The 136,870-nt window shown below is 52.4% G+C and overlaps 9 protein-coding genes across 15 annotated transcripts in view; 2 read left to right on the forward strand and 7 right to left on the reverse strand.

Moving 5' to 3' along the window:
* Positions 1-2,389: 2,389 nt before the first annotated feature.
* CTDSP1 (CTD small phosphatase 1) lies at positions 2,390-9,708 on the reverse strand. 4 transcript variants are annotated; one of them, XM_047873524.1, is made up of 7 exons: positions 7,957-9,705; positions 6,380-6,528; positions 5,832-5,933; positions 5,666-5,722; positions 4,941-5,033; positions 4,625-4,810; positions 2,390-4,079 (listed from the first exon to the last, which is right to left on the reverse strand). In XM_047873524.1, the coding sequence occupies exons 1-7, from the start codon at positions 8,021-8,023 to the stop codon at positions 3,951-3,953; spliced, it is 783 nt and encodes a 260-aa protein (XP_047729480.1). In that variant the 5' UTR covers positions 8,024-9,705; the 3' UTR covers positions 2,390-3,950. The 4 variants fall into 4 exon arrangements, with proteins under 4 accessions (XP_047729480.1, XP_047729479.1, XP_047729482.1 ...); XM_047873523.1 differs by having other exon boundaries at positions 5,832-5,936; XM_047873526.1 differs by lacking the exon at positions 5,666-5,722 and having other exon boundaries at positions 7,957-9,708.
* Positions 9,709-12,520: 2,812 nt separating this feature from the next.
* On the reverse strand, positions 12,521-21,567 carry SLC11A1 (solute carrier family 11 member 1). Its single transcript, XM_047873509.1, has 15 exons — positions 21,417-21,567; positions 20,720-20,853; positions 19,731-19,853; positions 19,266-19,385; positions 18,396-18,502; positions 17,944-18,014; positions 17,538-17,605; positions 17,240-17,395; positions 16,171-16,329; positions 15,046-15,135; positions 14,803-14,922; positions 14,226-14,375; positions 13,661-13,734; positions 13,085-13,238; positions 12,521-12,935 (listed from the first exon to the last, which is right to left on the reverse strand). Exons 1-15 carry the CDS (start codon positions 21,421-21,423, stop codon positions 12,825-12,827), a joined length of 1,644 nt encoding a protein of 547 aa, XP_047729465.1. The 5' UTR covers positions 21,424-21,567; the 3' UTR covers positions 12,521-12,824.
* Positions 21,568-32,266: 10,699 nt separating this feature from the next.
* On the reverse strand, positions 32,267-38,129 carry CATIP (ciliogenesis associated TTC17 interacting protein). 3 transcript variants are annotated; one of them, XM_047871453.1, is made up of 10 exons: positions 38,074-38,129; positions 37,826-37,918; positions 37,283-37,478; positions 36,925-36,980; positions 35,957-36,043; positions 35,601-35,768; positions 33,974-34,098; positions 33,137-33,213; positions 32,733-32,821; positions 32,267-32,549 (listed from the first exon to the last, which is right to left on the reverse strand). In XM_047871453.1, exons 2-10 carry the CDS (start codon positions 37,856-37,858, stop codon positions 32,319-32,321), a joined length of 1,062 nt encoding a protein of 353 aa, XP_047727409.1. In that variant the 5' UTR covers positions 37,859-37,918; positions 38,074-38,129; the 3' UTR covers positions 32,267-32,318. The 3 variants fall into 3 exon arrangements, with proteins under 3 accessions (XP_047727409.1, XP_047727408.1, XP_047727410.1); XM_047871452.1 differs by having other exon boundaries at positions 37,283-37,483; positions 38,074-38,123; XM_047871454.1 differs by lacking the exon at positions 37,283-37,478 and having other exon boundaries at positions 38,074-38,123.
* A 9,359-nt stretch (positions 38,130-47,488) lies between these two features.
* LOC125171860 (probable hydrolase PNKD) lies at positions 47,489-67,644 on the reverse strand. The gene is made up of 9 exons (XM_047869053.1): positions 67,295-67,644; positions 53,711-53,826; positions 53,461-53,573; positions 52,783-52,841; positions 51,967-52,059; positions 51,460-51,623; positions 50,644-50,730; positions 49,597-49,712; positions 47,489-49,359 (listed from the first exon to the last, which is right to left on the reverse strand). Exons 1-9 carry the CDS (start codon positions 67,453-67,455, stop codon positions 49,186-49,188), a joined length of 1,083 nt encoding a protein of 360 aa, XP_047725009.1. The 5' UTR covers positions 67,456-67,644; the 3' UTR covers positions 47,489-49,185.
* Positions 67,645-87,485: 19,841 nt separating this feature from the next.
* On the forward strand, positions 87,486-104,136 carry TMBIM1 (transmembrane BAX inhibitor motif containing 1). Its single transcript, XM_047869055.1, has 12 exons — positions 87,486-87,602; positions 96,375-96,599; positions 97,845-97,945; positions 98,766-98,830; positions 99,008-99,061; positions 99,603-99,653; positions 100,169-100,208; positions 100,481-100,518; positions 100,701-100,788; positions 101,107-101,202; positions 102,209-102,262; positions 102,679-104,136. Exons 2-12 carry the CDS (start codon positions 96,398-96,400, stop codon positions 102,823-102,825), a joined length of 936 nt encoding a protein of 311 aa, XP_047725011.1. The 5' UTR covers positions 87,486-87,602; positions 96,375-96,397; the 3' UTR covers positions 102,826-104,136.
* Positions 104,137-104,867: 731 nt separating this feature from the next.
* Positions 104,868-107,391, reverse strand: LOC125171864 (probable hydrolase PNKD). The gene is made up of 3 exons (XM_047869059.1): positions 107,275-107,391; positions 106,368-106,536; positions 104,868-105,265 (listed from the first exon to the last, which is right to left on the reverse strand). The coding sequence occupies exons 1-3, from the start codon at positions 107,339-107,341 to the stop codon at positions 105,073-105,075; spliced, it is 429 nt and encodes a 142-aa protein (XP_047725015.1). The 5' UTR covers positions 107,342-107,391; the 3' UTR covers positions 104,868-105,072.
* A 300-nt stretch (positions 107,392-107,691) lies between these two features.
* Positions 107,692-113,151, forward strand: AAMP (angio associated migratory cell protein). Of its 2 annotated transcripts, none has more exons than XM_047869057.1 (11): positions 107,692-107,898; positions 108,357-108,515; positions 109,184-109,303; positions 110,066-110,205; positions 110,459-110,603; positions 110,875-110,958; positions 111,294-111,409; positions 111,558-111,661; positions 111,814-111,904; positions 112,035-112,189; positions 112,686-113,151. In XM_047869057.1, the coding sequence occupies exons 1-11, from the start codon at positions 107,778-107,780 to the stop codon at positions 112,759-112,761; spliced, it is 1,311 nt and encodes a 436-aa protein (XP_047725013.1). In that variant the 5' UTR covers positions 107,692-107,777; the 3' UTR covers positions 112,762-113,151. The 2 variants fall into 2 exon arrangements, with proteins under 2 accessions (XP_047725013.1, XP_047725014.1); XM_047869058.1 differs by having other exon boundaries at positions 107,693-107,898; positions 108,360-108,515.
* A 246-nt stretch (positions 113,152-113,397) lies between these two features.
* On the reverse strand, positions 113,398-116,583 carry GPBAR1 (G protein-coupled bile acid receptor 1). Its single transcript, XM_047869054.1, has 2 exons — positions 116,262-116,583; positions 113,398-114,588 (listed from the first exon to the last, which is right to left on the reverse strand). Exon 2 carries the CDS (start codon positions 114,541-114,543, stop codon positions 113,551-113,553), a length of 993 nt encoding a protein of 330 aa, XP_047725010.1. The 5' UTR covers positions 114,544-114,588; positions 116,262-116,583; the 3' UTR covers positions 113,398-113,550.
* Positions 116,584-120,465: 3,882 nt separating this feature from the next.
* Positions 120,466-136,870, reverse strand: part of ARPC2 (actin related protein 2/3 complex subunit 2) — a 29,291-nt gene continuing 12,886 nt past the window's right edge. The window contains exons 5-11 of the mRNA XM_047870092.1: positions 135,565-135,610; positions 132,147-132,333; positions 131,160-131,253; positions 125,640-125,766; positions 124,054-124,154; positions 123,491-123,591; positions 120,466-120,925 (exon numbers count right to left, since the gene is read on the reverse strand). Of these exons, the coding sequence (XP_047726048.1) occupies positions 120,901-120,925; positions 123,491-123,591; positions 124,054-124,154; positions 125,640-125,766; positions 131,160-131,253; positions 132,147-132,333; positions 135,565-135,610 (681 nt within the window). The 3' untranslated portion in view covers positions 120,466-120,900. The remainder of the gene's footprint in view (positions 120,926-123,490; positions 123,592-124,053; positions 124,155-125,639; positions 125,767-131,159; positions 131,254-132,146; positions 132,334-135,564; positions 135,611-136,870) is intronic.

Genomic DNA, 136,870 nt, shown 5'->3' on the forward strand with positions numbered 1-136,870 from the left:
CCCCTTCTTGTGCTCTGTCCCTCAAAAATAAATAAAACATTAAAAAAATAATGTTGATAGTCAAATCACTCTCTGAATGGGTTGCACCAGCTCACACCCCTGCCAGCTGCGTTTTATCTGGTGCCTGTTGCCCTACACCCTCTACTCCTGTGTGTATAACAAGCAAATAGTGAATATCTGCCCATACCAGGCTCCATTAGATACATTTTCACAGCTGACATCTCCAAAGCCTTCTTCCCTCCAGGCCATCCTTGCCCCCACCCCCAAAGCCAGCCAGCCATAGCTTCCCACCAAGTTTCTCTCCTCTCTCACATCCATCCCTTCTATCCTCTTCTTGCTTTGTTCCGCCTCCGCCTCAGTTCAGGCTTTCACCCTCCATGTTCAGGACCATGACTGTGGTCTCCCTGTCCGGTCTCCTCCGTACCCCTGGTTTAGGTTCTAAAGTACACCTGCTGGCTTTGAGCACTGTGCCCTCCCGTTCAGTGTTCCTCAATGACACCCAGGGCCTGCAAGAAACAAGCCACTCCCTTGGACTGCCCAAAGATCTGCAATATGTGGCCTCTTCTGCTTTCTGCAGCTTCGTTTCCTGTCCTTCCTCCCTTGTGGGCCATTCCAAATGGTCATTTCCCACACTCCCTACCGTGGCAGGCCCCTGATGCTTCTGCTTCCTTCCCGGGTGTACCTCCTTGCTTAGGCCACCTTTACCTGACTTGCTCCTCCTTCCCAAACTCCTCTGAGATGCAAGCCAGCAGGAAGCATTTTCCAAACCTCCCAGACCAACCCAGGAGGGGTGAAGTGTCCCCTGTGCTCCCCGCCTTCTGTGTTCTCTCTGTCTCTGTCTCAGTGCACCTGCAGGCTTTCAGGTTTTAGCCTGCTCAGGTGTCTTTCTCTGCACTAGGGTGTGAGTTCCTTGAGAGCAGAAGCATGGCCCAGTCATGGGGTGTCCCTGGGCCCTGGCACCGTGCCTGGCACCCTGGAAATGCGGATACATGTGGTTGAGTTGAACTCTATGTGGGTGAAGCTGTGTAGGTGGTGGTGGTGGGGAGAGGCTGACTGTGGTCTCATTCAAAGCTGGGAACCTGGGTGACTCTCTGGCTGTCAAGGCCCCTGGGATGCAAATCTTGGGGGTGGGTGGGGGACCCGGTGCTTACTGGGAGAGCAGGAAATCAGGCAGTGCCCTGGGGAGGAGGAGGGCAGAGGCAGGGAGGGCTGGGTATTTACCCTGCCAGAGTGGGCTCCAGCTCAGAGTAGAGCTGGTGTTGCTGATGGAGCTCTGGGCTTCGCTTCCTGCGCCATCTGGGAAGAGGGGTGGGAGGGAGCTATCTCACACACTGCAGGTCCCCCTGAGACTTCAGGAACAGATCAGCATCTGGGACTGGAGGAGGTCCACTTGAGGCTGGATTCACACCGTATGGGGATGAGTGGGGTGAGGGGATAGGGTAGGCAGAGCTGGGGGGCCAGGGACCAACTTTGGGAGGGACAGTGTGTCTGTGTGTGTTAGGGGGAAGGCTGCCTCACCCCAGGGAGATGGGTGGCCCCCACCCTTTTAGTCCCCGGGGTGGGGGAGGGAGCAGGTTGGCGTCCGCGAGGCCAGAGAGGCCTCTAGTGGCCGCCGTGGGAAGCAGGAGAGGGCGGGCCGGGAGGGCACTTCCTGCCAGGGCCTGGGGCTGCCCAGTTTTGCAAAGGAAGTGCTGCCAAGGCCGGAGGGGCGGAGGCAGGAAGTGGGCCGGAGGCTCGTGCAAGGGCGCGGCTAGTAGGTGCTGAGAGGCCGCCGAGGGGCGGGTAGGGGAAGGCGGTGCGGAGGTCCAAGAGACCGAGTGTCAGGCCCACCGTCTCTCCAGAGACCTTGACGCCTCCGCCCGCCCCTCCCTCCCGACGCCTCGGAGGCCCGCCTCAGCCAAGGCCAAAGTTCTTCCGTTTGGAGATGAACTTGGCTTACCAGGAACTCGCCCCCCCCCCCCCCCCCCCCCCCCCCCGGCTCTGGAGCCGCAGGAGCCCCTCCCATCCGCCCCGAGACGGAGACCACACCCCTCCCGCCTCCAAATACCTTCCAGGGGCCTCCCCTAAGGACGCTGCTCGGCTTTACCGCTAATACTACCGAGTCCTCCGCGTGCAGGCATTTACCAACTTGCAAAGAGGGCATTTCTCCATTATGCAGGTCAGGTAACTGAGACTAAGAGAGGTAGAATATTTAAACAGTACAGCGAGGCGCTCGGATCCACCCATCGCTGTGCACTAACCTTGCACTTGCACTCTTGAAGCCCCGAAACCTAGGGCAGCCCCTCCCTCCACCCACTCCACCGCCAAAAGATACACTGAATTGAGTGTGGCTTCACGGGACACAACCACTCCCAGCTTCAACGTCCCCCCAAAGACCACAGAAGCGGGATGGGGGTCTGGCGTTCTCTTTAGTTCTTGTCATAGTGTGGGGCTTTCGGTCAGAGAAGGCACTTAAATGGGAAGGTCACCCGATTCAGGCCAACCTTGTCCTCCCTCCCACCCCCAGTTCTGAGGGGAGGGGGGCAATGACATCTCCATTTGACATCCCCCTTGGCACTTTAGAACCTAAAGTACGTGGGTCCCCTTAACCGTTAGGCCTTGGGGAGAGCCCAAGGCCTTGACCTCCACACTCAGCATTTAGGGGGAAGGGGTTCCAGATAGAGAAGTCAGAGCTGCAAATCACGATGTCCTGGGAGCTGCCCCCAGCCAGCAGGGGGTGAGGCTGGGGTCGACAGGGGATGGGTTGGCACTGGGGAGGGGAGACAGCTTGGCCAGGCTTCCTGGAGACCCCCAAACCCCACAAGAAGGGTCCCACCTCCTACAGCTCCCCTAAAGGCACCGGTGAAGTATGGAGTGGGTGGGGAGGCACTGATTAGGTGCAGGGACCCCACACACTCAGCTGGTGGGCCTAGCACAGAGCTGGGCACAGAGAAGGTGCTAATAATGTGTTTTGAATGAATAATTGGAGCAAAGAGGGTGTGAGGGACAGAAGACAGGGCTTGGGACTTCTTGGCCCAGCCTGTTTCATTCAGAAAATAGCAGTTTAAAAAATGTAAAAATCCTTTCCCTCCCTCCCCCCAGTTTATGGGTCCAGGAAAGGGGTGAAGGAGGGGTATCTCTACCCCAGCCCTTCCCTCTCCCCTTCCCCTAAAACTATATACACATATACATATTTATATGGCACCACAAAGGGGTCTTGCCTATGCCCCCACACTAGGAGCTGGGGGAGTCAAGCCCCAGGGCCTTGGGGTGGTCAAGGCAGATGTGAGGGGTCAGGTCTTGGCGTGGAGAGCAGCCTTCAGCTGCTGCTGAGCCTAGAGAAGCTGGACTCCAGGGTCCCGTAGGACGCACCCTGCTCCCTTCACAAGTGGTAACAGATCTTCCCTCCCTGCCCTCCTAGGCAGAGATTGGTGGGGTCTGTGTCAGTCCCAAGGGAGGAGGTGCGGAGACTGGTTCCTCCCCTGCCAGGCTAGACTGCAGCAATCTGGAGACTGTTCCGGGCAAGAGCTGACCTGATCGTGGCCCTGGGAAAACAGGGCAGGGAAAAGGGCTCTATGCAAGGCACTTGGTGTCCACTGTTCCCAGGCTGGGGGCCCAAGGCATGGGGCAGCAAGAACCCTGCCCCTCCCCCAAGCAGAACCAGAAAGAGCCAAGGGGCCCGATTTGGCAGCAGAGAAACATGGCAGCAGAGAGAGAGAAAAAGGGGGAGCTGCACGCAGGGTCCCACAGGTCCCCCAAGAAGAAGGAGGAGGTTCTAAGGCACTGACACAGGGACCCAGGGGCTCATCGCCCGCTGCCCCTTTCACAGCCTGGCCAGGCAGGTGGGGAGGGCCCACTTCCCCATGACGCTGAGGTGGCGGCAGCAGCCGCTGGGTTTTCTTAAGGAACAGTCCACGTGTGAGGGGCGTGGGCACCGGTCAGGGGCAGGTCCTGGCCCCCGGGGCGCCTCACTAGCTGCCGGGCCTTGGCTGCCTGAGCACTGAGTACACGTCATCCACGCGGCTGAGCTGCTCGAAGAAGGGCAGGAGGTCGTGGAGCTCTGTGTCACTCATGTTGTCAAACCAGGAAGCCACTGGTACCTGGGCAGATGGATGTGGGGCAGTGAGGGGGGCCGGGGCCTCTGGGCACAGGATGTCCACCCAGAAGCCCCTTACCCGCAGTTTTCAAACATTTCTGGCAACACCCACAGTAAATCACATCTACGCATGCAATACAAGTCTTACGAAATGATACTTAATCTTACTGTTTGCAAAACACTCCAGTATTTTCTATTCTATTTTGTTTTTTAAAAATTCCCAGCTAGGACCCACCGCATCACCTCTGTGACCCACTCACAGGTCACAGCCAGCAGTGTGAAACTGCTCCAGCATGCAGCGGGGGCCTCAGGCCCGGCCAGGCACTCTCTTCGCACAAGCAAACGGATCAAATGGTCACTAAGGGATGCAGTAGCGGGTGGATGAGGTGAGTGGGTGGCAGGCACAGGTCATCAAGGGCAGGAAGGAGGAATGGGAGGGCACCAGGCCCCGGACAGCACCCAGCATGGGAATGGGGAGGCCCCGGTGGTCCTGATGGCTGACCCTTTCCTTGGCTCTCAGCCCCTAACCCGGTCCTGCCCGGCACTCACGGCGTTGTCTGGATGGAAGACGTAGGAGGCGGGCGAGTTGTCTAGGATGAGCACCCGCCGCAGGTCTCGGCCCAGCCGGCTCAGGTCCTTCACGTAATTGCCCCGGTGGAAGACGCAGGACTCACGAAACAGCCGCGCCCGGAAGGCCCCCCACTTGTCCAGTAGATCAGCTACTGGGTCTGCATACTACGGAGTGGAAGATGGGTCATCCGGGGCCAATGGTGAGTGACCCAGAGGTCAATCCAGCTGCAGGCTGGAGGCTCATGGGAGGCCGGTGGCCCCAGGAGCCCTTCAGTGTCGGGGGGACGGGACTCACCTTGGCAAGGCTGGCGGTGAACAGCACACACTCAAAGAGCTCGCCCATTCGCTGCAGGAACTCATCCACATGGGGCCGCTTCAGCACGTAGACCTAGGGGGTGGGCCAGTAAGGGAACTGCAGGCCTGCAAGGCCGGGGGGGTGGGAGTGGGGGTGGGAGGGTGGCTGAGGGCCGTGAGGGAGCAAACGGAAGAGTAGAGGTGCACAGGAGGGAGGCTGGTCCCAGGGTCTGCAGGCTCCATTTGGCCAGCCAGCCACTCCAGCTATCCTTCCAGAAGAGGATCAAAATGAACCTCCAACTTCTAGCTTCACATCCTACCTCACGGGGCATCACTAATGCCCAGCCCTTCCCCAACTATGGCTTCAGCCAAATGTAGGGGCCTGGGGGCAGCCCCCTCACCCCAAGGCTGCAGGGCACCGACCCCCGAGCCAAGTAATGGAGAACAGGCTGGACAGCACACAACCTATCCTGAATTACTTGAACTGGGTCCCGGGCAAGGTGGGGCAAGGGGGAGCCGAGGAGGAACCCCACTCCCTGCAGGCCTTGGAGTTGGGCCAAGTCCCTCAGGGTCCGTGCGACCTCGGGCAAGTCTCACACCCTCTGGGGCCTCACATCGCACATCTATCAAAGTACCACCTGGGGTTCTCAGGATTGGCGAGAGGAGCCTAGGGTCTGGAAGGCAGATGCCAAGCCCCCCACCTCCCCCCCACACCCAGCCCCTCACCTGGTGGACCACCCCATCAATCTCCACAGGGATGATGAAGTCGGCGTTGTTCACTGGCTGTGGGGGGAAAAGGAGCTGCTGGGGCGGGGCCCGCAGAGACCATACCCCCAGTCCAGGGCAGGCCCCCTCAGAGACCCGGGGCTGAGGGCTGCTGGGCAGGGCCTACCTTGAAGGAGCTGTGCACCAGGGTCTCATCCAGGTCGATGACCACACAGATCTTGTCCACGTCCTGGGCCTTGGCCTCTGGGAGCAGGTACTGGACTGGGGTCTGCTGCAGGGACAGATGAGGTCATCGGGGGCACTTCTTTTAAATTCTCTTAAAACCCAGTCATTTCTCCTAAGCACGTCTTCCCTCTCCCAGCCCTCTACCTGGGGAAGCACAGGGATAGTGGGGAGAGACCCTCCCCTTCCCAGCTTTGCCCCTGCCAACTGGAGCCTGGGGCAGGCCGCCTGGCTCTGGACCTCACTTCCCCACCTGGAACACCAAGGTAGAGAAAGCTCCCACCTTATAGAGTTCCCTTGGGTGGCAGTCTTGGGGCATTCAGGGACCGGCTGGGAGGGACCTGAGAGGGAGGGTGGCGGGCCTGGTGGGGGGCTCCACCCTCTTCCATACCTTCCAAGGCCTGCAGATGGGTCATGAAAAGCCCCTTTTCCTAAACATCCTCCAGGCTGAGCCCAGGCTGCCCCGGCAGCTCCCACCCGGCCACCACGCACCTTGGGGACAGCGCCGTTCTCCTCCACCAGCAGGGGAGCCCCACTGTGGGCGGGCAGGGCGTCCCCATCGTCCCGGCAGACGCAGCAGAAGAGCGAGTGGAGGATGCCCCGGCTCCGGGGCTTCTGAGAAGCTGCTGACTTCTGGTCACCTGCAGCAGGGAGGCCCAAGGTGGGGGTGTGCACTCTAGCCTGCAGAGTTGGGTGTAGGTGCCCAGGTGCGATCCCCTGGGTGAGAGGATCTGGCCACGCCCCCTTCGTTGAAGGAGATACACTCCAGGCCCTCCTGACAGCCTTGACTCCACGTCACCCTGTGGTACCCAGAAATCCTCCTAGTGTGGGCACAAAGTTACCCTCATTAGGAAGTGGGCTGGCTGGAAGGGGACTACGGAGAGTGCTTTCTCTTTTCCTCCCAGCCTTCATCACTACTGAGGATTCGGCCCCAGTGGGGGGCTTCCTGACACCCACCTACCCGAGCAGCCCCTGCTCCGTCGGCCCCTAACCAATGAGGGCTGGGGCTTGAGGCCCTGCCATCCACTCCCGCCTTCCTCCCATCCTTTCCGCCCACGTGGGTCCAAAGTCCTCACTAAGGCTAGGCCCCGAGGCTGGGAGTGGGAGCCTGGCTGGAACCAGTGTCCCGCAGCCATCTGCCGGCCCCGCCTCCTCCGCCCTCGCCCCGCCCAGACCTCCGACCTAGAGCTGGGCATCCGCCGCCTGATTGACGGGCCCACCCTCCACCGCCCCTCTACCGGGCCCCCTGCCTTCGGGCTGAGCTAGGACCAGGCCAGAGCTGGGCAGACCTGGAGGGACTTCCTAGTCTCTAAGGTCAACACCCGGACAGGGAGGGGCAGACCCCCAGCCTAGACCCTCCAACTCCTGGGCGCCCGGTGGAGGCGGGCGGCACGGCTTACCGGGTCGGTGCGTGTGTGCACAGGCCCGGCGCCAAAGGGCCTGCAGCCCGGGCTCCTTGTGCCCCGCCCGTCGTACGGGACACCCCGCGGGCGCGCTAGCGACCCTTAGAAGTGGCTGCCCCACTCTGTGCCTCTGAGAGGCTCAGTGCTTCCACGCATGACGCGGAAGTTTGTTGGGATCGTAGCTGTGTATTGGCGGGAGATCCTTCCAACCCTCCCGAGCCCGCTGTCACCTCGGCACCCCCTCCGGCGACCCGACCCGGGCGATCGCGGCCCGGGGCGGAGCCTCAGAGGGTGGCCTGGAGGCGCCCTCTTCAACCCCCCATCTCCCAGCTTCATTGGCGCCAATGGGGGGGGGGAGGGGGCGACTGTCGGGCAACCCGCTACGCCAGCCCAGGAGACTAGGAAGAAATCCATTCTCTACCTCTGCCTCAGTTTCCCCACCTCGAGCACTCGGGAGCGCCCCAAAGGCTCCAGGCCCCGCCCTGCGTCTCTGAGCCTCGGCTAGTTCAAACTCTTTCCCCGCTCCCTCTCCGGTTAGGAGCTCAGAGCTCCGCAGAGGCGGGCGCCCGGGGCAGCGGCGGCGACTGCCCCGGGTAGGGTCTCGGCCTCCTTCTCCTCCCCTCCCGCGGCTCCCGGGCTGCAGCCCCCTCCGCGCGGCCCCAGTACCTTTGCCCCGTAGCGGGCCCCGCGCCTCCTCCTTGGTGATCTGAGTAATGACGGCCGAGCTGTCCATGGGGCCGGGCGCGCTCCGCTCCGGCCGGACTCTGGCCCGGGCGCCCGGCCTCCCCCCCGGCTCGGGCCGGAATCGGGGCGCGGGGGGGAGGGGAGGGGTGGGAGGGAGGGATCCCCGCGAGCTTCGGAGGGGAGGGGAGCCAGGTTCTAAGGGGGAGGGGGAGGGAGGGGGCGCGGAGGAAACTTTGTTACAACATGGAGTTTCCTCCCCGCGAGGCGGATGCAAACATGGAACCCGGGCGCTGTTTCAAGGCTCCCCCTTAAAAGGGCAACGGCTTCGGCGTGACCTGGACTCGGCCGCCGCTTTCATCACCGCTGGGGCCGGCGCGGCTCTGCTGGCTGGGAGGCGGGCCCGGCCGGGTTCCTGCCGCGCTCCAGGGGGCGTCGCCTCTCTTCCTGCCGCCCGCCCGCGGGCCTGAGCCTCTGCGGCTGCGTGGCAGGACCGGCACCCGGCCCACTGTTCCAGACAGCCGATCGCCCCGGGCCAGGGCCCGCCCCACCCGCCCCGAGCGCCCACGCCGGGGAGTGCCGGAGGGCGGCGCGGCTCCACCTCGGCGCTTTTCGAGGGCCAGACGCTAGCTGCTTCTTGATTTTCTCCTCTGGGAAACGGGAATAACGCTCTCTGGTCTGCAAAATGGGTCTTCAGTGGTTGCGGGGGCCCCCTCGCGGTAAAGTTCTGAGCGAGTGAAGGCTCTCTCTCAGCTCCAAACGGCTGTGTACATCCGTAGAATTGTGCTCTTGACCGGACTGTGACTGTCAACACTCATCGCAGTTGCAGGCCAGGTATCCGGATCCGTAGGGCGTGAAAATTACTACTCCCAGCCCCAGAATGCCCCCTGCAGATCTCGCCCGGTAGCCCCATCTGGTGCCCTCGGCAGGGCACCAAGTGCCTCAGGGCTCTCGACTGCGCTGCTCCCTCTGCCTGGAGGAGTTTCCAGCTCCTTCTTGGAGCCAAATCCCACTGACCTCGATGAAATGCCACCTTCTCCAAGAGGCCTTCCTAAACCCTTCCTCTACTCTCCACGCCGGCCACTCTGTGATTATTGGGGCGGGGGGGGGGGGGGCTCACGCGGTGCCCGCACACAATGGGCGCTCAATCCCTGCGGGCCAAACTTCTGACCGTGGGAGTCCACAGACACCAACTGGACGATTGTAAACACCCGTTTCATTTGGGGTGTACAGAGACACCAGCTGGCCGGGAGCCGCGTTTCCGCGCGGATTCTTCACGAGGGAAACTCCCGTGTTCTGCGCCGTGAGGTCTACGGTTGTTTGTGTGTGTGTGTGTGTGTGTGTGTGTGTGTGTGTGTGTGTGTGTATGTGTGTTTCCTGTTTATGAAGTTCTTTCCATTCGTCCTTGCTATTTTGCGTTCACTATTTTAAAAATAATAATAACGCCAAGCCTTGACAAACACGCCTCAGCACTTCCTTCCCCCGCGGGCCTCGGTGGCGGGGCGGAGCGGGCGCGTCCTGTCCCGTCCAGCCGCGTGGTGCGAGCACGGCGCACGTCCTCCAGGCCCAGGGCGGGGTAGGTTGGAGGGGGGAGGCGGGGAGGGGAGAGGCCCCGCGCCGGGGAGGCCGGGCAGTAGAGCGGCGCCGGCCCGGAGGCGCGCCAGCTGTGTGCCCCGCGCCAGGGGAGACAGGAGGTGGCTCCGGGCTGGGACTCCCTCCACCACGACCTCTACCACCACCACCACCACCACCCTGTCCCGGGCTGGACCCCACGGCCCCCCTCCTTCCCTTTCGCCGCCCACACCGCAGCCATCGTTGCATTTAATACTAATAGCCAACGTGTAGCTAGCGCTTCGTTCTGCTCTGGCTGCGCCCCTTAGTCTCGCTCACTCCTCAGAACGACCCTCTTCCTCTCCCACTTTATACAGATAAGGACATTGAGTTCCGAGAAGCGAAGCGACCAGACCCAGCCTTCCGGCGAGGGTAGAGGTGGGGTCCTGGCCACCGAGCGGAGACCCCTCCCCTTTGGCTGAGCCCCGGGGCGGGATGTCAGCTTTCGTCTCCGGATCCCGGCTTGCACTGACCCCAAAAGGAAATGTGTGGTGGAGGACTGAGTGACCCCCTGGCCTGAGCAGGGCGGCTCGCCTTCCTGTCCTTTCGTTTCTCCCTCTCTGAAGGCTGGAAGCTGGCCGGCTGAACTCTTGAGAGTCAGAGTGGCTGAAGAAAGGGGTAGGGCACCGGGCAGGGTCGCTGCCCACCGCCGTCCCTGTTCCCCTCACCTCCCATCCCTAACATTAGCCCCGTCCAAGGCCTCTTCCCCTGGGAGACCTTCCCAGGCTCTGATGCAGTGCCAGGCTCCTTCCCCCGCAGGGAGGGGTGGTGGCCAGTGAACGAGTCAGGAGGCCCCCTGCAGCAGCACGGGGTCTTGGGGGTCTGTGGGGACAGAGGAGCCGGTGGAAGTATTGTGCAGGGTCTGGTGGGTTCTTTGGGTTTCCTCCCTTGTGTGTGTGTGTGTGTGTGTCACACCCAGCTGCTATCCCTTAACTGCGGACGTCATCTTATCCACAATTTATTTTTCTCCTTGCACCCCAGGAGGAATCAGATCATAGGCGCTGTGGGTCCAGAAACACCAGGACTCAGCTGGGTTTCTCTCTGGCAGCTGTGGGCAAGTGACCTCTCTATTCAGCACCTCGGCTTCTTCAACTGCCAAATGGGGTTGGTAAGAGCCCAACCCAGGCAAGTGAAGTAGGGGGTCCGTGTAGAAAGGCAGGGTGCCCACCGCAGGTCCTTCCCACCTGAGGGGCTGAGGAAACATCCCCTCCTTTCCCCTAGGAAGACCAAAGCTACTATGGGGGTGGAGGGAAGCCCTTTGTAGGGACCTCCCTGCCCAGAAATGACTGACCTTGGCCTGACCTCATTGCTAACACCTTGCTCAGGCCCAGGGTAGCCCTGTAGCTGACCCTTTGGTTTCCTCCCCTTCCTGCTTTCCTTGCCCCCAAGTTGTCAATGCCAGGCGTAAGTATGCAGGTGACCAGCTTGCTCATTTTTCTGGAGCGCCCCCCCCCCCCTGCTCCATAAGATCCAAGAACACCCCACCCCACAAGGTCGCACACACCTGTCCTCACTCCTGGCAAGTTCATTCTTCCTTGGCTGCCCCCCCCCCCCATTCAACTTTATAAATCCTGTCCAGGAGTTACCTTCTCTGGCCCTTGCCTCTCCTTTTTGTCTTTTGCAGGTGCACCTGACACGCACTTCGTGTCCCCCCCCCCCCCCCCCCCCACTGTAGAGTGGTTTGTTATCATCTACCTAGCTGTCTCCCCCTACTGGAGTGTGAACTCTTGGAGGGCTGACATCTATAATTCGGGACTTCGTTTCCCTCCCCCATGTCTAGCGCAGGGATGACACCCAATTAATACCTAGTGAATTGATTGGAGAGTGTGTGCAAAGGTATAGCTGGGGACACTTCCAGGACGCTGGGCAGGAGTATGGAAGACGCCTTTCTCCATTATCTTGCCCCCATCCACCCTCCTCTTCCGCTAGCCCGGGTCCCATCTTCTCCAGGACCAAGCCCAGAGAGGGATTGAGTGGCTTTCTAGCTCAGGTACCCTCTCCCACCGTTTCTCTGATTGGGCCAGACCTGTCCCATCCCGTCACTCCTTAAGGGCCCCACTCGCATCGTTGCCCTTTTAAGAAAGAGGAAATTCTTCTCATAAACAAGCGCCTCAACCTGAGCGCGGAGCTTGCCCCGCCGGATCCCTGGGCAATCGAGGGTGCTTCCAAGCACAAAGCCCGCTCCAGGCTCACCCCAGGGCAAAGGCCTGGGGGCCCCTTCTGGTCACCTCTCTCCGCAGCTCCAGGGCAGTGGTCAGAGGGACCCGACGAGGCCGGAGGAGGGACTTGGGGGAGCCTAGAAACAGCCCAGGGAGCGTCTGTAAAGTGCAACCCTTGCACCGGGCGAAGGGGTGCCGGGCGGCTCCCAGCGGCCAAGGGGGTTCCCCGCCCACACAGCTCCCCTCCACCCTCCGCCTCCCCCCACCTTCCGAAGCCCCGGGGCGCGAAGTCGGAGCGCTTGCCTCCAGCTCTTGGGCCGGGAGGGAGTGAGGGCGCTCGGGACCGTCCCTGCCCCTAGGGGGAGCTGGGAGTCAGCACCCAGGGAGCGTTAAGTGCGCGGCGTGGGAGTCCCGGCCGCCCAGTCCCCTGGGGAAATGGCAAATGAATTGGGCCTCGGAGGCACGACTCTTGGGTTCCATGACCTGGCGCCTGAAGAGAAGTCTGCGCCTTGGTTTTATGGCCTGGAAAGTGGGTTAGTTTGAAGCTACTCTAGGAACTGACATTCGAATGGGGTGGGGGGCGGGGAGGACTCTTCTACTGGTCCAAGGATTTTGTCCTTTCCCTGTTTCTACTTTCCTGTGCCTTTGGATGAGAAGTAGACTAGCACTTATTGAGCATTCATCAAGCTAATCAGACCATCGTAAGTGCCCGTTTGATGCCTGTGTCCCGCCCCCAAATGGGTCCGTTTGTCAGGTCACTCCTATAGGCCCACAATAAATATTGTTGGAGTTACTATTATTTTTAAGTCCCACGTGCCAGGCATTGTGTTAAAGTGCTTTACATCCATCACACGGTTGGCGTTGTCCTCATTCTACAGATGAGAACACTGAGACTGGAGATTAATCACTTGTCCAAGCTGGCAAACAGCAAGGCTCTATGGAAGCCCGGTTGGCCTGCCTCCAAAACTCCCACTCCATCTTGTTGCCTACACACACACACACACACACACACACACACACACACCCGGGGCAGGCCAGTCTGCCCCACTCATTCCACGCCCAAGCCAGGCCCTGTGTGGCAGATCATCCAGAGACCCTCTCCTTCTCCTCCTCTTCAGGAAGCCCATACAAGAAGTGTTGATGGGAGCTGTGGGCCAGAACGGTGGCTCCTTGGGCAAGGAAACAGGTCCAGACCTGGAGGAAGGGAGACCATGAGTCTGGGAGAGAACAAGGCCTCTGGGAAGCCTCCCCTCCCTGTGCATCCCCTTCCCCCAAAGCCTTCCATCTGTTGCCCCCTTTCTTCGCCTCCCCTATCCCCAAGGCACCGTCTGGCCCTACAGTACCAGGTAGGTGGTGAGGCCCAGGTAAACCGCAGCCAGCAGGGCTACAAGGACGAAGTAGGCAGGGTGGGGGAGGCTGGGCAGGTAGATGATCACGAAGTAGAGGTTGATGGCACAGATCAGCGCCATGATGGAGGATGTGATGGCCTTGCTCAGCCTGGGGGAAGAGAGGGAAGCTCAGGACTGGCCCCATCTCCTCCTCCTCGTCTCCACTGCCCAAAGCCAGCCTGGAGCTGGGGTGGGGAGAGTGAGGGGATACACAAAGCCACTTTCTCTGGGCTGTGGGGCCTGGAGCAGACCCCTTGCCCACTACTGTCTCCTGGGCCCTCCAGGCTCCACACTGGCAGGATCTGGCAAGAGCAGAGTCTGAGGTGAGAGTGAGGAGCTCAGGGTCTAGAAGCAGCCCCCGACCCCAGATTCCAGATTCCAGCCCTATTGCCCTACACTTGCTAGCTGTGTGAGCCTGCACAGCTTCCTTAACCTGTATGAGCTTATGGATAATGGTAATTCCCACTTCAAGGTGGTTGTAAGGATCAAATGAGAATTGCAAGCATGGCGTTTGGGGTGGGGAGTACTCACCGGCCGTTGGCAAACTCCTGCATGAGGGCTGGCATGCTGGTGAATGTAAGGATAGGCAGCACAGCAAAGGGAAGCTGGGGAGAAGCAGGAGGATGGGGCTGAGGGTCATGGCCCTCAGAATACAGTAAGGAAGGGAGGAGTGGAGCAGGGCTCCATTCGTCCTCTGTCTGTGTGCCCTTGGACAAGTCTCCTAATGCATAATCACTCAGAGGTTTCTCCACCTCTGAGCGTTCCAGAGTTGTGAGGCTCCAAAGCAGGAGAAGCGTTTGGGGGCTCTGGTCCCAGGCTGCCTGAGTTTGCATCTCAGCTCTGCCACTGATCACTTAACTGTGTACATTCGTTTTCCAATCTGCACAATGGGGACAATGGTGGTTCCCACCCCTGGGATGTCTATGGGGATTTTGTGAGCCTTACAAGTAAACGTGTGTTTGGAATAGTGGGAAGGCGCTGGGTGACTGGGAGGGAGGGGGTGTGTGTGTGAAGGGTCCCTCTGAAGGATTGCTGTGGTTCCTCTTTAGCTCTGCAAGGGGGTGGGGGGGGGGGTGGCTAGGGACCACGGGCTCACCAGCAGGCTCTGCAGCACATTAAGCAGGTCGTTGAGCCCTGACAGGTCTTTCAGGTCCCTGAAGACTGCCACGAGCACGGTGGGCAGGATGGCGCAGGAGCGAGTGAGGAGCACGCGGGCAAAGCGTGACCAGCGCAGCTTCAGGAAGCCCTGGGGTGTGGAGTGGGCATTTTGGTGGTGGGTACAGGACTAGGGATTCCAAGGGAGGGATCCTCTGTGGTCCCTCAGCCCATCAGGCATCAGGGGGAACGCTCTGTTTTTCCATCTCTGAAATGGGGGAGGCTCTGACCCTAGTTGGTGGAGAGAATGGATGAGGAGAAATGGGGGGGGGTCCCCCCCGGGTTAATGCTTAAGACTAAACTTTTGGGGAGGAGGCGTCTACTAGTTTTGGGTCTGCTGCCTTGAGCCAGTCGCTTCACCTCTCCGCATTTCAGTTTTCTCATCTGTAAAGCGGGGCTTATAATAGTGACCTCTGGGCTGCTTTAAGGATCAGTGAGGCTGGTATCCGAGCCCAAGTGGTGTGCCTGTTGACCTCGGACCCCTGGGACTCCCCGGCCCGCTCCCCAGGCCCCACCACCTCCATCACAAACTGTCCCGCGTAGGTGCCGGTCATGGTGGAGCTCTGTCCGGCCGCTAGGAGGCCCACCGCCCAGATGTAGAGAGCAGCCGGGCCGAAGAGACAGCCCAGGATCACGCCCTGCAGGGAGGGGTGTGGTTAGAGCCGTGGTACCGCCCCGGAGCAGGCTCCGCCCCCTGGTGGGCGTGGCGACGAAGCCTGCGGGATCCTTACATTCCATGCCCGCCTCCACCTGTCGCTTACTCCTTGGTAAATGTCCACCTCCACTGTAAGGTTGTTCTTGGGGAAGATCTTGGCGTAGTCGTGGAGGCTGCTGTTGGCACAGACGTCGAACTGTGGGCACCGGGACAGTAGGAGGGAGATGTGAAGTCTCAGAAAATCAGACTGCCAGGTCTTGACCAGGGGTTGAAAACTGGCGACCCGCAGGCCGAATCCGGCCAGATATATTTTGCTTGATTAACAGATGTTTTTTCTCTTTAATGTGAATTTGTTGCCGACATCTAAAATTGAGAAGAATTCACACGGGAACCCAGTTTCCAGGGTTCTGTTGCATTTGTAGGGAATGGCATTACCACAAAGAGACAATTGGCTGGCAGTGAGTCCAGCTGCTCCACGGTCCCCTCTCCCTTACACGGGACCCACTTCCCACAACTCTGAGGCTGGCCTGGTCTTCAAGGCCACATAGCAAGGCAGTGGCAGTGCCCAAATCCCAGGAGACTTGGTCAGTCGTCCCCTGCAGTGCTCAGCACCCCACCGCTGGCTAGCAGCTGTTAGAGCCACGTGAGAGAGACCCACTCGGAGAGGAGACAGGCACGGGTCCCAAACCCCAGAGAGCCAGAGAGCCAGGGAGGAGCTTTGTATCATTGACTGCTCTACCCCCCACTGCCTGATCACATAACAAATCCTCAGTAACTATTTGCTGAATGAATAAAGATTGTCAAGAGAGAGGACTCAGAGAATTCCCAACTCCCTGCTCATGCTCAGGCAGGCGCCTACTCCCAGAATGCCCTGCCTGCAGTTTGCTGGACAAATCCTGTCCATCCTTTGGGGAGCACCTAGGATACAGGGTCCTCTAAGACGCAGCTCCGCCCTCCCAGCCTCCTCCTTTGATTGTCTGTGCCTTGCAGGCCCTGGGGTGGGTCTGACTCTCTAAGAGCCTGCCCCCGGGCAGGGGAGAGCTGTGACTCTCTAGCAGAGTGGGGAAGGGGTCTCAGCCAAAGGCCAGATCGCAGACTCCCTCCCCTACCAGTGCTGGAAGTGCAGACAGACACTCAGGGGCTTCGATGCATTGCCTGGAGTCCCCAGCAAAGCCTGCAGGGCTTGTGTGTGGGGGGGCCTGCCCTGGCTGTGTGGGGAGGTGTCTCTCACCGCAGCCTGGTTGGTTTGCTGGTAGAAGGCCTGTCCAAAGACTGCCACAACAAAGAGATTGATGAAGAAGGAGACAGACAGGGCGATGGTGGCCTCAATCAGGAAGTACATGTTGGCCTCTCGGATGTCTGCCCGGCGAGACCGGTCTATCTCTCTAGACTGCAAAGGTCAGAGGGGAAAGAAAAGCCAAAGTTCCTCAGAGCTACCCCGACATTCTCCACCCTCACACATCTACCGATGTTCCCTCCAAACCCCAGTTCTTTCTAAAGCCCTCTCCATGGCAGTTTGGTCATGGCCTTGATCAGCTGACACCCTTCCTGCATGCCCAGTTAATTTCCGCCCCAGGGCCTTTGCACTTACCACTCCCTCTGCTTGGAATATCTTCTCCTGTGATCCTCCTTCCCATCCTTCAAGTCTCAAAGATTACCTCGTTAGCAAGGCCTTTCCCGACTACCTTTTCTAAAGGAGCCCCTCCTTAGTCTTTCTCTGCCATACTTCTCTGTTTTGTTTCCTTCAAAGCACCTTTCACAATCCATAATTTTCCTTTTTTTTAATTCTTAAATTTTTTAGTTTTAATTTTTTTTTTTTTTTAGAGAGAGAGAGAGAGAGCAAGCCCACAAGTTGGGGGGGGGGGGCAGGCCAAGGGACAGGGAGAGAGAATCCCAAGCAGGCTCCGGTCTGTCAGGGCAGTGCCGGAGGTGGGGCCGGAATTCACAAACCGTGACATCACAACCCCAGCGGAGATCAAGAGTCAGACTTTTAACGGACCGAGCCACCCAGGGCCCCCATAATTCTTTCCTTTATCTGTTTACTTGCTCATGATCTGTCCCCCCCGCCCCGACTAGAAATGCAAGCCCTAGAAAGGCAGATGGCTTGTCTGCCTTTTCATCATTGACTCCCTTTTCCCACGCATAGTAGATGCTCTATTACTACATTCTGAATACATAGAGAATGATTCCCTTCCCGCCTGAATCCGGAAGGCAGGAGCCAAAGGGGCGGGGCTCCAAGTTTGGAGGCCACCAGAGCGTGGCTGAAGGGAGCAGACATCCCTCCCCTTCCCTCTGCTCACCTTGACTAGGGCCGAGTGCAGGTAGATGTTGTGGGGCATGATGATGGCTCCAACGATGCCCACGGCCTGCAGCAGCTCAGGACTGCCGCAGCCGGAGCACGAGGGCAGGAGCAGGTCCCGGAGGAGCGCTACCTGGGCTGGACGGGCCACCACGTACTGCGGAGAGGAGCCTCCTTAGGCCAGGCCACGCCACGTGCAGCCATTCCCACCATCCACCCTGACCCTGGCCGCTAGGGGGCTTCTCGAGGAGCCCGGAGGAACAGCCTTGGTGGAGGGTATGGAGGCTTTGGCTTCCCACCTCATAGCCGAAGGTCAAGGCCATAACTGTAATAAGGAATCCAAAAAAGGCTTCCAGCTTGCGCAACCCTAGGGGGAAAGCAAAGGGGAACAACAAGAGCGAGAAAAATGACAAAAATTGTAACAGAAGCAATTATTAATGGCTACTATCTTGAGCAAGTTTCAGGCACTGTGCCAAGTGCTTAACGTATATGTTGCCTCAGTGAGTTCTCGCCACAGCCGGTGAGGTCTGTGCTATTATCGTCCCCGCGTTGTAGGCGAAGAAACAGAAGTCTCAGTAACTTGCTCAGGGCCACACAGCCAGAGTGAGGGAGCTGGGAGCCCTTCTCTCAGAACAGTGGAGCTTGGTTTCTTCATTCACTTGTTCCCCCAACCCAGTCCCTTGGGAGATTGAGGGGCACACCCACCGTAGTTGTCAAGGAAGAGGAAGAAGAAAGTGTCCACGATGGTGATGAGGACGCCACCCCAGAGTGGGATTCTGAAACCAGAGTGGCCGGGGTCAGCCCAGCCTCAGGGCAGGACACTGTGGAATCTGGACTCCTGGGAGCAGGGACCCAAGTGGCCCCAGGCAGCTAAGGCAGAGGGGGGTGGGAGTGTGCTGGAGGCGGGAAAATGGCACTAGGCGCTGGTGGGGGACCAGCATGGCAGGGAGCTCCGGGCTGCAGTCCTGAAGTCTGCGTGGTGACTGACATCACTTTACGTTTCTGGGTCCCTGTTCCCCATCGGGCAAATTGAGCAACAGCTCTAAAGTCAGAGGGGACTGGGGGTGAGGGGGACGGGGGGAAGGACGAGGCCTGGGGAAGAAGGAGCACAAGTCCCCAGCGCTGGACTGAAGAGCTGGGGCCCCTGGTGGCAGTACCGTCCAGCTGACAGCAGATTGAATGCGATAGCCGTGCCGATGACCTCCTGCATGTCCGAGCCCACGATGGCTAGCTCGATGGTCAGCCAGAGGAGGGTGCGGGGCGCCTGGGGGGAGGAGAGAGCACTGCATCATGGCTGGGCCAGATATTGTTGTTATTTGTTGATGTCCCGGACCTTTCCATACCCGGCACAAACTATGTTTGTCGGCCTTGCCAGCTGGCCTCCAGTTAGGTTTTGTAGGAAACAATTAAGGGAGATTAAAAGGCAGGGAGGGATCACTCTTTCCCCCTACTTCTAGTGGTGTTTCTGGCACAGGCACCATCAAGGGCACCAGGCTTCCCGGGCTCCACCAGCGTTGGTGGCTGTTTTGACAGTAGCGGCCAAGCTTCCTGAAGGCAGCAAATGATGGCTCTTGGGCTGCTGCCCAGCAGCTTCCTGATCTTGGATGAACACCTCTTTCCCTTGTTCCTTCAGTCCTTCCATCACCTTTGTGACCACACCTCTGCACTGAATACCTTTGAAAGATCTCATGGCTGAGGTCTCTGTTTTCCTGCTTGGACACCGACAACGACCAAGTCCCCAGTGTCTACCCCAGCCGGTGACCATCCCAAGCCAATGCCTACCTATTTTGCACCCTGGGCAGGTCACTTCCCCAGGTTTCAATTTCCTCTCCTGTAAAATGAGCAGATGATGTCTAACAGCCCTCTTAGTCTGGGTACTATTCGTTCGAGCCTCAGTCTTCTCATCTATCAAATGGGCTTGTGATGCCCGGCTTGAGATGATTTATGTACTTGATCACAGAAGCTGTAAATGGCTGTTTGGGGTTTGGGATCTGTGGATGCTCCCTGTCCAGGCCCACCAGGCTCACCTTATGGTAGTAGAGATGGCAGACCTCGCCCAAGTCCTTGCCTGTCACCACACCCAGTCGGGCAGCGAGCCGTTGGCAGAGCAAGCCCAACACCGTGGCCCACAGCAGCACCCAGAGCAGCTGAGAGAAGGAAGGGAGAGGCCTTCAGCCTGGTGTGTGTGTGTCTGGGGGCGGGGGGGGGGGGGGGTTGGCTGACAAGTCCAGACTGCTGGTACCCTCTAACCAAGGACGCTCCTTGGGGACAGAGTGGAGGAGGTGAAGTGAGAAGACCCACCCCCCCCCCATACACCCCCCATTCTGGCAGGGCTGCCCTGGGGACCCTTCTCTGGCCCATTTGAACGTAATACCCGCTCCCCCAAACACCAGTCATGTAGGCCACTCTGGGGAGATGTGGCAAGCTGGGGGGGAGTCTCCTCCCACTTAGCTTGGTCACCCCTCCTCCCCACGGTGCCCCGACTCAATCACTTTGAATCCAGCCACGGCACCAGCCTGAAGATCTGACTCGATGTTTCCTGGGTCCAGGAAAGCGATGCTCATGAGGAAGCCAGGCCCCGTGAAGGCCCACAGCTTCCTCAGGCTGAATGTGCCCTGCGGGTGGGATGAAGTGACGAGGTCTTGGGTGGTAGCTCCTGACCTTGGCCAGCCCCCAGCTGAACCCCTCTGGGCTCATCAGCCCGGGCTGGCCAGCCCTGCCCACCACTCCCCCATTGCTGGATCTGCCACCCCGGGGGTTAGTGGAGGGCGTGGGGTGGGAGGAAGCAGCAGGATTTACTGAGTCATGGTGGATTTACTTTCCGCATCAGTCAGATTCGGCAACCCACAGGCGCCTGAACAGCAGCCTGCCTCACGTTCGCCCTGACTCAGCAGATCCTCAGAGCCCAAAGGGGTTCTTTCCTCGGGCCAAGCCTGCCGGGTCTTGTTGCTCGTTCCCCAGTCCTCCTCAAACCATGGTCCCTCCTCTCTGTTGTCCACTGAGCCTAGGGTCTCCCCACCCCTAGGAGGCTTGGCCTGGCAGCCTGGGCTTGGCCTGGCAGCCTGAGAATCTGCTAAAGATTCTGGAAATGCGAGGTGACAGCATCCCAGAAGATAGCCTCGAGCCTCCTTCACTTCCCCACATGCCCTCCTCCGGGTCCTTTCCTTTAAGTACTGCAACAAATGCTCAAGGCTCCAACCTGAACTCACCGTAGCCCCTTTCTCTCCATAAGAAAGCTGGGATTCATTCAGAAAGCCGCTTGATAATTTTTACACACAAAAAAACGATCCCCTGCCCCCCGGCCCCCGGCTAAGAGCTAAGGACAGAAGCAGAAAGGGTACAGTGTCCACTGTCAATCACTGCTGCTCAGAGCTAGAAGGGGCTTCCCACAGTCTTCAGGAGAGCCCTTTGCCCCGGCCTGTGGGATCCCATAGCATCCTGCCAATGCTGAAAGACCCCAGGAAGTTTCCAGCATTCCCACCGGTTCTGTGTCCGGGATGAGGATCTTCTCGCTCAGGTAGGTTGCTCTGAGAGGCTCTTTCTGTGGCTCTGAGCTGGGTGGGCTGGAGATGGAGCCATAGCTGCTCCTGCTTAGACTTTGAGGGCTGCTGTCACCTGCAAAGGGCCCCAGTGAGCCATGGTGAGTGATTGGCTTCTTTCTGGTGGCCCAGGGCTAAAGCCATGTGTCCTCCTTCCCTACGTCCTTCCGGCAAAGTGGAGTAATTGAGGCCCAGTGAACAGTGACTCCCAGCGTGGGTCCATCACCTCCACCCCTCGACCAAACATTTCAGAAGATGTGTGGGAAGTAGAGCTTCCAGAATTACTCTCCTCCCATGTGAGCACATTGGTTCCCGAACCAGATCTCTCTTGCCCCAGAAGATGCAGAGGAGGAGGACCCTGGGCTCTGAGGAGGGCATACTGATGCTAATATGGATGTCCCTTGCCCTCACTCCTGCCTCCTCCGTCTGCCAAGTAAGCTCCAGGAACTCCAAACACACAAAGGACAGACAAAAGGGATGCTGTGCCCGTGGGGATGCGAAGAGCCCAACCCCAGGCTGGGGTCCGGAATTGGGTCGAGACCGGGACACCCGTGGGGGATAAGGGGCTTCCTTTGCCTCCCTGACTCTCCCTACTCCCAACCCCCTTTGGAGCCTCTGACCCCAGAGGGGGCTACTTACCTGTCATGAGGACGGCAGGCGCAGGCACTGTCCACGCGTGAATGGGATGCTGAGCCTATACTCAGCTCATGCCTCCTCTCTGAGTGCCGGTGCGTGTCACTATGTAAGCCCACGCCCTCCTCTCCATCCTCAGCTGATCTAGGCTGTCCTCACACACAGGGGGCATTGTGAAACACGTTCCAAAGGCAGAAGTGGCCAGCTGTGGCGGAAGAGTCTAGGCCAAAATGCAGGAACTTTCGTTCTCCTCCTGGCCCGAGGCCCACAACACTTTTGGCCCCCTTCCAGGCACCCTGAATTCTGTGCCTCCCCAGTCAGCTCTAATTTCAGGACACTTCCTGCTCTGTGGGCATTCACATCCGGATCACAAGACTGCCTTCTCCAACCACTCCCCAGCCCAGACACAAGCAGTCAGACCCTTTTCTTCAGTCTGGAGTCCCCGGCCACGAAAGTCCCGATGACCACCCAGGCTTCTGTTTCCCATTGAATGCCTCAGAGGAGAGGACCTTGAGGTCTTCTGTCACAGGGACATGCGTTGATGATTCAGGCCAAGGAGAGCCTTGGAAGAAAGGGGCACCGGAAATTCTGGACCTGAGTCTGCCACCGATTCACTGAGATGGTCACCAGACCCATCCCTTTCTCTGAGCTCGTTTCTTCTGTAAAATGCAAGGCTCAGACTAGCTAAGGGGTCACAACATTAGGTGTCCAAGGAGGCCAGGCAGGTAAGACAAACCATGAGACACGGGGGTAAGAAAAATGGTGTCGGATGACAAACGACACTGAGCCTCAGTGCTGGGAGGGATCAGTAGGGAGTGGTGGAGACGGTAGCAAAACGAAGGTCATATGCTCTGTCTGAAGAGGGCAGTGCCTACAGACTTCTAGCCAATTGTCATCTGGGATGTGTGTCCAGCCAGTGTCACCATATCTTCTGATTTGTCAAGGATGCTGGACAATTTGGACTTTTACACAACATAGGCTTTTTGAATCCTGGGCTCAAAAAGTGGAAAATATTGTGTAATCTAAACAAAATATTCCTTCAGGGTAGCTTCCGCTTGAGGGTTATGAGTCTGTAACCTCTGGGTGAGTGGTGGGCAAGATTTTTCCAGCTCCTGATCACTTCTCCTTGCCAGTCCCTGTGCCTACACCACCACTTACCTCTCTTAGGCCCTTCTTCCATGCCCACTCCTGCCTTCTATCTTGTGGTCTTCCTTTTCTGCCAAGAAGATTCAAGACCAATCTTTGGGGTTTCCAACTCCAAAGTCTGAAACCTCAGGATCCGGAGAAAACAGGTGCAAGCTCTCAGGCCCAAACCTGAACCAGGATATCGCCACGTTGAGTCAAACACGTTAGCCAAAGCTTGGGAGTCGGATGGGGGCATTGGCATCCAATTTCCTGGCTGCTCGTGGGTTGGGGAGTTTGGAGGAGCTGGAGAAGTGGGGGTGTGGTAAGAAGGGCGACTGATAGGTCATACGGGAGAGAGCAACGTCAGGTTTGTCACTGTGCAATCCTATTGCTTAAGATATCACCACCATCTCACGTTTCCCAATCACTACCTTGGGCTCATGTGGGGATGGCTGGGGTTGGGGCTGGGGTAGGATATTGTAATGGTTAATTTTATGTGCCAACCTGACAGGGCCACAGGGTGCCTGGATATTTGGTCAAACTTTCAGGGTGTGTTCTTGGGGGTATTTTCAGAGAAGATTAACTTTTTGGAATCCATAGGCTGAGTCAAGCAGATTTCTCTCCTTAATGAGCATGGGCCTCATCCAACCAATTGAACAGAACAAAAGGCTGAGTAAGGAAGAGTTTGCTTTCTCTGTCTTTGAACTGGGATATTGGTCTTCTCCTGCCTTCAGGTTTGGCTTGGACAGGAACTGAGACCATTGGCTCTCCTCCTTCTCAGTCCTTCAGACTCAGAACAGAATTACATATACCATCGGCTCTCTTGGGTCTCCAGCTTATAGATCTTGGGACTCCTCAGCCTCTATACTCACATGAGCCAATTCCTTATTATCTATCTATCTATCTATCTATCTGTCTATCATCTATCTATCCATCTATATTTTCTATTGGTTCTGTTTCTTTGAAGAGCCCTAAAACACATATCTTCCTCTTTGTATCTTTTGCAGGGTTTTACCTATAGTTAGGACTCAGTGAATATAATTGGTTAATGAGCAATCAGTACTGTGCACAACCACCACCTTACGGAAGGGTAGTATCGTGTAACGGTTAAGAGCAGAGTTTCTACACAGGTTATCAGCAAGTGGGAAGCTACTGAGCTAAGGCTCCAGAAATCCACATAGCGATCCCCTTGGATTTGGAGCTGTTGCTGAATACTAAACCCTGCATGAGAAGGGTAAGATTTCATGAAGCCCCATTCACTCAAAATGGACCACAGACTTAAAAGTAAATATTAAACTATAAAATTTTTAGAAAGAAAGTAGGAGAAAATCTTCAGGCTCTAAGACGAGACAAAGACTTGTTAGACTCAACACCATAAGCATGACCCATAAAGGGAAAAATTGATAAATGAGACCTCATCAAAATTACCAATGTTTGCTCCATGGAAGGACCCTTTTAAGAGGATAAAAAGACAAGCTAGAGACTCAGAGAAAATATTTGCAAATCACATATCTGACAGAGGACCAGTATCTAGAAATAGAAAAATCTCTTAAAACTCAATAGTGAGGGCCATCTGGGTGGCTCAGTTGGTTCAGTGTCTAACTGTTGATTTCTGCTCAGGTCATGATCTTACAATTTGTGAGATCAAGCTCCATGTTGAGCTCTGGGCTGAGAGTGTGGAGCCTGGGATTCTCTCTCTCCCTCTCTGTCTCTGTTCCTCTCCCACTCGTTCTCTCTCTCTCTCTCTCTCTCTCTCTCTTTCAAAACAAACAAACAAACGAACATTAAAAAAAATCTCAACAGTGAAAAGCCAAGCAATCCAAGTAGAAATGGGCAAAAATCATGAACAGACATTTCACCAAATAGGATGGATATACAGATGGCAAACAAACCCATGGAAAGATGTTCAGCATCATTAGCCATTAGGGAAAGGCAAATTAGAATCATGATGAGATATCGCTATGCTCCTATCAGAGTGGTTAAAATAAAAAATCACAACACCAAATATTGCCAAGGATGTGGAACAACTATATCACTTATAGATTTCTGGCTGGAATGTAAAATGGTACAGCCACTCTGGAAGTAGTTTGGGACTCTCTTAAAGAACTAAAGATGTGGGGTGCCTAGGTGACTCAGTCGGTTAAGCGTCTGACTCTTGATCTCGGCTCAGGTCACGATCTCACGGTTGGTGAGTTCGAGTCCCATGACGGGTTCTGCACTGACAGCATGGAGCTTGCTTAGAATTCTCTCTCTCTCTCTCTCTCTCTCTCTCTCTCTCAAAAATAAATAAACTTAAAAAAAACTAAAGATATGTCATATGATCTAGCAATTGCACTCCTGGATGTTTTTCCCCAGAGAAATGATTTATGTTCACACTTAAATCTGCACACAAATTTTTTTTAAATGTTTTTTTTTTTTACTTATTTTTGAGACAGAGAGAGACAGAGCATGAACAGGGGAGGGGCAGAGAGAGAGGGAGACACAGAATCGGAAGCAAGCTCCAGACTCTGAGCCATCAGCCCAGAGCCTGACGCGGGGCTCGAACTCATGGACCGTGAGATCGTGACCTGAGCCGAAGTCGGACGCTTAACCGACTGAGCCACCCAGGCGCCCCCACACAAATTTTTATAGCAGCTTTATTTATAATAGCCCAAACTGGAAGTAACCCACATTGTTCTTCAACAGGTGAATGGTTGACCAAACTATGGTATATCTATAGGATAGAATATACTCTTGGGCATTTTTCCCAGCGAAACTAAAACTTATGTTCATACAAAAACTGGCATATGAATTGTAGCTTTATTTGTAATAGTCAGAAACTAGAATTAGCCCAGATGTCCTTCAACAGGAGAATAGTTAAACTAACTTCAGGACAAACCGTGGATTACAATTTAACAATAGAAGAAACAAACTATTGATACAATTACTTGGATGGATTTCCAGGAAATCAAATCAGTGAAAGAGGTCTATCTCAAAAGGTTACATACTGTATTGTTCCATTTATAAACCAGTTTTGCAATAAGAGTTTTGGAAGTGAATGTCAGATTAGGGGCCGCCGGTGGGTGTGGCGGAGGGTAGAGAGGGAAGTGGATGTGATTATGGAAGGGTAATTTGAAGGATACTTTCGATGGTGGGACTGTTCAAGTATCGTGACTTTGGTGGTGGTTATACAAACCCACACATGTATAAAATTGTATAGAACTTAACCACACACACACACACACACATGCACAAATGAGTAAAAATGAGTAAAAACAAAACAGGAAATCTGACAAAAGATCAGTGGATTGTGTCAATGTCAATATCCTGGTGGTATTGAAAGCACAGGTTTAAACAGCTATTTGGCAAACGTTCATAGCGACATTTTCCACAATAGTCAAAAGGCAGCAATAGCCCAAATGCCCATCAACAGATGAATAAACAAAATGTGACATATCCACACAATGGAATATTATTCAGCCTTAAAAAGGAATGAAATTCTGGTACAAGCTATAATATGGATGAGGCTTGAAAACATCATGCTAAGTGAAGTCAGTCAGACCCAAAGGGACAAATATTGTAGGATTCCACTTATATGAGTTACTCAGAATAGACACATTTATAGAAACAAAAAGTAGAATGATAATTTCCAGGAGCTAGGGGAAGGGGAAAAGGGAAGTTATTGTTCATTGGGTACAGAGTTTTGTCTATGGTCATTAAATGTTCCGGAAATGGATGGTGGTGATGGTTACACAACAGTGTGAATATACTTAACGTCACTGAATTGTACACCTAAAAATGGTTAAAAGGGTAAATTTTATGTATATTTTGGTACCCCCCCCCAAAAAAAAGTGGGAAGAAATTCCTGGTTGTAATATTGTGTAAGAATTTTTGCAAGCTGTTAACCACTGGGGGAAAGTGGTTAGAATATCCATAAGATCTCTCTGAATTATTTCCTATAGCTACGTGTGAATATGCAATGATCTAAGTTTTTAAAATAGAGGAAAAGGATGGGGCTTAGTGAAGGAATATTATACTTCAATAAAATGGATTAAAAAAAAAATCCACCAGAGCGTCTGGAATCAAATGGCCTGCGTTTGCATTACTTACTAGCTCTGTGACTTAGGCAAGTTTCTTAGGCCCTCAGTTGCCTCACCTGGAGAGGGGGGGATAATAAAAGTACTTACCCTTTAGAGTTTTTGTGAAGCCCAAGAAATGCACTGAGAACTTTAGTTAGTTGCTTTTGTAAACTGGGTTCCAACATGGCATTGGTTACTCTCAGTTCTCTGGAACTCCAAATGCTTCTTTTGGAGCATTTGCTACAAATAATGCTACAAATATTGCTGCCTGTGATGGTTTGATTCTCAGTCTTGCCCACCAAAGCCTTTGGATGCAGTGGGACTCAAACATGGGACATTTGTGATGATTGAGTAACAGAGGACGATTCCATGCACTATATCATAAAACAAAATGAGAAAACCATCAAACTGAACAAGAACAGGTTTTATCATGAATGCTGGTGTTGGGGGAACAGCAGATTTAACCAAAGGAAAGGAGGCACATGACAGAGATTCGGAAGGCCATAGCTACACCTTCCAAAGACATTACCAGCCCTGGGGTTATATTCTATCATCAAATGTTAAAATGTAAGACTTTCCTTTTTTTTTTTTTTTAATTTTTTAAATGTTTGTTTATTTTTGAGGGGTGGGGGAAGGGGCAGAGAGAGGGAGACACAGAATGCGAAGCAGGCTCCAGGCTCCAAGCTGTCAGCACAGAGCCGGATGTGGGGCCTGAACCCACGAACCAGGAGATCATGACCTGAGCCAAAAGACCTTAGTTTAAGACCTGAGCTTAACACACTGAGCCACCCAGGCGCCCCAAGATTTTTCTTACAGGGCTCCATCTATCTGTAGCATGGTCTTAGTTTATCTGCTCCCTACGGCTTCTGGTGGGAGGAAAGAAAACACGGAAACGGGCAGGCATGCAGGCATTTGCTTAACCCACTTCCAGGGTCTCTCAGTTTCCTGGACAGCAGACAGTGTTTTTGTTGGGTTCCCAGACCCTTCACCGTCTCATCCTGAACCTCCTGCAGAGGCTCAAACATTCAATGCTCCCTCCCTCTCACCTCCAGGACGCTGCCTATCCTCAAACATCCTCCACACCTTTGCCTGGCAAACAGCCTTTTGTCCTCCAGGACTCAACTGTGGTGTGACCTCTTCCAGGAAGCCTTCTTTGATTTCTCCAGGACCAGGCTGTGTGCTCCCTCAGCACAATGCCTTTCCCACGTGCTCAGGCAACTCAGCAGTGAGACTGCTGTCAGGGATAGTGCGGGAGGGAACGCGCAGCTTCTGGATGCCTGGGAAAGGAGAGAGACAGTGCACGGTTCAAGCCTATTTGGGGAGTTTCTAAAGCAAGAAGGTGCCTCTTCTCTGTTCTGGGATCTGTTTCCAGAGAGCCACATCTGATCTGTTTATCAGAGTGAATTTATACATGGACTCGAGCCAACCCCCTGGGTCCAAATCTTGGCTCTTCCACTGGCCAGCTGCATGGTCTTGGCTTTAACCTTTCCCTCTTCTGTCAAATGGGTACAATAATAGAACCTACCTCACAGGGGTGCTGTGAGAATCACATGAATTACCGTGTGGAGAGGGATTAGAATAAAAAGCGCTATATAGTACTTGTTCTTACTATTATCACTGTTCATTTCCCTCTGCCTCCCTGGGCTCCCTTTACCAGGTCAGGTGCACATGAAACGTTCCCCTGCTAAACGTATACATTTCCTTCTCAGCACCTTCTATGGTCCGCACTCACACGTTCATCTATGGGATCCTGACAGATGTCTCTTCTCTTCTAGGCTGCGTGTCATGCAGGTAGGGCCTGGCCCTAATCCTCCCATAGCGTCCCCAGACCCTAGTCAAGTGCTTGTTGCTTCAGAAGTGCTCAATGTTTGTTTTTTCTTTGTTCAGAGACACATATGTCTTGGTGTTATGGAGCAAGAGAAAGGGGTCATAGAAGTTCAGGGGACAAATGATAAGATCTAAAAGCAAACCCGTTTTGAAATGGATGTCACAGAGCAGGCGGGGGAGAGGTGGGCTTCTTTGTAAGTTGCCTGATACAAGAGAGCTCAGCAGAGGAAGCATCTCTGCGGGTCAGATGTCGCTGACCCTCCCTCTCCCCTGCTGCCGCAGAGCATCAAGGACCGGAGGGGACTCTGAAGATCTCTGTGGGAATGTTCTGGGTGCACTGAGCGACCTCAGTTTCAGTTCTCCACAGATGAAGTGAACTTGCCAGGGCCTGGGGTGTGGGGGGGCCCTTGTCGACCCAGCCGTGCCTATGTCACCATGACTGAGCACGCTGGAACCCCAGCCTCTCCTGCCATATTGTGTTCCAGCCGTCCTGGCGTTCTGACTGCAGCTGTGCTCAAGGGCCCTTGCATTTGCTGTTCTGTCTGCTCACGATGCTTTTCCCACAACTCTTCACAGGTCTGATCCCTTGTCATTCCTTCAGGTTCCAGCTCAAATGAGACGTCAGGAAGGCCCTCCCTGAAGTCTCGGCCCTCGTTCCTCCAACCTTGAGTCACTTTCTACCCACGACTTGGCTTTATTATTATTTTTAAAAATATGCTCTTTTTAAAACATTGATTCACTTATTTTGATGGGGCAGGGAGGAGCAGAGAGGGAGAGAGAGAATCCCAAGCAGGCTCTGCACTGTCAGCGTGGAGCTGGACGTGGGGCTCCGTCTCACGAACTGTGAGATTATGGCCAGAGCAGAAATCAAGAGTTGGACGCTCAACTGACTGAGTGACCCAGGTGCCCCTATTTTTTTTCATAAATGTCCGGAATTGCACATATGAAATTACTTCTTGTGTTTGCTACCTATCTCCCCATGCAACCTGTAAGCATCATGAGGACAGTGACTTTGTCTTGTCGTGGCTGATTTCCCACTGCCCAGAACAATCCTGGCACGTGGAAGGGACCCAATATTTGTTGAGCTTAGTACCTGGTTGAATGAAGAGATCTTACCCTCCAGAGCTGTTGCTGTCCAATATGGTAGCCACGAGCCACACGTGGCTAAATTGAAATTAAAATTAAAGTAGGGGCGCCTGGCCGGCTCAGTCAGTAGAGCATGCAACTCTTAATCTCAGGGGCGTGAGTTCAAGCCCCATGTTGGGGCATGGAGCCTACTTAAAATAAAAAATAATAGTAACAAACTTAAGGTAAAACTCCAGTTCCTCAGTCATATTAGTCACATTTCTAGTACTCCACGGCCACATATGCCTAGTGGCTACCACAACGGACATTGCAGATACAGAACATTTCCATCACTGCGGAAAGTTCTGTCACACAATGCTGCTCTAGACCATAAACACGCATTACACTTTTCTACTTTAACTCTTCACTCATGTCTTTTTCTCTGCCTGGAATGCTTTATCTGATCCTTAATAAAAATCCTACACATGTAGAATTTGGGAATGTTAAAACAAATCGGGGCACCTGGGTGGCTCAGTCAGTTAGGCGTCTGACTTTGACTCAGGTCATGATCTCACCGTCCGTGAGTTCGAGCCCCACATCAGGCTCTGTGCTGACCTCTTGCTCAGAGCCTGGAGCCTGCTTCAGATTCTGTGTCTCCTTCTTTCTCTGCCCCTCCCCCGCTCAAGCTTTGCCTCACTCTGTTTCTCAAAAATAAATAAATGTAAAAAAAAATTAAAAAAAAAACAACAAATAATCAAACCAACCAACCTTAAGATCAATTCAACAAGCACAGCGCATGTATCCTTCAGGATTGTTGATTCATGCAAAGATTTAACTACAGAGATGTTCAGTGCAACAGTGATTGTAGTAGCCCCTCCCAAACCCTGAAAACAAAACTCAAAAGCAGGCTGTGGGGGGTCCGGGGGCAGGGGGAGGTTGGTCAAATTATGGTAGAGGCATCAAAAATAGATGACCATGCTGGGGCACCTGGGTGGCTCAGTCGTTTAAGCGACCGACTTCGGTTCAGGTCATGATCTCAGGGCTCATGAGTTTGAGCCCTGCATCCGGTTCTTTGCGGACAGCTCAGAGCCTGGAACCTGCTTTGGATTCTGTGTCTTCCTCTCTCTCTGCCCTTCCCCTGCTCACACCCTGTCTCTCTCCCCTTCAAAAATTTTAAACATTAAAAAAAATAGATGACTGTGTAATGCTATGGAACTCTTTTCAAAATATAAAGCCACTTATAATGCAGGAAAAAAGTTACAAAACACAAGGAGATTGGGATCAGAAGTTTCCAGCTTTATCTGTCATGTTTTAAACTTGTAAAAAATATAATTAAGAATGTAATTATCAGTCAATGGGCACTTATTGCTGTATGATTTCATTTTTGTTAAAAAAGAAAAAAAGTCCCATGAAGTTGTAAAGACCAGATCAAACATTCTATATAAGTGCTTGACACGGGGGCTCCTGGCTGGCTCAGTCAGAAGAGCATGAGATTTTGATCTTGAGGTTGTGAGTTCGAGCCCCACATTGGGTATAGAGATCACGTAAAAAAAAAAAAAAGTGCTTGATGTGACGCTAATTAACACTGTATTGCAACTATACTGCAATAATTAAAAAAAAAATGATCGTGTTAAATCAGTAACCAAACAAAAAGCTGCTTGTCAGAGTAAATGGTGAACAAACACTGGCCACTTTTATGCATAGAAAAATGAGTGAAGAGGGTATTTGCCAGAATGTTAAGAGTGACTGCCTCTAGGTTGAGAAACTGGGGTGAATTCATTTTCTTCTATTGGTTTGTCATGCTTTTCCCAGTTTTCTCTAGTGAACATGTATTTCTTTTGAAATAAGGGATGGGGGCAATAAAAGATATTTTTAGAAATTCTTCCCAGTGATTGTTCTCCATGAAGCCTCGCTTCCCTGAGTCCTGGGTCACGGCCATCCTCACCATAGTACAGAGCTTCTCCGGCTCCCTCGTCTGGAAGAGGCAGGCCCACGAGTGAATAGATGGACAGATGGAGCCTGCACCCCCATTACCAGCTGCCCGTGAGAAGCTTGCCTAACATTTGCTAAGGAGCCGCGCCCAGCCCTGGGCAGGAACGAGCCATTGGCCAGACCGACATTGCGCAAGGGGCCTAAAGAAGTCGATGACCGCCGGCTTATCCTTTTTCTCAGAGAGTCGGTAACGGGGGACCCTGCACAGTTTGGGGGTTCCTGTGTGTCAGCGGAAAAAGAGGCGGAGTGCGAGAGTCGGCGGCCAGTGGGTTTTGGGAGGCTTCAGAGGTGATGAGCGAGGCCAGTGGTGATCCAGGTTAACCACCCCGCCCCCCCCCCCCCCCCCCCGCCTGCATTTTTCTTGGTTGGGGGGGGTGGGGAGGAGGGCAGTTTGGTTTATGCTTAGTGACATCCAGAAAGATTCTGAGGGCCAGGAAGCCCCGCCCCTTTATCCCCACTAACCCGGTGACTAAGGGTGTGGGTTTTGGCTCCCGACGTCCAGGTTCGAATCCTGCTTCCTACGTACTGACTCTAGGAGTTACTTAACCTTTCTGCGCCTTTATTTTCTTCTCTGTAAAACAGGGATATTGATCATAGCCTCTCGGAAAAAGACTGAAATTCGCGGACAAACTGTGAACAGTTCCTGTTTTTAGCCAAAACACAATAGTCTGGCCAGGGAAGGTTCCGGCGCTCACAGCGGAACCGCGGAGGCGCCCCGTTTATTTCCCCGCCAAAACCGCAGTCCAAAAGGCGCGCTTCCGGAGTGAGTCCCTCCGGATCCCCTCGGGGGACAGGGATGCCCCGCTCCCTGCGCATCCCCGCACGCGGCGCCGGGCCAGCCCTAGTCGGTGGGGCGCTCCGGGTCCAGCGAGCGGAAGGGGCTGGGCCGGCTGGAGGAGCGCAAGGCGGGGGTCGGCGGGTTGTGCTTCGCGAACGGCCCGAAGTACTCGGCGGCGAAGGTGACCACGTCGGCCGGCCGGCGCAGAAGCAGGAAGAGCAGGAAGTCCGAGATGAGCGCCTGGGCCTCGGGGTGCTGCCGCAGGTAGCTGTTGTGGCTGACACGCAGCTCCTCCTGGCGGGGGTGCCGAGCGTGAGCGCGACCCGCGGACCCAGCGCCCCAGGAGCGCACCGCTCCCTTCGCTCCCTCGGGGTGTGCGTTTCCAGCCGGCACCGAGGGACATCAGTAATGGTGGGGTTTATGCTGGGTGAGGGGGGAGAGGAACGGGGACCCCAGGCTGACCGCAGCCTCTCTCACCTTCCGGCCCAGGAATCTCGAGTAGAGCTCCATATCCTCCTCCCACACCAGGGGCTTCTTCTCAAACACCGGGGCAGGCTCGATCTCATCTGGGTGGGGAGGGAGGAAGGCTGCACACCCCCAGCCCCGGAACCTTCCCCACATACAGAGGGATGCCCAAGAACACCCAAATGGCAGGCTCGGGGGAAAAGTCCAGGGTTCTGCTCACCTGGCCAGAGTTGGCAGAAGGAGTTCCCTGCAAAATGATCCTCCCCTAATTGCCTCGGGGTCAGGGGCTAGAGGGCAAAACTTCTCCATCTGATTTCAGGTTCTGATCCCACACTCAGTCCAGCCCCTGCACCCTGGAAGGCCCCAGGTGTTCCCACCTCTCCTTCACTCTTCCACCGGCCAGAGGCTTCACTCACCCTTGTCCCTCAAAATAGGCATCTTGGTGATCATGCAGCACCCGGGGGAACCCACCTGGATCCTCTTGGCCAGGTGCCTGGGGTACAACACAGACATGAGTGGGGGGCTTCCCAGACCAGCCCACTCCCTTGAGAGCCGTCCTGGGGGTCTCCCTTCACTGGTCCCCAACACCCTGCTTGAGTTCCAGGGTTGTGTTCATTTCTAGATCCCCAGATGATGGCCCCTGCTTTTCCCGTTCATGCCCTTTTTGCCGCGTGCTGGTGTGCCAGGTCTGCCATGAGACCTTTAGCACTAAAAGTGATGAGCCTCCGGGCTATGTGATGCTCAAAATAAAAACAACACCCTAAGTTATCAAATAAGGAAAGCCAGCAATGTTCTGATTACTTTTTTTCCAGTGTAACAAATGATGATATCAATACCTCTTTGGAAATTTCAAGAAACAAATTCTTTCCCCCCTCCCTACCCATTTTCTTCTGATTAGGTGCCTGGGCCGTGCTGGTGCCAGCTTGGCAGTGAGGGTGCCAGGATGCTTTCCCCAGCACTTTGATTCTATCCTATCGCGTATCAAGTTGTTCAAACCTTGGTGTTCTTCAGTATCACACCCACCACCCGTGGCAGCCGCTTTAGCTACTATGCCTTAGGCCTGGTGGGGTCAGCGGTGACCTCCTCAGCCGCTCAGAGCTCTTTGGTGAGGGTTCGGGAGGCACGGCAGGCATCAGGAGAATGAGTAAATATGTGAAGGGAGAGCGAATGGTGGGGATAAAGCCGGCCCCCAAGATGGAGCACCCATGTTTGTGCTCAACACTGCCCCCTTGGCCCCACTGTCAGTAGCTCACCCATCAGAGAGCAGGTAGAACTGGCAGGAACCAGGGATGCCTTCATCCGAGTGGACAGTCTGCTCCACGATGAACACATCCACCTCCTGGTGGCCCACCTGGATCGTCTGGATGCCCAGGGCTTGCTGGCAGCAGCCAAGATGGAGGGAAGCGAGGTGGATACCCAACAGGGTCTCCCCACATCTCACCCTGGCCCTCTTCACTTTGCCGCTTCATTTCTCGTCAGTGATTAGCAACCTTGACTGTCCAGACCCTCAGGCACCACAGGATTTGAGATGCACCCCCGAGTTAAGTGGGGACCCCCTCCTAGGGATCCAGTTCCATGCTGCTTGTGTCCCAACCCTACCTGTATCATCTGGATGACCAAGGGCTTCTAGTTGGCCGAGTCAGTCACAGGGATGAGGCTCAACCGATTAGGTGGGAGCATGTGGGGCGGGGAGTGAGGGACGCTGGGCAATTTGAGGGGGGGCTGGTGATGCTCTGAGGAGGGGGCTAGATTGAGGTCTGTGGCCGCCTTGGGTCCATGCTGCAGGCAGACTGCCCTGTTGTAGCTAAAACTTAAACCCCTGTACGGGCTGCGGCCATGGGGAGAAAGTGCTAGCATAAAACGTGTGTTTCAAAGAAGATGGGGGGACATGAGGTGTGCCTGTTTGTGCCAGACACATTGCTGTTTGCTGTTTGTGATAGAAAAGATTAGAATGTCCTTCACAAAGCTGGTCAAATCAGCCTCGAAAATGTGTTTGTGTTTTTATTTTTAAAAACTGTTTATTGGGGCGCCTGGGTGGCGCAGTCGGTTAAGCGTCTGACTTCAGCCAGGTCACGATCTCGCGGTCCGTGAGTTCGAGCCCCGCATCGGGCTCTGGGCTGATGGCTCAGAGCCTGGAGCCTGTTTCCGATTCTGTGTCTCCCTCTCTCTCTGCCCCTCCCCTGTTCATGCTCTGTCTCTCTCTGTCCCAAAAATAAATAAACGTTGAAAAAAAAAACTGTTTATTTACTTATTTTGATTGAGAGAGAGAGAGAGAGAGAGAGAATCTCAAGCAGGCTCTGCACTGTCAGGGCAGAGCCCCACTCGGGGCTCCAGCCCACGAACCATGAGATCATGACCTGAGCTGAAATCAAGAGCCAGACACTTAACCGACTGAATCACCCAGGCAGCCCCCAAAATGTGTGTTGAGAGGCACATCTTTAAAATCTCCCATTGCAGGAAGTCCTAGGTGTGTTGATTAGTTTTAGCCACAATAAAAAACACCCTTCCCGTCTGAGACACAATAAAAGAGCATTTAAGTGCCGTTGGAAATGGTGTATTTCCTGATACTTAAAAAATGCGTCTCTAAAAGCAGCCCTCCACTATATTTACTTTTCCTGGACTGACCGTGGTGCAAAAAGCATTGCTTCTCTCAACTGCGCACAGCTTCGGTGCCTCTTATCCACTCCACTAGTGTCAAACGTGATCTTCTAACGAAGGCGGTCTTGCTGGGGCTCTGCCCCGGAAGTCCCACCTCCATGGCCCCAGCCCACTCCTTCTTTCACCCCCAAGCTGGCTTTTCTCCCACCTCAGCGATCTCTGTGCCCCTTCTGGTTTCCCCCAGGCCAAGTCCCCCTCCCCCCCGCCAGGGAGACCCCTTACATAAGTGGAATAGCAGAGTTTGCCCTCTGTGTCCAAGGCCAGGAAACGGGCGTTGCTGGGCACCAGCTGACGCCAAGCCATCACCCTCAGCAACAGCAGGTTGGCAGCCTCGGAGACGAAGCCCACAGTTGAGCTCCAGGGGAAAAAAGTCACTTCGGTCTTCACTTCCTGTTCAGGAAAAATCCGGGTCAGGGATGTTGATCTGGGAAGGGGTGAGGAGGACGGGAAAGCCAGTTATTGGGCATATGGTCCTTGTTGAGTCCCCATGCCAGGCTTCTGGTCTGACACAATCTGGCCCCTTGTCTCGGCTTCCAAGAGGACGTGGGGTATGGCTCCCACCTGTCTCTCACCCTTACCTCACCCTCCTTGACACTTCTGGTCATGACCAGCTGGTCATCCTGCCTCACCAGACTCATCTTCCTCTCCATGGGGAGGATGTGCAACTAAGGGCCAGAGCACAGAGAGGGGAATCAGGAGCTCACCCGACTGTACACGAACAGGACCCCCCCAGAAGCCACCTGGCCCGTTCTCCTTTATAAATGACAAAACTGAGGAAAATTTGGATAGAAAATCTTCCATATGTAGTAAAGTTCAAGAGCAGAAGGCAGGGGTGCCTGGGTGGCTCAGTCAGTTAAGCGTCTGACTTTGGCTCAGATCACGATCTTATGGTTGGTGAGTCTGAGCCCCGAGTCAGGCTCTGTGCTGACAGCTCAGAGCCTGGAGCCTGCTTCGGATTCTGTGTCTCCCCCTCTCTCTGACCCTCCCCCATTTGTGTTTTCTCTCTCTCAAGGATAAATAAATAAACATTTTTTAAAACTTTAACAAAAAAGAACAGAAGGCGTGTTATGGTGTAATTCGAAGTTCAAAAGCATGTGCACTTTAGAATATGGGTTTTAAAAGATGGGAATGGTTTCTGTGGGAAGGTTCTTAGGCATGAGTAGGTTTCCAATGTGTAAAATGGTTCATGTTCCAGAAGTCAGCGAGGTGGCCGGGGCAGGGTGTGGGAGGCACAGAGCAGGAGAATTTGGAGGCGAGGTAGTGACAGGCCCTTGGGAAAGGCCAGGCTCTGGGAAAGGCCAGCCCGTGTGGCCCCCCGGAAGATGCTGGGCTTCCAAGGTTTTGTATTAGGAGAAGGTCATGAGAAGCCACCTGCTGCCCCCGATAGATTGGCTTCCAGGTTGTGTGTGGTGGGGATTGCAGGGTAACTCGGGGACAGTTGGGGTAACATTCCACTGAGCCCCCCCACACTTCTTCCCTCCCTCTCTCCCAGGGTCTCTATTCTGACACCTGGTTTGGAACCAAAGCTGGGGGCCCCAGGAGGTACCTTGATAAACTCCTGGGTATGTTGTTCCATGATATGCAGGTCCCACGAAAGATAGCCTGGGGTTGGAGGAGAACGTCGCCATCACCGGGGACAGGACTGGAGATTGCAGGGAGGCAGGGTGGTGGCCCAGGCTGGAGGACTCAGGTGCAGTGTGACCGTGGGGAAAAACTAGGTGGTGCTCTGGTCTTAAGTCTGTGGCTGTGATGAACCTCCCCGTCACCCCCACCTCCCATACCCCTTTGCCTCATTCTGCTCCCAAGGTGAAGTGGAGGGTTGGTCCTGAGCAAAGGTCCTAGGCATGGGAGGAGGGGTGGGAGGAAGGATGGAGGTGAAGCCAGTCAGGCAGCAAGAGCTCTACCCAGGAGGGAGATTCCGCAGAGCATTTTGTCCACGAAGCCCTGGCTAAAGGCGTGCACGAGGAGGCAGTGCGACATAACGCCAAATTCGTCTTTGTATTTCCCTCTCTGCACTTCGATGGTCAGCTCTCCCTCAGGCTCCCCCGTGTCTGAGACCATGGCCAGGGTCTCGGAGAACAGCAGCATCTGCAGCTCCTCCTGCTCTGGGGGTGAGGGTCCCATGGGGGCAGATAAAGCCCAGCCCACCCCCCCCCCGCCCGACTCTCTGACCCTCCAGCCACCCTCTCCTCATCCCACGTGTCTCAGGCAGCTCCTGCCTCATTCCCTTGGCCTCTGCGACAGCCAGCGGATGAAGACCCCTCCCCCCCCAAGTCCCCATGTGCTTGGGGTCCTTCCTTGATGGTTATTGACAAATAGGTCCCCCCCCCCCCCGTTGTTTTCTGAGTCTCAGGCCAATGAAGGCTGAGAGAGCCGTGGGCCAGGGCTGTGTCTTCTCTCTTCCTGCCGCCCCCCCCCCCCCCGCCCCCTGCACTGTCCAGGCTCACGGAGGTTGTTGAGGAAGTGGATGGCTTCGGCATTGGCCTCTAGGGGTGGCGAACTCTCGCGGGCTGAGGGCTGGTGGTCCTTGGCTCTGGGGCCTAGGGACAGAGGAAAGGCTGAGATGGCATTCTTGGGGAGAAGGACAGGCATGGGACAGGGGTCCTCAAAGCAGAATCCTCCAAGGCCACCCCAAGGAGGATTGTGAGGGAGAAGATGCCCCTTCAGCTTCTAGTCCTGCCAGCCCTCTTCCCACCTGTGGATTGATGTTTGGAGGACATCCTGCTTTCTGCTACCCGATCTGTGTTCAGCTGTCTCCATGGCAACCGGAAGCCAGCTATCGCCTCTTAAAGGGCCACCAACACACCTCACTAAACCACCAGACCTTGAAAGCAATGGTAGGAACTGTGGTCTGGGGCTCAGGCCATGTCTGAAGTATTGTCCTGCAGAGGGAGCATTTGACACGGCAGGGGGATGACAGGGGTCACTAGAATGACCTTAGGGAGCCCTGGCTGGCTCAGTCAGAAGAGCATGCAAACCTTGATCTCCGGGTCGTGAGTTTGAGCCTCCCTTTTGATGTGGAGAGTACTGAAAAAAAAAAAAAAAAAAAAAAGGAATCTAAAGAAAGAAAAAAAGAATAACCTTAGAAGTTGTGGCCCTGAGTCAGACATGGTCTCATGTGCATAGAACCCAGTCAGATGCCACGTGAACAGTGCTACATGTAAGAGTGATGGCGATAACAACGACAGTGACCACACACCCTTAAACCATGCTCACGGCAGGCCAGACACTGTTCTGGAGGCTGCACATACGTGATCTCATTTCATACTCAGACTAACCCTGTGGGTAGATGCTTTCCCCCCTGCACTGTATGGCTAAGAAAACTGAGGCCCCGAGAGGTTAAATGTCTTCCAGGTTGACCCAGTCAATACAGTTGACCCTTGAGCAGCATGGGTTTGAACTGCCACTTATATGTGGATATTTTTCAAGAAGTATAGTACAGTACTGTAAATGTATTTTCTCTTCCTTATGATTTCTTTATAAAATTTTCTCTAGCTTACTTTATTGGAAGAGGACTGTATATAATACATATAACATACAAAATATGTGTTAACCGTTTGCGTTATCTGTAAGGCTTCGGGTTGATAGTAGGCTGTTAGTAATTTTACCCGGATTTTCTTTTTTTCTTTAAACAAAATGTTAAGGCTTTTTTCCCCCCCTTTTAGCTTTATTTGTTTATTTTGAGAGAGTGAGAGAGAGCATGAGTGGGGAGGAGGAGCAGAGAGAGAGGTAGAGAGAGAGACTCCCAAGCAGGCTTCGCATGGTCAGTGCAGAGCCTGACTTGGGACTCAAACTCATGAAACTGTGAGATCACGACCTAAGCTGGAATCAAGAGTCAGATGTTTACCCAACCGAGTCACCCAGGTGCCCCGAGAGAGAAAGAAATTAAAAAAAATTTTTTTTAAGTTTATTTATTTATTTTGAGAACGAGGGTACCAGTGGGGGAGGGGCTGAGAGGAGACAGAATCCCAAGCAGGCTCGGCACCCTCAGCACAGAACCCAGTGCGGGGCTCCAACCCACGCACTGCGAGACCATTACCTGAACCGAGATCAAGAGTTGGATGCTTAATCGACTGCTCCATCCAGGCACCGAGAGAGAGAGAGAGAGAGAGAGAGAGAAAGAGAGAGAGTGAATCTTAGACTCCACACCCAGTGAAGAGCCCAACGTGGGGCTCGATTCCATGCCCCTGGGATCATGACTTGAGCCAAAACCAATAGGTGCTCAACCAACTGATCCACCCAGGTGCCCCTTATGCAATGTTAAGTTTTATTTACTTTTTTTAAGTTTATTTATTTATTTATTTTTATCTTAAAAAATTTAATTTTTATTTTTGAGAGAGAGAGAGAGAGACAGAGCATGAGTCGGGGAAAGGCAGAGAGAGAGAGGGAGACATAGAATCTGAAACAGGCTCCAGGCTCTGAGCTGTCAGCACAGAGCCCAATGTGGGGCTCGAACTCCAGAACAGTGAGATCATGACCTAGGCCGAAGTCAGACACTCTACTGACTGAGCCACCCAGGTGCCCCCATTTATTTATTTTTAGAGAGAGTGCAAGAGTGGGGGAGAGGGGCAGAGGGAGAGAGGATCTTTTTTTAAAAAATCTCTCTCTATTTTTGTTTAAAGTTTTTTTAATTTTTATTTTGAGAGAGAGAGCAAGAGAGAGAGAGCACGCATGTGAGTGGGGGAGAGGCAGAGAGAGGGAGAGAGAATCCCAAGCAAGCTCTGCACTATCAGTATAGAGCCTGATGTGGGGCTTGAACTCATGAACCGAACTGTGAGATCACAACCTCAGTTGAAGTCAGACCCTTAATCCAACTGAGCCACCCCAGTGCCCTGACAATCTTAAACAGACTCCATGCTCAGTGAGGAGCCTGACGTGGGGCTCGATCCCATGCCCCTAGGATCATGACCGGAGCCAAAATCAAGAGTCAGGCACTCAACTGACTGAGCCACCCAGACGCCCCTTAAGTTTATTTATTTATTTAAGTAGTATCTACACCCAACATGGGGTTTGACCTCATGACCCTGAGATCAAGAGTCACATGCCCCACCAACTGAACCAGCCAGGAGTTACCACTGTACCAGACTTTCAACTGTGCAGGAAAAGGGGGAGTGTCAGCCCCTCTAACCCCCACATTGTTCAAGGGTCAACTCTAATTGGAAGAGTCAGGGCTCAACTGGAGGCAGTCTGGCTCCAGGGTTAGAGAGAATTCAAAGAAAACTGAAACTGTAAACAGATGATACACTGAATTCAAATGAGAGGCGCTACAACATGGGTAGTGATTAGTGACAAAGACGGTAATTGAGGTCTGATATGACTCAAACCCCAGCTGTGGGCTATCTGGTCCCGACCTTGGAAGCGTTAGAGTCTGCATCATAGCAGCTGTAGGAGGTTCAGCCGGATAGAGTCACACACACAAAAAGAAAAATCTTGTTGAGAAACTTCAGTCACTTAAGAAGTTGTTCCCCCGACCCCCACCATAGCACTTGAGAAGGTAATCTTCAAATGTCTTCTCATAGATTATCTATCCATTCCACTTTGGGGAGATCTATCTATCATCTCTATTTATGAGAGAGAGAGAGAGGGCATGTATGAGGCCGTATGAGGCCGGGAGAGGGGCAGAGAGAGAGAATCTTTTTTTTTTTTTAATGTTTATTTATTAGAGAGAGAGAGAGACAGAGTGCGAGCAGGGGAGGGGCAGAGAGAGAGAAGGACACAGAATCCAAGGCAGGCTCCAGGCTCTGAACTGTTAGCATGGAGCCCGATGCGGGGCTCAAGCTCACCAACTGTGAGATCATGACCTGAGCCCAAGTCGGACGCTTAACCGACTGAGCCACCCAGGCGCCCCGGGAGAGAGAGAGAGAATCTTAAGCAAGCTCCATGCTCAGTGCAGAGCCTGATGTGGGGCTTGATCTCATGACCCTGGGATCATGACCTAAGCTGAAATCAAGAGTCTGATGCTTGACCAACCGAGTGACCCAGGCACCCCATCTTCAGGAAGATTCAGAATTATGTGTGGAACTGCTTAAGAAAATCGAATTCACAATATTAATTTTTTGTGTGTGTTATGTTGTGCATCTTTAGTATTTCAAGTTCTTTAAAAGAATTTGGCATGGAAGGGTGCTTAAAAGATGTCTTGAGATGCTGATTTAAATCAGGCAGTTGAATGGCAACTGGCTGGCTTGGTCGGTGGAGTGTGTGACTCTTGATCTTGGGGTTGTAGGTTTGAGTCCCATGTTGGGTGTAGAGATTTCTTAAAAACAAATAAACACAACATCTTAAAATAAATAAATACATTGAGCCATTGAATAGTTGATTTAGACTGAACGTTGAAGGTAAATTCTCACTGGGATTGTAAATACAACCAAAACATTTTTTAAAAAACCTTAAAACTTACTATGTTTCTGTCTTTACTTCTAATCAGACTGCAATTAAAGTGCTTGGGGGCTCGTTTCTCTTTTTTTAAGAGCATGGAATTCTTTCTATTTTACTTTACCTTTTTCCAGCTTTATGAGATATAATCGACATATGTGATCAATTGCTTTTAAAAAAGAAATGGAATATCTGGAATGAATAAGTACAACATAAACTGCTTAAAGCAGTTTTAATTTTGAAAAGAGGACCAATTGTTTTAAAGTTTTTAAAATGCTTTTATTTATTTTTGAGAGAGTGAGAAAGCGCGCGTGAGCTGGGGAGGGGCAGAGAGAGAGGGAGACACAGAATCTGAAGCAGGCTCCAGGCTCTGAGCTGTCAGCACAGAGCCCGACATGGGACTCAAACTCATGAACTGCGAGATCATGACCTGAGCCTAAGTGGATGCCCAACTGATTGAGCCACCCAGGCCTGAAAAGAGGACCAACTATTAATTAAAGCCCCCTTAAAAGTTATTATTAACATTTACTGGATGTATAATTAAAATATGGCTGATAAGTTGAACTTAAAAGTTTTAAAAATGCTTATGTTTAAAATTTTGCAATTTAAGAAATTGAGTATCTTTTAAAATTTTATTTATTATTATTATTTTTTAAGTAAGTTCCATGCCCAATGTGGGGCTTGAACTCACGACCCTGAGATCAAGAGTTGCATGCTTCTGGGTGCCTGGGTGGCTCAGTCAGTTAAGCAGCTCTCATTCTCTCTCTCTCCCTCAACAATAAATAAATAAACTTAAAATAAAAAAAAGAATTGCATGCTCTACCAACTGAACTAGCCAGGTGCCTCTAATTTTATTATTTTTTAAATTTTATTTTGAGTGAATTCTGAATAAGCGTTTCTCTGCACATGGAGACTGCCAGGGCATTAAGAGAACGCACAACTACTTTAGGAAGTAGTTTGTTCCTCAAAAAGTTAAATGTAGAGTTACCGTATGACTTAGCAATTACACTCCTAGGTCTATGCCCAAGAGAACTGAAAACATCTGTCTACGCAAAAAACCTGTACCCCAGATGTTCATAGCATCGTGATTCGTAATAGGCAAAAAGTGGAAACGAGTCAACTGTCTGTCAACTGACAGGTGGATAAGCAAAACACGGTGCATGTATACACAATGCAGTATCTATCATTCAGCCATTAAAAGAGTAAAGTCGTGATGCGTGCTGCAACATGAGCCTTGAGGAAATGCCACGTGAGAGGAGCAAGTCACAAGAGACCACAAATTGTCTGATCCTATTTATGTGAAACGTCCAGAAGAGGCAACTCTGTGGAGACAGAAAGTAGATCGGTGGTTGCCGAGTGTGGGTGCGGGGAGGCACGGAGTGACATCAAACAGGCACAGGGTTTCTTTGGGGGACGAATGAAAATGTTCTAAAATTAGATGGTGATGGTCACAAAACAGTGAACACAAAGCCGCTGAATTGTACTCTTTGAAAGGATGGATTTTGTGGTATGGAAATTATATCTCAATAAAGTTGTTGGTAAAAAATAGAAGACTTAAATAAAATCCAAAAAAAGGCGAACCCTATTGCTTTCATATGTAAATTACAGAAAGTTTGATTATTAGGACAAAGAGAAAAAAAGAAGAAAATTGTGGTCTCGAGGCTCTTGGAGGAGGGGTGCCCAGGCAGTTCTCTTCCTTACTGCACTTCACCTCCCTCAACTCCTGACCGGAGGGGAGATTTCCTCCCTGAGCCCTCTACCCTTTCTGGAGTTTTTCCCCTACCCCCTCGCCTCTCCTTGGTCAGGCCCCTCTAGCTGCCCAGGACTCCCGCCTGCCTGTCCTCAAAGGCTCCCGCTCCTGGGAGCCCAGGTTCTCTCTCACCCACCCCTCCAAATCCCTCCCCACTGGTGCTGGCTGTTTCCTGCCAGCTGCTAGGAGAGAAAGAAATTTGACAAAGTGGTTCACGGAAGGATCAACATCCAGTTTGTTAATCTAATTTTTTGAGAGGGAGAGAGAGGGCACGAGTGAGTGAGGGGCAGAGAGAGAGAGAAGTGGGGCTCCCCCGAAGCAGGACTCGGGTTTACCTCAAGTGGGGCTTGAGCTCACAAACCGTGAGATCATGAACTGAGGCGAAGTCAGATGCTTAACAGCTGAGCCACCCAGGTGCGCTGTAAATCTTATTTTTAAACCTCTGGAAGAGATGTGCTACAGGCCCTTGTTACCATCCCCCCTTAGGGCTGCTAGGCCAGTGGAAGGCCACATGGTTCCAGGTTGACATACCAGCTGTGTAGCCATGTGGGACAGTTGGCCTCTCTGAACCTGTGACAGGGACAGCCTGTGTCCTCCAGCCGCTGGGATCGGCTCTGTTAGCAGCCGTTAACAGAGAGAGGGCTCACTCTGTGCTCAGCCCTGCAGGTGTTAACCCGTTTAATCCTCACAAGCAGCTTCCAAGCCACATCCTCATTGGACGTATGACGAGCAGAGGCCCAGAAAAGCTAAGTAACTTGCCCAAGGTCACCCAGTTAATCAACAGCGTGGACCCCAATCCGGATGGGCTGTCTCCAGAGTCTGGGTTCTTAATCAGTTTGTCCTACTGTACCCGATGGACTGGCCCTAAGTTTATTAATAACAGTAAGAGGAGAGAGAGGCTGTTCACTGAACACCATTCATGTCATTTAGTTTTCCAGCCACTCCAGAATGAGGCTCGGTGACATGAGATGCCTGTGTAGCATCACCCACAGTCAACCAGAGGCAGAACCAATATTCCCGTCCAGACTGGTCCCTCTCCAAGTTCTCTCTCTGCCACCCTGTCCCACCTTATCATCTATCTATCATTTATCAATCTATTGATCGATCATCCATCTATCATCTGTCATCTCATTTTCTATTGGTTCTGCTTTTCTGAAGAATCCTGAAACAGGTGGCTTTCTCTGCATCTTTTGTGGGGCTCTACCTATAGTTAGGAACTCAGTAAGTGTGATGGCCAAGGGTTTATTGACCGTTAGGGTTAGTTGCCCACCCACTTTCAAAGGCTTCATTTGTGGCCAGGGCCGTGGAGGTCTAAGACCACCCTGAACACACCCAGGTATGCCCAAACTTTTCATGTTCACATCGACAGCTTCCTTGGTCTCCGTTCTTCCCTTGAACCCCTAAGTCTGCCCATTTAGTGTTCCTTCTCTTTTCCCTTTTCTGCCCCTAGAGACAGCCTGTGATTCAGGAAAAAATGCTATGTTTATTTTTTCAGTATTTTTTATTTTTTTATTTTTTATTTATTAAAAAAAAAATTGGGGGGGCGGAGCCTGGGTGGTTCAATCTGTTGAGCGCCCAACTTCGGCTCAGGTCATGATCTCGTGGTTTGTGAGTTCAAGCCCCGCGTTGGGCTCCGTGCTGACAGCTCAGAGCCTGGAGTGTGCTTCGGATTCTGTGTCCCCCTCTCTCTCACCCCACCCTGGCTTGTGTTCTGTCTCTCTCTGTCTTTCAAAAATGAATACACGTTAAAAAAATTTTTTTTAATGTTAATTTATTTTTGACAGAGAGAGACACAACATGAGCGGGGGAGGGGCAGAGAGAGGGAGACACAGAATCTGAAGCAGGCTCCAGGCTCTGCAATGTCAGCATGGAGCCTGATGCGGGGCTTGAACTCACAAACCACGAGATCATGACCTGAGCCGAAGCTGGACGCTCAACCGACTGAGCCACCCAGGCGCCCCATATTTTTTTCAGTATTTTTAAAAGTTTATTTATTTATTTTGAGAGAGAGAGCGCAGGGGACAGAGAGAGAGGGAGAGAGAGAATCCCAAGAAGGCTCTGCATTGTCAGCACAGAGCTTAATGTGAGGCCTGAACCGCTGAACCGTGAGATCATGACCTGAACTGAAACAGAGAGTCAGACACTTATTGAGCCATCCAGGTGCCCTAACTTGCTGGTTATTTTTAAAACTACATATTCAAATACCTTTGTGGCCACGTACCTATGCTCTTCTATACAAGTAATTATCGCACCAGGAATCTGATGTACCATTTTCCAAAGTGACTTCATATACCTTTTCTCATCTGACTCTCCTAATAGCCTCTAGTAAGTGGGATTGTCGGTGAAGATTTATGATTGTGCTGCCTTGCCTCATTTCTGGTACGAGTCCCTATTACTTTGGGGGACATTTTCCACACAGGGCACCTTTCAGTTGGGTCTGACACTGCCCTTCCGAGTGTGGTCATGTGACCTAACCTGGCAGTGAGAGGGGCCCTTTCCCCTAACTCCTATGATTGGTTCAGCGTCAGGCACGTGACTCAAGCTGAACCAATGAAACTCAGTCTCTGGGATTACTGGAGGTTCTGCTAAATTTGATGAACTAGTGGCCTGGAAGCCTAGCACTTAGAGATGATCTTTCCACTGCAGGGAGAAAACCTGGCAGAGAAGGGTACCAATACAGAAGAAAACTGAGCTGAATGATAAAACTGCCCTTTGACTCTGTGGATCCAGCCGTGCCTGAAGTCACCGTGACATAACCCCACACTTCTTAATTTCACCAGCTGATAAATTTTCCTCTTAGTTTTAAGCTCCTAAGTGTTGAGTACGTCCCTTGCACCTGAAAGGGTTCTGACTCCTTCAAGGTTGTCATCTCTATGGAAAGTGGAGAAACCGAGGTCATGGAAGGGAAATTTGCCCAAGGTCACTTGGATGTTGAATGACAGAACTGGGAATGGAACCGGAGTCCCTAAGGCTGGTGGCACCCGCTCTCTTGCAAGCAAAGGGCAGGCAGCGTGGTTGTTGCCGGTCAGTTCCAGCACCTTGAAAAGCACGTGCTATCTATCATTCGGGGTGATGCCCCAGTGGGAGGGTCACCCAAGGCTCTACAGAAATGTTTTGCCAGCCCCAGAGAACTGTCGCCAAGTGCCCCTGAAGCTGGGCTTCCCCAAAGAGACCTGGCCCTGGGGGCTTGCCCGTTCAAGACAGGAGTGATCCAGAGACAACCACAGAACACAAAGAACTTCCCTTCTTCAGGAAGGTGAGGACCATGGCCCCTTCCTCCCTGCCCACCCTAAGCGCAGTCCTGGTCCAGGACAGGGAGGCCAGTGCCAAAGTCCCTAGCTTGGGGTGAGGGGCGCCTAAGAGGGGAGGCCGAATTGTGGCCAGGTGTGGGAAAACCATGCCTTGGTCCGGCCCCGAGGAAATGTGGAACTAAGCTGGTACTTCCCAGTCGTCAGGCATGTCAGGGCCACCTAGCAGAGTTCTGCCATGCCCACAATGCCACCTGGACTTTGTTCCTCTTTCGTGAGTTGAAAACTGTGGTCACTTTGTGGGAAAAAAATAAAAGAAATTAAAAAAAGAAAAGAAAACTGCTATCACTCGCCAAAAACATTGGCCTCAAAGGTAAATACAATGAAAACACAACCATGGTGTTAACGTTTAACTCAAGATGGTTGACGGACGGTGCTGACCTGGAGTCTGACTCTGCTAGAACGCGTCAAGAGGGGCCGGCACCAAGGCCTTGCCCCTCAGTGCTATTCCTCTCCCTCGCTGCCAGTGGTGCACCTGTGCCTCTCAAGCTCTGGAAAACGCTAAGGGAAGCACATTGTAATCCCGAACAAGTGCACACGAGCCACGGGAGCATGTATTTATAGCACTGTTTCCGGCCAAGGCTCTTGGAGAGCAGTAACTCCAAGTTAGCAGACCTGTGACGGAGACGGGAAAGTGGGACCAGCCATAAAGACGATCTCACTGAGTGACCAAGCCCCGGTTAAATTATTCATTCATCCAAGATTTATTGAGCGCCTACTGTGTGCTAGGCACCGTGCTAGGCGCAGAAATACAGAGATGCATTAAGATACAGTCCATGCCCTGAAAGGTTCACAGTCTAGAAGGGGAGACAAACATGTAAACAAGTAAAATACAGTGTGATAACTGCCACGAGAGAAGCATTTACAAAGAGCAGAGGTAGCCTGGAGGGCGAGGGGCATGGGGGATGTCTTCCCGGAGGAGGGGGCCTTTGAGGGGGATTGTGAGAGATGAATGGGTGTTTGCCAGGCAGACAAGGCCGGAGGGGCAGGGGAAAGGCATTCCAGTCTGAAGAAACAGCATGAGCGAAGGCACAAAGGCATGAAACTGCATGTCTTGGGGGACAGGGAACTCTATTCTGGTGGTATTGCTAAGAGTTGGTACCAGAGGCTGTGGCTGGAGAGGGAGGCAGAGGCGGGACGATGAGGGGAAGCTGAAGGGAGGGGTCTTCTTGGAGTCTCAGCAGAGGTGAGCGGAGCCCGAGGGAAGGCTTGCACACAGGAAGGGAAGGCCCCTGGTTGACCCGAGGTATGCCCGCTCGAGGACCTTATGGTTCCTCTCTTTGGCTCCAGAAGGACTTGGACTAGAGACCAGAGGAGAGGCTGAGCTGCGGGGAGGGGCCCAGGCCTGGGGTCCTGGAAGCCACCACTCCGACAGCAGTCTGCTCCCGGACTTCTGACTTCTGCGCTCTGCTGCGCAGACCCCCACCCCCAGCCAGGGTGGGACCAAGGATCAAATGAGAAATGACATGGGGATGTTCTTGGCAAACTGCAGAGGCCCAGATGAATAATGTCTTTATAACTAAAAGCAGAGCGGGACTGAGAGGATAAAGAAGGAGTTAGAGCAAGGCAGAAGTTCCTAAGAACAAGGACCGTCAGGAGAAAACTGCCGTGGCCGGGCTGGAAGATGGCTTTCTCTCCCCTGGAAAGGGGAGTCCTTTGGGCCCCAGGCAGGGGCGGAGGCCTGCTGCAAGAGGAGCCTGTGGGGCTGCAATCCCAGCTTCCTGTGTCTCCTCAGCCTGAGGTGCAGTTTCCAGTTTCCGTGGCAACCAGGACCCTCCCTTTTCCAGGCTGTAGGGGAGTCACTGAGGCCGAGATTGTCCAGACAGCCAGACTTCCAGCCCTTTCGTCTTTCCCAGAAATGGCTGTTTGAAAAATGCTTTTGGGGGGGGGGGGGAGGAGGGACGGGGAGGGGAGGCTTGGGGAGGAGGGCCAGTGTCTCAGGACACCAGAGCCCAGCTCCCCCTCTGAGTGACCGCTTTTCCAAGGCACCACACCTCAGGCCACTTTGGGGGACCGTCTTTCCCAACCCTGGATGGGAGAAGGGGGAAGATGACCCCTCACTGCCCGGGCAGGAACAGGGCAGGAGAGGAGGCGCCCTCCCAGCTGGCTCTGGAGATGTCCCAAGGCTCCGCCTTTCCTCTCGCCCCGGATAACTCAGCCTCACCCGGTGGGGTCTCCAAGCCTTCCACCAGCCTCCTCCTCCTCGCTCTCACGTCCTCATCACCTCGACCCTCCTCCCCTGACAGTGCTGGGACTGATGCCCGCCGTGGGCGCCGGTGGAGGTGGCGGGTGGTAGCGATGAGAGCGATGGTGTGGTGCGGGCGACGACGGGTGGCCTCCCCGCCGCGGGGGGCGGGCTGGGATGGGGTGGGGGCTGTCACTTGCTCTTGTGCAGGTCCTTCAGCCGGCGGAGCTTCTCCAGGAGCTCGGCCCGGGAGTAGCTGTCGTCCCCAGTGGGGCCCGGGCCTGGCCCCAGGGCCTCCTGCAGCACCAGGCAGTGGGTCCTCAGGAATGGGTTGTAGGAGCGCTCTTCTCCCAGGGTGGACGGGCACTGTGGGACGAGAGGCACCAGGTTGAGCGGAGAGAATCTGGAAAATAGACCCAGTCAGGGAAGCCTCCCCACCCCCTACCCTGTCTCAGGGTCCAGGAGGCCTCGCTTGAAGGCCTGTGAACGGAGCACCCCCCTCCCCCGTCAGAGCTCTGGGGAGGGGCCTGCAGGCCCCAGCTCAGCAGAGAGGGGCTCCTGCTGGGGAGTGCCCTCGGGCCCCTCCTGGACCCAAGCCCCCACCGTGCTCTTGCGTTCCATCCGCTGCCTCTGCACCCACTGCATCTTCCTCTCCCGGGCCAGGTTCTCGGGCTCGACCACACCCGCAAAGCCCAGGTTCTCCTCCGCGTACTCGTGACCTGAGGACCACCACGGGGGCAGAGAGCAGGACACACAGAGATTGGTGGTGGGGTCAGAGAATGTCCTCCCTACCCACCGGCCTCTGGGTACCTGACAACCAGGGGGAGGCGTGGCCCTTCCAGGAAAGCCCCAGCCACACGGAGCTGCTTCTCTGAATGTGGGCACAGGTCAGCCATGAGTGAAGGGGCAGAAGCAGTTCAGGGGGGAAAACCACCAGACCTAGAGCCGGAGGACCTGCATCCTAGCCCTGACTCTGCCCCTGCCCAGCTGTGCAACCTCAGCCAAATCGTGGCACCTCTCTGAGCCACAATTTTCTCATTTGGCAAGTGGAAAAAACAAACTATAATGCTACTAGAACACAGATGTGTCCCCGGTGCTTAGAACAGAGCCTGGCACATGTTAGGTGTTCAATAAAGCACTTGTCAAATGAATGGATGGATAAATATATGGTTTGAGGATTAATTGACATGTTAGTGATGCGTTTTAGAAACTATGGATATCCGATGTGTGTGTGTGTGTGTGTGTGTGTGTGTGTAGGGACATGCGGTGTCTGTATGGATGGACAAATGGACATTCAACGTACATGCATGGGGAGTATAGATCTGGATGCGTGCAGAGTAGATTCACTGACTTCTCCGATAAGCAAAGGCTATTTTCTGTTCTAGGCTCTAGCTATAAAATATCAGCCATGTCTCTGAGATGCACCAGGGCCTACAGGGCTCCCAGGAGGCAGAGGGCTGGCTGTCAGGGGCAGTTAGTGTGAGAAGCAGAGGCATTCAGAGCCAGTGCTCCAAAATGAAGGGCGCTCTGCCCTGACTGCTAGAATTGGCTCCCCGGGGCCATCAGAGGTGGAGTTGCGTCACCTCCGGGCCCGAAGCTGGGTGGGCTGGGACTCTAGGGGAGTGAGGGAGGAGTGGAGGGGCACCTCACCGGGCCACAGCAGAGTGTCATCCCCCAGCCCCAGCACCGTGTCCAGGGAGCTCAGCATGGTCTCTGCAGTGCCCTCAAAGGTCCGTCCTGGTGAGGGTCGGCGGGTATGTTACAAGATACAAGGAGAACACAGCTTGGCGTAAGTAAGAGGGGTGGGGACCAGCTTGCAGAGCTGGGACTGGCCAGCAGCCCTAGCCTTGCCCCTGCCATACCCACTCCCCCAGGCTTCCGTGCCGTCCTTCCCACTGGATGCTGAGCCCACATATTCACTCCCCAACCAGACCTGTTTGAAGCCTCTGTTGCATATACTGACATGTGGGTGGGGAGGGGGTACAGAACCTTCAGGCCGAGTTCTAAGGGCCCCAAGCACAGCTGGTGTGGGGTTGCTCTTTTCCACAGAGCACTTTTTTCTTTGCCAGTGCTGCCCTTTGAGACTCCGTGCAGCCTGGGACTGTGGTCCTCCCCCACCCACGGTTTACCCTCTCATTTGGAGGTTTTCCACTTTTTGTAACCCAGTCTCTCCAGTGACTGTAGCAGAGAACTAGGCTCCACGGTGGAAACAAATACCCTGTGAGGTCTGTACTCAGTTACCGGTGTTGTCTCATTCTGTCCATCCCCTGTAGGACGTTGTGAAGGTATTAAAAAAAAGGGGGGGGGGGGAGCTAATACAGATGGGAGTAACTGTCAAGGCAATATCTGTGCTAAAACCAAAGTTTTAATGCACTGCATGGGACTGTGGCTGTCCTTGGGTCCCTGTCCTGACCTCTCCCCCTCCTTTCTGGCCCCTCCTCCTGCTTCCCTTTTGGGGGAACTCACCACAGCCAGAGAGGAAGAGCAGGTCCCCTGAGAAGAGGCAGGAGGGACCCTTGTAGGGCTCCCCATCCAGCAGGTAGACCAGATGGCCTTGCGTGTGTCCAGGGGTGGCCAGGGCCCGGATCTGGAGCCGTCCCACGCTAACTACATCTTGATGACACAGGGGACTGAGAAGCAAGGCAATAGCGGAGAGAAGGTACTAGAGCTTGGGATGTGCTGCTCCTTGTCCCACCCTAAGCCCAAGGAGCTTCCACACCAAAGAGGGAAGGCACCCACGATGCCCAGGGCTTCAGATCCAAACCCTCGCCTCTTCCTCTTTTGGGGACCATGGCTGGATGAGTTGGGGGGTGGGTAGTGCCAGTCTTCAGATGGGCTCTGATCTGCCCTCTAAGGGTCAGGAAGGGCATCAGCAAAGACCCAACTGCTGGCAGTCCTGCGATCCTCGACTGAAGGGTGGGGTGCAGGAAAGAATTCATGGAAGGACCATCCACCCTGGGGTCAGGGACTTACTGGGTGAGGTAGGGGATGCCGTCCTGAGGGCTCCCATACACCCGACAGTCCTGGTGCCGCCGGCTGAGGTCACGGTTCCCTCCACTGTGGTCCCTGTGGGATGGCAGAGACAGGCAGGGACTCTGAGGGGCAATGGTACTGGGCCTCCTTGCCTTCCTCTTTCCAGATCTCCAGGCCTTTGGGCACTGAGCCCCAGGCTTCAGAAGTGAGCCAAGCTGTCCACACCTCTAGGCCTTTGCTCAAGCTGTTCCCCTGCTCAGAAGGTCATCCCCGCGACTTGCCACCCCTCCCTTCTGTCACCCAGCCAATACCAACCGATCTTTCTGGCTTCTCTCAGCTCCAGGGTCATCAGCCTCTAGTCTCTCCAAGTGGACCTGGTCACACTTCACCAAGTGCCCCCCACCTCCTGCACCTTGTGCCAAGTGCCACCTAAATGTTTGTCATTGTTGAACACTGTCATGCGGGGCTGTCTCCCCCACTGGACTATAATCTCCTTGAGGAAAGAACTCACGAGGTCTGCCCACGTCCCAAGCACAGCAGGCATCTACTACATGCCCACGGAATGAGAGATAAATGCCTGCCCTGCCCTCCTCTAGGGCTTTAGGAGTCTGATAAGTGCAGGGTGGGAGACCCGCCCCTTCCCTCCTTCTCTGCTGATGCCCTGGTGGCTTTAGGAAAAAGGTGGGTGCCCGCTCATCCTGACTCCCGGCCCCCCAGCCCAGCCTGTCCTCCCTAGGCCCAGTCCCAACAAGCCCGCTGGGGCCAGGGTCGGCCAGGGAAGGTCATCCATACCCAGATGCCACCCCAGTCCCTTACCAGTGCTTGTGAGTGCAGAGGATGGCAACCAAATCAACGCCCTCCTTTTCAATGGAAGCCTGGGGGAGAGAGAGGAGGTACTGAGACTGAGGAGTGGTGTGCAGAGAGGGACAGGGGTGCAAGTGCTGGCTGCAGAGGGGGCAGCAGGGAGGATGAGGGACAGGGAGGTGATGGAGCTAGAGGATGAGAGGATGAGAGGAGCTAGAGGATGAGAGAGCTAGAGAATGGAGTTAGGGGGAAGGGGGGAAGCTGAGACTGAGCAAGGGCAATGGGGGGAGGGTGGGGAGGTGGAGACCCGAGGCGCATAAACACACAGACATAGCCACATACAGCGAAATCAGAAATGGGAAGGAAAGATGGAGAGATCCAGACACTGACAGACACAGATGAGGAGAGAAGAAAGACGGTCAGAAAGGGGCCACAGAGAGTGAGAGACAGAAGAAACCTCAGACCATGGTCCTGAGTCAGCATCCCTCTCCCTGTGGCTCAGATCCCCCACGGCTGTCCTCCCCCCATCCCAGCCATGCCCTGGACACTGGCCCTTAACCCCGCTGTGGTTGTGGGGGTCTATGTGTGAGGGCATGTGCAAGGGGACACATTCCACTGGCAGAGGGATCAGGGTCAACCCCTCTCTAGTGACACCAGGTACCCCTGCCCCCCCCCCGCCCCTCCCCTCACCTGTACAGCCTGAGGGTCAGAGGGGTCCACAACCACAGCCAGCCGGGCCTGGGTGTCGATGATGAGGTAGCTGTAGTTGTCTGAGAGGACGGGGATGGGAAGCACCTTCACTCCTGGGGGACAGAGATGGGCTGTGGACAGGGTGACGCGTAGGGAGCCCAGCAGCCAGGGGCGTGTGATGGGGCATAGGCAGGGAGGGTGGGTGGGCACAACCTGGGGCGATGGTGGCCCCGGGGCAGCCAGAGCTCACCGTTGAAGAGACGGGGCTGGGTTCTAGAGTGGCCTTTGGGGTAGCGATTCCGAGCCCTGCGCAGCTGCTGGCGGTAGAAGAGGTACCCGAGCCAGGTGCGGGTGTACAGGCTGTACCTGCGGGGCGGGATGTCTGTGCTCAGCCCCGCCCCTGCACGTGGGCGTGGGGCCCTCGGAGATGCCCAGGTCCCACGTGTCCACTCCCTTGGCCACGCCCCCCCCCCAAGTCAACGCACCGCTACCATTATCTCGTGCCTACTGTTTGCCCTGCTCCGTACACTGCCGTGATGGACACACCCCGAGCCCCAGGCCCATCAGGGGCGATGTGAGCTGAGGGATTCACAGAGGGGACTCAGAGGGGACTCAGAGGGGAGGGGGTTATTCCACGAGAAGGGTGGACGCGTTAGGAAGCTGAAATGAGGTGTAAAAAGTGTTTCCGGAGAGCAGTGGTGCATCACAATCACGCCTGGGAGTTAAAACAGATTCTTTGCCCCCTCCCCAGCCTTCGGGACTCAGCAGGTCTGGGGCGGGGCCTGGGAATTTGCATTTCTAACAAGCTCCAGGTGATGCTTGCTGCTGGTCCAGGGACCAAACTTTGAGAGCCACTGGGGTAGAGGAAACAACAGGCCAGGCCCAGAGGCGGCAGGACAGCAGCGCGCTCTCCTTTGCGGAACTATAGAAAGTTCTGTCTGGCTGTCTGGTGGAGGAAGCAGGGAGAGGTAGGCTGGACGATCTGACCACACTCCCTCCCCCCTCCCGCCACGATTTTGGGCCATCCCACGCGCTGCACAGAGAAAGGAAAAGGCGACAAGTCAGCACAAACAACAGAGGGGACTTGTGAGTGACAGAGGCCTCCAAACACAGGACACGGGCAGGCAGGGCAAGCTTCACGGGCGTGTGACCTGTGCGGTCACCTAGGGCCCCTGCGCTCGGCTTAGCGCTCTGTGGTCACCATCTTGAAGCTCTTCATGATTTTTTCTTAGAACCTGTGTCCTGCAAGTGAAGCCTGACAAGGGAACAGGCGGTGGGTGGAGGAGATGACAGAGCACGTGTGCGCTCTGTCCCGACTGCCCCGCACCCACACCGCGTGCGCGGTGCCCACAGCCCGGGCTTCTGGTGCATCCGTCATGGTGGGCATTCGGACTCCAAGTGGTTACAAGGTGAGTACACACCTATGACTAAGGGGCACACCGGCTGGCCGGAGAGGCCACACCCTGGCCCAAACCAGAATTGGCTTTAAATGCAGAAGGAAGTTAGTGGCATTCTAAGAAACGCCAATGACCAAGAAGCCCTGTCCATTCTTTCTCACTCGTGTTATTACCCTGTATGATCCGACCACTTACGCTGTAAAAGATGCTACAGAAGGAAAAGGAAAGAGGGTAACCTATCTGTCCCATCTTTTCTGTCCTCCCTCGCTCCTGAGTGAGCTGAAGGCCGACAGAGCTGGCAGAATGCGTGTGTGTCAAAAGGGATAGAAACAGGTAACTTCGTTTTGTGCGGCATTTTCCACTGCTCAGGTAAGAACAAAACACATTATCTGCGTACACTCTAAGAAATGTGAATTACGTAGTTTCAGTGATTTCATATGTGACTTAAATGTCATTTAAGACTAAGGCAAAAGGCAAAATTCATGTTAATGACTCAGATTTTTAATTTTTCTTTACTTAGAATGACATTAAGTAGCAAACTAAAAATATGAGGACAGGTCAAAAGAGAAACTGTAGAAGAAAGGAAAAGCTTATTATATTTTAGTACCTTTCATGGCACCTTTTTCCTGCTCTTTGAACAAAAGGCTCCAAATTCCATTTTACATCAGGCCCTGCAAATAATGTGAGCAGCCCAGCCGGCTCAGATCAAGCCACCTGGAGCTGTCCCACATGCTGGCCTCTCTGAAGGGAAAATGGAAGTAGGCTGGGGTGGTCAGGTGCTGGGAGGGCGGGTGGGGGCTTCCAAAAGCCTCTGTACCAATGTTTAGGGTTGTACAGCAAGTCAGAAGAGGGGCAGAGATTCTGGCTGATTAAGCCTGGGACAGAGAGGTCGAGGTACAGGGTGGGGGGTCGATAATGCACCCTAAATCTCTACAGAGATTTGCTGTGTTTCTGTTGGGGTAGTGGGGGCAGGGGCAGCCGCTCTTCAGGCCCCCCTTTGGGAAGAGCTGGCTGATTTGCATACACGAGCTTCAAAAACCAAGCAGGTTTCCTCGATTTTGCCAGAGTTTGATCATTGCGATCCCTGCTCTGGGTACCCACACACGTGTGCAGGTTGGGATTTGGATACACCACGGGAGGGTCTGGCCATGCTTTCTGTGTCTGGATGTGCAGTTTTCATAGGCCCCCCTCTGTTGTGCTTTCAAATCAGCTCCAGCCGCTTCACACTTTTATGCATTCAACCATGTTTAGTGAGGCCTTTGCTCTTAGCCTGCTTTGGGCGCACAGTGAGTAAGGCAGAGTCACCGCCCTCTAGCAGCTTATATTCTAGTGGGACAGACAGGAGAATAAAGACATGTCAAGTCAAAGTGACAAAATAAAACCGGGCAACAGAACAGAGAATGATGACATCAAGGGAAGGCCTCTCTGGAGGGTAACGTTTCCAAGAAGTGAGGGAGCATGCTGTGTCAGAATGTGGGGAAGGCTCACCCAGAACTGGACAGACCGGAAGTGTAAAAGTCCCCAGAGGGAGGAAGGGAGCCAGCTGGCAGGGGCTGCTGATTCTCTGTGCCCAACGAGAGAGGATTGGTTGGGACAATGTAAATAGAAAAAGAATGTCAGTGAGACAATTGGGAAGATTTCAGTAAGGTCTGGAGGGTAGTTAAAGAGTTTCTATGGGTGTCAATTTCTTGGTTCTGCTCATTGTCTGTGGTTATGGAAGACGTCACATTGAGGGGAGCAGGGTGAGAGGTGTATAGGAATCCCGTGAGCTATTTTTGCAAGTCTGAAATTATTTCAAAGCGAAAACTTACAAAATAATAAATCAGGGAATAAAATCACCCTTTCCTCTGTGCCCCGACACCACCTCGCACCTGTGCTTGGAGTCCTGTTCCTGACTTCATTTCTTCCTACTTAGGCTTATGGAAAGCGTGGGGGCCCTGGGTTCCAGTCATGGCTTGGCTCCCCCAGCCCAGTGTCCTTGGGCAAGTTATTGGTCTCTTAGATTGGGCTCCTCATCTATAAAGTGGTGATACCATGACTTATTTAGTTCCGCGGGCATGTGTGAAAATTCAGTGACATGAGACAAGGTAACAAATGTTAACAGTCAGTCGAGGGCCTGGTGGGGGGAAGGCTCAGCAACTGTCGCTTCCTTCCCGAATTCAGCCGGGCACCCCTCACAGCTGTTAGAACGTGGTTGCCCACATTTGGGAGGGACCTGATAAATGTTCCCTTGTCTTCCTTATTGGATGCTTATTATATGTGCTTGATTTCCCGGCGAAGGTCAAGATCCACAAAGGGAGGGACTGTGCCCTGAGAGGCTGCCGTGAACAAGGCCGCTTTCTTTCATTTACTCTTTTCAGCAAGGATTTCCTGCACGTGCTGGACATGGTGCAGACAGCGGAGAGCAAGGCAGGGCCCTGCCAACATAGAGAGGGGAGTGGCCAACGGACACCAACCCAGGAAACAAATCAATCGCAGGCAGCTGGTGGTGGAAGAGGGCAGCAGAGGGGAGCCCGTCTTACTGGAGACAGGGTGCTCAGGGAAGGCCTGTCTCTTCTCTGAGGGTCACAAATGAGCTGGGAATGGAAATCAGAGAGGGAGTGTGGACTGTCTGGGCGATGCAGCAGCACTAAGGCCCCAAAGCAAGCAGGAGTGGGGCATGTTCTGGGAGTTGCCAGGAGGTCTCGGAGTCTCTAGGCAGGGCCAGAGGGATGGAGAGTGCCAAGGGAGGGGTCAGAGGGGTGGGCAGGGCCAGGCAGTGGAAGGGGGCAGGAAACTGCTGGTGGTTTTTATTTTTTTTAATGTTTATTTATTTATTTTGAGAGACAGTGAGTGGGGAGAGGGGCAGAGAGAGAGGGAGACAGAATCCCAAAGGGAGGGGGCGCTGGGGGGGGGGCTGCACCATCAGCAGGGAGGCCAATGCAGAGCTCGAACCCACAAACTGTGAGATCATGACCTGAACCGAAATCAAGAGTTGGACGCTTAACCGATTGAGCCACCCAGGTACCCCAATTGCTGGTGGTTCTTAAAGCGGGGAGGCACACGCTCTGACTTCCCTTTCTGGGAGCTTGCCGGCCTGCAGTGTTGGAGGGAGCCGTTTAAGGGAGCAGGGTGGGGGAGTGGGGAGATGGAGAAAGTTGGGAACGGACGCCAGGCCTGAGATCTGTGCCCTGCTTGGCTGTGGGGGAGAGGGACAAGGTGGCCCTTATGGGCCTGAGTCTAGATCACTGGCCAGAGCAGGGGAAGGACCTGGGGTGGGGGCAAGGACCTAGTGACTGCTGGGATCCTATCCTCAGGCCTGCTCTTCCCCTGACAGTGACCCCCACGTGACTCTCTCCAGTCCCAGAGCTGTGGCTTCTTCTTCATCTGCCTCCTGTGCTGGCTGGGTGTCATCATCACCGGGGTCTGAAACCATGCTCGTCAGCCCCTCCCGCTATGTGTTCTCTCTCTGGGAAAGGCCCCGTCATCCTCCCAGTGGCACAGCTTAGGCCACCATTTCACCCTGTCCCTGCCACATGCTACCAAAACAGAACCCTCTCAGTTTTGCTCCCCCCAACCCCAAGACGGGCTACCCCAGGGAACAGGCCCCAGAAGCTCTTCACGAGGCCCGTACGAAAGCCTCCTTTCCTCAGCTCTCTGCCTCTGAACCAAACCGTAAACCACTGGAAAAATGTAAGTTCCTAAAACGCCACCTTTGAATGAGTCCTGCTCCTGCTCAAAAGCCTTCACTGGCTCCCCACTGGTGACAGGAGAGTGTCACCACACGATCATCCGGAGCACCAGGTCTCACTCAACGTGCACAAAGCTCAAACACACAGCATTAAACTAACAGACATACTGTAGGGAAAACAGACAATCTGACAATAGTTATTAAAAATGCCGAAGCACACCAAACCATTATCTGTACTGTTTGGGGATACAGATGTATGTAGTCAGAGAATAAAGGCATCTGAGCGTATGGTCAACGTGCAGGTTAGCAGGCTTCCTTCGGAGGCAGGAAGGAAGTAGGCTGCGGGGGTGGCCACAGGGACTTCACAGTGTCAGTAATATTTTGTTCCTTAAGCTGGGCAGTGGGGGTGGAGGTTGTTATATTATCCATCTTCTTTTGAATGCCTGAAATAACTCATTAAATTTTCAAGCTACCATCCTGCCTCAGCTCCGGCAGGTCTCTGGCCTCGAATACCCTCCAGGCCTCCTCCTCTTACTGGAATCCTAAGTATCCTTCAGGACTCTGCTCAAACCCACCCTGATTACCCCAGCAGAAAGCCACTTTCCTCTGCTCCATCTAGAACATTCAGCTTCACCTCCCATCACCCCACCCCCACCCCTGGGGGTGGCAGGAGCTGAGCCCCTCAGTGGCAGGGACCTTATCGACTTCTATCCGGTGTCTAATCAGTGAGTGCCATGCATGGGGGAGGCAGACTTGGCTGGTGACCCAGCCTGCTCCTCGTGGCTCCTCCGGACCCCCCTGGGAGGCCCCCTGCACTAGTAGAGCACAGAACTGGCACTCAGAAAATGCTGGCTGAGTGCCCAGGAAAGGCTGTGGGGGGGGGGGGGGCAAACATCCAGGTGTTAAAGTGACCGGAACGGAAGGTGTTCCTTCAGCTCAGTGGGCCCCAGGCCCAGCTGTGGACCCTGTGAAGCCCAGTGGGGGCTTGTGGGGCCCAAGTTTCAACCACCTCTGCCCCTCCCCCGCTCCCCCACCTGCCTCTCAAGTCCTCCCCTCCCCCTGCTGCACCCAAACACCTGGCCAAGCAAGGTGCTCTGAGAAGCGGGTCACTGAACCCAAGGACATGGGTGGGCTGTGTCACAAGGCACAAAATCCCAGCTGCCCAGACCCTGGGGTCTGGACCCAGGGCCCCTGAATGGAGGAGCTGTAGGAAGCACTGGATGGGGGTCTGCACAGGCAGGTTAACTATTGTCAGATCATCTGTTTTCCCCACAGTGTGTCTGTCAGTTTAACGTTGTGTGTTTGAGCTCTGGAGCTCACTGGTCCATTCTTCCCCAACGTCACCTCAGGGCAGCCCAAGCTGAGTGAGGTGCCTCCAATCAATCGCCTCCAGTCGGCCTCCAAGCGACCTGGAGGCAGCTGCTACCAGTCTTCCATTTCATAAACAAGGACACTGAAGCCCGGAAAGGTGGGGAGGGGGCCGCCCATGATCACACCAAGGCCAGCGGTGGGGCACAGATTCATCCCCGGCAGCCTGATCCTGGAGTACACACCCTTGACCGCTAGAATCCGCACCCCCCCAAACCCAAATCAGGGGGAAGAATGACATGAGTGGTCCTGAACTATTTTGGGGCAGACCCAACGCCTCTGAGGGCCTCTGCTGACAAAAATGCCATGTTAGGGTCACTTTCAGTGACCCAGACACACAACCCAGGATCTGGCTACTGGAGCCTCTTGGATCCCTGGTTTTAGCCTTTTTGAGACTCAGACTTGGGCCGAACTTATTACATGTGTGGCATTTTACCCATGAATGCAGAGGGTCCGAGACCCCATAGGCCTCAGGGTAAGACACCCTAAACTGGAGAATCCTGAAGGCCCCTTTCAAATCTCGACTGATTCCTAATCCTGGATGTATGACTGGGTTGATGGTTCCATGGGTAGCATCATGCACCAGATGCAGAAGAGTGGGAAGGCAGAACAGACCCTGGGCAGGAAATGTGAAGCAATTACTGGGAAGAACCAGTCCTATCTCCTAGCCTCCCACCTAGCCGGAAGTCACTGCCCCATATAATGGGCCCCTACAGCTTCCCTTCTTCTGTTGCCAGAGGCAAGAAGCAGGATCTCACTCCCCAAGCCTCAGTTTCCTTCTCAGTGAAACCGGGCGCTCCTCCTCCTTGAAAGAGCTTGAGCCTCCTCCTTGAAAGAGCAGCTCAGGCCCGAAAGGTCACATGATTTACAAGATGATGTTGACACCCCAGAGCCCATGTGGGATTCAAACTCTCTGCCATGGGGTTCCCAGGCATTGTCAGGAAGCTGGGATGTATGCGTGCCTTGGGCAGCTGCATCAGAGTGATCTGGGGTTGCTGGTTAAACAAGAAGATTCTTACCTTTTCCTCTTCTGCCTGCACCCCCACCCCCACCCAGATTCTCATCCAGCAGTTCTGGGGCCCAGAACTACCCACTGTCACCTCACCAAAAAGAAAAGAAAGTTCCTGGGGCGCCTGGGTGGCTCAGTCGGTTGGGCGTCTGACTTCAGCTCAGGTTACGATCTCACAGTCCGTGAGTTCGAGCCCCGCGTCGGGCTCTGGGCTGATGGCTCGGAGCCTGGAGCCTGCTTCGGATTCTGTGTCTCCCTCTCTCTCTGCCCCTCCCCCATTCATGCTCTGTCTCTGTCTCAAAAATAAATAAACGTTAAAAAAAAAATTTAAAAAAAAAAGAAAAGAAAGTTCCTTAATTGGTCCTCTGGGACTTAGAAAAACCGATGTGCAGATTGGGGAGGGGGGAGGGGCAAGGAGGAGAGGGGAGAGGGGGACAGCCTGCCTCGGGTGATTCCCTGCAGTTGCCCTGAGGAGTCAGGGCTGGGACACAGCAACAGCCACCCCAGTGAGGGGTCACTGGCACACCTTTCACTCCCAGCCGCACTGAACAGAGTGTGGCTTCTCTGGCTTCTGAGTCTGCACTTCCAGCCCCTTGGAAGGCCCCATGGGGCCTCAGCTGGGGACTGAGACACAACCCCTCCCCTCCCCCCAGACACCCAGGGAGAGCACACAATGGAGCTCTTCTTCCCCTCCTCCCTCAGGCAGTCTCACTATCCTGGGCAAGAGAGGCCTGAGGGCTCTCGTTAGCTCTCCCATCTAGCCCGGGCCCCAGACTCCACTGGGACCCGATGGGCAAGCCCAGGTGGCTGAGGCCTCTGGTCAAGAGGTCCTTTGGGCATCTGCCCTCCGATCCCCCAGGACCCAGCTTGCCCCAGGCTTTGCGTCTGACCGACCCTCTTTATGAAACCAAACCCAGAAATGCTGTCTGAGGGCCGAGGGGCCTGGAAGGCGACCAGGACACAGAGCTGTGCTGGAACAGGCCTGCTCCCAGGACCCTTAGGAACAGAAAGAGGCTCAATGTTTTACGCTTTCTCAAAACTGAGGAAACTGAAGTTAATGAGACAGCTAAAACGGCCCTAGAGAGTGAGTTTCCTGAAGCTGCCAGCATGCCTGGTGGGGGGGGTGGAGGGGGGGAGACTTCTCCATGCCCAGGAGTGGGGCAGTACCTGCACGTGGTCAAAACAGGCCTGCCCTGGGGCGCCTGGGTGGCTCAGTCAGTTAAGCGTTTGACCGGCTCAGGTCGTGATCTCACAGTTTACAGGTTCGAACCCCGCATCGGGCTCTATGCTGACAGCTCAGAGCCTGGAGCCTGCTTTGGATTCTCTCTCTCTCTCTCTCTCTCTCTCTCTCTCATCTCTCTCTCTCTCTCTGCCTTTCCCCACCTTGTGCACTCTCTCTTTCAATAATAAATACATAAACTTAAAAAAACAAACAAACAAAAAACAAGCCTGCCTGGGAGACCACGGGGCCTATCTCCAGTCTCTATGCCTGTCCCGGGTTGGGCTTCTGCAGCCTTCACAGCCCTCTCAGGACTCCATCCATCCCCCCCAGAGGGAGGAGAAGTCACTGCTGAGGGCTCTCAGGGAGGACCAGAGGCACAGCCGTTGCTGGAGGCCTCTTGGCCATGTCTCCCTGCCTATAATCCCTGCCAAGAACCCTGGGTTTTGTGTGATTTAGATTCTGGTCTGTTTCGGCTTTCCCCTGCTCTCCCTCATCCCAATGCCAGGCCCTCTTGATTCAGTCCTGCTCCCTGGGCTTGGAGTCCAGTGGGGGAATCAGATCTGGGAACACCTAATGCAAGAACAAGCAAGAGTGTGTAATGAAAGCTCTAAGGGGGATGCCAGTGCCAAGGGTCACGACAGAGGCAGAGATGAATTTTGACTGGGGAGCAAGGGCAGGCTTCATGGAAAAGATGGCACCGGGGCCAAGCTTTTCATTCATTCCAAAAACTTGTAACAAGGGCCACCTCTGTGCCAGGCACTGTTCTGGGAGCTGAGATACAGGAGTGAAAGGAGATTCTTCCCTTGTGTGGCTCATATTCTGGTTGGGGGAGAAAACCAATAAACAAATAGACATGTCAATATATAGGATGTCATATGGTGATACGTACTATGGAGAACAATAAAGCAGGGCAGAGGGGATAGAGTACAGGGGAGTGAGTGCTGCTATTTTTACAGGGGATGGTCAGGGCAGGACTCCCCAGTAAGGTGAAGTTTGGGCAGAGAGCTGAAGGGAGTGGGGCAGCAAACCATGTGGCCATCAGGGGGAAGAAGGTTCTAGTGAGAGAGAACAGCAGTGGCAGGGCGCAGAGGTAACCCTGTCTTGGAGTGTTCTGGGAAGAGTGAAGTGGCCGACTGGGCAGAATGAGCAAGGTGAACAGCATACCAGGTGAGGTGGGGGATGGGCTGCTCTCAGAGGGTCTTTAAGCCATTCTGGAGGGATCTGAGCAGAGAAGCGGCACATTTCTAACGTACATCTTAACGGTTTTGTTCCAATTGCTGTGCTGAGAACACTTTGGGGGTACAGATGCCAAAGGAAGGAGTCAATTGAGGAGGCCTGGGAAGAGACTGTGGGTTGGCCCAGGGTGGTAACAGTGGAAGTGGGGATAAGTGTTTTCAGAGTTTGGATATATTTTTTTTTCTTTTTTTTTTTTAACATGGGGCTTCAACTACACTCAACATGGGGCTTCAACTCAAGACCCCAAGATCAAGAGTCATATGCTCTACTGACTGAGCCAGCCAGGCACCCCTGGGTACATTTTGAAGGTGAGCTTTGAGGATGCAACAAAACTCGACAGGTAGAGATGTAGGGAGGAAGGAAGGTCTGATAGGCCCAGACAGAAGTATAGAAAGAGCTCAGGGCTTGGGGAAGATGGCACTGGGCCAGGTGTGGAGGGGGTGTACCAGGGTCCCAAAGGCCTGGGTGAGGGGTGTGGACTCCATTCTGGAGGCATTGTGCCTTGGGGAAGGAAACACTCACTCAGGGCCATGCTTTGGAAACTACCCTGCAGCAAAGAGGCCACTGTGGATGCTGGAGCTGTAGCTCCCCAGGGTCCCAAAGGCCTGCAGAAAGGAAAAGGACCCTCTGCTCCCCTCATGCAGGGGCTGGCCCAGCCCACTGCCTCTACCCCAGCCTTCATTCAGGTCACAAGCAGGTGGGTCATTTACTCAAGAATCATCAGCCCAGGATTCTTGCCACTCCTTGAAATCGAGTCAGTGGACCTTACTGGCCCCAGAGGAGGGCGTTCCTCTTGCAGAAGTGGAGCAAGCAAGGTTTGTCCCAGGGCCAGTTGGTCTTACTTAGGTTGGGAGAGTCAAGAAAGACCCTCTATGCCTAGGAATGAAGAGGGGGTTTGGTCAGGGAGGGTAGAAGGGCTTTGCCACCTAGGACTGTCTATCCCCAAAGGCTGGCTACCATCTACTTTCTCAGTTCTGTGAGACATTCCCAGCCCTGGATGAGCCCAGCCTTGCTCCCCATTCACCCCTGCCCCCTGAGGCTCTGCTCAGGGCCCCATTCTGCAACACCCCCTCAACTACCACTGAGAAGGCAAAGGGGCAAAAGGGAAACTGAGGCACGAAGTAGGTGGCACACATAGGAGAGTCCCACACCCTTGACCCCAGCCTCCGTAGGCATAAACTGCCACTCCCTGGGGAACTTGTCATGCCCTGTCTCCTGCCCCAGATTGGGTCCCTTTCATATGTTCCTTTCCCCACAGATATGACTCTGTTCATATCTGTGATCCCACAATCCCAACCCAGAAGAGTTAAGAGTTCAATGAATGGATAAAGGGATGTGGGATTTCCTGAGGGGTGGGTGGACAGGATAGGCTTGGAAAACAGGAGAAGTAAGGAAGAAAGCTCCAGAAAGATCCTAGCTGGTGCCACCTTCGCATCCATTCTCCATGCTACAGAATGAGCGAATGCTAACATTTCCCAAGCACTTACTATGAGCCAGACCTTTTGCACTTAATATGCACAGTTTCATTTGATTCTCAAAGGATCCCCACGAGGTAGGTACTATCACCAGGCGCATTTTACAGACGCCAACAACCGAGGCATAGAGAGGCTGAGTTATCTGTCCAGGGCCCCATGGTTACTAAGCAACAAACCTAGGATTCAAAAGCAGATTTGTTGAACCCGCCTGCCATGTGATTCACGTCTCCCGTGCCCTGCAGAGTCTCGAATGTGTGTGTCTATCTCAGGTTAGCCTGGATCTACCCTCCGCGGTACCCAGTCATCCCCATCCCAAGGCAGCTATGGTTATGTTTGAGGAAACCCCTTTATAAAATTGTCAAACACCAGTGATTACCGTTATTAATGATAATAATTACTCTTCTCTTAGTATTTCCATCACCTGCTTTCCAGCCCCCAGTGGAACCTTCTATTTGTGTTCCTCTCAGCCACACATTTAGGGTGGAGTGTGCCCGTGAACTCTGCCCCTTCCCATCACGGCCTGTCCCGTCACCGCCCCCCCCCCCATCCTTCCTGGAGGCAACCCCACAGCAGCAACACCTGCCCATTTCCCCCAGACCATTTCCTGCTAACACCCCCTGTCCCTCCCAGCAGCAAGCGGCCTCTCCCCCAAGGGACTGGACTAATTGTTTCCCAGACCATGGAGGGGCAGGGTCTAGAATTCTGATTCCAGGCACGCCCTTCTGCTCTGCAAATTTTGGGAGGTGATTCCAAGGCAATGGTGAAATCCAGACACAGGAAAGCCCAACAGGAATACTGAATTCCAAAGAAGTTCTCCGAGAATTCCAAGTTTTGGGATTTGGAAACTCCCAGGTCCTAAGTTCTACGAATATCCAAGACCTCAGGATTCTGGGACAGCAATCTTGGGAATTCTCATTTCAGGACTTCTGATTCCAGTTCTTTGTGGAAACATCTATTTTCCACTTCCTCAGGCTGTTTGTATGACTTCAGCATTACTGATTTTGAAAGCCAGAAGTAAATTTTAAAAATCCTTCCCCAAATAGAGCTGTACAATTCCTAGAAATTTTGTGGGTCCCAGATATGAAATTATTTAAATGCTTGTAAAGCTCATTATTTTAACACTATTTGCAGAGCAATGGTGACTCGGTTGGAGCATGATCAAGAATGTGACCAATGTTGGGTGCCTGGCTGGCTCAGTGTTACAGCATGTGACTCTTGATCTTGGGGCTGTGAGTTTGAGCCCCGAGCTCCATGTTGGGTTTAGAGATTACTCAAAAATAAATAAATAAATAAATAAATAAATAACTTTAAAAAGAAAAAAAAAAAAAGAATATGACCAATGTTTGGGCCATTAGAGATGTGAATGCCCCAAAGGCACCCACGATTCTCTCTCCCCCCATGTTTTTCTGGTTTTCCCCCCACCAGGCCTTTAGATCTCTACTCCTTAGACTGAGTTTGAGTAGAATCCTAGGGCTGAAGCTTTTTGGAAGACCTGGGGTGGTCTGGGGAGGAGGGATAATCATACAATGTCCTCTCTGAAGCTCAGGAAATTCCCGGGCTTGGGCCCTCCCCCAAACCTGGCTAGTGGCCAGGGCTCCCACAGTTCCTGTCCCCATCGGAGCTGCCCTCAAGCTTGAGGTCCTGCCCCCTTGCCCTGCTGGCTGTGGGTACGGATTAGGGGCCCTAAGAAGCCTTCTTGGGGCCCTAGGAAGGCTTCTTGTGTTTTTTTCCCAGGCTCTTAGTGTCTCCATGCCAGATCAGAGCTGGTTACCGCCCTGGTCTGGCCCAGGAAAGGGTAAAAGTAGGGGGAAGGAAAGAGTGAGGACTCAGGAAAAGGGGTCTGACAGGAAAAAGTCATTGGAGGTCAGTGAACCTCGACAGATCTGAGTGAGTAGAGTCGGGTTTCACAGCCTGGGGCTTTGGACACGGGCCAGGGTCCAGGAATAGAAGGAAAGAGACAGCGTCCCTACACAGCTGGGACTCTAGCTTGAGACAGAAGCGCTTACACTGTGTGGTGGGGAGCTGGGTGATGGGGAGAAGGACAGGGACACATGGAAGGAGCCCGCCGTTCCCAGTGACACTCTGATGGTCTGAGGCATTCCTTCTGTTCTGCACCTGCCCTCTTTTTCCAGTTCCCTTGTCGCCAGCCCCTCATCTGGCTCTTTTCTTCAGCTGTCCTCTCATGCCTCCTTTCCCTGGCCATCCTAGTCTGCCGCTCCAATCCTTCCCCAACGCATCCCATTTTTCCAGCCCCCCTCAACTCCTTCTCTTCCTCAGTCCCCCTAAATCAGTGGTTTCTCTAGCCCGCCTCTTCGATCGCCCTTCTCTGGCTCCGGATCCCCCAGCCCCCTCCCCACCCGAACCCTCAAGTCCTTCCCCCGGCCCCCGCCTCTCAGTCCCCTTTCCCCCCGCGCCCGCCTTCCCGAGCCCCGCATCCCGCCGGAGCCCGACACTAACCCGATTCGGAAGAGCAGCCGCTTGCTGCGCGCCATGAGCAGGCCGCGGAGGGTCCGCCGCGTTCGGCAGCTGCGGGGGCTCGCGAGCAGGACCAGGATGAGGAGCAGCAGCCCGCAGCCGGCGACCCACAGCCACGGCGCGGACCAGCCTGGCCAGGCCATGCTGGGGGCAGGCGCCCGCGGCGGATCGGGGGCGGGCGGGGCGGGGCGTTGCTAGGCGACGGCTCTGCCCTGGCCCCTTGGCAGGGAACCCGTCTGGGATGGGGCCCCGCCCCCTGCACTGCCGGGCTGGGGGCCGTGGGGGGCATTCTGGCCCCGCCCCGCCCGGCGACTCGCGTTCGAACCCGCCCCCTCGCCACCGCCGGCCGGGCGCACGCCCCGAATGCCACCCGGCTGGAGGCGGCCTGGCCCCGCCCCCTCTGGCCGACCGGGAGGCGGGGCCGGTGTGGGCTTCGGACCTGCGCTAATCCGGGTCCAAGATCTCCAGTGGCCTAGGAGGGGACCGAAGCTCGAAGGTCCCCCCGCCCCCCACCCCCGCCCGGCTTTCCTCCCACCTTCCCCCAACAGGGGACTCTGGGAGAGTCCCTGGAATGGTCCTCTTGGCGGGAAACCTTAGACAAACTTTTTCAGCTGGAAGGAACCTGGAAGATCACTTGGGCCAACTGCCATGCATTCATTTATTCATTCATTAAATTAGCATTCTCTGGCCTCCTATGTGCCAGGCACTATGCTGGACTCAGAGAGTGCAAGGGTCAAAGACACACAGCCTCTACGTTCCCGGAGCCTACAACCTAGAATCTGCTGGCAAGGAAACAAACCAAATAAGCAAATAAATATAATTGCACATGCATTTATTTATGTTTATATACACACACATACACACATACATACATACATACATACATACATACATACTTGTGTGTGATTACAAAGTGTGCTGTTAGAAAGGGAGTGAGCATAAGGGGCAACGATATGAAGGACAGAGAGGACCAATTTAGATGGCAGAGGGCCTCCCTAAGCAGGTGACATGTAAACCATGCCCTGAAGGATAAAAGGTCACAGAGGCTCAGAGGGTGTGACTCAACCAGGATTATGCAACAATAGGTGGCAGAGACAGGACTAGGACCCTGGTATCCTGCCCCCCAAGCCCAGTGGGATTTCCACATCATTCCCCCCACCCCCTGCCTCCCACTCCCTGCATTGCTGCCTTCCTGATGGGTTCCAGAAGTTGTTGAGGTCGGCGGGAGGGAAGTAGAGGGCAGGCGTGGTGACACCTACAAATTTGGGCAAACCTTCTGGCTCCAGCCCTGGCCCTGGCCCAGAACAAGGGAAGGAAATGCTGTCAACAGTCCAGTAAGCTCTCTGTCCTGCTGGGAGATGGTTGGGGAGGGAAGCAGGGGAGGCAGTGCTCCTGTTTTCTTCCCTGCTGCCTGTGCTCTGGCCTGAGAGGCTGGATAAACTGACCCATATACTCTCCTTCTCATGGACTCTGATTAGACAGCTGGATCTAAAGGCTGGGGCCCCAGTGTGGAGAGCATGGAAGTGTAGGATCAATACGGACAATGAGTTGGAGGCCTCATCCCCACCCTTCAAAAAAGCCAAGAGATGGGTTGATTTATCCCCAGACTGGAGTGTAATCCCAACGCCTAATCCTGGTTTCATTCAGAAACCCCAGACATGGACTTTCTCTTATGTGGATGCATCTTGAGGAACAGAGCCTATGGCCTGCTCCCTCCCTGTCCCCTTGCCCAGCAATTCAGCTCCTTCTCCATGCCTGGCACACGAAGGGCTGTCAGGAAAAAAAAAAGTGTATAGATATAGATATAGATATAGATATAGATATAGATATAGATATAGATATATAGATATAGATATCAGATAGAATGGAATTAAGCCCCTGCCGTTAGCTTCCCACCTATGAGTGCCATGCTGGAGGCGGAGGGGAGAGAAGACTGACAGGCTACTTTGCAGAAAGCCCTTCTAGGCCAAGGGACTTTGTGTGTCTCTAAATCTGTGTCTCTACATGTAAAGGGAAGAATTATGAAACCTCATCAAAAGCCATCATGAACACACCTTTCTGGTAAGGCTGTGCCAGGCATTACATTGAGAAATCAAAACACAGTCTCTGTCATCTGAAACAGGAAATGCAGGCTCAGGCATGAATGACTGAGTCCCAAATCTTCAGCCACACACACACTGACAAGATGACAGATAATCATCCAAGATACATTTTATGAAATACATGAAGCCAGGACAGGTAGGGATAAGGAGTGAGAGTGGGTGTTTTAGGGGACTTACGTAGGCTCAGGAAGCCCTCTTCTCCTTCCCTAGACTGCTCTGGAAGACTTCCAACATCTGCTCCAAGTCTGCTTTAAAGATTTTATTTTTTAAGTAATCTCTGCACACAACGTGGAGCTCGAATGTATGACCCCAAGATCAAGCGTCTCATGCTCCACTGACTGAACCAGCCAGGTACCCCAGAATCTGTTTTAGTTTCATCTCCTCTCCCCTGAGAATCTTCTGTCCCAGCCAGACTGATGCCTCATTATTTACCCCCTCCTGCACTTTATACCTTATGATACCCAACTGCTTGTGTGTCCCTGAACCCATCACATTGCTTCACACCCTTGTGACTTTGTACATGCTGTGCCTTCTGCCTGGAGTGTCATTCATCCTTCGTTCCCCAAAGACTCAGATCAGATGTGCTCTCTTCAAGAAAGCTTTTCTCAGGGCACCTGGGGGGTAGCTGGGTTGGTTGAGCGTCTGACTCTTGATTTCGATGCAGGTCATGATCTCACGGTTTGTGTGTTCGAGTCCTGAGTCGGGCTCTGTACTGACAGCAAGGAGCCTGCTTGGGATTCTTTGTCTCCCTCTCTCTCCCTCTGCCCCTCCCCTGCTTGCACACGCGCTGGCTCTTTCTCAAAATAAATAAGTATACATTAAAAAAAAAAAAAGAAAAAGAAAGCTCTTCTCGAACCCTCCCACTCCAGAATGGGCTTATGCATGTCCCCCCTTGTGCCACTAGGTCTTGTACATAATTCTTGCAGTGCAATACCTCATCCTGTATATTTTTTTGTACGTGTCTATCTCAGACTCTAGAGTCTTGAAGACTTTACTGTCTTCCTGAAGAGTAGGGACTAAGGTTTAATTTATTCATCTTTGATGTGAATCTCGCATGTCTGGGGTGGTACCAGACACATACCAAATACTCACAAATGTTCTTTTGGAGACAGAAAGAGAGAGAGAGAGAGAGAGAGAGAGAGAGAGAGAGAGAAAGCAAGTGGGGGGGAGGGGCAGAGGGCTCCACTCCCAGAATGGAGGGCTCAATCCCACAACTGTGGGATCATGACCTGAGTCAAAATAAGAGTTGGATGCTTAACAGACTGAGCCACCCAGGTGCCTCATACAAATGTTCTTTGAAATGGCCGACTCCATCGCTTCTCGGCCTTTTGGCTAAGGTCAAGTGAAATGGCCAACTCCAAGGCTCCTGCTTGATGGGACCAAGCCTGTCTCTTCCACCTTCTCAGATGCCATTCTTACCCTTGTTTCTACAGACCAGGCACACTGTTCCTCAAATGTGCAAGGTCATCCTCACCGCAGGGCCTTTGCTCATGCTCTTGGAACACTCTTCCCTCAGTTCTTTGAATAGGTAGCAGCTTCTCATCCATTGGGTCGCAGCTCAAATGCCAACCCCTCTGGGATGGAAATAGCCTGTATCTTGAGCTGACTGGTGACGGCATGGCTTATACCAGGAGCTCCCCATAGGGGTGAAATTGCCTCCCGGAAGACATTTAGCAAAGTCTGGAGACATTTCTGATTGTCACAAAAGGGAGAGGGAGGCGTGCTACCGCCATCTGGTAAGTAGGGACCAGGGATACTGCTAAAACATCCTGTGATGAACAGGACGGCTCCCACAACAAAGATTTATCCAGCCCCAAATGTCAATAGTACAGACATTGAGAAATCCTTGCATATGCAAATGTGAAAATTCACCAGACCGTGCCCTAAAAATGCGTGCATTTACCATATTTAGGTTATATGTCAAATTAAAGAAAAAACGTTACCCTCTGAGAGGCCTTCGTTGTCCACCACATCACTCTCGATTATACTGCTCTGCTCACTTCCTTTGTCACACTTTGCACAACATGACATGATTTTGTGATTCTTGTCTGCCACCCTGCTACATTCCATTCCTGCTACATGGAATGTAAGGCCCATGAAGTCAGGGAAGGATCTGTCTGTCTTTGCACCACTGTATTCCCGGCGGTGTGCACAATGCCTGGCTCAGAGCAGGTGTCCAGTTCAGTGTCTGTTGAACGAATGAGCGAATGATAGAAATAAAGAATGAATGAATGATAATTTGGTTATTGCCACTGAGTGCCGTGACTGTTGCAAGACTGGAGTTCTGAGCATAGGTTCCGTCCGTGCAGGACGGCTGTGCAGAAGCCATGCCCTACGCAGGGGGAAAGCTGGTGAACAGGGAGTCAGACCCAGCCTGGTGACTGCCCATGTTTCATACCATTAGGGCAGGCTGCAGAAGAGCCAAGTCTGAGGAACTCCTCTTTTCCCATGACCTCCTCCCTTGAGCAGCCTGGGGTGCGCTGGCAAGGCTAAGGTTTGCTTCTGTGACTCTCCTAGGAGAGACTCACTTAATGACCTGAGTCAGGTGGCCGGAAGCCGTGCCATTCTGGCCTGTGATGTGATGGTTTTAGAGCTCAACTCCCAAAGAGTAAGCCTCCTTCCAGGTTCCTGGGGTGGGCCACGGGTTCTGGAATCTGCCCCTTATCCACTTGCCATCTCAGGTCGTCTGTCCAGGGTGTCTGAATCCTGTCTTCCCAACTGGCCTGGGACCTTCCATTAGGATCGAGAGCCTGCCTTCATCTCGTATCATGGCTCAAGCTTAATGCCGGGTGCTTGGCTGGCATTCAGGAGATCATGGTATTGATGGTGATGGTGATGATGATGATGATGATGGCAATGCCAGTGACAATGAGCGATCATGAAGGAGCTGATATGGAAGAACTGTTTGAATATTAGAGAAAAGAGACATCTTGTTGGACCAGGGTGGTACAGTGAGTTCAGTGTAGAAAAATTCGCCAGATGCAGCAGTGGTGGCTAGCATAATCTGGCCCCCACGCAGCCCAGCCCCATTCACATCAGTCTGTACTCTCATCTGCTGCCCCCACGCCGAGCTCACCTTCCCATTGTGGACCTCCCTCCAAGGCGTGTGCCATACACCCTGCAACCGTGGTTTGCATAGCAACAATGCCTCTGACATCTTCTGCCTCCTCACAGCCTGCCCTGTCCTGACGGACCATGACCCCTCTCTTCTATTCCCTTCCTCCCTCCTGCTGCCCTGCCTTCTGGAGGAGAAACCTTCAGCCTCCCACATTTGTCATGTGCCGTTCCAGGTCAAGATCATTGCTCCTCCTGCCTCATTTGAAAGCTTCTCTCCACTCTTCCTCATCAGTCCGACCACTGACCCAGCCCAGACTCTGAGGAGTTAGACACCTGTTTTGGTCTTCCTGTCTACTTCCTGCCATCAGGGAATTGCAACAATCATGGTTCATTGAAACTTGCAGCTCAGCAGTTCTCAAACTTTAGGGAATCTAAGAACTACTCGGGGAGCCTGTTAAAATACAGAATCCTGGGCCTCTCCCACAAAGATTCCAACTAGGTAGGTCTGGCCGGGGCCCAGGAATCTGCATTTTGCATAGGTAACACTGAACGCTGCCTTGGCCTCACTTCCTGACCTCAACTCCAAGGCCTTCGGTGCAATTCAGTAGCCTACTCACGTGGTCACACCCTCCAAACTTCTCTACCCTGAAAACTTCAACTCCAGTGTCCTTCCCTCTGACCCCTCAGCCCCACGACCTGTACTCCTTTATCTCTAACCCCTAAAACCATGTGCTTTCTCCCAGCCCCTCAGCCCCTCCTGCCCACATTTCTTCCCTCCCAGTGAGAACTTGGATTCAGTCCCTTGAACCACTCACCACCTGTCAGCTTCCTCACCCACCTTGTCCCTCCATTGTTAGCCTACCAATCTCCAGAGACCTACCTGTACCAACCTGACAGTCACTCACCTTTTCAAACCTCATGGACAAAGCTGGAGAAGATGGCCATCCAATGTGAATTAGAGCCTCTACAATTCAGGGACCCCCGACACCCCTCTGGGACCCCTAACACCTATACTTGACAGTGCTTTGACTTTGCCGAGATGCCCTCTCATTACCTCCAGTTGCTATTGGAGACCTCAGGCACACCTCCACTTCCTTTACTTTCAGCCAATATCCTTAGAGGAGATAAGGTCTGTGCCCACCCACCATCTACAAATTCTGCTTCTTCCATATGAGTTTTTAGAGGAAATACTATTAGCCTTGTTCATATCTTCAACTGGTGTTCCTCCTGGCCGCTGCTTTTCCTCACCCTACGAGCAAAGTTGAGTATCTCACTGCCTTACAAACGTCCCTTGACTGTGGGTCCCTTTCTAGATTCTATTCTGCCTTTATCTCAACTTTCCTGAAAGTTAGTCTCCATGGGTTTGGTAGATTGTATTTCAGTTCTCAATTCTTTCTTTCTTTTTTTTGTTTTCCTTCGGTTCTGAAATTCTTCATCTCTCCCCGTAAACACATCCTTTGTTATGTGACTATGCACATTTCCAAAAAGGCAAAATAGACTCCCCCATGCCATTGGTGTTGGGCTTGGTTTTGTGATTTGTTTTGGTCAGTGGAATGTTAGCAGACATGATATAAGCAGAGGTCTTAAACATGCAGTTGTGGTTGAACCCGGTCTCTGTATATGGATACATATACATGCCTTTTGCTGTAAGAACATCCCTCGGGTCTTTGCTGGTCTAAGGAGGATGAAAAACATGAAGCCAACTTGACCCCACTCCAGCTTAGAAGCCAGCCCAGCCCTGCAGAGTTCAGCCTAGATCAGCTGAAACTCAGCCTGCCCACAGATGCCTGAGAGAATAATGCTTATTGTTGTATACATCTCAGTTTCGGATTTGCTTGTTATGCAGCATTATTGCAACAATCACAGATGGAGACAGGGGAAGCAAAAATGTTTAGCTATTAATGGTGCTGGAAACGATGCTTGGACAACTGATTAGCTATTCGGAAAAGAGCACTTCAGGCCTGTGCCTGGCAGAGTATACCGAAATAAATTCCAAGTGAATTAAAGTGTTAAGGACATAAAATTAAACCATACAAAATTAGGGGTGCCTGGGTGGTCCAGTCAGTTAAGCGGCCACCTTTGGCTCAAGTCATAATTTCATGGTCCATGAGTTCAAGCCCGCATTGGGCTCTCTGCCATCAGCACAGAGCCTGCTTCAGATCTTCTGTCTCCTTCTCTCTCTGTCCCTCTCCCACTAGCGCTCTCGTGCTCTCTCTCTCAAAAATAAATACACATTAAAATAAAACATACAAAATTAGAAGAAAATTAAATGCATGTTCAACCTCTGGATAGTGGAAGACTTTCTAGGGCTAAAAGCAATAGAAGCATTTTTCTAATTTTTTAATAGGCATATATTACCATTAAACTCAGAGAAAAAGCAACTAGAGACCTAACAAGGGAAACAATTACCCTTTCAGCTACTTAAAACATTTTAAACCTTTGGTATAGTAAAAGAAAACATGCACATACACACAAACAAGAGAAAAAGCTAAAAACAAAAAATGTAGAAAATATTTGCCCCAAATTTGTCAGAGTTAATCTACTTAGTAAATAAATAAAGACCTTTTTTAAAAAATATTTTTTTGGGGGGCGCCTGGGTGGCTCAGTCGGTTAAGCGTCTGACTTTGGCTCAGGTCATGATCTTGTGGTCCGTGAGTTCGAGCCCCACGTCGGGCTCTGTGCTGACAGCTCAGAGCCTGGAGCCTGTTTCAGATTCTGTGTCTCCCTCTCTCTCTGACCCTCCCCCATTCATGCGCGCTCTCTCTCTCTCTGTCTCAAAAATAAATAAATGTTAAGAAAAAAAATTTTTTTAATATTTTTTTTGAAAGTTTATTTGTTTATTTTTGAGAGAGAGGACATGAGCAGGAGAGGGGCAGAGAGAGAGAGAGAGAAAGAGAATCCCAAGCAGGCTCCACACTGTCAGCAGGGAGCTCGACACAGGGCTTGATCCCATGAACCCTGAGATCATGACCAGAGCCAAAGCCAAAAGTCAGAGGCTTAACTGACTGAGACACCCAGGTGCCCAAATAAGGATGTTTCAAATATAAGGACTCTAATAAATGCGAAAACCCGAAGAGCCCAATTAACAAAGGGATGAATGGCTAATATACATGAAAAAATTTTAAACTCTTAACATCTATAGTGAAATTAAATTTCTTAAATTAAAAAAAATCCAGAAAATGTCAGCTAAATAATGAGATATGATTTTCATCTATCCAAATGGAAAAGAATAAGACTAATAAAATAAAGACTAAGGTTTTACAGACTATGGGAAGATGGGTATTCATATGCTGCTTGTGATGATTATTAATTGGTACAATTTTCTAGAAAGCAATTCCCATTCATATGTGTGCTGTTTTGTTTTTTTTTATCAATACATGTGTGGCAGATCCTGCTGGTTGATTAATACCCATTCTCCATCCCCCACCCCATTTCCCTTGCTAACCCCTATTTTGCTAGCTCTCTTATGAACTGCCATAGCCTCCAAGTGAGCCCCTTCCCAGCCCCCGTGGGTGGATCTTGATTGGTCCAAGCCACTTGGTGCACTCACTGCCCCGCCATGTAATTGGTTAGACCCAGGAATGTGATGCAATTCTTGCCATTAGATAATAATAGCAAATATTTATATAGCACAAATCACATGCCAGGCACTGTTCTAAGTGCCTTTATGCAGAAAACTCTCAGCTCCCACGACAGCCCTATAAGTCAAATAGCTATAATTCCCATTGCACAGATAAGAACATCGAGGCACCGAGAGATCAAGTCAATTGCTCCACGTTGCACAGCTGTGAGGTGGGGCAGGAAATAGGCTGCAGGCCTTCTAGGGAAGGTTTTCCTTGTGATCGAAAAGGGATACAATAGGACTGTGCGCTTCTTTGGCTCCAGGATGCTGTCATCTGCCTGTGATGCCTGGAACGGCAGCTGCCAATTTTAGGACTTTGAGGAAGGAGCCTAAGAGGGTATTGCAATACACTGGAGATGGCAGAGCACAAGTGAGGATGGAGCCAGTGTCCTTGAAGACATAACCAAGTCCCTGTATTAACCAGTCTGGATTACCTTGCCCTTGGACTTCTCATTATGTGAAAGAAAAATTGTCCTTATTGTTTAAGCCACTTTTAGCCGTTGTTTTTGTTTCTATTTTTTGATACTTGCAGCCCCAAACACTCAAATACTGTGGGTAGAATTTCCATTTCAATATAAAGGGGGGAAACATGATGCCAAAGTGTATATATTTTATATAATTGATATGATTGCTGTAAACAAAAATGCATAGAAAAACCTCTAAGATGCTACCAGTGATGACTGTTGACTGATGAACTTATGGGGTGCCCCTTGTTTTCTTTTTTTATATTTTAAAAATATTTTCTGCCCTTCTAGAATGAGATTGTATTATTATTTTAACCAAAAAGATTATTTTAGGGGTGCCTGGCTGGCTCAGTCAGTAGAGCATGCGACTCCCGATCTCAGGGTCATGAGTTCAAGCCCCACGATGGGGATAGGGTTTACTTAAAAAATTTTTTTATATTGTTTTATTAAAATAAATAAAGCACTCCTCCTTCCTGCCTTTCTTTCTCACTCCCCACTCATTCTCAGGCCACTCAGCTGAGCTTCTGCCCCCACCGGTCCATCCTGATTTGGCTCTTGACTCCTACAACGTCAACCCCCTTTGTCACTGTTCAGTCCTGGTCACCTAACCTCTGGGCAGAGCCTTCTTTTTGCTTTGCCTTCCTGTCATGGTCTCTTCCGACTGTTCTCCCATACACATCCCGTTCTGCTGCTGCCACTCACATGTCCAGTTCCCCAGAGTTCATGACGTAGCCCTTAAATTTCCAGAGCCACGTTCACTGCTTTCTTTCCTTGCCTCAGTCTGACATGGAACGCATCACTCCCAAAGAGGAAAGTACACCTTGGCTTCCTTCTCGAGTTCCAAATCGAAATGCCCATCCTCTTTCCAGTCATCTCCAGGTGTGGCAGAGCAGGTGTAGAGGGGCCTCAGCCTATGTCGTGGCAAAAGGGACCGAGGATCCATACGGAGCTATTCTGATGATTAACTGTGATTACCCAGGGAACGTACATGGTGCCTGGCTCATCGGAGGTGTTCTTTCAATGATGTTATTGAATCTTGTATCATTCTTGCAACATCAACGTCTGGTCCTCATATGTGCTCAAGTACACATTTTATGAATGGATGCAAACAAAGGATGTGATCCTTCCCCCTCCATTCCCCACTGCCATCACCCAAATTTGGGCCCTGGGGTCCTAACACCCAGTCCACCACAGACACCTGTAGCCCCCGCCCGGCTTACATGGACTATCAGACAAAGCCTTTGGAAGCCCAGCTCTCAATCAGGTCTGACCCCCTGCTCAAAGCCAGTGTCTACACCATTAAATTCACATTGCTTGACTTAGCAATATGGCCTCAACCCAGTTTTCCAGCATTTTATGCTCCCACTGCTCCCTTCCACGTGCCCCCCACCCCTCCAGTCGGCCTGCCCTGGTCACTGTCCTGGGGTTTTTGCCCCCTACATCTGCCCCACCACACCTGGAGAAATCCTCTGAGGCACACTTCTGCCTCCGCACAGCCTAGGCGATCTAATACACTCCCAGAAATAGCTGTAATTAATTAAGGCCGATTCTCAGTTCAGGGAGTTCTGCAGGCTCTCCCACAGGGAGGAAGGGAGGAGTGTGAGGGCAGTCCCCAGGGAGACTGATATGTCTTCTCTGGGAGTACAGCTATTTTATTTTATTTTATTTTATTTTATATTTTTGAGAGAGAGACAGAGAGACAGAGACAGAGAGACAGAGCGTAAGCGGGGGGGGGGGGGGGGCGGGCAGAGAGAGGGAGACACAGAATCCGAAGCAGGCTCCTGGCCCTGGGCTGTCAGCACTGAGCCCGATGCGGGGCTTGAACTCACGAACTACGAGGTCATGACCTGAGCTGAAGTCTGATCCTTAACTGAGTCACCCAGGTGCCCTGTATACAGCTCCTTTAAAACTGAAAGTAAATGCAACCTCCTTTCCGAAGCCCCTTCTGATCACAACTGGTCATTACTCTATCTCCAGACTCTAGTAAAATGCACGCTGCATAGTTGTCAAAAGGAAATGAATAGTTTGAAACGTAACCCTCACTATTTCTGACCTTGAACTGTCGGGGGGGGGGGGGGGGCGGTCCACTGGGAGAGCCACTGTATGTGGTTTCCAGGACCATGGCCTCCCCTGTCTCCTCCCTCATCCCAGCGCCTAGCACGGTGCTGGAGTCAGTGCAGAGTGATATGTGCGGGCTCGGGTGCGGGGAAAGGAAGACCAGAACTAGGGTGAGCGATGCTCTAGTCTGCACTAGGCATGGGCCGTGCCTTGTGTGTGTTATTTCATCGTCCTAACAATTGTGTAAGGCAGGCGATGACGTCCTCACGTTAGAGATGGACAAACTGAGGCTCTGGTAGGCTAAGTGACGCACCCCTCCCAGAGCTAGTAAGTGAGAGCCAGAATTCAGTCCTAGTTTTGTGTGACCCCAAATCCCAGGCTCATCCCCCTGACACTGTGTTGTCCACTGGGGTAGAAGATGGTTCGGTCAGAGTTTTCCAGGAAACACGCCAACTAACGACTCGAGGAGAGCTTTGTGAACGGTTTACAAGGCGAAGCGCGCGGTGTAGGAAACACAAGGGATAGTGCAACTCCCCAGGGCTAGTGACAGTGAGGCCCTGGCACCACCTCTAGGCCCGACAGGCGAGGGGATGGAGCAGGTATGGAACCTGGAGGGACAGAGATGTGTGGACAGGGGCACCTGACCTTGGGTTGAGGAATACTGGGAACTTTGGTTGAGGACTGAGCCAGTCTGTGGTGACCCTTCGGGAGGGGAAGGAGAACAAATACCCTGACTTTGCTCGCTCCTTGCCTCCCCTCTCTCCATTGGCCAAACCCAACTGAAGCTGGAGAACTGAAGTCCCACCGACGTGTCCGCACAGGCCAGCTCTGTGCACAGCGGAGCAGGGTAGAGATGAATGTGGGGGGCACGTGGGAGACGGCTGGCCAAATGAGGCCCAAGAAGATATGTGGGTTTGGGGGGGTCTGTGACAGAAGTGCACTGATTCTTCAGAGGTGGAGGCCCACCACCGCCTTGGACCCATGCGGGGAACCGCTCCTAACTAGCCTCCCTGCTCTCACGCTCCGCCCCCCCCCCCCCCCCCCCCCCCCAGCCCATTCTCCGCTCGGAGCCAGGGCATGGTCTTAAAATACGAACCAAATCATGCCTCTCCCCAGCTCGGAACCATTCAGTGACTTCTCTTTGAAGTAAAATTCAAAATCTTTAAGGAGGACCAAGAGGTCCTGTAGATCTGGGCCCCGCCCACTTCCCAGTCTCCTCTTAGGCCACGCCCCAGGGCTCACCCTCACCTCAAAGTTCCCCGAGGACCCCCCCCACTCCCCCGCACTATCGGCTTCCCGGTAGCCTCCACCGCCTCCTCACAGCTTGTTCCTTCGGTGGAGAATGACCACAGCATGCCTGCTACCGCCCCACACACGTGCGCACACACACATCCACACACCCCACACACATCGCATAGCATATACATACACACAGATACACATACCACACACCGTACGCCACACACACACACACACACACACACACGGCCCATCTGACTCAGGCTACTCTTCAATTCTTCAAAGCCACCCTGTCGGGCAGCTGCCTTGGCCTCTCCAGTTGCCACGAGGTCCCATGTACTGCTCTCTTAGGGCACCACGCCCATTTCTCTTGGGCGTAGGTGTTACTGTTTGTCGTGATATATTCACCAGTGAGAGCGCTTGCTCCTGTCTGTCTTCCCCACTGGAGGTTCCAAGAGGGCGGGAGCTGTATTTACGGTTCCCCTCCCGTCTAGCCGCCCCGTAGTGCAGGGCTGAGGGCACGGTTCACCCCTCAGTCCCCCAGCAGCACTTGACGAGTTAGTACAACAGGACCGGGCGTCAGGCCTGACTCCGCAGCTCCTCGCCACCGCCACCGTGAGCCCGCGTGTGCGTTCTACTGCTCTGAGCTCAGTTCCTTTTCAAATTGACTTCTTATTATGGAGAATTTAGAGCCACTAAACGAAAGAGAAAATACTAGAAGGCGCTCTCCTATCCCCGTTTTCTAACTTCAACACTGGTCAACTTGTGGGTTTGGTTTCTTTATCCATAGGTAAGAAAGATTAGGGTGATCTTCAACCTTTTTTGACCATGACTCACAATAAGGACAGTTTTCATGAAGACTCATACACACTAGACGAGTCAACAAAACTAAAGCAAAGTTACACGTAATAATAGTGCTTGTATCCTCATTGTTTTCTGGTCTATTTTTTCACTGTCGGTATGACCTACTTAATTGAATTCATTAATGGGTCATGATCAGCAATAAAAGGACACTGCACTGTATGATCTTCCACCTATCTAGAAAAATTCTTGCCAAACAATGATAGTCAGATCCTGCCCCCTAGTGGTCATGTTTGGAACTGAGCTTGTTTCCTAGAGGTCAATTTTTTCAGTAAATAAATTCATTTCAGTGAAAAGTGCCGAGTTCAGGACCTATGCAAGGCATCTGGGGAGAACCCGGGGGAGGGGGAGTGTCTGCGATGAATTACAGCATAGAGCTTGACCCCGAGTCTTCCTCCAGTTGATGGCCAGCATAACTGCTATAGATCTGTGCTGGCCAATATGGTAGCCACCAGCCCCATGTGGCTATTGAATACTTGAACTATGTCTAGTGCAACTGAGAAACTGAATTTTAATTTTGTCTTATTTCAATTCATTTAAACTTCAATATAAAAATCAACATTTATTTCAGTTACTCAAATATGTATGGAACAATACTTTTTCAACTGTACGTTTTTTATAACATCTAGATAAAGAGTCAATATTTCTGATGAAAATTTAACGTCCAAATTGAGATGTGCTATAAATGTAAATGAGATTTCAAAGTCCTAGCATGAAAAAAATCCTGCCAATTTAATTTTTTATACTTGGTTAAATGTTGGAATAGTGTTTTTGGATATGTTGGGTTAAATAAGTAATTAATTAAAATTCATTTCACGTGTTTACTTTTACTGTTTACTTTATTTTTAAATTTTATTTATTGATTTTGAGAGAGAGAGTGAACAGGGGAGAGGCAGAGAGGGGGGGAAAGAGACAGAATCCTAAGCAGGCTCCATACCGCCAGTGCAGAGCCTGATGTGGGGCTCGAACTTACAATCACGACCTGAGCTGAAACCAAGAGTCAGATGCCCAACTGACTGAGTCACCTAGGCGCCCCTATTTTTACTTTTTAAATGGGCCTAATGGAAAAATTTTAACTACTTATGTGGCTTAAATCATATTTCTAATGAATAACACTCTCAAGGCTGGAGTTCTTCTGACATCTCTCCTTCCAGCCCCTCCTGTGTATCTTGCATCCTTGATGGAGGTGAAGGAAGATGCTAGAATCCTCAATCAGACTGGGTAGGGATGGGGACAGGGATTAGGAATTAAGTGTTGGCCAGGGGCACTTGGGTGGCTCAGTCGGGTAAGTGTCCAGCTTTGGCTTGGGTCATGATCTTGTGGTTCATGAGTTTGAGCCCCAAATTGGGCTCCACGCTGGCAGTGCAGAGCCTGCTTGGGATTCTCTCTCTCTCTCTCTCTCTCTCTGCCCCTTTTCCACCTGTGCTCTCTCTCTCTCTCTCTCTCTCTCTCAAAATTAATTAATTAATTTTTAAAAAGGAGTTAAACATTGGCCAAATTAAGGTTGGGATGCCTATGGCCTCGTCTGGAAGAGTGCGGTCCACCAGGCAGCAGTGACTTGCCTGGAGCTCCTTAGCAATGCAGATTCTTAGGTCCCACCCTGAGAAGCAGAATCTGCATTTAGACAAGATCCCCACATCACTTGTTTGCACATTAAAGTTTGGGAGAGCCAAGTGGAGATACAGGGGGCAGTCCTCTGCGTTTCTTCCCTCAGGGACATAGGAAGCAAGGCCAAGGCTGAGAGTGAGGCTTTGGAGAAGGTGTTGGAGCGCTGAAGAGATTGAGGGAAGTGTGGAGGAATCATCTAGGGTGGGGATGTCAAGATGAATGACGAGAAAAAAACCCAAGTCTTCATGAACTCTGTGAGATCAGCCAGCACCTTCCTTCTCCCCTTCAGCCGTGTGCGTGCAGGGCAGCATCTGCCCGCTGAGTTCCCCCAGGCAGAGAGGGGCAGAGCAGTGCGGTGATTCTCACAAGGGATCAGGGATGGAAGCTGGTTAAGGAGGGGAGAGAAGCGGGGAGGGACAGGAGGAGGATGGGAGACGCATGAGTTGTCAGTCCTGGTGTGGTCACAATTGCAGTTGGGGTTGTTGAGCTGGAGAGACAGATGATGGTCAGGGCCTGGGCACTTGAAATTGAGATGATAGAGGGGGTGCAGTTACGGGTAACGAGAGGTTCCAGGGCAGCTATTATCTTGGGCTGGGAATAAGAGAAGAGGAAATGGCTGTTGGCTTTTTGGAGCGCGCAGTTGTTTAAGGCAAATGCAGGTAAAATATGAGGACGGCCTTTCTGCCCACGAGAGACCTGCAGAAGCTGGGAATCCAACGGGTCAGGGTGACGGAGGAGATCAAGGTCCGCAGCCGTGGAGGGCAGGGTGTGAGGGCAGGATTGAGCTACACAAAGGCGAATTCACCTATCAGGTCCTGTTAAGTCTTCCTGAATGCAATCACGCCATCACACCGCTGGCTGACTGAGTCACTGGGCTTCTCTTTCAACCGACCACAGCAATTCGCAGAGTTTGCTAGGCTCCAAGTATTTGAAGACTGCCATTTTTAATCCTTATACCCTATTGTTACCTCCCTTAAAATTTTTTTTTAATGTTTATTTATATTTGAGAGAGAGACAGAGACAGAGCATGAGTGGGGGAGGGGCAGAGAGAGAGGGAGACACAGAATTCAAAGCAGGTGCCAGGCTCCAAGCTGTCAGCATAGAGCCCGACACAGGGTTCAAACTCATGAACCCTGAGATCATGACCTGAGCCGAAGTTGGATGCTTAACCGACTGAGCCGCCCAGGCACCCCTAATCTCCCTTTTTTAGAGATAAGGATATCAAGGCTCAGAGAAGTTAAGTAATACGCCCAATGTCACACAGCCACTAAAGTGATCTGAACAGAGCCCAGGTCTGTCTAGCACCAAAGCTGGCTGATATTCGGATTCACCAGGGGGCCTTCGTTTCAGCCTCCGCTAAGATGCTGATTCACATTTCTGAGTCTAGGAAGAGGTATCCCCAAGGGAACTGACCTATTTTCACAAGCCCCTTAGGTGATTCTGATAGTCAGGGAAGATTGGAAAGCATTGCCCGGTGCCCTGGCCGCAGCACAGTGGATGCCAGGTGGGTTCTGTGGCCCAGCCTTTGTCACAAGGTGACGCATCCAGGGAAGGAGCTCTTACCCAACCTGTCTCCAGTTCTATTGAGCTGCTAAGATCGCTAGCAACAGTACCACGTGCGTGCCATTTTCAATGCTTTTCACGTAGATGATTTCATCCGAGGCCTCAAAAGTGCAGGAGGTAGGAAAAAACAATATAATTAGACTTATTCATAAGTAAAGAGATGGGCCCCAGGCCTGACAGCCATTCAGGGGCAAAGCTAGGACAAACCTCTTGTTTCTGGGACATCCACATCCACCCTTCTTTCTACTCCCAATTTCTTTATGAGAGTGCTGACTAGGGGCACCTGAGTGGCTCAATCAGCTCAGGTCATGATCTCACCGGTTTGTGGATTCAAGCCCTGCATGGGGCTCTATCCTGATGGCGCAGAGCCTGCTTGGGATTCTGTGTCTTCCTGTCTCCGCCCCTCCCCCACTCGTGAACACTCTCTCAATCTCTCTCTCAAAATATATAAATAAACTTAAAAAAAGAAGAAGAAGAAAGTGCTGACTAATGTTTATGGATAATAAGACTAATTTTTAGGGGAAAGAGTTCTAATTTTTTAATGTTAGAATCCCTTTAATTCAACAGATGATGGGGCAGGGCTGTCTGAAGCTAGGGATGAATGAGACTTTGTCCTAGCCCTCCAGTGGGGAGAAAGAGGCATATTTACCCCAGGCTGGGTTAAATGCCTTGAGTCAGTAAACACAGAGTCCTCTGGAAAAAAAAGCGGGGGACCGGCAGCTTTTTGGAGAAAGTGATAAATGAAAAGACCTTTCTTGGGTGGAGTAATGCATAAACTCTAAGTAATCAGGCACACTGCAGGAGGAATTTGTAGGACAGTTGATTGGAGCCCTGGGGCTAGGTGCAAAGCTGAACTTTCCCTGCCCACTCCCTTCTGGTTCCACCTGGGCTCCTGGGACACCACCCAGGGGCCCACTCCTCCCGGACCTCCCTTTGCCTCTCCTCTCATCAATCACTAAGCTTTGGCTACCCCGTCCCTAAAACAAACAGCAGCCTGATTCCTTTCATTCCCTCTACGCTGCCTCCAGCTGCCTCTGACTTGACTGAACTTGACTTGACTTTCCTCCCAGGGCAGGATTGACAGAAAGATACAAGACGCCCAGTTAAATTTGAACTTCAGATAAGCAAGGAATAGTTTTTAGTGTATTTCCAAATATTATATGGGGCAATGACACATACTTAGGGAAAAAATTATTTGTTGTATGTCTGAAGTTCAAATAAAACTGGTCATCCTGCATCTTCATTTGCTGAAGCCAGCGACTTCACTCTAGGGGCGCCAGCGGGCCTCCCGCGACCTTCCCAACCTCCTTCTAGGTGGCTGCTGATAGTCACATGCCTCCCATTGCCCTGGAGGTAAAATCTCAATTCTGACTCCCTGTCTCCGAGCTCAGCCCAACTTCTTGCCACTCCTACCCCACTCTATCCGCCCAATCTTAGATTGCTGGGACAAGGGGGCCCTAGACCCCTTGCTTAAGATAAGATGCTGTTCCCAAGTAAGCATTTCTTCATCCCAGCACTTGCCAAACTGTCAAAATTATAATTAGGTGGTCTTTAACCATCTCCCCTAGACTGTGAGTTTCTTGAGGACAGGGGCTATGTCCTTCAGTTTTGTCACCTCCAGAACCAGAAATTGCTGTCTGCTTGACAGACAATAGGGGCTTAATTAATGATCTGCTAAGAGTCTTATGAATAACACGTTTATCCCTTTTATCCAGGGATAAAAAGGGGTCAAGAGAAGGGTACTGAATGCCTCTGGTGTGCCCTGGGCTAGATGCTTTGTTTCAGATTCTTTTAGGATTATAATCTTGATTCCATGATCAGCAAATAGGCCCAGGAAAAAGCAAGCAGCAAGGCTTGCATGGGGCTTGGTGGTGTGTGTCCCCACATTCCACTTGCCCATGGGGCAGATGTGACTGCTGGCTGGGAAACAAATCTCCTTGGAGACTGTTCTAGCAGTTCCCAGAAAGTAGAGAGGTACTTTCTGGGGAACGGGCCCAAGCGTAGAGAACATGAAGGGGTGTCTGGAGATCTTTCCAGATTCTGCAAGGCTTTGCATCTCACCTACGGCTCTATTCTGATATCAGGGGACTTGCTCCGGTGAGCTCACGCTTTGGGAGGGGACTTCTTAAAATGAGGTCTGTGGCCCCCTAAGAACTGAATTTACATTGGGAGTTTGGGTGGCTGGGGGAGTTAGCCTGCCATAATGTCCACCAGTCCCCCTAAGTAACTCCTTTTTAAATGGTATCTATACGAATATACATAGTATGTGTGTGTCGGCGGGGGTGGGGGTGGGGGTGGTGGGGGTGGGGGGTGTAATTTTAAAAACATCTGTATTTTAATTGGTTTGAAACATATAATCTATGTGGCAATTTTGCTTACTATGCTTACTAGTAAGCACACTGTTTTCACTTATGTTTGGTACGCATATAAACTTCCAGATAAGTCCATGGGCCCCTCCTTCCTAAGTCTGCTCTATGACAGAGCTGGACTGACCACCAGAGATAATCATGTAAAGAAAACTGCTTAGTGATGCGTGTGGAATCAGGAGGGCTTCAGGTGGTCTTGGTGGTCTACCTGCATTCATTTCTAGCCGTGTTTTGTCAAGTCTACCTGCCTCACCCCCCCGCCATTCAGAAAGTTAGCGCCCATGGGCTGTGAAAGACATTCAGCAGTACATTGATCTGTAGCTTATTAGCACTAGATAAGCACTAGATAAGCACCTGAAATAAAGCTGTTCCTCTACCAGCAGCTTTGGCGTAATGGAAAAAACATGGACTTTGCAACAATACAAACCCGGGCAATGTTTCAAAACTTGCCAGAACTCACTTCCTGGTTTGTGAAATGGTGCGAGGAGGGCATCCTTGCATTAGTGACCGGGAGGGTTGACACGACAGGCACACTGATACTAGTAACCTACATCCCAAGTCAGGCCTTCTGACTCTCCAACACCTGCTTTCCTGGTTGAAGTAACTTCAATCGGGGAATGTCTCAGTTCCCAGGGTCAGAGATTCCCAGTTCCCTCTACATTTGGACGTTTGAAGTTTTAAACTTGCAAAGGGCGTTCGGCTTAAAAGAAGAGAATTGTCAAGGGTGTTCAGGGATTTATGTCTAATAATGAAAAATGGGCAACAGTTTAAACGTCCTCCAGCAGGAAACTGATTTAATATCAGCACAGCTATGTGATAGAATACTTTGCGGCATTAAAATTACGCTTTTGAAGAATTATCTAGTGTCAAGAAAAAATGTTTTTGATAAAATGTTAAGTAAAATAAAAGCAATATTTAAAACATCATATAATATGACCCCACTCCAGAAAGACAAGTGAAACACATGAACGTATAAGGCAAAGAAGCACAAACTCAAGCGCTTTCCGCAGGGAGTCGGGAGGCGTGGAAAGACGTGATTTTCCTCCTCTATTTTTGTGTTTTGTCGGTTTCCATCAGTGATCACGTATTGCCTTTAAATGTGAGAACACTAGATTCACGTCGGGGCCTCGGCAGCCGCGCGCGCGCGGACGCGCGCGCAGCTGGGGGACGCGGGCGAGACCCCGGGCGGACCCCAGCGCCCCCTGGCGGCGCCCCGAGGCCCCGCCCCACGGGGTTGGGACGACGGGGCGGGGCGCGGAGCCCCAGCCCAGCCCAGGCCTGGTCAGCGCGCTCGGTGCCGGACTCGCCGCGCCGGGAGGGAGGCCGGGAGCGCACCGTCGGAGCGGTCAGGCAAGCCAGGGAGCCGGGGCCAGCGGGAGTTGGGGACCCCGTGTCGGCGGGAACGGAGCCAGAGCTGGGACGACGCCCCAAACTTTTTCCGAGTGCCCGGCCCGGGGAGGCGGTGCTGGAATGGGAATCTGTTGCCTTCGCCCTTGGAGTTTCGCTTTCCCGCTGCTCCCCGGGAGGCCGGGTGGCGCCTGTTTGGCGTTGGGAGCCGAGCAGTGGGTGGTGGGCACCAGCGAGCGGGCCAGGGTCTGTGGGTGTCGCGTCCCCCTCTTTCTGGCGCGTGCGTCGCAGGGCGTGTCCCCCGTACGAGCCCCCAGAGTGGCCAGTTGCGCGTGGGATGAGGCTGTCAGGTCCCTCGGCTGGTGGGAGGGGGAGGGGAGCGGCCGGGGAGCCTGGTGCCAGCCTTGGTGTAGACAGGTGAATGAGTCTGTGAGTGAGTGGGGGGAGGGGTCAGCAGCCCTCTATGCTTGGCGTGGGGAAGTGCCACCCCTGTCACCGTGACTTTGCCTCAGCCTGCCTGCTTCCAGCCACTGTGCCTAGGCTGGATTCAGAAAGCTACAAGGAAGTACTGTCCTCCTCGTGGCCTCTTTGGGTCAGCATAAAAACCCAACGGGAACATGGGAAAGGGGAAAACAAGTGGAGCTGGGGAAGGAGCCAGGAGCCAGTGGGAGTGCCAGCAGGGGAAGGCTGCTGGGAGGCTTGGCCCTGATCTGTGGGTCCTGCATCAGCTTGTCCTCCAGGGTGTCCATCCCCTCTCACCCCACTGTGGCCTGGGTGTGGTATCCAGGGGGTGGCATTCTACCTGAGGAACCTGGACATGGGATTAAGTGGGGGTCAGGGAACCAGGGTCAGGGCCAGATGTCATGGCAGGTCCTTCAGGTGTCCAGTTCTCTGGGGCTCTGAAATATTCATCTCACCAGTGAGCTTTGGTTTCAAAGCTGGCGCCTTTGGCCTGGCCAGTGGTGGCAGGGGGAGCCAGGTGCTGCCTTGGGGCTGCTTTGTCGGGGGCCGAGGGGCAGCCTTACTTTCTCCTCACCTGCCTGCTGTCCCTGCCTCTCTAGCCATGGGACCCAAACAGAGGACCCAGTTTGTAACTTAGAAAGAAGTGGTGGGACCACACAAATGTCAAGGGCATTGACTTCTTCTGTCTTCTGGTGCCATGACTTCAGGGCCTCGCTTGTAAAAATGGGCACGTCAGAGACGTAATGATGGGTTACACCATAAGTGTGGGGAGAGCTTCATGTCATGAGCTGGGGTAATAGCCACCTCAGCTCAGACTCCTCCCATGGGAACAGGGGCCTCAGCTGGAAGCTGTCTACCTCAGAGCACTTCCATCCACCCCCCAAACTTCTCACCTAGGGTCCTTCAGAAAGCTCAGAGGCCCCAGAGAAGGGACATACACTTGTGTCTTCGGAGGGCTGCAGGGGCAGGGTCAGAGAGGGGAAGCCGAGACAGCTCTGGGAAGAAGGTCTCCGCTAACAACACGGTTAATGCTGATGTGGGCTTTCTTGAGCATTCTGTTGGGACTGCTGTACAGGGGAGGGCCTTGACCTCCAACCCTAAGAGTTGAGATTCTGGGCCAAAACTTGGGTCTTGTTTTGAAGTAGAGATGATATTCAGAAGTCTACAGGCCACAGTGCCGGTACTGAGGGTACTCCATACACCAGTCAGGGAGGAAGATAAGAATGAGTCCTTCTTCTTGTGTTTAATGATTTGTATTTTTCCCATGACAGCAAGGGGATGGTAGGCGATGCCAGTCTCCTGGTTCTATGCTAGTTGAAGATGTCCCCCCAGCCCTTGGCAGTAGATCAGTAAATTCCACCGTGGAGAATATAATAGCAGCTGTCTGGGAGGTGGGGGGGTAGAGAGGAGAAGGACCCTTGCTGTGGACGCTGGCTGGCAGTGAACTGACTCAGAGTGAGGGGGCATGCCTGTACTTCATGTGACTGCTCTGAGGGCTGGGTAGAAGGACAGGGGTTTTAAGAAATGAGGAGTTGGGACATGAATCATGCTCAGGGTTGGGTCTATCTGTAAAACAAAGGTGGCCTGGTCAGGATCCCACAGGATATTAATTAGGTGTGCTCTGATAAAAATGTTTCAGGCTTGAGCAAGTTTGGAGGAAAACTGGGTGAAACGAAGTTGAACAGCTTTTGCTCAAGGCAGGGCTTCTCAGAGGCTAAAAATGCCCTTGTGCCTTGGGAATTTCCAAAAGGGGTATGGATTGTTTTTCAGACTTATCTGTTTCAGAGCTCATTTGTTAACATCTCCCGGGGTAGTGTTCTTTAGAGCAGTCTGGGAAATGCCTGGCTGGATGAATTTGGCTTTCAATGCCATGGTTCTGGGTAACGAGTCCCTCCCCTTTGCCCCCATGGGGGCTGATTTGGGGGAAAAGGAAGCCGAGGGAGGGCATTTGCCTGGTGGCAGGGTTAGAACTTTTGAGCCCGGGTCTCTCGCCTTCCTGCCTGGTAATCTTTCTTGTCTACAGTGTCACGTTCTTTCTTTGCACACTCTGGGGTAAGTGAGCACCCAGGAAATGCTGGCTGCAGGGTCCAGAGGGCAGTATGGGGCAGTTTGGGAGGAGAGGGCATTAGGGCCAGTCCCAAACCCGGAATATGTCAGGTGCCTCTGCCTCTGCGGACATTTTACATCAGTAGTGACCCCAGCGTAGATTCTTTAGGAAATGTGTCACTCTGCCCTGAAACCCGTGGGTCATTCTGCCCTGAAACCCGCTGCTCATTCAGAAGCAGAGGCTCTTGGAGTCGGAATGGACTTGATCTTTTGGTTCCATGTACTTGTTTTATGGAGGAGAAAAGTGAGTCCAGAGATGTGGAGTGGCCCACCCTGACTCACAGTGGGGTTAAGACCAGGACGAGAACTCTGTTCCCTGCCTTCTAACCCAGGGCTCTGGCATTGGACTGACTTTGTGCAAGGGAAAAGGTCTTTGCTACCTCAGCCGGCCCCAGGTGCTGGCCTGGGCACACAGGTGGCTGGTGGGGGTGCCTCAGGGGCTTCTGTTCCAAGCAGGTGTCAAAGCAAAGGGCATGGACTGTAAAATCAGACTTCAAATCTGGGTTCAAACACATCTCTGCTGTTTGCCTGCTGTGGGACCCTAGATCTGTTTTTGTCTGAATTTCAGTTTTATCTATAGAGTGGGGGTAAGAACATGCACCCCAGAGGGCCGTTGTGAGGCTCAGACCTGCCTGAGTAGCCAATGACAGGTACATTACTTACTGCTGTGAGCGGTTCTCTTCCTTCCCTGCCTATCACAGGGAAGGGTTCGTTCCTTTCTGCACGGTGGGTTGTTAATTCTGCCTGCCTCTGCTCCCTCCTAGTCTTGAAGTCCAACTGAGAGGCAGAGAGGAAACCAAAGGAGGAGGTGGATAGGGGCTGTGTCTCTGAATTCTCCTCCCTCATCTGCATGGCCCGGCCTTTGGGACCATAGATGTGGCTGGGGTCGCTGAGCTCACCCACACTGCCGGCACAATTCTATCACCCACTGACGGGGGCTGAAGCTGTGGGGCCTGGGTTACTTCTGCTCTCCAGGGCATCTTCCTCACCCCTCTTAGCCTCAGATCTGAGAGAGGCCACCCTGGCTCGGGGCTGGGGCTGGGACGGAAGTCATGGGTTGGCAGTCTTATCTACTTCTGAGCAGGAAGGCATGATGGGGGCGGGGGGCAAGGATAGGCGGGAAAGGGTATCTTGTTCTGGCCCCGCCTCACTGGGCAGGGCTGGGGATGGAAGTTCCAAACCCATGACCAAGAGGCCCTTTTGTGGGCTGGGACAGGAACTTTCTTGGCATTGGGGTTTCCTTGTCTGTTAGATAACCGGATGATTTCTAAAGGCCACTCCGTCTCTTACGTCAGGTTTAGATCCCCTCAGAGTCATCCTGTTATTCCCAGAAGCCAGGCAGACTGAAGGATAAGTTGATTCTGGGCCTCTCGGTCCGTGTGCAGCAGGCCTGGTGACTGCCCAGACACTCCTGGGTGTATCTTTTTTAGTCCTCTGCCCTGGTGGCTCTGTGCTGGGGGTGGGGGTGGGGGTGTGGTTCTTGGGGGTTGGGGAGAGCTGGAGGAGTTGGGGTAGGTAGAGGAAAAGGGAGGGAAGGAGACCGTCCTACGAGGCCAAGGGCTGTGTTCCTGTGCCTGCTGGGTGGGGTTTCCTGAGATGCACACTCTGAGCTATTCTTTCCATTCTGACTCTGGGCATCGGTTCCTGGCAGCGAGGAGGGCAGGCTGCCTGGACCAGTCAGCTGCTCCTTTCCGCCCCTCCCTCCAACACACACCGGCTTGCTTGCTTGCTTGCTTGCTTGCTTGCTGTGACTCCAGTAGCTCAGGCCTCCTCTCTGCAGATTCCAGAACCTTAACCCTTCAGGTGTGCCCAGGGGAGCCTGAGCCTGGGCCTCAGCTGGCCAGAGCTGTGGTGGCCACACCAAAGTGGCTCTGGGGGAAGGGGCTGTTTCCCCAAGGCTGTACCTGAAAACCTTGACAGCCAACAAGTCCTGTGTTTGAGCCCGCCCACTGCTGCTGCTGGGACGGCTGGGTCTGGAGGAGAAAGGAGAGCTTCTGGCTCCTTCTGGTGGGGGATTGGGGTCTTGACGATGGGGGAGCAGACTTAGATCTGTAACATGGCAAGGATGGGGCAGTTAGAACGTCTTGATAACAGGCATGGTGAGGAAGAATGTTCTAATGATTCAGGCTGCCTGCAAGTGGCACAGTCTTGCTCCCTGTTGTTGGAGTGTGTTCAGGAGAAACTGAATGCCTACTGTGTTTTAGGAAAATTCATGCTTCCAGTGGGGACCCTTCAAGGTCCCTTTTAGCCCATGGAGACTGTGAGCTCCTCTACTAGCTACTGGCAGAACCCAGATAACCTGACTCCTGGTTTCTAGTCTTTGGGCATCAGTCATCCTCCCCATCTCTGGATCGTCTCCCTCCTCTTTCCCCTCCTTCTCTTTCAACTCCACATTCTCCAGCGCCTACCATTACTCACAGCTCTGAAAGTAAATACTGACCACTTCCCCCTTTCCCTACTGCCTAGGCAGAGGCGGGCCCCAAACCTCATCCTTCTCCGAGGTCTCCATGACACAGAGTGACCAGGGCCCTCATGTAGGCTGGGCAGCTGTCAGGGGGCAGGCCCGGCCGTGGGCCAAGGCTCCTGCCCGCCTGACACTGCTCAGAGGTGGGTGTGGCTGTGTTCTGCCACTCCTCTGACTCGCCTGAATGCTCTCCCCTTCTCCTGTGCCCAGGACTGCACATCAGAGAGCGGGGATGTAGGCCCCGCCTCAGGTCCGGCAACATGACCATGACCATGGAGAGGTCACTCGACTTCCCCGTCTGGCTGGTAAAGCGAGTGGGCTGGCTCACCTTAGATGAGAGAGTTTGCTTTTAGCTCTGTCATTTAAGAATCTCTAGCTCTGAATACCCTCTTAACCTCCTGGCGGTGTTTGGGAACCGGGAGATGGGGAATTACGGAGGGGCCTGAGTGGTTCCGTGTCCTTTGCTATGTGAGCCTTCTGTTGTCATTAGAGGGTCTTAGACGGGTAGCCGTGAGTGGTGACGAGAGGCTTAGATAGACGGGGCATCAAAATGAGAGATGAGAGCATGGGGCTCTGCAGTCTGTCTTGGCGCTCAGGTGTTGACTTCATCACACCCTAGCTAAGTAACTTTGAGCAAGTGACTTAATTCTTCTAAGCCTCTATTTCTTCATTTGTAAATAGGGATAACATTATCCACTCTGTTGGACTACTGTAAGGACTAATAAAATAATAACTATAAAGAGCCAGCATTTACTGTTTTTATCACGGGTCAGGTACCCTTCTAAGTGCTTTATGCATATTTTTACAACTCTGAGAAGGGTATTGTTAAGAGTATTAAACCCATTCTCCAGGTGGAGACAGTGAGTCATAGTGAGGTGACATGGTCAGTGCCAATCTCTGGTGAGCATGGGCTGGTGGCTGAGCCCTTGGAGAACTGGACTGTGAGCTGCTGTGTCTCCAGCAGGCGGGTCTGCTGGTGAATTCCTCAGAAGAGTCAAAGGGAGGGGTGAGAACGTGCAGAGGGAGTCCCCGTGATCAGCGGCCTCCTGAGCTGGACCAGGCCCCTGGAGACTTGGCGGCCAATCCGAGGCTGACCTTCCTCTCCATGATTTACCCTGGGGCCGCAGCCCCTGTGGTCTGGAAAGGAGCCTGTTTGCCCAGCTTGGCTTAGAGGGAGGAGGGAGGGGCCACTGCTGGCCAGGCAAAGGGCAAGCCCCATGTCGCTGGGTGCCTCAGATAGTTCACAATCTGTTAGAGCAGGAAATGAGCTCACAGATCATCTGACCCATAACACCTCATTTTATAGAGGAGCACCCCCAGCAGGAGACAGGGCCAGGTCATGGTGTCATCACCTGTGGTGGTCCAGCTGGGGCTTCAAACCACAGGGCCTTTCCTGCCAGTGCCTCTTGGGCCATGCTCAGCCTAATTCATCTGTGTGCCATCACCCAGATGGGTGGGCATCACAGGAACCCCGGGCTGAGATGGCTGTAATAATAACACATAGCCCTACTCCATAGTAAGTTTTTTTTTTTTTTTAAATATTTTGTTTTTTTTTATGTAATCCCTACACCCAACATGGGGCTTGAACTTGCAACCCTGAGATCAAGAGTTGTATGCTCCACTGACTGAGCCCGCCAGGCAACCCTTTCTTTTTTTTAATAAGTTTTAGATATAGCCCTACTCCAAAGTGACCTGTTTGCACCTCTTCCTATAGACAGGATGCCATTCTCTTGGTGGAGTTAAAAGGGGATTCTTGGAGAGGGACAGGCAGAGGGGTGTAGGGAGAAGGAGCCTTTTGCCTCAGGGGAGGAGAGCCAGTTCGTGTTTCTTCCTTTTTCAAAATCTATTAAGATTCACATATTTATACTTATTACCCTATCCTTACGGAAGACCGGGACATTTCCAAAGCAGTTAATATCTGTTTCTTATGCTCACAACACTCCGTGTTTGGTCTTCTCTCGTTCTCTTTCACTCCTTATTTCCTCAGGTCGCCTTACTCCACTGTGCAGGACCTTCACCATGACCCTGCTTTTGAAGCCTTGGTTTGCTGTCACACCCTCACTGTCAGAAAGGTCTTTCTTATTTCTGACCTGACACATTCTTGTTGTGCTGGCCCATCTACTCCGGGAAGATGGAGAACAGCTTTCCTCAAAGTAACCCATTTAGAGCCCTGGCCTGATATCCGATCCCTCCTCCCTGCCCCTCCCCACCACCTTCCTCTCTGAATTATCCCAGTTCTCCTAAGAGAGAAGAGATAAGACAATTCTTTATCTGATCCCTGGACTGTGCGGGGTGCCCTAAAAAGAGAAGCCGGTTCTCTCTTCCTTCCAGCAGAGGTTCTGAGCACGTCTGCCTGCCTGGATCCGGGGGTGCTTCCTCCCTGGGGGGTCCTAAAGGTCTGCCCCTTGGGAGATGCTGTGGGAGGAGGTCATGGCCCTGTCAAGGCTTTTCAGGGACCCCCTTCTTAGCTTCTCCCAAGCCCCCATCTTTGCCACCTCAGAGGGGAACACCAGGCCTGGAGGACATTTATTTGGCCTAAGAGGCAGAAAGAACACAGCCTAATATAGAGGATGCAGACCCAGGACCCTGAAGGCCTCAGTTCCGGTTGTACCATTAACCTGCTCGTTCTGTGGCCCTGGGGAGTCAAGAGTTGCTTCACTGTTCTGCGCCTTGTTCCTCTTCTCTAAATTGAGCATTTGGGCCATAAGACCTGGAGGTCCCTCTCAGCTGTGTTTTTGGGGTTCCCTCCTTGTTCCTCAGCCCTCCCCTGGCCATGGGACTCCTCCTGCCACAGAGAAGACACCTGCTGGGTCTTGAGGCATGACTCATCAGTGCATTCTCCTCCCCACTTAGCCACAGCTCCTGTTGGGGAACAGGCAGGAATCATGGGGATACCAGAGGCTCCAGAGCCCAAAACATGGGTCTCTCCCTCCCAGGGGGTTTCGGGGCCCTGTACGCACTATCTACTACCTGGCAAGGCTGTGAAGAGAACAGTAGCAGCCATATGCTGCGACACCCATCAGATGCACCTTAGCTGTTATTTGAAGGAACCAGAAAGTCTGTCTCTGGCCTCACCCTTTTTGTGCAGCTCCCCAGCCCTGAGTGGCCAGCCCCAGGCAGCTACTCGCCCAGGCCTCTCAGGCGTCCCCTGACTCAGCCACTGGCCACGGAGCCACTGGCCACGGGCCCACTGCCCTCCCGCTTGGGCCTGGTGGCTCGGCCCTGGGGCTAGCTTGTCCTCCCCCTCCACTTAGAGCCCTGGCTCCTCCCCAGCTCTGCCTTTCAGGCCTGAGGCTCCTGCCAGCTGCTGTGGGGGCTGGGCTGACCCCTTCAATGGGTCCCGGCTGGCCTCGTGACTCACCCCCAGGCTTGGCTGGGGCCATCAAGCTTCTTCTGTGGTCACTGGAAACTTTTCTTAAATGAGCACAGGGGAGTTCCCGGGCTTCCGTCCCTCGTCTCTCACACCACTGATGCCCAGTGACTGCACAAATCCCCCCTTCTGCTTTCCTGGGGGCACGAAGCGGCACAGGAGGGAGGGCCGTAGACAGAAAGCTGGCATGAAGGCAGAGGGACAGGGGCTGAGCTGGTGGGGACGGGGAGGATGGCCTGTGGGCAGAGGATGACACTGTGATCACGATCAAGAGAGAAAATGTGAGGGTCCCCTCTCCACAGAGGCAGCCTGGACTGGGGCCCCGTGAGCTGGGTCCGGGCACTCCTAACTGATTTTCTCATCTCCATTTCAGGTCCCCTCAGCCCTTGAGCGGCCATGTCCAGCCCCAGTGCCCCCCCTCCGTATGAGGACCGCAACCCTCTGTACCCTGGCCCTCCGCCCCAGGGGGGCTACGGGCAGCCGTCTGTCCTGCCTGGTGGCTACCCGGCCTACCCAGCCTACCCACAGCCTGGCTACGGTCACCCTGCTGGCTATCCACAGCCTATGCCCCCCATCCACCCGATGCCCATGAACTACGGTGAGTCCCCGAGGGGCAGCTGGAGGGGGGGGGACGAGGCAGCACTTGTACCACATGAGGCCACCTCTTTTCCTTCCATCTCAGCTTCCTGTCCCATCCTTTTTTTCATCTTCTCCTTAGATCTCTCCTGTTTCACGATCTGTTACCTGCCCCCCCCCCCCATCCCCTTAGCACCTGGCCCTGAGCCACCTACTAGCCCCTTTATTCAGCAAGGAGACTGAGTCCATAGACACACACCAGAACTTCCATATCAGATGAGAAAGTGGCAGGGTAAGGCAACTGGTTCCTGAAGGCCATTTCCGTGTCCTAGCTAGACAGTTGCCACCCCCTAGACTCCTCTCTTCTAGTAACTGCCTTTGCCTGAGGCACTATTTTTTTTTTCCTTAAATATTCTCGATGCTGACAAGTCCTCATCCTTTAAGGTAACATCTGAGTCTTACAGACATCCAGAAGTCATTTGGATGTCTGATAAATGTCATGGCAGGTAAATGCTCTGTTTGGTCAGAAATGAGAGATTAGAATGCAGGGATTTTTCCTGAATGGCTCACATGCGGATTTTGAAAGCAGTGTCCAAGGAAGCATTGAAGGAATGTTTTGAGTCCTGTAGCCTCTGGAATTCTGGGGCACGGCCAGCTCTCAGCTGGCCATCTGTGTTCTGTTGGGAATACTAGCACATCAGTCACGGTCACAGTCATGCTTTGTCCTGTGCACGCAGGCCGCTGGCATCCCCGAGTGCTGATGTTTGCCGGATGCAGATTATGCTCCTCACTCTGTTCTCCACCCTCCACACATACGCTGTGTTTCTATCTTCCTCTTCCTCCTTCCATCCGTGACGCCCCTGCTCCGGCCCTGCCAGCTCCTCTGGCTGATGCCCCAAGCCCTGCCCCTGCCTGGCTTCCTCACTAGATCGTGACCCCTAGTTGAAGATCATGAGTGTTCATCCCCCAGAGCACCCAGGTGTGGGCCGGGCACCCCCATACAGGAGCCATCAGTGAATGCGCGCCGATGGAACGGCTTACACCAAAGTCCCCTTGTGACAGGGACGCTCGGCTCCGCATGGTGCCCAGGCCATCCCTGGGTTACTCTGAGGGCATCCAGAGGACCTGATTTGGGTGAGGAGTTCCTGAGTTATACCCTTGTCTTTCGGCTGGAGATCCCTGAGACTCTGAGATAATGTCATGCAGGCTTTGGGATTGAGGCCACATGTCCCAGGTCCCCAGTTGGTCATATTTGATCTGTTCCCAGGCCCAGGCCAGGGCTATGATGCGGAGGAGAGAGCAGTGAGTGAAAGCTTCGGGCCTGGAGAATGGGATGACAGGAAAGTCCGACACACCTTCATCCGAAAGGTGAGATATGGGCGGGGAGGCCACTGTACGTAGGCTGTGGGAATGGGGTGGGGCCGGGGGTGGAGATGGCCAGGCACTATTAGTTCCGGGGCACTCATTCCCATGCAGATACGCTGTTGCCTTCCGAATTCTCTTTAGTCCTGCCCTGCCCTCAGAGGGGCCCCCAGCTCCGCTGACCCACGTTCCCCGCCTTTCACTCTTCTCTTCCTTGACCTTGTGGTGGGGGACAGATTCAATCTGGGAAAATCTAGGCGGGCTTCGCCAAAGTGTTCTGTCCTCCCCAAACGTCTTTCTCCTGTTAGACTGTGAGCAACTTGAAGTCAGAATGATCAAACTCTTTTATACTCCATCCCTCCCCCATCTCACATCTGCACGGTGCCCTGCTCCAAGTAGGTGGATACCCGAGGAGGTAGATACCTGACAGACGTCACACTGAACTCCCAGAAGTGTGGAGGCCACACCCGGTAGTGCAGCGAGGCAGGGGGAGTAAGTGGGGAACTGAGGCTAAGTGTTGGACAGGGGGTGGGGGAAATGTCAGGGAGCAGCTGGAGGTGGGGGTCAGCTCTGAGGGTGCGTCTAGTATCTGAGCCAGACTCCTCAAGGGTGGGGGGCCTTCGGGCCAGGCTGCAGCCGAGGAGGGCCCTAGTGGAAATGAAGTAAGAAGGAGATCCTTCACCATTAAGAAGGGGCCCCCTCGCCCCCCGTAAAAGACGTGGGCAGGGTAGTAGGGTCTTTGGGGCTCTTGGGGGGGACTGGCTGCTTCCCGGGGGGACACGGGGGATGGTGACACATGCTGCCCCCACCCTGGCCTGTGTTCCAGGTTTACAGCATCATCTCCATCCAGCTGCTCATCACGGTGGCCATCATCGCTATCTTCACCTTTGTGTGAGTCTGAGGACTCGGGGGCCCTGCGGGTGGGGCCGGGCCCTGTGCTCAGATGGACTGGAAGGGGAGTTTGCATGTGGTGGCCAGGGCGGGCGGCGGGAACGCAGGCTGCTGGGAGGGCCTGGGCAGGGAGTGTGAGGTGTGTGACTCCCCTCCCTTGTCCTCCCTGCTCCACAGGAAACCAGTTGGCGATTTCGTGAGGAGAAACCTGTTTGTCTACTATGTGTCCTAGTGAGTCTCTGCGCCTGTCTGCTGTGTGTGTGTGTGTGTGTGTGTGTGTGTGTGTGTGTGTGTGTGTGTGTGTTGGGGGTGGGGCAGGGAGATGAGCGGGAGACAACTGACCAGCTTTTCTCAGGGCAGCGATCAAAATGCTTTTTGAGGGGCCCTCCAGGCTGCCGGCTTTGCTGGCAAGGGTGGGTGAGACTCTTGGTGTGTAAGCCACCAAGTGAGGAGTAACAGCACCGCAGAGCTCCTGGGAGCAGGGGGTGGGGGGCTGGTGGCTGCATGCACACTGCCAAATGGTCCCCGGATTCTCCTAGTCTGTCTGCCACGGTCTCCTTCAGCCTCCTTCCTGGCCAAGCCCCCTGTCTCAGAGGTTCTTGGTGTCCTTGCGGGGGGGGGGGGGGGGGGGGTACTTGTCCTGGGCGGCTTCCCCTCAGACTTCCCAACGGCCCCCAGCCTGCCGGCCTGGTGAGTGCCACCAGGCGGGGCCCAGATGGGGCTGAGGGGCAGGCTGGGCCTGTCGTTCATTTCCTCATCTCTCTCTCCCCAGTGCTGTCTTCCTGGGCACCTATCTGACCCTCGCGTGCTGCCAGGGACCCAGGTGAGTCCTGGAAGACGATGAGAAGGGATGGTGGGGGGCACGAGGGGGGGCAAGTGTTTGGGGAAGCAAGGGGATCCCTAGAGCAGCTGCGTGGTCATGGGTGCGGTTGAAGTTGAGGTGCGTACAAAGTCCCCTGGGTGGGTGGGATCTATTCAGCCACGCGGCTGTAATTTTTACAGTACATCTGCAAGGTATGTAACGTTTTAACCATTTAACACATATGGAAAACCCAAGGCTCAGAGGTTGAGTAACTTTCTCACGGTCACGCAGTCATTGTAAGAACTGCAACTGGACCCAGGTGTTTGTGGCTCCATTGCCCAGGTCCGTCCCACTGCCCCATGTTGTCCCTGCATAGAACCCCCCAGCAGGTACCAAAGGCCATGCCCGCCTCCCCACCCCCAAGTCAAGGCCTAATTCTCTACGCACCTGAGCCAAGAACTTCCTTCTGCTAAAGGAGCCTCTGATACCGGGCTAGACCCAAGTCGCTTAATCACACACGGTCTCTTTCCTTTCAGACGCCGTTTCCCATGGAATATCATCCTGCTGACCCTCTTTGTAAGTCTAGAAGGGTTGAGGGAGGGTGTGGAGATGGTGTGAGAGAGAGAGAGTTGGTCCCAGGGAAGGGGCTGGGGACACCACTGTGGAAGATGTCCCTGGCTGTCTCCCCGACCCTAACCTGACCCATGGCATTGGTCTCATCACTGCCTCTTTCCTACTCAGTCACATTTGCCTCTCCCCCCCCCCCCCCAGCTCTGGCAATCTACTGTGGCCATGCCTCCATGCCACCTTTCTCATGTGTTTCACTCTTGTCTCTGTCCTTTCCTCAGACTCTTGCCATGGGCTTCATGACGGGCACCATTTCCAGGTATATTCCAGGACAAACCACCGCACTCTTGTGAAGTGTCTGTTATGTGGGAGTGGGGCATCCCTGGGCTGGCAGTCATCTGCATGGGTGGATGCTGGGCAAGATCCTTCTAGAAGGGATGGTTTTGAAGTCATTCATACATGACTTATCTATCCCTTTGGCCTCTCTGAACTCCTCCTCAGTGTGTATGAAACCAAAGCCGTCATCATTGCAATGATCATCACTGCCGTGGTGTCCATTTCGGTCACCATCTTCTGCTTCCAGACCAAGGTGAGGGTATGGAGGGCCCTTCCCTGGCCACCCCACCTCCTTTCTTCTATAAACCTGGCCCTCCAGGCTTGGCAGTTGAGCAGGTCTGTGAGGGCCCAGACTCCTCTACACCAGGGATTTCCCTCGGAGAGTCTAGTCCCCTTCCCCTCCTGTCTGCAGCTATAAAACTGCTTCTTGTGTCTGTCAGAACGTCATGGTTACGCCCAGGCCTTCCAGGAAGCAGCACTGGGACTCCCTGGAGGGGGAGGCAGGGCAGTCTAGCTGGGCTGCTAGTTGTGACACTTGTCTGACAGGTGCTTCCTCCTCCCTTCCTGGCAGGTGGACTTCACCTCGTGCACAGGCCTCTTCTGTGTCCTGGGAATTGTGATGATGGTGACTGGGATTGTCACCGCCATTGTGCTGTCCTTCAAATATGTGAGTGTCCTGGGAGAGCTGCGGTCCCCAAACCTAACATTCACAGGAGACTTTCGGTGTGAAGTGTTGCAGCACGCCCACGCCCCAGGCATCCGGGCAGGCTCTGACTTCTGGAAGCTCTCAGCTGGCTAGAAAAGGCACTAATGCTGGAGCACCATCCTTTGGTTAGGGTCGTCTCTGTTAGGAGATGGAAAGCCCTGGGCACTGTAGAACCTGAAGCCCTGGATGACATTACAGAATTCCTATGGGAAACAGTGGGTGAGATGTGTCTGGCAGCTGAAGTCAGGTTCGAGGAGGGAGATGGCAGATGGGCTTCGATGGAGGGGACCTCCGAGGAGGGGAGTGTGGTGCTGGGAAGGGAGGCATACAATCAGGAGGGCCACCTGCCTACTTGACGATGGCTGGCCCTACCCTTCTGTGGACAGGCACCTGGAGGGCCGTTGAGCAGGCTGCCCTGGGGGTTCATGATTCTGACAGTCGTCAGGGTGGTAGTGGGGCTTCCCTCCCACACCAGGCTGCAGGAACCACTCTACTGAATGCTGACTATGTCTAGGGCTCTTCAAGCTGTACCTGCCTGGCTCCTGCCCCTCCCAGAGCTATAGCTCAACCACCTGCTTTTTTCCAGAAGTACAGTGGACACTTCTGTAACCTAACTAACTTTGGAGATTGGTTTTATATGACCCCTGGAGGATGGCCTCTGTTTTCTCTGCCAAATGTTACTGTTCTTTTTTTTTTAAGTAATCTCTATACCCAACGTGGGGCTCGAACTCACAACCCTGAAGTCAACACTCACATGCTCTACCAGATGAGCCAGCCAGGCACCCCAAATATGTTACTATTCCTAATTTCTTTCAGGATGTGGAAGGCAGAAGTAGTCCTTTCACATAGCTACCTTCGTGGGTCTCCCCACTCAGATGCCAGAATTCTGGGGGAAATGGCACTGAGGGACTGCCTGGGTCTGTGCTTTGCTAAGATCTCTAACACTGTCCCTGTCCCCTCTCCCCAGATTTACTGGCTCCACATGGTCTATGCTGCTCTGGGGGCCATTTGCTTCACCTTGGTGAGTAAGGCCCTGCTGTCTCTAGGAAGGGGAGTGGGGGCTGGAGAAGAGGAACTATACAGGTGGAGCAGGAGTTTAGGCTGCTTGGGAGCCAGGGAGTGGGGCCACAGCTGCCCTTTCCTCTTTCCACGGTCAAGAGGTGACCGATTTCCTGGGCATTCCTGCCACCGCTCGTTCATTCGCCTGCTGTGAATACCCAGCAGGCTGTATTATAGATGATGGCGTGTCTTTCTGCCTTCCTAGACTGAACCATTTGAGGGGAGAGACCATGGGTTGTTCTGGTCATTAAAGAGTCCCTAAGTACACTGCATGGCACGGAGGCTCCTAGGACAGATGTACTGATGAAACGAGAACCAGACAGGAGCTCTGGCCCCTGAGCCCCTGGGCCCTCACTCGAGCCTTCCCTGTTCCTGCAGTTCCTGGCTTACGACACGCAGCTGGTCCTGGGAAACCGAAAGCACACCATCAGCCCGGAGGACTACATCACTGGCGCCCTGCAGATCTACACTGACATCATCTACATTTTCACCTTTGTGCTGCAGCTGGTGGGGGACCGCAATTAAGGAGCACCTTCCACCCCACTGTGCGCCCACTGTGGGCTCTCCCTTCCCTAGAGGGCTGGGCCCTGTGACTGGAGTCTGGACCTCAGACCCCCTTCCTTCCCCTCCAGTAATATGCCCAGTTTCCTTTCTGTCCTGGGATGGGTGGCCTCTGTGGCGGTGGATGTGCAGAGACCTGGCAGGGCTGGAGGAACCAGGGACTAACTCTTGCCTCTGGTAGACTCGGCAGGGACCAGGCAGGAGACATGCCTTCTCCCTCCACCCACTCCGTGGCACCAAATTCTTCTCGACTGTTGGGGTTGCAGGAAGGACAGAAAAAGCCTATTCTACAGCCAAAAGGGAATATGAGAAGTAGAAGTAACTTCGGGGTGATGAGGTGTCCCCTCCCACCTCTGCCATAGGCTTCTGGGCTTGGTAGCTGAAGCTGTTTCCTCCCTCAACCCCCAACAAAGCCAGAGAGCTTTGTCCCCAGCCTCCTGGACTCACTGGCCATTATCCTGTACTCCTCTGACAACCCTTGGTGCCTCCCGGCTCACAAAGGTAGAAGAGATCTGTGCCCATGGGTCTCCCCTGCTTCAGTCCCTCTTCTTTCGATGGCATGTACATACTGTTCATTTGGAATAGGGGAGGACGAGGAGAGTAAGCAAAGCCAAGGATGGCCAAGACAGAACAGCATCTACCCTGGGCTTCCTCATGGCTTGTGGTGGTGGAGAGGGCAGGCCTGTCCACAGCCATCTGGTCCCCATTCTCCAAAGCTCCCTGGGGCCTCCTTGGGGGCTTCTGAGATCTCTGGTCAGAGAGACCTCTTGCTTCCTGTGCTCAAGCTGCTCAGAGAAGAAAGTGAGGAGCAAAGCTCGGGAGATGGGGTGGTTTGTAGGAGTATAAGTGGGGCCAGGAAGTACCAGGGTGAAGAAAGGTCAGGTTGGGGGCAGGAAAATGCTCTGGGGTCCTCTCCCTGATCTGAGGGGTATGAAAGCCTACTGTGGTGTCCATGGAAATTTCTGTTCTTTCCTTGTGCTAACCTGGGAAGGATCCTGAGCAAAAGGAGACTTCCCCTCTCAGTTTGTTCTTAACTTGTGCTGGGGGATTTTAGACTTGAGCCTCATCTCTCCAGCCAGCTGCCACTTTCTTCGTGACACCAAGTGCCTCAAGCTGGAATGGGGAAGGAGGACAAGAGTCCTTCTGTCAGTGGGGGTAGAAACCAAATCAGCCCAAGGGTATACTTAGGACTTCTCTTAAGTACTTGGTCCTAAATATATCACACAAAACGACATAAGTAGAAACGTAATAAAGTTTTGTGTTTCGAAGTTAAAACCCTACTTGGCTCTGGTTTCTTTAAGGTGTCCACTCTGGGAGGGCTGGTCTGGCTCTGCCCAAACCGTCCACTTCCTACCTCTGCATTTTGGCTTGGTTTCCTCTACCTTGCCTAAGATCACAAAACATATTTTGCCCCAGTGCTTCCTGGTGACGGACGCAGTAGATCGGTAAAGGTTCAACCTTAGCAAAACTGGGTCTGGCGCGGACGAGTGGTCTCTCTCTGAATGAGAGTGGTAACGTGACCTTTTCTGCATCATGGACCCTTCACAAAAGCACACGAGAGCTAGGAACTCTCTTACTCACAAAGCTGTATGTGTACACGTGATTTTCACACTGATGGGGGGAGATGCACCACAGGTTCAAGTTTAGAACTCATGTCTTAGAAACCACTAGTCCAAACCCTCTCACAAACAAGGAAACTGAGGCCCAGAGAGGCTGAGTCACTTGGACTAGACCAAGAGGAGTCGTGTTTTTTCCCCCACACCCTGAATGCCCTTTTTGATTCTCTTTTTTTGTTAGAGGCTCAGTAGGACTCCACCCTCCGGGCCAACAGCTCTGAGGGCCTGGTCCCCAGGGCCTGAGCCTAGGCTTGTTGTACTTAAGTCTCTGTGGTTTCCCCAACCAGCCAGCCGGGAACACTGAGTGCTTCTGTGAGAGGGAGCATATGTGAGTAACCAAGCCCTCCCTCTGCCCCTCCCATCCCAAGGGAATCACAAGCCCAGTCCTGGTTCCTTTTGGCTCAAAACACTTAATAACTTTATTTGCCTTTGGCTGGCTTCTCCAGAGGGGTGGGGTAGGGGCTGGCAGCAGCCTGGGCATCAGGCGCCCTCTGGTGGACCTCACAGGCAAGGACCAGAATCACGGCCAAACCCAAAGGACTTTGCGCTCTGGAGGCCACAGTCAATACGGTCTAGGGGAGGGTTGCAGTGTTCCTCAGGCTTGCACCCCCGACCCGGCTTCAGGAGACGGGGCATGTTGGGAGGAGGCCCTGAACCTCTGGCTCTCATACTCGCCCGTGTTGGATGCCCGCATGTTCTGCCGAGCCTTCATCTGCTTCAAACGGTCCTTGTCCACTTCCCGCTTGGTGAGGATGAAGAGGAGGACACCACAGGGGAAGCCGATGGCCCTAGGGGTGGGGAGATGTGCATGGGGTTTGGGGAGGGGCCAGGCCTGAGCCAGTGGAGCTGGGGGAATCTCATTCCAGCTTCATCGATGACACGCACACTGCAATACCTCTTGTGTCTATGCAGCCTCTGCACTGGCTGCTGGAGGGTCCCAAGCAAATCAGAGCCTGCTGCTGCGCTGCTTAAGACTCTGTAACAGCGCTCCGTCACTTTCTGGCCAAATCCAAACTCCCAGGCACAGCACCAAAAGCCCAGTGTGGTTGGGTCTCTGTCCACCTTTCCATTCCTCTCCCCTATAGCTTGACACTCCTCAACACGAGTCCCGCAATCCTGCCATACTGACTCTGCAAAGTTCTCCAGACAGCCCATCCTCTTTCCTTCTCCAAGTGTTGGCAAAGTTTCCCTCTACCTTAACTGCCCCACATCCCCTCCCAGGCTCCCCCTCTTAATCTCAGTAACCGCTACTTGGGAGACACTTTGGTGTGGGGGAAAGGGCATGGAGTCACAAGACCTGATGAGAATCCCACCTCTGAGCCTCAGTTCCCTCCTGTGAAACAAGACGTAATTTTTGTAATGCTTTTTGTTTTTTGTATTTAGGGGATGTACTATTTATCTCAGAAAAGCTAAAACATTACACTGTAAAGTACCGGCACACCTGAGGTGTGGAAAAATATGTTAATGTCCCTCTCCTTTCTTTTTAATATTGACCAACAACACATATTAAGGCCAGAGTCAGATCCCAATAATGATGTATTGAACACCTTGTAGATGCTACTTATACACCTAATGTAATCTCACACGATCTCAATGAAAGATCTCAACTGGGTTTCACCCCAAGCTCCCAAAAGAGAGAATGAGGCCAGGGGCCCAAATTCACATCAGATTAGCTCAGCTTACTACACAGAAAGCCCACTGTCTCTCCAATTCCACATACTTTCCCAACTCCCCTGCCCCATTCCTCTGAGATTCCAGTCCTCACACCAAGCAATTCTGTCCCCACAACCTCGGATTCAACTCACCACCTGAAACTTAAGAGAAGTTTCTGGGTCCCGCCCTCCCCTGTGCCACTCCCCACTGGTGGGCAAAGAGTTAACTGAAACTCACCAGGCTAGTCCCACAGCTTTCATGGGGTTCTTGCCCCTCTTTCTGGGAATGTATTCCAGCTCAGGGGATAGGGGCTCAGGCTCCTCCTTGCACTCTGGGGAGCTGTGGCTTTGCAGCGCCCGGGTCCTGTTCTGGGAGGCCTTGTTAGCTGTGGCTCCTGAGAGGATCCCTGTGGATGGAAGGAAGAAAGGTCAGTAAGAGAGGATGAGAAGAAAGCCCGCGGGAGGAAGGGGAGTGACTGCAGTTTGGAGTAACAAGTGCCAGGGAGAATCCAAAGGGAAATGGGAAAATTGCCATCGAGGTGGCACCTTTGGAAGCCACTTCCACGTCACTGCGGGCTCATCACCCTGGTGCCAGGAGAACGAGCTTCGTTGTTCTTCATCTGCTCAGACGACAGGATGTGAAGGACTGCAGTGGGACTCACATAAGACGTATGAAGGAAATCCGAGAAAAAGGTTTTCAAACTGCAGAATGTTAGCACTGGGAGCTTAAAGGTAGTCTACTCCATCCCCTCATTTTATAGAAGAGGAAACCGAAGCCCCGAAAGATGAACTGCTTCGCCCAAGGTCAAACTGCTAATTATCCGGGGCTAGAACCCAAGCCTCCTGAATTCCAGGGCTCTTTCCTCTGCACTGCGGTGAGTGTGAAACACCTGGAGCGCGGGAGTCTAAAAGGCTTCCTCGGAGCTCCCTCTCGCAGCATGACCCTAGAGGTGTCGTGTAACTTGAAGGCAGGGGGATGGACTGGGTGACCTCTAGAGAGCATCTTTTAGCCCCCAGATTCTTTATGATCCTGCAGAGGGGTGCGGGCAGGAACCGACAGCCATGACCTCCTGCTATCGTTGGTCGGGATGTATAAAAAGGGGGACCCCCTGCAGTCCTGCCCTCCCCGGGGTCCCTCTCCTTACCCCGGAGGACGCGGGCATTTCTCGCCCCCCGGCCCTTCAGCGCCGTAGCAGCTACCACCGCCGCCATGTTCAGATCCCACCCCCCTTCACCGCGCTCCCCGCCGGGAATTGTAGTTTGCGTAAGGGGCCTCCCCCGCTCCTTCCGTCCTGCCTACAGACCAGAAACTACAACTCCCAGAAGCCCACGAGGGGACCCGGGAGAACTACTCTTCCCAGGAGACCCCGGAGGCGCGCACGCTCGCTTGTTTCCCTCCTGTTGGAGGCGGAGCCAGGCCGGGCGGAGTTTGGATTCTCTCTGCCACGCCCCGTAACTCTGCCCTGTGATTGGTGAGTCAGCCAGTCAGCTCCCTTCGCTATTGGCCTAACGGCCGCCGCTCTTCCTGCCGGAGAGTCGCTTACGCCTACTTCCTCCCGGGAGGAGGGGCTCGAGTTCCGCGTCGTCGCGCAGAGCTGACTCTGGGAGGCGTTTGGGCCCAAAGAAGTGGATCGGCCGCTTGCGCCGCATGGAGTCCGAATCCGAGAGCGGGGCCGCTGCTGACACCCCTCCACTGGAGACCCTAAGCTTCCATGGTGATGAGGAGATTATCGAGGTGGTAGAACTGGATCCTGGTCCGCCGGACCCAGGTGAGAACTGCCGCTCCTCAGGCCGTGGGACCGGAGGCGCTCACCCCTGGCCTCTGACCCCTGCTTCCCCCCTCTCCCTTCCCCTCCCCACCGGTCATTCCTACCGACCTCCTTCGCCCTTCCCCCCTGCCCTACCCCCACACTTAGTTCTCAGGCCTGGCAGGGGTGGGGGTTCCCCTGACGCCTCCTCTGGCCCTTCCCCTCACACACCCCCTTCCCATCATCCCCTCGGTCCTCCCTTCTTACACTGTCTCTGGCCAACCCCAGGTCCTCAGACCTCTCCTGTCTTCCGTCCCAGATGCCCCCTCCTCCCTGCCGCTTCTCGCCCCCGCTTCACCCTGGCTGCCTGACCTCAGCCGACCCTCTTGCTGCACGCCAGCGTCAGGCCTCCCCACACCTCTCCCGTGCCCTCTTTCTTACTGCCTGCCGAGCCCCACCTTTTAACCCTCTCCCCGAAGCAGATGATCTGGCCCAAGAGATGGAAGATGTGGACTTTGAAGAAGAGGAAGACGAGGAAGAGGGCAACGAGGAGGGCTGGGTTCTGGAACCCCAGGAAGGGGTGGTCGGCAGCATGGAGGGCCCAGATGATAGCGAAGTCACCTTTGCATTGCACTCAGGTAGGTCTCTGAGGAGATCCGTCAGAAACTCAGTGCAGGTGGGCATTTGAACATCAGACACCTGCTGTGTACGGAGCATTAGAAGGGACGTGGAGATGGGGAAACAGACGGGCCTGGAGCTCACACTGTGATGGAGTGGGAGAGAGCGTGGCTCCTGAGCCAGCCGGGACACCTGGGTTCCCATTCTCCTGTGGCTGCTTACTGACTTACGACCTTTATTAATCTCTCTGGGTCTTAGTTTCTTTTCAGAAAATTACCCTGTTGTAAATTAGGGACGATAGTACCTTTTTGAGCGCATTTTATATAATCTTTTCCAATATTAGCTCTTAATAAGGTAAGTCACACGGTGCTGTCCCACTCTGTGCTCAGCCTGGTGGCAGCCCGTGCGGAGAACTGGAAGCCTTGCACATGTACACTCCTCTTGTCTATGCACGAGTCTGGGGTAGTGAAGGGGTCAGCCCTGGGGAGGGACTTGGGGCTTGGCAAGCTTTCGGAGGGATTTCTCCATCAACCTGATGTTTGAAACTTCGAAGCACTTGGATGCGCCCTTCATTTCCAGGAGGATATACATGCTGCTTTGGGTGGAACGGGGTGGGCTTCCTGAAGGTTCTGAAGGACAGAACCTTAGCGGGGAGCCCTGTCCATTTACGGAATATCTCTTGGGACAGCATCCGTGTTTTGCGTGAGCCTGGACCCTAAGACCAACACCTTGGCGGTGACAGGGGGTGAAGATGACAAAGCTTTCGTGTGGAGGCTCAGTGATGGGGAGCTTCTCTTTGAGTGTGCAGGTGAGGGGCGCGGGTGAGGTCGTGTTCCTGTAGCGGTCTTAGGGGGCTAGCCTGCAGCGGTTGTGCACCCAGTAGCCATTTAGTGAGCCCCACTTTGTGCCAGCTCTGTGCTGGGCCTGAGGCTCTCAAAGCAGAGTAACTTTGTCTGTCTTGGGCACCGGGGAGGGAGCCACTGTTGGCCAGAGGAGGGTGGGAAAGGTCTGGGAGGAGGTAGCACTGGTGTGGGAATATTTATTTCTTTATCTGTTTTATTTAAGAACTTTTTTAAAGTTTATTTATTTATTTTGAGAGAGAGACAGAGACAGCGTGCACAGCGGAGGGACAGAGAGATTGGGAGAGAGAGAATCCTGAGCAGGCTCTGTGCTGCCTGCGCAGAGTCAGACGCAGGGCTCGAACCCACGAAACTGTGAGATCATGACCTGAGCTGAAACCAAGAATCAGACGCTCAACCGACTGAGCCACCCAGGCGCCCTGGTGTGAGAATAGTTAGGCGGAGAGGAGGAGTGGGTATTTTGGGCAGAGGTGTGGAGTGGACAGTGTGGGCAGGACATAGGCCGGGCTAGGCATGGTTGAGTGGGAAGCCAGCGTTCGCCCCTGAGGAGATCTGGGGGTATCGACTCCTGGAGTGGCAGTGAGTTTGATCACCTGTTATGGTGGGGTGGTGAGACTCACTCTTCTTTTCTACCGAGCTGGTCCTTTCTGGGGGCGAGACACCTGGGAATCCTGATGTTTTCCTCTCTTTCTGCCTACTTTCCCTTGCAGGCCATAAAGACTCGGTTACTTGTGCTGGTTTCAGCCACGACTCTAGCCTAGTGGCCACAGGGGACATGAGTGGCCTCTTGAAAGTGTGGCAGGTGGACACCAAGGAGGAGGTCTGGTCCTTTGAAGCAGGAGATCTGGAGGTGAGATCATCAGAGTGGTGTTCAGCTACGTGGGGCCTCGGGTAGAGAGTGAGAACTTGGGGGTCCGGTCTGGCCTTTACCAGACCAAGCCAGCTATAAGCCAGTGCGCTCCCAGGGTGCCTTGAGCAAGGGCGTCTGTGTCTGTTCCCTGTGCCGTCCGTGCTGACCTTGGAAGCAGGGGCAGCTTGGGTGGAGCTTATAGGACAGGCTCCTGGGTGGAATGGGGCGACAGGGTGATTTCCTCTCTGTCCAGTGGATGGAATGGCACCCTCGGGCACCTGTCCTACTGGCGGGCACAGCTGATGGCAACGCCTGGATGTGGAAGGTCCCAAACGGTGACTGCAAGACCTTCCAAGGTCCCAACTGCCCAGCTACCTGTGGCCGAGTCCTCCCTGATGGTGAGTCTTGGGTGCGGAGAGGTGGGATCCAGGTTTACTCACCTTCCTGGTCTCCTTCCCAAGCCGTGGCCTGCAGACTCCAAGGCCTGCTGTCTGGAGCAGGGACCCAGGCCCCAGAGCAGGACCGCTTCCCTTTTCCTACCCCGAACTCAGTTTTCTCCACTAGTCCCTGGGGCAGCATCTGTTCCCTTACTTTCTCATCTCCCCGCCCCCCCTTGCTGGGTGTGCCTGAGGGTGCTTTCTCTCTCCATCTGTGCCTGTGGCCCTCCAGGGAAGAGAGCTGTGGTTGGCTATGAAGATGGCACCATCAGGATCTGGGACCTGAAGCAGGGAAGCCCAATCCATGTATTAAAAGGTATCCAAGGGGCGCCTGGGTGGCTCAGTCGGTTAAGCGTCCGGCTTTGTCTCAGGTCATGATCTCACGGTCTGTGAGTTCGAGCCGCACGTCGGGCTCTGTGCAGACAGCTCAGAGCCTGGAGCCTGCTTCGGATTCTGTGTCTCCCTCTCTCTCTGCCCCTCCTTCCACTTGCGCTGTCTCTGTCGCTCTCAAAAATGAATAAATATTAAAATAAATAAGTAAATAAAAGCATCCAAGGCAGGGGAAGGGTTAACTGGGCCTCTGTGGAGAAGGCCTAGGGCAGGACTCAGGGGCCGGGAGAAAGCCTGACTTAGCCATCTGCTCCATCCTAGGGACTGAGGGTCACCAGGGCCCTCTGACCTGTGTCGCCACCAACCAGGACGGCAGCCTGATCCTAACTGGCTCTGTGGACTGCCAGGCCAAGCTGGTCAGTGCCACTACCGGCAAGGTGAGTACGACCTGGAGCCTGGCTGTTAGGCTCTGCTTTCTGTGTCTTCCTCTTCCTCTCTGATTATTCTCTCGGCCCCTTTCCCGTTGCCTTTCCGCCTTCCAATCAGCCTTCCTCTGATCCTCTGATTCTCTCCCGTGACTTACAGGTAGTGGGTGTTTTCAGACCTGAAACCGTGGCCTCCCAGCCCAGCGTGGGAGAAGGGGAGGAGAGCGAGTCCAATTCCGTGGAGTCCTTGGGCTTCTGCAGCGTGTGAGTGAGAGAAAGGCCTCGGCCTGGAGCCAAAGGCAGCTGGGGAGAAGGGGGTTTGGCAAGAGGTGCCTGGGCCGGGGAACCGGGGAGGAGTGAAGAGTGCGTGAGTCCAGGTCCCTCTGCGAGCCTTCGTGGTTCTCTTCTCTGCCCAGGATGCCTCTTGCAGCTGTTGGCTACCTGGACGGGACCTTGGCCATCTATGACTTGTCTACACAGACTCTCAGGCACCAGTGTCAGCACCAGGTACAGGCCGCCCGCAGCTATGGCTGTGGCTCTCTCCTCCCCTCCTCCCTCCCTGAAGCGGGTGGGGGCACACGCCTGTCAGCTCTCCCGCCCCTGACTTCGGCTGTGTCTCTGTCGTACCCTGGCGTAGTCGGGCATCGTGCAACTGCTGTGGGAGGCAGGCACCGCCGTGGTTTACACTTGCAGCCTGGACGGCATCGTGCGCCTCTGGGACGCTCGGACCGGCCGCTTGCTTACTGACTACCGGGGCCACACGGCCGAGATCCTGGACTTTGCCCTCAGCAAGTAAGTGAATTGGGCAAGGGCTAGAGTCTCCTTGCGTACTCGGAAGGTGGGAATAGCACATGGGGGGCCATAGGGTCCTTGGGGTGCGGGAGGGGATTCCTGAGGGAAGCTGGGAGCCAAGGCCTGGTGGTGGCTTGTGAGGCAGAAGTGCTGGGCAGCCTGAGGGAGTTGTCACTTTGGGTTGACAGTGACGTACCCGGGGCCTCACGTCTCGGTTCCGGGGCTGAGGGGCGGGGATCGTCTCCCTCGCTGCTGCGGCTCTTTTCTGATCCCCTTACTGATGGCTGACCCAAGTGTATTCTTGGATACAGTAAGGGGCTGACCCTTACTGATCCAAGTGTATTCAGTCGATGTGTGCCCAGCAGCCCAGCGCCAGGCACTACTGATCTAGAATTGAGGATGCACTGGAGGAGACCAGCCGAGGACCTCTGGGTAGCAGGCTTGGGGCTGAGCCCCAGGTCATTCCGTCCCATCGACCTGTGCTTTCTGTCCACAGAGATGCCTCCCTGGTGGTGACTACGTCAGGAGACCACAAAGCAAAAGTATTTTGTGTCCAGAGACCTGACCGCTAATGGCTGCAGCCTCTGCTCTGTGTCTGGTGTTGAGGGGTGAAGGGAGAACCCCACCAGCAGAGGTGGTAGGGTACGAGGGAAGAGGAGGGGGGGCCTCGGACTACTTTCCAACCCCTTCAAACTGACTTGCTCCCCTGTCCCCTCTCTTAAGAGACCCCCCCCCCTTGGCCCCCCTACCCTCGCCCAGACCTGCGGACCCTTCAGAGGGGGGTCAGGCCTCTTTCTCTTTCACTTTCATTTGCTGGTGTGAGCCACGGGGGTGTGTGTTTGGACGTGGGGAGTAGGTCTCTGAGGTCCCCGTTCTTTCCCTTCCCAGGTCTCGGGGGGCGGAAAGGAGGAAGAGATATTAGTTACAGATTTTAAAAATGTAAATAAAATATACTTCCCAGAGATGGCGTGTGTGTGTGGATTTTGTGGCGCCTGGAAATGAGGAACCAGTCAGGGGCCTGTCAGGGTGAGATTCGCTGCACAATCTGCTAGATTTCGAGGTGTCTCGGCCCAGCCTCTCAGGCGGTGGCGCGTGCTCCCCTCCGGGTGACTCGGTTGCAGTCTCCCTCGATGCACGTATGGCTTCAGTTTTTCTGCTGCTGTCCCACCTGCCTCCTTTTCTGAGATGTGGAATGAGATAACCATAAACCGGGTGGAGGGAGCTTTATTCCGTCAGGGTGGGGTCAGGTCAGGGCAGGTGTCTGATCCAGAGGCGTGGGGACAGAGAGGAGATGGGAGGAGATAGGTGCGGTGGCTGAGATGGACGGCTGCTTCTCGTAGGAGCGAGCGGAGGCCCTTCCCCTAGTTCAAGTCGAGGTCCACGCTGCTTTGGCTGCTGGTGTGGTAGGCAGTGCCGGGGCCGGGGCCGCCCTGGGAGGCTCTTCCCCGCAGCACCCGAAGCCACCTCTGGGCGGCCGCCCTCCAGGGGGCCGTGTAGCGCTGGTCACCCAGCCCCATGGCCACGGGCACGGCCGCCGCACTGGCGCTGCCCAGCGAGATGAGGGACAACAGAGTTCCGGGCCCCAGCGGTGGGCGCTGCTCGTAGGCCAGGACCGAGAGGAGCAGGGTGGCCACGTAGGGCCCCCAGCACAGCCCGAAGAGCAGCGTGGCCCCAGCCTGCGCCCTCGCCTGCCTCCAGGTAAGGGCCCGGGCCAGGGCTGACGGCGCGCCGCGGCACACTGCCTGCTCCAGGCGGCGGATGTCCTGCAGCTGGCGGTGGGCGGTGGCCAACACGCGGGCGCAGAGAAGGGCAGCAGCCCCCACGGCAGGCAGCAGGAGCCCGTAGACTTCGAGGTAGAGGTAGGGGGCTGGGAAGACAGCCTGGGAGCTGCAGTTGGCGCCGGGGGCCCAGTGGTTCCAGCCCAGAGCAGGCAGGCTGGCAAAGAGCAGGGGGCCAGCCCAGGTGAGGAGCAGGGCCAGCCGTGTGCTCCCGCGGGGCCGCAGGGGCCGCAGCACCGCCATGTAGCGTTCGCCGTGCACCAGCAGGAGGTTGGCGAGCAGGGAGAGGAAGGAGAAGTTGGGCGCCAAGTAGAGGAAGAGGCACGACCAGTAGCCCCGGCGGCTCTGGCTCCAGAGGCCGGGCAGCGCGGGCAGCGCCAGCCCGGTGAGCAGCCCGGCCAGCAGCAGGCTCAGGAAGAAGCAGCCAGAGGGTGGGCTGCGCAGGTGCCGGTCCCTGGCGATGCCCAAGGCCAGGAGCAGGTTAGCAGCGACGATGAGGCTTGCCAGGGCCAGGGAGAGCCCCAAGGCCCCCACGGGGATGGGGCTGGGCACCTCCCTGGTGCTGTTGGGTGTCATCTTGGGCCTGGGGACGGGGGAGGCCTGGAGCAGCCGCCAGCATGCCTGGATGGAAGACGGCAGCCAAAATTAGGGGGCGCTGCACATGCAACCAGAGTTTGCACACCCACAGACTGCGGGCCTTATCTTGTTTGCTGATAACATTTTTTTTTTTTTTCCATCAGTGGCTGATTAAAAAGTTAGATAAAAATTCTTACTTCTGGCTTCTCTTCAAAACTCCTGTCCAGCAACAAGTATGTCCTGCAGGGTAGCACCAGCTGGAGCTGACCAGCTCCCCATCCTGCCGTGTTGGCCATGGCTACTTTCCGTCTGACCCCCTCGGGGCAGCTGTGTCTATGCCTCCGGTTAGACTGAAAAGCCAACCCACCCAGCCCCAGAGCCCCGAAGCATCTCTGGATCCACAAGGCAAGACCTCTAAATTAGCCAACAGGGAGGTCTGGCTGGCTTGTAGTGGTCTTCTGGCCGGCCAACAGTTGAGAGCCCCTTTCAGGCTGGGCTGGGGCCAGTGCTAGGGGTGGGTGCTAAGATAAAGGAGAGGGGTCCCTGTCCCTAGATGCTCACAGCCTGGTTGACACCAGAGTATTAGGAGAGGGTGGGTTGCTGAGGGTTGCGGGGCGGGGCAGGAGTGAGGCAGAGGCGGAGGCAAAGGCAGGGCTCGCTGAACACTGGAGTTAGTGACAGGCCAGGGCCACGGGTGGCAGCAGCAAGCGGGGTGCTCTGTCCCTTGCATCGCCTGCCCTGCCCCTCGGCCATCTTTGTAGCTGGTTACAGCTCAATGAGCAGCCTCCTGGTAGGACTTCCAGCCCATAAACTTGACTCATCCGCACCACACTAGCAACAGGGCCCTTCCTGGAACTGGAGGAGGAGAGGAGGGAGAGTGAAGATGCCAGCAGCAAGGAGGACACCCCGCCACGCCTCGGGGGCTGAAGCTGAGCCCAGAGGAGGGGCAGGGGGAGCCGCGGGGCAGGGCCTGGCCGTTCTGTGACTCTGATCTGTCCTTCTCCTTCCCTTTCTTAGCTCTGTGTTCTCGGCCCCCCTCCGACACCCCGGCTGCTGGGGCCACATCATGGGGAGGAAGAAGGGTCCTGGCCCCGGGGGAGCTCCTGCTGCTGTCAACCGGGGAGCAGCTGCTGTTGCTAGGATTAAGTCAACACGGAAAGGATTCCCAGCTGCCCCCACCCCCAGGTCATACGAACCGAGGGCACCACCACCACCCTGAGCTCAGGAGATGCTGCCTTACTCCTCTTCCCAGTCCCCGTAGGCCTGCCAAGCCCCACCAGGCTGCTGCCCCTTTCCCCTCCCCTCAGCCTGTTTCCTCTTCCTCAACCTCCCCCACCCCTACCCCTTTTCTCTACCCAGGACATCCTTCCCTCTCTAGCAGGCCCTTTGGTTTCTGTTCCCTTTGTCCCCGCGCTACCAACTCTATGAAACTCCACGAGACCTCAGGGTCCGGTCCTTCCAACCTGGACTCCGGAGCTCCAGCTCCCAAGGACTCCCCTGGGGTGAGTCCCCACCCCTCCTCCACCAGTGCAGCGAGAAAGGCAGGGACAGCCCCAGGGCCACCTTCCCAGCAGAGTGCTGGCCCCATGACCTGCACCCCCTGGAGGCTCTGGTGGCTTTGGCCAAGGCAATGGCCTCTGAGGATCGGGGGCTGAGGTGTCCAGAAGAGGTTGGGTGCTGGGTGGGGGCAGGGGGAGGGGAGGGGAGCAGCTACTCACATGGCTGTTGGGGACAGGTGTTGCTGGCCCGGTCTGGGCTTTCCTCAGAGTGTCAGGGAGCTGCTGCAGGCAGGCCCGCAGGGCTTCTGGCGCTGTCTGGTGTCCCGGCCGGTGAGGGCATGGTGCCTCCACAACCCGGGGACAGCAGGGCCCCGGGCTCTCTGCTGCCCAGGCTCTGCCCCTGCCTGGGTTCTGGAGGGATGGAGCCGGGGCTGGTGGGGCTCAGCCCGGCCCCGCCCCTGGGGGTGGGACCCGGCACACCCAGAGCTGCTGACTGTGAGGCCTTCCCCTCTGAGTCCAGTGCCCTCTCCCTGCCTGTGCCAGCGTGCCCCCTCTCCAGCCGCCAGCCATCTTCTGCCTCAGGTCACCCAACTTGGAGCCATCATCCGCTAGCCTAGCTAATCTGAGAAATGCATCCCAGTTAATGAATAAAAATGGCTTTGTCCATCCCCCACTTCCTGTCCTAGCTAATACATTTACATTTTTATTTTATTTTTTAAACGTTTATTTATTTTTGAGAAAGAGCGTGAGTGGGGGAGGAGCAGAGAGGGAGGGAGACACAGAATCCAAAGCAGGCTCCAGACTCTGAGCTGGCAGCACAGAACCCAACGCGGGGTTCAAACTCATGAACTGTGAGATCATGACCTGAACTGGAGCTGGACACTTAACCGACCGAGCCACCCAGGAGCTCCAATACATTTACATTTTTAACCCCCTGGAGTGGCCATCCGGCTGACAGCACTTCCAGCTCCATGTCTGATGGTGGCAGTGGCAGGGGTGTTTGGAACTTTGCTCTCATCCGATCTCTTTCAGCTTATAAAAGCCAGCCCTGCCTTCTAGAACCTGGGGTCAGCCTACACTTTTCTTAACTACTTTGAGTCAAGTTCTGGGCTATGAGGTAAAAATGGCTCTGGGGGTGTGACACTGGGCAAGCTACCCCGGGGCCTCAATTTTCCCATCTGTAAAATGGGAACAAAGTAAAGCCACCTCTCTGGGCTGCTGTGAGGAATATCACAGAGCAACATGTGTGGCTGCATATATTACAGTGCCTGACACTTAATGTGGGGTGGGGGTGGGGGTCTCAACAAATGATTCATTTCCTTCCGCCTCCACGATGATTAAGAGGCATGAGCTAGTGTTGGCATCAGAAAGCCTGGGTTTGAATCCCAGAATCCTGGCTGGGATCCTTTTTTTTTTTTTTTCTTAATTTGTGTGAACTTGGGCAAAGTACTAAAGCTCTTTTGTCTTAGTTTCCTCATCTGTAGAATATATTGTGTTCACCTATTGTGAGACTAACCGAGATAATGTGTGATGAGGATGAAGCGCTAGGCACACCAACACGCAATGAAAAGCAGCTGCTATTAACATCTTAGGATTTCTGCCCTTCTCTGCATGTCCCTTCCTCCAGCCACCTGTATCCTCTAAGAAAGAACTCTGTAGAGAAAGGCAGAAAGACAGCTCGCGAAAAGCAAGAAGGGAAGGGTGCTTTTGCTCCAGAGAGACACTGGGGAAACCAGGTACAGGAGAGGAAGGGCAAGTTCAAGGCTAGGAAGACAAGAGGCATGATGCTCCAATTTTCACTTGTATCAGGTGAGGTCTTGGGGTGCTGGAGAGAAGCCAGTTACACCCCCTTGAGGCCTGAAGTGGGAGGGAGCAGGATGAAACTGTGAGAAAGCTGGAGATGAGCCATGAGGACAAAGACTTCCGTGCTCAAGAGCACAGGTAGACTGAGCCAGGGGACTTCTGTGCCCTCGGCGGGGGTGGTGGTGGGGTAGACCTGGGCTGAAGGCTGGGGGCCGAGGGGTCTAGCTCTGCCAATCCTGCACAGTGGTTGGGGGGACCTGGGGAGCAGAACTTCTGTTGGGACAAAAAGTGGGAGGAGGAAAGCATCCAGCCTCAAACCCATCCTCAAGGGAGCTGGCTGCCGGAGACTGGCTAACAGCAGCTGGCCCTCAGACCCACGCTATCTGGTCGAGCAGAAGTCAGAGGCTCTGGGAGAGTTCAGCCTGGGGCCTGGGCAGAAGTGGGTGTGGGGCCCCTCAAATACTGGATTGCCAGGAATAAACAGACGTCGTTCTGTTCCCAGCCATGGCCTCCTCCCTACGAGATCCAGGATGTCTGTGTTTCTTCTCTGCTGCTTTGTCTAAACATTGTGTGTGGGATGACGTATGAAGGGGACATCTTAGGCCATGGGAGCTGGGAAGCCTGGGTTCTGTCCCCACTCAGCCCTCTCTCTTCCTTACTGGACCATCCAGTCCTTCTCTGCTTCCCCATCAATCTCTGGCCCGGACTCATCCCCAGCCTCCCCTAGGCCCACAGGAGGGCTCTGGTACAGGTGGTTTCCAGATGCTTCATTCCAGCTGCAGGCTGGAGAGCCCTCTTCGTGGTCCTCATTCTTTTCCTCAGGTAGAGCCTAGGTCAAGGGGCCAAATCCCACCAGGGGATCCTCCTGGGCCTCCTCCATTCACTCTATCCCTTGGGATATTTGAAGCTCTTTGCTGACCATCGGTGCCTGGGACTGGGTGGATGCGGTATGTGAGGGCTGGGGGTACTAACTGGATGAATGCAAGTGACAGGGCACTGGGGTTTCCTGGACCCTGGTTGGCCTCCAGAAGCCGCTGTCAAAACTTCACTCCCTGTAGACAAGAGCAAACGAGCCCTTGGGAGCCACCGGGCATAATCCTGGCCAGGATCTTGGCCTCAGAAAACCCTAAGTCAGGTCTACGGGCAGAAGAAACCCTGGTCCTTCCTGTTAGGGTTAAACCAGATTCTCCATGGCTCCGTAAAAGCCACAGACACTGGTGATTTTAGGTGATCTCCAAAAGGGGGTAGCATTGCTTGAACTCAAAACAGCCCCCAGAGCAGACCCAGGCTTGGGTCTTTAGCCTCACTGTTGAGACGGTCTTAACTTCCAAGGAGAACAAAGGGAACTGAAATGGCAACTAAGTGCCAGTTGCCCGTAAGAGGGCTGCTGCTGCAGTCAATAGGTGTTCCGCCCACCAGAAACAGGTGACAAGGGCCCAGTCCCACCAGGGCCAGCACTCCGCAGGGCCCACATTTGTTGGGATGGGCACTTAGCTACGTCCTGAGCTAGGAGTCCTGATTCAGTGAAGTCCAGATGACTGAATGACACGTAGCTTTCAGATTTCTTGACTGTGACCACAGTTAAGAGGATGTTTTTCGTGTATACAACTAAAACACAACCCAAAGTCAGTACTTACCCTTAAGAAATGTCGTGCACTCCGATCCATGCCATCCTATTAAAAACGCTGGTGATGAAATTACACACATGAGAGGCACACACAGAAACACACAAGGCACACATATACACACGTGTGCATGTGCATGAGAATGGCCGGGACTGTGTCTATGACCTCGTCCTGGTGGTGACACCGTGCTACAGTCCTACGAGATGTTGCCACTAGGGGGAGCTGGGTGAAGTGTATACAGAATTTCTGTATTGCTTCTTGTAACTGCATATGAACCTACAATGATCTCAAGCCCATCTAGGAAATAAAAAAGTCAGGAGTTCACAATTCATTAATGGGTATCAAACCAGTTTGAAACGTACCGGACTAGGTGGAGACAAGTTAGAAGGGAAAGCAAAAAGCTAGAAACCATTTGGCTGGCCCTCAGATCATTTCAGGTACTCAGAAAATTCTCCTGATAATTCTTTACCAAGCAAGCTTTCTGAACTGATTTTATTTTGGGGATCAGCATACTTTGCTAGGCTCTCTACTGTTAGGTGAGCATCTCCCAAAGTGAATTTTGTGGAGGGCCCGTCTTTTGGGTTGTTGTGTGAGAAGAGAAACGGTGGCCAGTTGGTCTGCATTAGGTCCACACCTTGATACCCATCAATGTCCTGCAGAAGAACACAGGCCATGGAACACATTCTGGGAATGCTGTGCATTACTCATGATAAGAGTAAGCCAGAAACACTTTAATGTAACTGTCCCTGGCCCAGTAGCTTCTTGGCCACAGCCAGACAGACTTAGTAACAAAGCTATACAGGAAACAGGTTCAAGTTTATTCAGAAACGCCAACCAAGAGCTCACTAGCCAGCCATTCTCTCTCTCCTCTAAGGCGGGCCGAGGCACTCCTGAAAGTAAGGTTTTCCAGATTGGGTTTGTAGGCTCAAGGGTAGTGCCACGTGTACCCTCCTCTCTCTTTTGGACTCAGTCTAGAAACCCAGCAAATTCTCACGTAAGATAGAAAGATTTTCTTTATTAATGACCCCAACCGTATTTCTTTAGATACAGGAGTTTTGAACTCAAATACTTAGGAGAAAACAAGTTAAGATTGCATTATCCTGCAACTCATTACCAGTAACATATTGCAAAGCGAAACAGCTTGGAAAACAGGGGGGAAGGCAAGGAGAGTGAGGGAGGGAAGATAAAGAAAAGGAATTAAGTTGATCAAGTGGAATTCTTTTTTTTTCTTTTTTTAATTCTTGAGAACTATGAAGTCCTTGCAAGCACAGCTCGTTTCTGCAGATTATTTTCCAAACGTGTACAAAATGGAACCAAAACGGAGAATCCCTTAAGAACCTGAAGAGGTGCAACGGTAAAAGCTACGATTATCCAGTAGCAAGTGTTCCAGCCTTCAGTTGCCAGCCGCCTCCTCTTCCCGTTCCCAAGAGTTAGCGGGATGAAAACGTCTTCCCCCTTCAAAAGCAGAGAGAAGTGTGAGGGTTTCTGGGTCCCCTTTCCTGCCACCCCACACTCCTGGACTAGGGATGACATCCCAGAGAGAGGACGTAGGACCTCTGGGCCCGGAACAAGACCCAGCTCAGAGAGTTTCGTCAGCTCTTCGTGCTGAATACTCTGGGGTCCCGGGTAGCATCTGCGCCAAGCCGACAAGGGCATTAAATGTACCAAGTGAGATGGGAGGATCCCTTGCCCACAATTTCTGGACGGCCTAGACCAACCTGAATCTCAGACTGGGCTCAACCCTCTTCTTGGTCGAGAGCTCAGGTTCCTCCTGCACAGCTTGTACCTTTTCGGGCTCACGGACAGCAGTCCCTTAAATTTTTCACCATGGGAGCAAGATGCTCAAACTTTCCAAGTACAGGCACTTTGTGTTGCCATGTGGGGCCATACCCCAGGGCTACAGAACACTCGCCTGACGTTAGGCTCCTGAGTCCTGGTGCTCTGTTCTGTCCCACCTGGTATTTCTCCGAAGGGCCAGCTTTGGGAACAGGCTGGTTCCCAAAGACAGAAGTTATTTGGTAAAGCAGCCTGGAAGCTGGGGTTGAGAACGATGGAAAACTGGGGCAAAGATATGGGGGCTAAAATTTCCTGCCTTGAACATCTTACCCCAAAACGAAACCATACTTTATCAGCCCCTGTCTCCCCCCGCCGTGCAAAGCTTATGAGTGTTCGATTCTGGCAGAGAGCACCGTGGGGCAAGGACACGTACAGTTGGCTTCTGAGCCAGGCCTGCCATCCTATTCCATGCAAACCCTCCTCTGCTGTGTGTGAGGGTCCTGGCTTCTTCTACTCATCCTTAGTAACACGATCTGGTTTTCAGCCTGGATGCGGTTGTTAGCCTCCCCCTCCCCTTTCTGAGGCCCATCTCTGCTAGAGAGAGAGATCACAGGACAGAAAAAGGCAAAGCTGCTCTTCGTGTGTCCCAGGAAGGAGACTCACAGATAACTTGGAGCTGCTCCTGCCCCAGCCCAAGACAGGTGCACTGGCTCTGTGGCAACCGCAAGGCCACCTGCCAGTGGGGCCAGAGGGGAGGGGAGGGGAGAAGCCCTGTGGGGAGACACTGGGCAGTGGCTGCTTTGGTGGGCTCTTCTGACCAGACAAGAGGTTACTGGGCCGAAGATGGCGCAGGCAGCCCCATGACTGACTAGTTACAGAGCCGAGCCTCCCCTCCGCTGTGCCTAGCTGCCGGTTTAGTCTCTCCACTGGCCCTGAAAACGGCACAGAATCAACTGCCTCACACTTGAGGTCACCAAAGTGGTGCCTGGTGAGAAGAGTAGTCCCATGGAAAGTGGGATGGGGGTGGGGGGGAGCGGGCAGGGGAACTTGTAAACCCTAGGAGGGAGGCAGGGTTCTGGAGGGGCAGCAAGAGTATGTGTGTTCCAGGACACATACCCTCCCCACTGGATTTGTTTTGCCCATTTTAGGCCCTGCCGTGAAGCTGCAGGGTAGAAGGCATAATGCTGCCATTTTGTAACCAGAGCATCTGGATGCCTCTCTGGAAGCAGAGGATCCAGCTATAGGTTGAACACCCCTCCTTAGGCTCTGGGCAGGAGGTGCAGAGCTACTACAGAAGAGAGGCCTTTGGTACCAATTTCATGAGATGGGCAGCCCTTAAGCCTTTGCCTAAAGAAGTCAGGAGTGACTTCAACTGCCTGTATTGGAGACTGGAAATCCTCTGCTCAGGTACCAAGAGTCAGGCACCTCTCTCATCCTGTCAAGTGGCAGCAGAAACTAGTCTGGCAGGAGAGGCCTCACATGTCAGGGGAGGGGACCTGGGGTCCTATGCACACCACACCTGCCAAAGGTCACCCCCAAGAGAACCAGGTGTCGGCAAATGCACTGGCTGTGAGGGGTACGCGGAAGCTTCGTTCGCCTCCAGACTTGCGTTGAACGGGCACAAAGGTTGGTAGATGAGCACCTGTTACCTTATCTTGAGAACAGGATCACCTAAGCTTCAGCAGAAGGGGAACTAAGACCTGACATTTTGCCCACAGACCTCAATCTCTAGCTAGGCTCTAGGGCACACTGACTCTCCTGCACGCAGGGCCAACACTGGAGCGCCAGTCCACATTTCCATCTCAGAGACAACTTCGTCTTCATGCAAAATTCCTGCTGAGAAGCAGACCAGGGGATCAAAACACTGAGTGGGCGGCTCCAGACCTATTCACTCAACTCAACGTCCTTAAGCAAATCTCTCCATTTCTCCAGGCAGACCTTGACAGGACAAGACTGCCCAAGGAGAACACAGCTATCTCAGTAAAAAGGTCCCTCTGCGCGTCCCCTAGCTGCCATTCTCCTAGCTCACAAAGATGTGGAAACAAGGGAACGCAGCCCAGCCCCGTCAGAAGTGAAAACCTGTCCACTGCATCTTTAGTCAGTCAGGTGGCTACAGGCCCCCATCCTGCCTGCTTCACATGTAGCTGCTGCCCAGACACCTGGAGCACCAGGTCTCCAACACCATTTCCCTCTCGGTGAAATTAGGAGAGAATGGCGGTCCTGCTGGGAGGCTGCCCTACTCACGTGATTGTTTTCATTTCTTTTTTCTCGGCATCTGGGCGTGCACGGTTCAGCACCTTGAGGAAGTCAGATGTTTTTGCCCGCATACGTGTGTGAATATAGGCCTGGAAACAAACACAATGGATACTGAAGCAGTCGTGTTCTAGAAAGACAGCTTTGCTTTCAGTAGAAGTTATCAGGAAGGTTTGGGAACATATGCCTTACGAGCGACATAAGGTCATGCAGGGAAGCAGGAGGGCAACTCTTCCTGGAGACAGAGATTCATCTCTTTACTATGGGGAAGAGATGGAAGAAAGGCCATGATATCTTAAAGTCTCTAGGACCATCAGGGTTCATAGCAACAGGCTGGACTCCAGGAATGACTTTTTTTTTTTTTTTTTTTTTTTTTAAGTAAACTCTACACCCAGCATGGTGCTCGAACTCACGACCTCAAGATCAAGAGTCACGTGTTCTGCCGACTGAGCCAGCCAGGTGTGCCCCACGCAGAAATGATTTTTTATGTTATTAACTCTGGTGGAGAGAACTACCCGGTGCATAGGAGCCAAGGTGCTGTGGTCCCTTCTCACCTTAGAGCACTTGATGTGGTAGTGCAGATAGTCCCGGAACGTGTGGATCAGGTTGATGGTGTTGTCTCGAGCGTTGGCATTGGTGTGGCGAGGGAACAGCACTGTGGGTGGGGGCACAAACAAGGCGTGCGGGTGTAACAGCAAGGCCAAAGAGATAGAAGGTCAGAGCCTACAGCTGGCTCCAGCCTCTCCCTGCCTAGTGCAATGCACTTGTATCCCCCTCCTTCAGACGAGGAAAGGATAAATACCACAACCAGGACAGGTACCAGTGAGTGCAAATGCCGGAAGTCAAGAAAAATGGAGGAGGTCAATGGTAGAAAACCAGGGCTCCCCAGAAAAGGGCTTGGTCCTGGGCATCACTCCAGGTCTGGATCCCATCCTGTGGCTGTGCATTCTGGAATCTGTCCCCACCTGCTGGCTCCTGCCTCTGCAGCACGGCAGCCTCTTTAGGTGATACTACAGGCAATCTGGGGGGTACTTTAGAGAAAACACTTCACCTTAAGTGATCATGATCAGCAAACAAAGCCTGCCTGTCCTACATCCCCGGGTGCTGTGGCACAGTGAGCCCAAAGGAACTCGTTTCCAGAGAAGATTCTGTGGTCCTGTGGTGAAAACTAGACACGAAGCCCTAAGGGCCTCAACCCTCTCGATGGGCACGGCAGTAGAAGTTGTTTCGGCTAGGAGATGAGGAAAGCCCCTCCCTCGGCACTATAAGCTGAAGCCTCGCCCTCTGCACCCCTCCCTTTGGCTTCCCAGAATCCTCTCCGTCTCTTCCACCTACTCTACTCCGTGGTCTTGGGAGCAATAAAATCCTCCAAGTATGAGGTTTTGGTAGAATGCAAAGGAATGCCACATAAGAAAGGGTAGGCCCTCTGTGTCAATTTACCTTGAAAAGAAACAAATAGCAAAACAAGAGGTAGTAACACTACAGGGCACAGAATCTAAGATGCCAACAATTTTAAGTCTACCCTCAGTTTATACACCATAAAGAGAAAGGCTGCCAACTAAACTGTGTGGCATGCACGAACTCCAAGCTGCATCCCAACCTCAAAGACAGTAACACGAAAAAAAGCGGAGCTCAGTTTTAATGAAATATGGTACATGAGTGGGCTCATCACCGATAAACGGGTACACCTTCAGTATGGAGGGGACTTAAACTTCATAAAAGGCAACATTTTAGTGGCATCAGGTGCAGTGAATGAGCTGTTATTCCGCACTATCAGCTACAATAATGAGCCGGCTCACTGGTCTAGAGCGACTGTGAGAAGGGAAGGCTTAAATTTCTTCAGTGGAGTAAGTGAACTCCAGCCAGGCTGGAGTTCTGGCTGAGAAATGCCAAACGACTGAGAACTCCCAGTCGGCTACTCAGCAATGCTTGTGTGGTCCCAACTCACAACACCTGACACCAACAGGAAGAAAAGAAAATGATTACGGTACACCTTCCTGCAGCCACAGCAATGGCCAAGAACGAAGTGGTACGCCTGCTTTCGCCCCTTTTACATTTTAAAAAAGGTCTGTCTGGGTTTTGGCATCCTGCAGTGTGAATGCATCAAAGGCTCCCAACCTCAGCATCCCACCCTGCTTACCGAAGGTAATATAGCCAATGTTGTCACCCACGGCAGCGTCGGTATCTTTCAGCTCCAGAGGTGGTTCCCTGTGGCTAAAGAGGACCTGTGGGGCTGTGTGGCTGGCTCTGCGTCCTTCTTTGAACTCCTGCCGGGAAGAAGCACAAAGCAACCAGAAGAGAATCTGATGTAAGATGAGTGGCGACTCATGCGATGAGGTTGGCCCTGTGGGGTGTGACTGGCGACAGCTAAAAATAAACACCTAATATGAAATATTACAAGTGCTGGCTGCTATCAATGCGATTTGGACTCAAAAAGGAGAGATCACAGAGTATTTAACAAGTTGGATCTTCAAAATGTGATGAGAGCATTCTTAATCCCTTTTCCTTTCTCTTGTTTTGGAACCACATATGCAATAAAAGTGTATCTGAGACTAAACAGACAACGAACTGCAAAGCATGAGAGAACCAGATAACATTTTAGGATTAGGGACTAATGCATATTAGTTTCTTTAGATTTAATGTGAAGAGCTTATATTTTTCAGGAAATCTTTAAAATTTCAGGGTGCATGGAACCTAGGCTCTAGCTTGGTTAAGACCCAAGATGAAATCTTAACTCCTTTCATCTCTGTGTGAAAGCCTCTTATGAGCTGACCCATTTCTCACCCCTCCTTACCCCATCTCCACTTCTTCCAGTTTCATGACTATCATGCTTTCTCAGGGCTCTGGGCCTTTGCACAAGTCCTATTTCATGGAGGCATCTTAGACTGTTACTATTTAGAATCCAGAAATCAGCACTTCAGATTAAATGTAAGCCCTTCTTGGGGGCAGAAGACAATGGAGTTAAAGAAGCTGAGTTGTTTTAGGGTATACTGACAGGAGGAGGCTGTGCGACATGAGAAATGAAAGCCTGATTGTTAATTCTGGTCTTGAATGGCTATGGACTCGCCCACCACCACTGTGCATAAGGACTTATTCCCCTTAACAAAATGTACCCACCCTCATCAAACGACAGGAAAATGACTGAGGATGTAAAAACCAGGCCATTCCCCTTATGTTCTAATCTCCATAATCTCCATAATCTCCAAACCTCAAGCTTCTCTGACACACACATTCCCGTGTACACAGGAAAATGACACAAGGCATTCCTGTCTCAACCCAGATGTGCAAGAACAGAGCCAGATTTTCCAGCCATGCCAGTAAAACAGGGTGATCCAAATCCAGAGTGATAACAGAAGAATGGAACCAAGGGCTGTGTAAATCCACAGTTCTAGGAGTACTGAAAACATGTTTATACAGCTGTTTGGTCTGCAACACTCTCCTACCGCTGCTCAGATATGGTCTCTTCTAACACGCCATCTCTAACACACGTGGGGAGCTGGCTGCTATCTTGTTGGGAGGTCCCATGTCTTCTCTCTAAGCCTCGACTCTGACACTTTACTAGTCACTAATGCGTCTGGCTTCCCTAAGGGGCTGTAAGCTCCACAAGCCAGGGATCTTTATTACTCTGTATCCATTCCTCTTCCTTCAAAGAGGCTGGACAGCACATGGCTTGCTGAGTGAAAAAGCAAGCACTTCTACTCTAGCTGACTTACTGCTGTCACACTGGAAAGGAAGAGATGGGGACTAATACAGCAAGCCCGCAGCAAATTAATGGCAAAAGAAGGGTAACACCTGAGGAGTTTTAATGCCCAGTCTGGGATCTCGCCTGTTCCACCACCCTGCCTCCTGAGCTGGCACTACTTGGCTTCTAAAGGTTGGTGGAAAATAAACTAACATAGCTAGATTAGGTTACTCTCTTGTAAATTTTGTTCCTCAAAGGAAAAATATTTGGAGAGGTAGGGAAGGAGTCAAGATCATTCAAATGGTAATTCCTAAAGCAAAGCTTCTGAGGTTACCCTTCTCTAGAAAACACTTTTCATTCTGCAAAGGGTTTGGGAGGTTTTCTAACTTCTACTATTTTTACTCTTTAGCTCCAGGGGAAAAAAATAGAACAGGTAATAACTGCTGGCAATTTCTTGTGTTCAGTAAGCTTCTTGAAGGCTCCAATTCACTGGTACCTGTGGCATTCATAACCCGATGGGGCGTGTGTAAACCTGCGGTGACTTATTAGCATTTCATCAGTTCTGTATAGGTAAAGCAATACATTCAAAATTTGGGTGAGGATACTCCCATGTGGGGAACTACCCTTTGGCCAACTTTGTGTCTTTGTTGCTCCTCTGTGCTCTCTCTTAAATAATACCTAAGAAACAATCAACCGACCCACCCAGTTCTCCTTTTTCTTTTCTAAATGCTTATTTATTTTGACAGAGAGAGAAAGAGAGAGACAGAGAGGGAAGGAGAAAATTCCAAGCAGGCTCCAGGCTGTCAGTGCAGAGCCTGACCACCATGAGATCATGACCTGAGCCGCAATCAAGAGTCAGATGCTTAACTGACTGAATCACTTTCCTTTTTCATTAGGGTCTTTGTTAAGTGCACGTCAGCAATGATGCCTCTTTTTTTCCCCCTCCAACTAGGATGTCTTTTGAATATCACAGAATCATTTCTCTCTTCCATCAAAGCATGATTTATCATAGCAAGTTCAGAGTAAATCCAAATATATACAGAAATTGAGTCCTGTAAATGATAAAAAGCAGCATCTTAAATCGGTAGTATAAACATGGGCCTTTAAACAACTGCTGAGACCAGTGGGTGGCCATTTAGAAAAAAAAGATGGACCCATCTTTCATACCATATGCCAGGAGAAACTCCAAACAGATAATCAAAAGATCATGTGTAAAATATGAAACTGTAAAAATACTAGGAAAATAATACAGGTAAACTTTACAATCTTAGAGTAGGAAAAAGTGTTTCCAACAAGGACTCAAAATCTAAAAGCCACAGAAGAGATTTAACTCTGTGAAAATAAACTTCTGTGTGAGGGAAGAAAAACCCATACACTCTAATGACAAACTGGAAAAAATATTTGTAACTCTTACCATAGATAAAAAGGCTAATCTCTCTAGTATATAAAGAAATGGGGATTAGTAACCCCATAGAAAAATGGGTAAGGGCACAGAGACACCTCAAAGGAAAAGAAGAACAGACTTCAACAGAAGATATTGGACCTCGCTCACAAGAGAATATAGATACCATTTTTAAACCGATCAGATTGGCAGAAATCCGCAAGTCTGACAACATACTCTGGGAAAATATGCATCGCAGGTGGGAGGGAAAAGGGTACAACCTCCGTGGAGGTTGGCAATATCTACCAAAATTACTGACTTTGACTCAGTGCTCCCAGTACAGGAAAATATCCTACAGCTATCACCACACAGGTATCCATGTAGAAAGGGTCCTCAACATAGTATCTTCACTACTGCTTAAGAGGCAGATTGGTTGTGTCTTGTCCCTGAACATAGAGAAACCAGTGGTTTCCACTTAACTTTTCTCAGTTACTGGGCTGACGTTAAGATCTAGAAATATGAAAGATATTTTAGTTCACCATACTCTTATCTCCAAAATTCTGTATCGTTCTTAATGCTTTCCATGGAATAAGCAGTGAAATGATATCAGACTTTAGTGCTCAGCTTGCACGTCTACAGAGATAATGCACCAAAGGCAAATACTAGAATATCCATGTGAGTATGCAATGGAAATTCTTTGTCCCAAGGGCATTAAGCATCCCTCAGAGTCTGCTGAATGACAAAAGCAGGAAACGTGTTCTGCCCAGGCTGGAGGTCCACTCCAGGATCCGGAAACCCACAAAGATACGCAGCAAGCAGGTCAGTGACCAGGGGGAGCTTTTAATAGTGTCCCTGGGTCACAGCATTCTGTGCTAGGCAGCTGCTATTCTCCATTCTCCTAGAAATTTAAAACAACCAGGCCCAGGAAAATTCTCAGATGATTTACTCGGGGTAAAATCCAGCAAAATAAGCCCAGGATTCTAAAGGTCAATTCAAATAAATTGCCCAGCCTTTGACTTTGGAGAGGGAGGCAAAGCAGATGGCTTCCCGAGCACAGCCTTTTCACATTCTTGGACACCAGATGGGTCTGCATGGTGCCAGTCCAGTCACTAACTGGAGATACTGTCAGTGTAAAAACGCAGACTTTCTTTTCCCTTTTAGACCAGTGCCCCTACCACATGTACTTTGAGGGAGGAGTTTAAATTCATGTGCAAAAAATACACAAAATTTTCCTAAGGAACAAATCTCCTGTAAGCTCTCCAAGATAAGATCTGTTTAAAGCATAAAAATAAGATGTCGCCAGGAATAAAATGGAACAAGACTGGTAAAAAACCAGCTAAATCTAAATATATACTTCATAGCTTTTAAAATTAGTATGTCAGTCTGGATTCAGCCCAATTTCTAAGCTACTGCATTTAATTCCCCTGTCAATTCTACGTAAAAACACATGAAATGCCTGTCTGGAAGCTTACATTTAGGACCCACGATATAGGTCTATAGAGCTGCACGCGCGCGCGCGCGCACACACACACACACACACAACACTCGTTTTCTCTCTCTCTCATAAAGTTCAGTACTCTCAAATGCTCAAAGTGTCAATATTCCAATTTTTCTGCCTAGGGACTCTAAAATCAGCATTTCTGATTAATTAGACTAAACACAAAAAGTCACTAGAGATGGGTCAAATTCGGGCTATCACTTTTGAGTATTTCCCTAGTCACTTTAGAGAGGCTACAAGTAAAATATCCTCACTATATTAAGCACAACTATCTTTCAACTCTTATGTAGCAAAAAAGGTTTGCTGTCCAGAGTCCTTAAATCTCCTCAGCCTGCCCAGGGACAGGACGAATGCACAAAAGGTGCTTGAAAACGTAAGCACTGAGCTAGATTTTGAATGCTGAGCCACCTCAGAAGAAATCAGCCTAGATACCACTTCACCAACGAGCTCTCCTGTCCTAGAGTCAGCAACTGGTTAGCAGACAGCATGACAAAGCCACAATGCGGTACTGTACCAGACCAGAGTCCAACTGTACCAGAAATCCAATTACACAATGTCCCGCTGAGCCCCATTACTCTCTTCTTGGTAGGTGAGCTGCTTCTGAGGAAAGAGCTCTACAGTGACCTCAGGCAAACTCGGGTCAATTTGCTTCATGGTCCACTCAAGGACTCTAGCCTATTAATGTACTATCTACTACTTAGGAATTTTCTAGGGATTCTGTTCTGAAAAGACTTTAGGACTAAACCAAGCCAAGAGCAGACCTTGCCAGAAACCTCAGGAAACTTGACAAGAGGGTAGGAAACCTGACCAAGCTTTAAATCAAAGACTCAGTGGCAGCAAGGGTGCTTAATATTCAGTCGTAGCATCAGTATGTTTGGTACTCCATTCACTCTTTCAGTCTAGTCCTGCAGAGGCTAAAACCACTAAGGAACAACTACATGCAGTGGGTTGGGTGGGAGCTGTTTAATTACACCTTCAACAAGTTCTGGCATCGGCAGAGCCGCTAGCTCTCCTCTTCTATGCTTATGGTGTGCTCTGGTGCCACGGTATAAACCACCATGCTGCGGCATCCCTCCCCCAAAACACGTCCACTCCATACCTGCATGAACACTTTTCCAATGACCACATCGTCGTCATCCTTAAACACTGTGCTGAAGACTACTGTGACTCTGTCCTTTTTAGACTCAACATACCTGAGGGGAACACAACCCATGAAGTAGTAAGTACAGAATCAGAATGGGATCAAAGAACTTGATCTCGAAGCAGAATAGGCGGGTAAAGTCATAAATCTTTCAATTCATAAAACAAGGCATGCCAAAGGAGACTAAGTATGTATGACCAGCGAAGTCTATATAATGCACGCATGCCCTGAGAGGGGTAGGAGATGAAGATCACCCAAAGTAGATGGTACTAATCGGTCTACGTGGTAAGATGTGGAATCTACTAGTGTTAGTGATTCTGAGAACTTCACTCCTAAACATCTTTTTTTCAATTTTTTTTTTTTTTTTTTTACATTTATTTACTTCTGAGACATAGAGAGAGGCAGAGCATGAGCAGGGGAGGGGCAGAGAGAGAGGGAGACACAGAATCTGAAGCAGGTGCCAGCTCTGATCTGTCAGCACAGAGCCCAATGCAGGACTCGAACCCACGAGAACCGTGAGATCACGACCTGAGCTGAAGTCAGATGCTTAACCGACTGAGCCACCCAGGTGCCCCTTTTATTTCTTTATATACTATGAGATTCCTAGTATGTAGATGATTCAAGAGTTGCAAAAACACAGACTCCATGGTCACCCTCTACCTCTTCATTACCCAGGCTATATTACTGAAGGAAACCTTCAACAGCGGTGTCTTAAAGGAAAGCAGTGGATTCACTTTTCTTCTTTAGCCAACTTTTGATATCTAGAGACTAGCAGAAGTGGCCCCCCCGCCCCCCATCATCTATACCTTGGCTTTAAGAATTTTATGAGAAAGACATGTTAGGGATATTCACCCAATAGAGTTTAAGGTCTGATCTAACCATGTGTCTTTCAGTAAGGGCATATAACAGCCACACCCAGGCTTTAGGGCCAAGTCCTATACTCACATGGTCTCATCATCCCTATAATGGATAACTGCCCTGTTCTCTCCTTCCTTGCCCTCTTCTTGGAATTGGAAGTATTTCTCAAAGACAGAGGCAAAACAATTTCGTTTCAACATGCCAGCCTGATGCACGATAGAATCCTTGGATGCAGGCAGATTTTCAAGGTCATATAGCAAGGAGACATTGTATCCTGGAAGGGGGGGAAAAATCCAGAGGTTATATTAAAAAAAAAACAACACATAAAAACCAAAAAACTTTGCAGGTTCTAATGACATTTTGTTTCAATGCCTTTTAAGCCAGGTAGATTGCTGTGCATTCCCATACGCCTCATACAGCAAATGAGGTAAGGCAAATAAAACCCCAATTCTTGTAAAATCACTGTAAATATACACAGCTAATTAACAAATTCTCTGCAAAAATTTGAATCAATATCAAAGATGACAGATTACAAATAAGGAACAGGAAGAACCCATAATCCAGGAACTCTGATTAGAAATTTAGTGTTCTAGACACTGTTGGGAAGGGGGCTTGCATTATAGCTATCAAGCTATAATGAGTTACATATTTTTCTTCGATGGTTTAACCTACCAAGTGCTAACACAGTCAACAGCTGGGGAGCTTTCTGATAAAAACACAATACAACTTCTTGCATGCCATCACAAACCCTTTGTGGAAGGAGGGAAGGTATGGAAAAACCTTAAGAGTGTGTATGTCTATATATATAATGTGTGTGTGTGTGTGTGTATGTGTGTGTGTGTGTGTGTGTGTGTATACCTCTCCAATAGCTTTCCCTTGTATACACTAAAAATTTCGAAGTGTTTTAAAATATCTTACTTCATTTAATTTCTGTAAAAATTCTCTGAAGTAAGCAGGCCAGATACGGTTATTCTCATCTTAGAGGGAAAAGGAAGTTCAAAGGAGCAAAGTGCCATGCTAAATGCAGCAGGATATAGAGGTGTCAGCAACTCTATTTTGAGTTGAATAGAATGGGATCCAAATTCTGGCCTTGCCACTTTGTGATCTTGGACAAACTACATAACCTCTATAATTCTGGAATCTGTTTAAAAAAGGTGGTAAGATGGGAGAGGCACCTGGGAAAATTAAAATAACATTTTAAAGCGGCTGGAACACAGTAGGTCATCAATAAATGGGCCCCAAAGCTAAGTCTGCGACCACCACACACTATTTTGCCTCTTTGCAGCATGTCGGGTACGAGTCCCAGCAAACAAGGCGGGGACAACTGATTATCTGATCAAATGATGAATACACCCCAAAAAGTATACAGACAGTTTTGTAAGAGTATCTGTACATCACTATCACTTCACATGCTAGGTAAGTGCTGGAAATAATTTTACCAGAACTGTAAGGAATATCTTAAACATTTATACTTTGTTACTATTTAATTTTTTTCCAAGAGCATTCCTCAGGTCTGTGTTTTTTGTTGATCTATCCTCACTGAGAACATGAGCTATCTAAATCTCTGTTCTAGATTGTACTTAGCACATTTTTGATACTCCAATATTAAATAATATCAACCACCATTCCATTTTGGGTACCAGAAAACAAACCAGATAAGCAAACAGACTGTAAGATTAGATAGAAAAATAAAATATTTAAAGTTGAGGTTTGTTAGTTTCAAGAAGCCAAATAAAACAAATTAAGTAAATTACAGCTGAAGTCAGACTTTAAGAAGGCTTTGATATGATGAAGAGAACATCCTGAGAATAGATTAAAAGTAAAGACCTAGTACGGCCTGGTGAGTTCCCCAAACTTGCCTAGATAAACTCACAGAGAAACAGGAGACACACTACTTCCACAGTTTTTGTATTTTGCACTTGTATGAACACAAGGTCTGCAGTCTGGCATTGCCTGTGCTTTAGCGGGAAGTGTAAGAAAAGGCTCAGGGAGGGGCGCCTGGGTGGCGCAGTCGGTTAAGCGTCCGACTTCAGCCAGGTCACGATCTCGCGGTCCGATCTCGCGGTCCGTGAGTTCGAGCCCCGCGTCAGGCTCTGGGCTGATGGCTCAGAGCCTGGAGCCTGCTTCCGATTCTGTGTCTCCCTCTCTCTCTGCCCCTCCCCCGTTCATGCTCTGTCTCTCTCTGTCCCAAAAATAAATAAAGAAAAACGAAGAAAGAAAAAAAAAAAAAAGGCTCAGGGACAGAAACCTAACCTCTGTGTTACACCCCAGTGGTTCTGACACACTGCTTGATCTGAGCTGTGGCAAGCATGCCCAAGAGTTCCTATATGATTTTTTTCTGTTCTAGTTCTGCTTCTTCCCTTCCTCCCTCCCTTTCCTCACTCTCTTTCTGAAATTCCTTGATTCCTCTTAAAGCCTATAATGTTATTTATTTTTTGGTTTTTATCTCTGCGATACACTTTTACATCAATTTGGGGATGAACACATTTTAGTATTCTTTCTGGACTGCAGTCAATGCTCCCACGCGCAGTACTCCTAGTAACAAGTTATATCCCAAAGGCATCTTTCTGTATTTGCTATTTTTGTTTCCAGAGTAGCATACAGAAGACAGGGGAAGGTATTCTACTGGGAGTGGTGAAGCATGTCATATTATAAACATGAAAACAAAGAAAAACGCCACGAAGGCTGGGGAAGGAAATATGCCAGCAAAAGTAATAACTGCTGTTAAAAGACACAGACACACCTTCCTTCTTAGAACAATTTGCAAAGCACCACAGGTAAAATCTGCAAAGTACCACAGGAACAACATTTGAGCAATACTATGTTACTTGGTCCTCATCGGGGGGTCCAGCTAAACGCCTCAGAATTTGAGACTACCACCTATTCACAAGGAGGAAATAATTGTTCAGTTTTTTTGCTTTGTCTCTCCTATAAAGCAGTGTAACATAGCTCTTGCAATTAAGGAAGACCATGGTGCTTTTCAATTCTCGCGGCTGCAAAGAGGCGATTTATTCTTTATTAGAAGAACAGATTAAAAGAAGGGGTTGAAATTTTTGTTACTTGAATATGTGAGAACAGTTGTGTTTCCTTCTCCACATGTGCAGAGCACAGAAAATGGTGTTAATAGGGGGCTGGGGTGAAAACCAATGTTTGCTTAATCTCAAAAGACATTTTCATCACCATGAGCAAGCAAAGAAAAATGGCCCGCTGGTTGAAAGATTAAGGAAGAGTCATTTGGCCCCAGCAAGTAAATGTTAAAAATGACAACATATAGCAGTTCTGTACACCACACTGTGAACCATTACTGGACAGTGCAAAGCCCCTTAGCTTTTAGAAACAGCTTTATTTTTGTGGAGAGGACTGAAGTGGGAACTGGGCTCAGGCAGAAATATTTGTAAAATGAAAACTATTTAAATGAAATGCTTTGTTTAAAAAAAAAAAGCAGAGTACAAACAGGACAGGTCTCTTTCCAGGTCACTCCACAGTTGCTTACGGGACTACATACCTGATTCGGGATTTACCAAGAAGCTCCCATACACCCTCTTTAGTAACTAGAAAATACAAAAACAAGTGTTAATCCAAAGGTCATGATAATGTCATTTTTTTTTTTTTTAAAGCACTGAATTTCCCAAGCTTCTTCTAAGCCAGATTTCTTAACTTTCATTTGGTGGATGGGACACTGGATATACACTGGAGAAGCACATGTATCTGAGTTACCAAGCAAATCACTCACAGAACTGAGACTGAATACAAAAGGTTAATTAATCTAGGATCTGTTTTTCAGTCAAGGCTCATCTTTTACTCTTTCAGGATTCAGTCACATCCTTTATATGTTCTCTGTTCTCCTCCAGACCATATACTGCACACCATCATGTTTTTAAGCATGCAGAAGAATGCCAAACCTGAGTGACAGATTACGTCAGTTATCAACTAAGTACAGGCCAAACCAGTAACGAGGTGAGTGAAGAGAGAAAAACCAGAATTGCTGGGATCGGATTCCAGTTAGCCTGCTTATCTTGTAAGCTTTCAAATTATTTAGTTCATCACCAGTTTTATGCAAAAGACAACAGATAATTGCACCTTAGCCAGTTGTTTATACTGGAGGGCCCACAGAAGGTTGTACTCTCTAAATGTTTTTTTTCCAAAACCAATACTTACTGCTGGCTACTCTCCAGCTTTGGGGAGTAAATGATAAGAGCCCTTTTTACACCTTCCTATTTCTTCTCTGTCAGTACGACTGTTTCGCCTGGTGGTATTTTCTCCTAGGCTGACAGTTTAAGAAACAAACCTTTCATTCTGGAAGGCCTAGTTCAGACTTAAATGTTATATAGAATACAATAAGCAGTAGAAAGGCAGCTATCTGAAGACAGAAAAAAGTAAATATTAGAATCGTCAGAACTTAGTAACCTTTTTGGTATTTAGTAGTCTTTATATGACTAACAGACTAAACACAGACATGACTTATTCTTAACCCTCATTAAAAACATACTTAGGGAGGGAAAGTGTCACCACTATTTCACAAGAAGGGAAAACTGAGGTCAGTATACTTAACAGTGTATGTAACAGTAATATAAGAGGCTGCATGGTTTTGTCTCTTGACATTCAGTCAATTTCTTAACACTATCTCACCACAAACACATTAATGATCCTCTGAAATTTTCTGGGATGCCAAAAAAAAAAAAAAAAAAAAAAAAGGATACTTAATCCTTGACAAGTTACCAATTAAAAGTAAACAAAAGCCATTAACTTTCAATTGTAGGAGTTATACATGCATCTTAAACAGAATTCCATCAGCTAAGAAAAGGACTGCA

This window comes from Prionailurus viverrinus, chromosome C1, assembly GCF_022837055.1.
Source record: "Prionailurus viverrinus isolate Anna chromosome C1, UM_Priviv_1.0, whole genome shotgun sequence".
In the NCBI taxonomy this organism is placed as follows: Eukaryota; Metazoa; Chordata; class Mammalia; order Carnivora; family Felidae; genus Prionailurus; species Prionailurus viverrinus.

Coding starts and splice junctions, on each gene's coding strand:
- CTDSP1 (XM_047873523.1), bottom strand. CDS start 8,023: ATGGACAGCTCGGCCGTCATTACTCAGATCACCAAGGAGGAGGCGCGG. Junction 5,937..6,379: donor AGAACGGCGCTGTCCCCAAG/GTGCGTGGTGGC, acceptor CTGTCCCTGCAG/CAGACCCCAGTCCAGTACCT. Junction 5,723..5,831: donor TGGTGCACAGCTCCTTCAAG/GTAGGCCCTGCC, acceptor TTCCCCCCACAG/CCAGTGAACAACGCCGACTT.
- SLC11A1 (XM_047873509.1), bottom strand. Junction 19,854..20,719: donor TCATCCCGGACACAGAACCG/GTGGGAATGCTG, acceptor TCCCACCCGCAG/GGCACATTCAGCCTGAGGAA. Junction 12,936..13,084: donor TGGGCCTCACCACCTACCTG/GTACTGTAGGGC, acceptor CCCTTCCTCCAG/GTCTGGACCTGTTTCCTTGC.
- CATIP (XM_047871452.1), bottom strand. CDS start 38,098: ATGTCCTCCAAACATCAATCCACAG. Junction 35,769..35,956: donor GAAGTGTCAAGGAGGGTGAG/GTAAGGGTGAGA, acceptor TTTCCTGAACAG/GAAGTGAAGACCGAAGTGAC. Junction 33,214..33,973: donor TTCTACCTGCTCTCTGATGG/GTGAGCTACTGA, acceptor GTTGTACCCCAG/GCACCTGGCCAAGAGGATCC.
- LOC125171860 (XM_047869053.1), bottom strand. CDS start 67,455: ATGGCCTGGCCAGGCTGGTCCGCGCCGTGGCTGTGGGTCGCCGGCTGC. Junction 51,624..51,966: donor GGCATCCCCTACCTCACCCA/GTAAGTCCCTGA, acceptor CTTGCTTCTCAG/TCCCCTGTGTCATCAAGATG. Junction 49,713..50,643: donor TGACACTCTGCTGTGGCCCG/GTGAGGTGCCCC, acceptor GGTGGTCCTCAG/GTCACGAGTACGCGGAGGAG.
- TMBIM1 (XM_047869055.1), top strand. CDS start 96,398: ATGTCCAGCCCCAGTGCCCCCCCTCCGTATGAGGACCGCAACCCTCTG. Junction 98,831..99,007: donor ATCGCTATCTTCACCTTTGT/GTGAGTCTGAGG, acceptor CCTGCTCCACAG/GAAACCAGTTGGCGATTTCG. Junction 100,519..100,700: donor ATGACGGGCACCATTTCCAG/GTATATTCCAGG, acceptor ACTCCTCCTCAG/TGTGTATGAAACCAAAGCCG.
- LOC125171864 (XM_047869059.1), bottom strand. CDS start 107,341: ATGGCGGCGGTGGTAGCTGCTACGGCGCTGAAGGGCCGGGGGGCGAGA. Junction 106,537..107,274: donor AAATGCCCGCGTCCTCCGGG/GTAAGGAGAGGG, acceptor TTCCATCCACAG/GGATCCTCTCAGGAGCCACA. Junction 105,266..106,367: donor AAAGCTGTGGGACTAGCCTG/GTGAGTTTCAGT, acceptor CCCCACCCCTAG/GGCCATCGGCTTCCCCTGTG.
- AAMP (XM_047869057.1), top strand. CDS start 107,778: ATGGAGTCCGAATCCGAGAGCGGGGCCGCTGCTGACACCCCTCCACTG. Junction 108,516..109,183: donor CACCTTTGCATTGCACTCAG/GTAGGTCTCTGA, acceptor CTCTTGGGACAG/CATCCGTGTTTTGCGTGAGC. Junction 109,304..110,065: donor GCTTCTCTTTGAGTGTGCAG/GTGAGGGGCGCG, acceptor TTTCCCTTGCAG/GCCATAAAGACTCGGTTACT.
- GPBAR1 (XM_047869054.1), bottom strand. CDS start 114,543: ATGACACCCAACAGCACCAGGGAGGTGCCCAGCCCCATCCCCGTGGGG.